Raw genomic sequence first — 110,117 nt, 5'->3', positions numbered from 1 at the left:
CCCTCCGCTGGCCCGCAGCCCCCCCAGAGCGCCCCCCGCTGGCCCGCAGCCCCCCCAGAGCGCCCTCCGCTGGCCCGCAGCCCCCTAGTGCGCCCTCCGGGCCGGCAGGGGCTGCCTGGCTGGTGGACGGGCAGGGTCCTAGGCCACCACTCTGAACAAAGAAGGCAAAAGTGGATCAGTCAGTGACCTGAACCACGTGCTGTTTGCCTCTCTGTTTGGGTTTTACTGACTTACAGGTGGTGGCCAATGGCCTGGCCTTGTGACCCAGGGGATGGAAGATGAAAACCGGTTAAAGAGATGGCCCCATGCACCCCACCCCACACGATGCTAAGGGGTGCGGTCAAGCGGGCGGTGCTGGTGTCACAGGGAGAACGCCCGCCCGGGATCAGAGGGGACTGGCACCAGCAGGTGGTGACCCTGTGCCGCTGCCCGATGAGACCCTCCAGGTCCCTGAGGCGGGCGGATGTGGGACGCCGAGCTGTGCCGGGCTGCCCGTGACCTCTGCACTCTGGAGACCATGCCCACACGAGCCGCTCTGTCCACAGGAAGAGTGGGTGTGCCCACAGCTCCCGGCGGGGGCTCCGCACGCGGGCACGCAGCCCCTGGGTCCTGAGCGGAGTGGGCGCTGGCTCTGGACGCGGCTCCGCTTGCCCGGTGCTGTTGCGGTGCTCAGGGCGCCAGGGGGGGCCAGGGACGGTCATGACCTGAGCCAAGGTCAGATGCTTAACCGTCTGAGCCCCCGCCCCCGCCCCCGCCTCCTAGCGCCTGTTAGTGCCGCACGTTACATAACCTTACATCCTGTCTTGAGTCTCTTAGTGCTTGTGACGGGCTTTGCAGCGTCTGGTCTTCCCAGTCGCACCATCGTACTGTGTGCAAATAGGAACAGGCGTCGCGGATAGTTCCCTCCTGTCCGGTCGCAGCCGTTCGTATCTCAGGGTCTGGGACTCCTCGCTGCCTTCCTCGGCCAGAACGAGGTCTATTCCCACCGAGTGGGGCGCCGAGTTGTGCGTGTGCACAGGGCGCACGTGCGCATGTACCTGTGATTAAGAAATGACCCACTGCTTCCTAATGTGTTAGCTCCTTTTTTTTTTTTAATTTTTTAGTGTTTTATTTTTATTTTTGAGACAGAGAGAGAGAGAGCAAGTGTGAGCTAGGGGAGGGTCAGAGAGAGAGGGAGACACGGAATCTGAAGCAGCTCCAGGCTCTGAGCTGTCAGCACAGAGCCCGATGCGGGGCTCGAACCCACGAACCGCAAGATCATGACCTGAGCCGAAGTCAGACGCTCAACCGACTGAGCCCCCCAGGCGCCCCTGTGTTAGCTCCTTTTTGAACAGGGAGTAGGTGTTATATTTTCTCAGAGGTCTTTTAACTGTCGGTGGAGATAATCGTATGATTTTATTCCTAGATTGATTATCAAGGGGAATTATATCAAAGAATGGCCCAATATTGAACCATTCTTGCATTCTTTGTGTTACACTCGTCATAAACTTTTTCTAGTAGCTTCTAAGTTGCCTTCCATGTTAGTAATCAGTTCATCAAAGCTTCGTAGGAAAATTGTGTTCTTTTCATTGAATGCAGTGTTCCTTAAGTTTAAGTTATGGTTCCAAGCATGTGGGTTTTGCTTTACGATGTTGAAGTTTTCCAAAACAAAAATCCTAAACTCCTCAGAGAATTCTAATAATTTGCTGATATGCGGATATTATTTATTACAGTGTCCACAGGTTTTCTTTTCCTGCACAAACTTACTGGATATATTTACGACACAAATGGGGGCACCTGGGTAGCTCAGTTGGTTGAGCGTCTGACTCTTGATCTCATCTCAAGTCTTGATCTCAGGGTTGTGAGTTCAGGCCCCACATTGGGCTCCTTGCTGGGCATGGAGCCTACTTAAAAAAAACAGAATTACTAGGTGAGCACCAGAAGCTTCTACCCTAGAAGTATTTGTGCAGAAGCCACATTCTGTGGGGACAGATGTGCCAGCCACCTCTGGCCTTGCCACCGCCCCCCAACCCTCTCCTCCTTCCTGGGTCTTCAGCCCCTGCTATCACCCCAGCCCCGGCCCACAAAGGCTCCTGGGAGCTGGATGGCCCCTCATCCTGGCCCCACCCCTGTGTGCTCATGGTCCTCCTTCTGGAAGCTTCCATATAGCTCCATCAGGCTTTCCAGAAGGAACTCAGAGACCGGGGCCTGCTCACCCCTCCCAGAGCAGCCACCCTGAGGAGGGGCGACGGAGCTGGGGCTCAGGCAGAGCAGCCTCACTGCCAGGCTGGGTGGAGGGCAGATTAAAAAGGGGTGAAGGGGCAGCCATGGGAAGGGGGCGGGGGTTCCCCTTTTGCTCCATCGCTAGGAGGCTGGTGCCAGCGTGGTCTCCACATGAGGGAAAAGCTCACTCGGCACCCCCTTGTTCTCTGCCCCTTGCCCTTCTCGGCCAGCAGTTAGGGTGAAGCCTGAGGCTGGGGCCCTGCCACTTCCAGGGCCCCAGCTGAGGAGGCCTTTCCCCTTGTGGGGTGGAAGTTTCCAGACTAGCTCTGGTCTTTGGGAGAGGAACTGGCTGAGGCTTTTCCCAGCCTGGGGGGCAGGGAGACCGGGTTCAGGGGTCTGCACGCCAGTGACTGGCAAGGGTCTGCCCAGCCTCCAGGACCCGGGGGCGTGCTGCCCCGAGGGCCGGGTGCCGGCGGATGGTGGGGTCGGGCACCGTGGGTCCAGCCGCCTGCAGCCTCAGGCTCAGGCCACCTTCCTCCCCGCGCCCGGCAGGCCTCAGGGTGCCTCCCCGGGCTGTGGGTTCCGGGGTTCTGGGGCGCGCCGGAGCAGCCAGACGCCGTCTGCAGAAATGTCTATCCCAGGATCTTCTCAGGACCCGGGTGACTCACCCTGGACCTCTTTCTTGCCTTTCCCCCTCGGTCTCCCCTTTGATCCCAATTCTGTAAAGAGGAGGCAAGAGACAGCTGGTGGGGAGATGGAGGCGACTCAGACCAGCCTCCGTTGCGTACCACGCTCACCCTTGCCTGCCCTTCCGGAAGTCTCCGTCACCCCCGGGGAGACAGGCAGGTCTTAGGAATGGTTTATTGACAAATGGTTTCAGGGGAGGAAGGGGTGCGGGCCTGGTCCCCACTCAGGGAGCTCAGGGAGGCCCCAGGGTCCAGCTAGGGGACCCGGCTCCCCCGACGCCCACCCAGAGGTGCTGGCTCAGCGGGAGGCCGGCGGCTCCTGCCCCGCCCCGCCCCGCCCAGGCTCCCGGCTTCTGCTCCGCCCTGCAGGTGGCCGGGTGTCTCTAGGCCCCAGGGCCAGCTTCCCTCTAGGAGTTCGGTACTTGTTCTTCTGGCCGTACAACAGGTTCCTCCGGAAAAGGCGCGGAAGGCGGCCGTGGTACAGCAGGACAGCCAGGACCATCCCTGCGAGGAAGCAGGCGTCAGACCAGGGCCCGGTGGGCGCCTCGCAGCATGAGGCGACCCGGACGCTCCTCCCAGGACCAGCAGTGTGACAGGGGTCCCGCGGCCCTGGGTCGGGGGCAGCCTGCACCTCTCCGCAGGGAGCCCTCGCCCGGACCCTGGTCCGGCCCTCCCACGGCGCCTCCCCCCCACCCCAGGGAGGCGCACAACCCATCAGGACCAGGCTCCGGGGGCCCCGGCCCGGCATTCCCCGCACAGGTGTCCTGGGCCGCCTCCCCAGGTGACGGGTCGCCCTCGTGCTTGGCTGCGGGTGTGGGGGACCGAGGGGGAGGCGGACGTGGGTGGGGCCTGGGCTGGGAAGCAGGGGGCTGAGGGCAGGGCCCGCCTGGCTCCCAGCTTCTTCCCAGAGCTCGGGGAGCAGAGGATCCTGGATTCTGTCTCGGCCACTAGCACCACTGGGAAGGCAGGAGAGGAGGCACATTCGCTTCAAGTGGGATGTGAATCCTCTAGGGACTCACGAGGAAGCCCCTGGGGCCCGGCGCCTGTGCACACGGCCCTGCCCTTGGGAGGCCGTGGAGGCTGCGGGGGAGGGGGGAGGGCGAGGGAGGAAGTTACAAGGAGGCCTGAGAGTTAGTGCCCTAACTGGAAACCCAGAAGTGGCTCTTCGAGAGAGAAGGGGGAGGGGGGAGGGGGCCCTTGCTGCCTCTGGAGGGGTGCAAGGATGCGGGCCGGGCAGGGACTGCTCCTCTCCCTGGTACTTTCCGTGGACCGACCACATGCACCCGAGACCTCGGTCAAGTGGAAAGTGAAGTCACAAAACGCACCGATGGGCGCTCCCAGGTCTCGACCCACAGCTGGAGCCCCAGGGAGGTCGAGGTGCTCTCCGAGGATGTGCCCACGGTGTAGACAGAAGTGGAGGAGGCTTCCAGAGCTCCACTGGACCCCGCTTACCCACCTGACAAGGTGTGGGGAGTGAGGTGCGGCCAAGGGGCTGAGGCCGGGTGCCTGAGAAGTGGCCTCTACCTAGGACCTCAGACTCCGGGGCCACGTGGCCTGGGCGGGCTCCACCTCTTCCCGATGCAGGTACCGGGGCTCAGGGTCTGTGAGGACGCCCCGCAGGCGTGAGTGCGGCCCCCCTGCCTGCCCAGCGGTCACGTCCACCAGGTATGCTGCGTGTGGCGTCCCCGAGCCACTGTCCAGGCCTGGCCTTGCCTGCTGCCCGCGGGGGCTCCCCGGTGACCCCTCTGCCCTTACCTGTCAGAGGACCCAGCCAGTACACCTGTGCGTACTCCAGCAGGGTGTGACCCGAGCAGTGGAAGGTGACCGAGGTGGCCAGGGCCGGGTTGAAGAAGGCGGACGTGAAGGGCCCGGCTGTGGGGGGAGGCACAGCTGTGGGGGGAGGTCCTTGGGGGCCCCGCCTGGCGGGAGAGGAGCCCCCCACCCCCCGAAATCCCCACCGTGCTTCCCGGCACACAGGCGGGGGGCTCAGCCCAACCTCGCCTCCCTGCACTGAAGGGGCCGGAGGGCCGCGCAGCCAAAGCCAAAGGTCAGGATCAGGGAGCGGCCGGGACAAGGGTCCCTCCGCGAACATCCACCACCCAACCCAGCCGCTCATCTCCGCCCCCCAGCTCCCCACGCGGGCGCGGAGGCTCTGGCGGCCCCGTCTCACCCGTGTGGGCCATGGCGGCGGCCAGCAGGGCCACGGCCGGCACCCTGCAGGCGGGCAGGCTGTCCCGGAGGTGGAGGAGGGCCGGGTGGAGGAGGAACGTGCAGGCGCCTTCCACCAGCGCGCCGTGGGGCACGGGCGTGCGCAGGGCGGAGCTGCAGTGCGGGTCCATGAGGTTCTGGAGGACGTGCAGGTCACAGAGCTCGCAGGCCCAGTACAGCCGGGTCAGGGCACAGGCCGCCCGCACGCCCAGCCCCTGGGCCGCCAGCTTCAGCAGCGTGCGGGGCGCGGACGCCTCGGCCAGGAGCAGCCCCTGCAGGGCCACGGTGGGGGTGGCCGCGGCCCCGGCGCAGGTGGCCCCGTGAGCCAGGAAGAGCAGGGTGAGCAGCGGGTCGGGGCCGCAGCCCCCCGCCCAGGGGCCCAGCTCCGCCAGCACCCGCATCTCCAGGCAGCAGGCCCCCAGCTGGGCCGCGGCCACCGCCTCCCGGGCGAAGCCGGCGTAGGCGCCCGCGGGGAGCAGGGCCTTGCACGCCCTCCTGGCCGCCTGGCAGAGGACAAAGGTGGCGAAGAAGAAGGAGAGGGACACGTTCAGACCGGCCATCGGCCTGGGGGCCCCTCGAGGAACGGGCCGAGCCGGGGACCTGAGCTGACGTGTCGGGGCCGGCCCGTCCCGAGCCCCAAGGACGGGGCCGCCGTGGGAGAGGCCACCTGGGCGGGCGGTCCCTGTGAACGCCACACCTGTGCCCTCGCCTGCGGCCCCACCTGCTGCCGCCCCGGAGCAGCAGCGCAGCGGACGCCCCACGGCCGGGCGTCGTCCCTGGGGCGCGCCGGCCCCCCCCCACCCCGCCGCCGGCCAGCCTCGGTGCCGGACACAGGCCGCAGCTTCAAAGCGTCTGTGACTCACATCCCAGGCCCTTGGCTCCGTGGGCACAGCCTGGCAGCTGGGTCACTGGGTCACCGAGAGAAGCTGGGTTCAGTGGCGCGCCCCTGGAGGAGGGTCACTCCAGGCAGAAGGAAACGGCCTGGCACAGAGCACAGACCACTGGATGGGAAGCCTGCCGGGGGGGGGGGGGTCTGCTCGGCTGGGGAGGGGCCTTGTGCCCTGAGCCCCATCCCTGGGGACTGTCAGGGGAGGGGGACAGAGGCTGGGAGGGGCGTGGCACTGTTGGGAGGAGGTGAGGTGGGGAGGGAGGAGCTTCGGGGGAAGACCCAGGTCAGGGTCTTCTGGACACAACAGGGGGGGCCCAAGGCAGTGGACACAGTGGGGGGGGGGGAGCCCTGCGGGGCAGGCGGGAGATGGGTGCCTCGTCCCCTTACCCTACGTCCCACCCCAGTGCCCGCGGACGGACAGCCAGCCATGGCCGCTGGGCTTTCTGCGTTCATATACCGCCGGGGGTACGGGTAACACCTCAGCCCCTCCCACCCGCGCCCTGTGCCTCCTGGAGGACCCCCAGGCCTGCAGCAGCACTGACCTCTGTCACACGCCTTCCGCATCCGCTGTCCCCCCTGCCCCTCGGGAGAAGGTGGGGCCACCCGTTTCCTTCCAAGCAGTTCAGCTGAGCGGGACTAGCGGAGAAGGGGGCTGAGTCGGACGTCACCAGGAGGGGCCTGGCAGCGCCTGACTCCTTGCAGGACTGTGACAAAAGTCCTGGACATGCCCCAAATGGCCCTGTCACCTGTGGCGTTGCAGGGTTGCCCAGCAGAGCCCGGTGACCTGAGTGACCACCCCGCTCTGGACCGCGGCCTCACTGGGAGCAGGCTGGGCACGTTCACAAGGAGGCCCGGCCGTAGCTCCAGCTCCTCGAGAACCAGCCTCCCTGGGGGGGCCCCCTCACCTCTGGCCCAGCCTCCCTGGGGGCCCCCTCACCTCTGGCCCAGCCTCCCTGGGGGCCCCCTCACCTCTGGCCCAGGCTCACCTCACCAGCCTCCGCCTCCCTGACCTTCCTTGTGTCTGTGTTGCTCTGGGGGCCTCTCCCCGGCAGCCCCCCTTTGTGGCCGCTGGGGAGACGGACACCCAGGAGGGGGCTCTGAAGCATGGGCGACAGGCACTGCCTTTTGTCTGTTGTCCCAGTAGGGGATTCCGAGGTCCAGAACTTTCCCGGAGGTGGGAAACCGTCCATCCAGACCCCAGCCCCGGGGAGGGGTGTGGGGGGCAGGGGCTTGTTCATTCCTCCTTTCAGGCCCCCACCCTGTTAGGAGCGGGGAACCGGTGGAGACCTGGAGTCTGGGAGTGGAGAAGCCGGGGCTCCCTCTGGGATCACACAGACCCCCCTCCCGCCCTCCACCCCCCTGTTCCAACCAGGTGGGGCCCGGCCCAGTCAGAACACAGAGTGGTTTCGGACCCCGAGGGCGCATCACCGCAAACACACGAGCCTGGCTGATGCGCAGTGGCTGTTCACACTGATGATCAGCATGACTTCAACTTTTATTTTTGCATAAGTTTAACTTTTATTTATTTATTCATTTATTTGTTTATATGTTTTTGAGAGGGAGGGAGAGAGCGAGCGAGCTGTCAGCACAGAGCCTGACGCAGGCTCGATCCCACCGACACTGAGATCATGACCTGAGCCGAGATGCTTGGCCGCCTGGGCTACACAGGTGCCCACAATTTTAACGTTCAGCTAAAACCTAACTAGAGCGAGGCACAGCCGCGCACCTGCCCGCCGAGGGGCAGGGGGTGAAGCCGGGGCCGGATGACCGCTGCCCCCGCCAGAGGCGCTCACTCGCTAGCTCCTGCGACGTCGCCACGTCCTCCAGGACGGCGGCACGTGACGGCAGCCGGTGGTCACAGGGCTGCGCCTGGCGGCCTCCCGTGGGGGGCGTCGGAGTCTCCTTCCTTTCACCCGCTGCTGACGCAGGGCAGCTGTCTGGCTCTGGTCCTGAGGGCTCCCACGCAGACTCTGCCCGGAGGCGTGGTGTCAGCCCGGGGCCAAGTCGCGCTTCGTCAGGTTGAGGACCGTATCGTCGTGCAAAGGCTCGCTTAGCAACGGATGTTCGATTTGGTCAAATGCAAACCGTTTTCTGTGTCTGGAGTGAATTTTCTTCTGTTGGTTTACTCTGGCGAATGGCGCTGAGCAGCTTTTGAACCGACTCCGCGTCCCCAAGACCCTCCGCCTGATCACCAGGAAGGATCGTCTTTGTTGGTACCTTCGGTTTGGCAAAATGTTACTGAACACACTTTTCTATGTTGCTGAAAGACACTGGTCTGTAGTTCCGTTTTCTTGTAATACTGCCTAGTTTTGGTATTGGGGTGACGCCGACCCCACAGAACAGCCCGAGGACCGTGAGCTATGCGGGCAGGTGTGGCCAGGTGCCGAGGGAAGGGGCTGGGCGCTCCCATGACAAACACCATCTTGTCCCTCACCCCCCCACCCCAGCGTGGGAAGTGGGTGCTCTCTGGGCACCACGGCACACTGGACCCCAGGGGCATCGAACAGACTTAACACACAATGAAGACACAGGGAACACCCGCAGGTCTGGTGGTGCATAAGGAGCCACATTTATTTATTTATTGGACAGATTGTGAAGTGCACACACAGTACAGGAGCCTAGAGCCTAACACTCGGGTTTAGGACGTCAGGGAGCTAGAGTCGTTACGTCAGAATGGCGGTTACAGCGAGGGGCCAGGGTGTGCCACGTGACCACATATGTACAAGCTACGGGGGGAGGCAGGGGACGGCCAGCTGCGGAGGCACCGCCCTGGAAGAAGCCACGGCCTCTGCTGATCCCGGGGGGCGCGTCCTTCGTCCCAGGGGTAAAAGGAGGGAGCCTTCCGGGGTCCCGCACTGGGGGGGCTGACGGAGGACCAGCACTGCAGCCTGCTCACGCCTGAAACACCAGCGACGTTCCGGAACTCTCCCCGAGCGCTTCGCCACACCCGCCACACAGGTGCAGAGGGGGTACCAGGGTGGATGGGGAGGCGGCCTCACTGCAGCCACTGGGGGTGTGTGTGAGCGTGCGTGCGTGCGTGTGTGTGTGTGTGTGAGCGTGTGTGATCAGTGACTGGAACGTTGGCATCTTAGGACTGCTTACTCAGAACACGGAGGCCTTGGAACTTGGGAACATCTCGATACCCTGGGCACCCACCAGGTCACACTGGAGCCTGGAGCCCAGCACCCCCGCCCTGGGGCCACAGCGGATCAGCAGGGGCTCCCTGCTCCCTGGAGGAGACAGACCCCTCCCCTGGGAGAGGATGGCTGTCCCTCAAGGCACAATGAGTGCCATCAAGTGTTAAAGAAACAAACTCCCAGAGGGATGGCTTTCTGGATCTTTCTTCCCTCCCCACCTAGTGGGAAACAGCCACCGGCAGGCCTGGCCTCCCCGCCACACCCCACAACGGGGACACCCTCGGGCGCTCCGGAGCAGCCGCTCTGTCACAGATGCGAAGACGGCAGCCCAGTGTGCTAAGTGCCAGCCCCCTGGTGTGAGGTGGGGCGGCGTCTGCAGGGCCAAGGGACCAGGTGCCCCCGCGTTTCTCTCCCCACCAGCCCCGGGGCTCCGGCAGTGACGATGGGGACAGTGGTCCAGGCAACTGCCAAGGGCACCGGGGCCAAAGTGAAACAGTCCTGGGGGCACCTCCATGGCCGTGGAGGCTCCTGAATTTAGGGCGCGGCCCCTCCTCTCACCCCACGGAGCGGGTGCTCTGCAGGCTGGCTGGCCTCAGACCCCCGCGCCCGGGCTCGAGCCGCGGCTCCAGGCTGGCTGACCTGAGCGGCTGCGCCCGGGCCCCGCGCCCCCAGTCTCCCCGCGGGAAGGCGGGGCTGCCGAGAACCAAGCATCTGGGAAGAGCGTCCTCCCTCCCTGGTCCCCTCCCCGCCCTCGAGGCCACCACAACAGCCACAATAGGGGCTCCCTCTGGACTGTGCCACACCCCTGCCCTCTGCGTCTTGGCCCGGGAACGTCTGCTTTCTGGACCTTTGGTTTCAGCCCGGCCACGAGCTCTCTTCCGGGGGTCTCCACACACGGGTTTCCTAGGGCCTGTTTCCTGCTGATGGAGCGATGCCCCCAGGATGCCTTCCAAGCACCGGGGACGAGGGGCGCAGCAGGGGCAGTGGCCGCTGACTCGCTGCCCGGACCAGCGACGGGGACTGTGCACTCACAGCCTCCAGGCGCCGGCGTGGGCGGAACCGGACCCGGCTGCCGGACGTTGCTCAGGTGGGGAGCCCATCGCCTGGTCCCACGTCCGAGGCGAAGAACTTTCCCAAAGGAAAGCCTCACCCTGGACCCTTGTCACCTGGTGTGGGAGCCGAGCCCACGCATCCCCAGAGGAAAGAGGCTGCACTCATTTCCGGCCTCGGCACACAGGACCCGCACTGTGGCCACACGCCACGGCAGTGCGACGGGGACCACTGGGCTGATGGGGCTTCAGACCACTGACTGGGGCTCGACAAGGTAATCCGAACCAAACGGAAAGGTGGGGTGTCGCTGGGGGTGCCCTGCAGGGTGTGGCAAAGGCAGTGGAAGGCGCCAGTGAGCGGCGTGGCCCAGTGGGCCACAGACCTGGGCCTGGATGCCCAGATTCTGAGCGGGACCTGATCCTGGTGGGACACGGGCTTGTGGGTCGGTTGCTGTTTTCACTTGAGTTAGAAAGAGGCCACATGTGCCGGGGGCAAGGGGACAGGTCACTGGAGACCCCCAGGCCCCGGGGCTTCTGGGTGCGCTGCCGGACCTGACCCCGAGCCTGGGGCGCTGAGCCTGGGGCGGGCTCTGGCCACGGCCGGGCCTCAGGTGCGCAGTCCGTGGGGAGTATGGAGTGGACGCTGCAGCGAAATGAGGGCCGGGACCTCAGAGGACAGCCTCCTCGATGGCGGGGACCCCATCGCTGCTGCCCCCACCCGGCCCCACGGAATCTTCTCGCTGGCACTCACACACACCCTTGTCTCAGGGCAAAGAGGGGGGCGCAGACCTGCGTCCCAGGAACGACCTGGAGCTGGAGACCCCGCACCCCAAGCCCCTCGCGGCCCAGACCGGGTCCCCTGACGCTCTTACACACACACACACACACACACACACACACACACACACGCACATGCACGCGTGCGCGCCCCGGGTGGCAGGCGTGTCCCACAAGCCTGAGCTCAGGCCCGGGCGGCAGGTGTGCCCTGGCCTTTGCACACACCCCTTCACCGTGGTCGTCCCTATGAGGCTTGGGGCTGGGAGAGGGCCAGGCGTGGGGCGGGGTCCATCCGCACCTACGGGTCTATGTGAGGGTATTAGGAATAAATACTTATAAATAGAACACAGTCTTATAGTTACTTTCTGAGTGGGCTGTTCCGGTATCACTAGCTAATGTATATTAATTATAAGCCTGTCTATGCTTAAAAAAATATCAGAATGGCAGCGATGCCCCGAGACTCGTGCCCCCCGGCCTCTCTGGCACCTGCCGGCCCCTCCCACCTGGGGCCCGCTCCGAAAGAAGACAGAACGCGGCCTGCTGGGGGAAGGATAGGTCTTGTGGCCCAGGTGCCTGGGCCGGAGGTGGCGCTCCGGGGGCCCCACGCAGCGTCCCTGGCAGGGGACGGGCTGGCTGGCGGGCTGGTGGGGGCAGGCTGGGCGCATGTGACATGACGGATGGTGACGGGGACTGGGGGTGGGGCTGGCCTGCTGGCTGTCTCGGGGGGCGAGGGAGTTTCGGCTCAGACCCTCATCTGGGCGGACCGCCGTCTGGACAGCTTGGACCTGCAGGAGGTGGAGACAAGCGGGGGTCGGGGCGCTGGCCTCTCAGCGGCGGACGCCCCTCCCCTCCCTGCTCGCTGGGAGACGCGGTGCCTATCCGTGGGCCTTGGGCGCGCCTGCCCACCCTCCCCAGTCGCCGGGGCAGGAGGGCAGGGCTCCCATCCCCGGGGCCCCGCTGCGCCCAGGCCTGACCTCGAGCTGTGTCTGCAGCCGCGAGAGGGCCTGCGCCCGGCGGCGCGTACCCTTTGAACATTTCAGGGGCTCACACGCTTTACCAGCAGTAAACACCGACGTCCTCGTGGACGTCCCCAGGGCGGCGCCCTCGCGCGTACCGTATGGTCCCGGCCAGGAGGGGGTTGAAGGCGTACAGCCAGTCGTGCATGTCCTTGTCGCTGTTGGCCTGCAGCAGGATGCCGCGGTGCTCGGTGCACACGGCGAACGTGTTGGGCGTCTGCAAAGGCAGAGGGGCGTGAGACGGCCGGTCGGCAGGCGGTGGTCACGCCTGTGGCCCGGGGTGGGGGGGGCCGGGGAGGGGCGCCTCCGACACCTCCCAGGGGTGAGGGAGCGGAGAGAAGACCCGCACGAGCGCAAACGCCCGGTCTGGCCCGCCCGGGGGGGCTCCCTGCGGAAGGCTCTGCAGTAGGGACGTCTCCTCCCTGCCCCGGGCTCCCTGGCGGCTGCTCTGCGTGGCCCCTGGGATGCGTCTACCCCTCACGGGCCGAGGTCCCTTCCCCTGCGGCCCTGGCTCAGCCACTGCGCTGGCCTCTCCTACTAAGCCTGAGCCCTTGGTGGGGCAGGTGTGGGCGGCACGCTGAGTTCGTGCCCAACCCCTGCCACGGGGCACGGGGAATTGGCCAGCGGGCAATGTAGCCTCCGGCGGAAGGAGTCTGGGTTCCTGGCACACACGGCCAGGGCCGCTGCTTGCTTGGAGCGGGGCGGGGCAAAGCTGGGGGCAGGAAGGCTGTGCTCCTGGCCCCCCCCCACCTCCGGCCGGCCCTGTGGGGCTCCGCGCCCCGGACTGAGGGCGTCCCTGGGGAAGGGGTCAGGGCCTGCCCCACCCACGGACCACAGCCCTCGGCCGGCCGTCACTAGGACTAGGTGCCCCGTGGGTGGGCAGAGGGGGGTTCCCGGGGCCCCGCCCGCCCCGCCTCCCGGGCTGACCTTGAGCATGGCCTGCTGGTCCTCGCTGTACTCCACCTGGGCGGTGGACAGGTTGAGCACGAACCGCTCCACGGAGTCCTTGTCACTGTTGTACATGTAGGCGTACGGCCGCCGCACCACCACGAAGCGCTTGGCCCAGCCGGCCGTGTGCGGCTCCAGGAAGTTCAGGTAGCCCTTCTTAGAGACGATGGGGCTGCAGAGGGGCAACTGCTGGCTCGCGCGCTCTGGGCGACCGGGGGGGTCCCCACAGCGGGGCCCACCACCCTCCTCCAGGCCCCTGGCGGTGCCGGCAGGCGCTCAGAGACCAGAACCACCCGCCTGTCTCTGGGGCTCAGTTTCCCTGGCTGTGGGAAGGAGAAACTTCTAAAGCTGCCCGCACTGTCACACTGGGTCCTGTGACAACACCCGTGGACGGCGGCGTTCTTGGGCCACAAGGCAGGCATTTCGCACAGCGGCCAAACTACCAACTTGCAGATGCATTAAACCGTCTTTCCGCAGAGGCGCCCGCTGGGTCCCTGGCCCCAGGCCCTGGCTCTGGCCCACCCTCCTGCCCTCGGCTTCTGCTCACCCTCTGCGCCTGCCCCAGGTCAGGGGTGGCCTGCGTGTCTCCCTGGTACGGGGCTGTCCCCGGGCCTGGCTCAGGGACAGGGCTGGCTGGGGGCAGGGCCCCCCACACACCTGACCCGGATCTCCTGGATGTCAGGAACCAGCAGGCGTGGGGACTCCTTGTCGGCCTCAGCCGCCCGAGCCGGGGACGGAAGCTTCTTGCAATCTACCTCGGGCGCGGGCTCGGGCTCGGGGCTGGCCGGACGGGAGCAGGGCTGCGGCGTCCTGGGAAGCAAAGGAGGCCTCTGCATCCCTGCCGCGCAGGGGCTCCCCCACACCCAGCCCCCACAGGGGCGCCTCTGTGCGAGCCCGCCGCACCCACGGCGGAGCTCGGGAGGGTCCCTCACCGGCCGCCTCTGGCACTTCCCACTCCCGCCCCCTGTGAAAGCGCCGCCTCTTCAGCTCCCCAGCTGAGCTGAGGTTGACACAGGCCCGCAGGGCCCAGAGGGGACTGGAAGCCTTTATATTTTGAGAAGAAAACGTGGATGCCTTGAGGGGTTTAACGCCTACGGCCGGCTGTAAGGGGTGCTGGTGACACCGAGCAGACACCCATCCACACAGCAGCAGGCCCATGGGGCTCGAGGCTACTTTGCTGCCTTTCTCCTACTGACCTTTGTGAGAGCACTTGCCCCCAGAAAGGGTTTTGTGACTTGTGCTGGTTTGACCCATTCCTGGGTTCAGTCCCAAATGCAGCTTAAATTTACACTTCAGCAGAAAGTGGCCTCGGAAAAGTCACACCACCAGGGGGTTGGGGGCCGCGCCCGCCAGGGCAGACCCTGCCGCCTGGCCCTGCCCTGGCTGCCTGTGGCCGTCCCTCGTGCTCCGCCACACGCGCCCCGCGGTAACTGCACCAGGCGCCCGAGTCACGGCCGCGGTTATCAGTCGGTTCTTGACACTAGAAGCTTCTCCCGGAGCCCGGAGCTCACTCACCTCAGATCAGCCGCTCCGTACCGCCCTTCCACCAGAGAGGGGCAGGTGGAGGAGGGGGTGAGCGTGGCCGCCCCCAGAGGGGACATGGATGGGTCCCGAAGCAGGGTGACAGACATCTCGGAGAGCTGTGGAGGACAGTGACCCTTTGGCGGGGGGGCGTGCGGGGCGGGGACACCCCTACAGTGGCCAGTTCCTGTACTGCTGCTCACCTTTTACCTCCACTGGGGGCACCCCCATTCCAGCTGCAGGCCAGACCCTTCCCAACCCCCCTTGACCTGCCCCTACCCCTGACCTGCCCTTCCCCGGGCTCCGTCCTGCTTCAGGAGGGATTCATGACCGGTGGGCTCCAAACAGTGAGCCAGGACCACAGGGGGTCGGGGGGGTAGCCTCTGAGCCCCAACTTGAGGGTGTGCAGCCCATGAGATACGGACAGAGGCCCTTCCAGGCAGAGGGGAGGCTCGTGCAAAGGAGGAAGGCCAGACACGGCAGGCCACAGGTCAAAGGTGAAGACCAGCAATGGGCCGGAGGCCGTGAGGCACACAGCGCATGGCAGGCCCGAAGCAGGGTGAGTGGGGGCAGCACAGGGACCACACTCGCTCTGGGGTCAAGGATCCGTCCCCTGGCAGAGGAAGGGTGAGCACAGGGACAGGGCCTGCCCTGCCCAGGACAGAGGCGGGTGGGTGAGGGCCAGCCAGGAGGCCCCTGCGCTCCACGGACCCCAGGCCCTTGAGTATGACAGTACGGTTCTAAGAAAACCCTTATTTCCATCTCTGGATACAAGTGTGAGTTCTTCTCGGGGACGACAGCCCCGTGGGGGGTCTGGGGGTGGCCCCTCTCTGCCCACCTTGCTCTCACTGGCGCTGATGCACACGTGGCTGTGGGTGTACTCTCGGTTGAACGTGTGTGTGAGGAGGCGTAAACACTGCAACAAGAACAGATGGCGGGTCAGGAGGCCCCCAGCCGCCACCCTGCCTCAGGCACGGCCCCCTGCGGGCCCCCTGACATGGATGGATGACTGGCCGGGGGCCCAGGCACAGAGGGTCAAGGCACCTCCCCTCCATGGTGACAGGTGAGCCAGGGAAAGCTCTTGGCGCAGGCTGGGGACCTAGGGCAGAGATGGGGGGCAGCGTGGCCCACAGTCTCAGAGGCCTTCCCACCAGCCCGTCAAGCAACAGAAAGAGCCAGCTCTGGACAGCGGTGGTAAGCTCCCTGTCAGCATAGGTATTCAAGAAAGCAGGTTACTGCTTGGGGGAGGAAGCTGCAAACGGCTGACAAATTCCAGTGTGGGTAAGGTGAGGGGCAGGCCCGGGGACTCTCGGGACCCCTCGTCCTCCCAGCTCCTGCTCTGATGGGACAGGGCTGAGTCACCCCTGGAGGGGCCGGGGGTCACGGCAGGGCTGGCTGGGCTACCTTGACGGCCAGCTCCCGCTGTCTCTCGTTGGGGGCCTCCAGGGGAGATGGCCGGCCCTCGGCCGAGAGCGGGGAGGAGGGGCTGGACGACCCGTGGGAGCCGGAGTCCTCGCTGGAGGCGGGGGACGGCGCCTCGGGGCCGGGCCGCTGCGTGGTCTCCAGCTTCTCCCGCAGCAGGAGGTAGTGCCTGGTCTTCTCGACCTGCAGGAGAGCCAGGCACGGCTCAGGCCCGGGGTGGGGGGGGGAGCTGAGGGACACTGGAGCCTCCCCTCTGCGTCCCGGGGTGGGGGGGAGCTGAGGGACACTGGAGCCTCCCCCCTGCATCCCGGGGTGGGGGGGAGCTGAGGGACACTGGAGCCGCCCCCCTGCGTCCCGGGGTGGGGGGGAGCTGAGGGACACTGGAGCCGCCCCCCTGCGTCCCGGGGTGGGGGGGAGCTGAGGGACACTGGAGCCGCCCCCCTGCGTCCCGGGGTGGGGGGGAGCTGAGGGACACTGGAGCCGCCCCCCTGCGTCCCGGGGTGGGGGGGAGCTGAGGGACACTGGAGCCGCCCCCCTGCGTCCCGGGGTGGGGGGGAGCTGAGGGACACTGGAGCCGCCCCCCTGCGTCCCGGGGTGGGGGGGAGCTGAGGGACACTGGAGCCGCCCCCCTGCGTCCCGGGGTGGGGGGGAGCTGAGGGACACTGGAGCCGCCCCCCTGCGTCCCGGGGTGGGGGGGAGCTGAGGGACACTGGAGCCGCCCCCCTGCGTCCCGGGGTGGGGGGGAGCTGAGGGACACTGGAGCCGCCCCCCTGCGTCCCGGGGTGGGGGGGAGCTGAGGGACACTGGAGCCGCCCCCCTGCGTCCCGGGGTGGGGGGGAGCTGAGGGACACTGGAGCCGCCCCCCTGCGTCCCGGGGTGGGGGGGAGCTGAGGGACACTGGAGCCGCCCCCCTGCGTCCCAGGGTGGGGGGGAGCTGAGGGACACTGGAGCCTCCCCCTGCACCCTAGGGTGGGGGGGAGCTGAGGGACACTGGAGCCGCCCCCCTGCGCCCCAGGGTGGGGGGGAGCTGAAGGACACTGGAGCCTCCCCCTGCCCACCTCCTGCAGCAGACTCAGCTTCTCCAGCTCCCACTGATGGTCCAGGATGAGGCTGTCGCTCCGCGGTCTCCAGCCCGCCAGGTTCTCCTCGCCACGCACGTAGGCCACAGACGTATCCAGCACGCGCCGCCGCCGCCGCTGCATCCCTGGAGGGGGGTGCCGGGCAGGCCACATCGGTGCCCTGGACCAGGTCTAGGGCCCCCCGGGGATGGGGGGGGACTCATTCACAGAGGGAGGCTGGTCCCCTCCGGGGAGAGCCTCAGCCACAGGAGGTAACCCAGCACAGCAGCGGCTACCGCTCCCCCCTTCTCCCCCCCGACTCCCCCACCCCCCACCCCCATCCTCTGGCCTCTCAGAGCCCCTCCCCAAGGGCAAAGGTGAGCACTTGACTCTCGAAAGTGAGCCCCCACCCACTGCAATTGGCTGAGGTGACCCGAGCGACCCCGGGCTCCCTGGCTCCTAACAAAGTACCATCCCCAGGCGCCTACCTGGGCTGCCGGCGTCGGCCACGTGGCACAGGCTGAGCTCGTACACGCCTGTCACGCGGTTGCTGCGGGGGGCAGAGGAGAGGCGGGTGGGCACCGGGCACGGCACGGGTCTGTCCCGCCGTGAGCCCATGCTGGGGGCCCTGTGCGGGGCTGCGGGGCTGCTGGGGGCCCCAAGCTGCAGCTGCTCGTGGGCCATCCGCGGCCCAGACCCTGCCGGGCCCCCTCTTGCCAGGGACCGATGATTTTGGCGAGTGCAGGCCACCAAGCTTTGCACGGGGGCGGGCCCAGCTCACAGACAGTGCCCGTGCTCGCTAGGTGACCCCGCATGACCAGGCTACAGCTGAAGGCCACTGAGTCCTAAGCCCCAGACTCGGCTTCCCGGCTGTGTCTGAGCGTCCTGCACACTGGGGTCCACGGGACCGTGTGGGGAGCGTCACTAAAGGTGAGCACAGGCGGCCTGCTGGCCTCTGCTACTGGAGCAAAGCCCCCTCCTCACTGCTATGACATTCCTGTTCACCGACCCCAACCCCCCAAGAATGCAGGGACAGGTCAAAGGGCAAGAAGGGACCGCTGGGCCTGACATTCTCCTCCCTCGGGCCTGCTGGCCTCCAGGAGGCAGGAGACCCTCTCTGTCCAGAGCGCCCTGGGGGCACTGCCCTGAGGGCCTGGGGGGAAGTGGGGCCCGAGGACCCCCCATGGAACCCACAGGGCAACCCCCCCAGGCCTTCTCCAGCACTCCCGTGGGCAGGCACGGGCTCTCTCACGCCCCTTAATGTGCCATCTGTGTCCCATGGCCTCCACGGGCCCCCCTCAGGGGCAGGTGGGAGACTCTGCATGCACGGGACCGGTTGGGAGGGGGGCCGGTCTGCCTTCTGGTCCGGGCCCGCCTGCAGCTGGCATGTCACTCGAGCCTCTGCTGGACCCGGCAGCCGCCCCTCCCCCGGGCAGAGTCTGGTCTGTCCTCACTGGGACCAGAGTGCGGGACGGCAGGCCGCCGGGTCACCTCGCGCGGGCAGGCCCACCTCTCCGAGGCCCGCAGGCTCCCGCTGCCAAACAGGTTGCGGATGGATCGCGAAGCGGGCAGCTTGGCGTCCCGAGAGTGGAAGACCATGCAGAAGTCCTTGGTGATGACGGCGGGCTGGGTGCAGTTCTCCATCTGCAGGGGTCGAGGCTGGGGGTTGGGGCTCAGGCGCCAGAGCACCCCATGGCTCCCCGGCCCCAGATCCCCTTCTAACCCTCTCCCAGGGCACACAGGCCACTGACCTTCCGGGGCCTCTGCCAGGCCTCCGACCCAGGTGGGAGGTCCCTGCCTGCCCAGGAGACGGCTGGGGCAGAGCCAGGGTCCCGCCTCCCCGGGCCGCAGAGGGCTGGCATCGGTGCCGGGGACCCTGAGGGTTGCAGGCACAGGCCTTGCCCTGTCAGGCCCCCACCACCTCACCATGGGATGGGGCAACATGCTCCCAGAAATATCTGTGAGGATCAAACCGGATCCTGGCTTCCCACCCACGTTTCGGTCCAGAGGACGTCCCGGGGCCCCGACGCACCGTGTCTCGCACGCCTGCTCACCACAGGCGCCGGCGGCCCTCTGTGTGCCGGGACTCAGGGCGGCAGGGCCCAGCCAGCGGCCCCCCAGCAAACCGCCATCCCGAGAGGCCGTCAGGGGCCTCCTTCCCACGGCCGGAGAGATGGGGCTGGGAGGGGACGTCGAGGCCTTTCTCTCCGCTGCGCCGCTGGCTGCCACCCCGGGGCCCCGAGTCATTGCTGCTGCACCCGGCTGGCAAGGCCCGCGCTCCTGCCCCCCCGCTGTACTTTTAAGGGGAGGCACAGCCCAAGAGCCTGGGGCTGGGGCTGGGTAGGCTTCTGGCTCAGGCTGCCTGGAGCATAGACGCAGCGATCCGGCGACCCCAGGGCAAAGCCATACACTGAACATGGTGGGGGCGGAGGTCGCTGCGAACAGCGCCGTTAGCAGTACGTGGATTGAACAAGGACTCGACAAGGCCTCTGTTCTAAGCTGCTGAGCGCCCCCACGGCCCCTTGGCAAGCAGCTCAGGCTTGGGGGGCAGTGGCGTGGGGGTGCGCTCCAGGCGCAGGCCTCTCACCTCGATGTAAGCGGAGAGAGTCATGTAGATTTTCTCTCGGTACGGGGTGACCCGGTTCAGCAGCAGAGAGTTATGCATGGAGCTGTCCCACGCGGCCTCAAACTGGTAAAAGGTCCTGAAAGGAAGCAGAGACAAGGTCAAATGTGGCAGCAAACAGGCTGGTCTTGTGGGCTGGGGACATGCAGACGGACAGACACAGAGAGATGTGTGGGCCACTGGTCAGGAAGCCTGGGCGGCGGGTCGAGGAGAACAGTAGGCTCCTCCGTACTCGGGGCCGGGCCGGGTCGGGGGGGGGGAGGGCTCCTGTGGACGGATGGACGGGGCAGCCACAGCGCGGACGCTGAGGTGGGGGCGGAGGGGCCGGGGAAGGGAGGGCAGGAGGCAAGCGACAACAAAGGGGAAGAGGGAGGGAGAGGAGGGGAGACTGGGGCGGGCAGAGGGGGGGAGACGGGGAGAGGGCAGAAGGGAGGCCGCCCCCTCCCGCCCCGTCTGAGTAAGGAGGTCCCAACCTGCCCAGGTTTGCCAAAGCCCTGTGTGGCCCACCTCCTCCCTTTGGGGGAGGACGCTTGGAGTGGAAGCGGGGTGGCCTGGGGCAGACGGCCTCTCCTCGCCCCCCGTGGCCGGGCTCCTCTCCGTCTAGCACAGAGCAGGCTCCCTGTCCCCATCTCAGAGCAGGCGGTGGGCCCTGCCCCCGGTCCCCATCTCCAACCCAGAAAGACCGTGAGCAGAGCAGAAGCCCATGGCCCGGAAACCCCCCGAGGGCAGCTGGAGCGCCCCTGGGAGGCAGGACCTTAGCTTCTTCAGTGGCCCCTGCTTCCAGCAGGGTTTTGGATTAAGGAAAGTTCCTGCTTTCAACCACCCGACGGCAGAGCTCCTGAACTCTTGCCTGAGGCTGGGTGAGCGTCTGAGGGTCCTATCTGAGGTGGGGGATTCGCCTCAGTCCCCGTGTGGCCTCTCGGCCCCCAGCCTTGCCCCGTTTCCATCCAAGCGTCCTCAAAGACATGGCCGAGAAACACGTCGACACAGACCGCGGGCAGCGGCTCACGCCCCGGCCCCGCCCAGGCCTCTCCCGAGGAGCGGGCCCGGCCCGGGAGCGTGGAGGGCAGCCCGGAGGAGCGAGGCCACGCCGGGGGCACAGACGGGCTCTCCACGACACGCTCCGGGGGCGCGGGGTGAAGCGGTGGGACGGGGCAGGGCCGCTGTCACACACACGTCACCAAGGACAAAGATCCAGGGGAAGGGCCATGAGGACAGCGGGGTTCCCGGAGAACTGGCAGAGAGCACGGGGGGACACGTCGCAGGAGAAAGGGGGTTGAAAAGCGGAAGAGGGACAGACCAAGCGAGCGCGGAAGAGAAAAGTGAGCTGTACCTAGTGTCATTTCCGAACGAAACGCTAAAGGTGGAAGCAGCCAGGACACACACGTACACACAGAAGAGATGGACAAGTCAGAGCGAGCACTGTCACACGGCTGGGTACAAGCTAACTGACAGTGAGCGGGTGTGTGTGGGCCCAACGGCCACCGTGGAGGCTCGTGGGGCGGCGGGCGGGGCCCTCTCTGACCCCCGTCCCCCGCGCCTGCACTGAGAGCTTTGGGTCCATCTCCAGCAGGACCCGGCGGGTACCCATGGACCTGTGACAAAGACCTAAAGGGACCCCCTCTGTACCAGGGGCCCCCAGATACCCAGGCCCTATGGGCTGAGCCAGCGGTCCACGCAGCCTGGCCCAAAATGCCCTCCGGACTGCTCCGTTCCCAATACTGCCATATGGCCACGTGACCTCGGGCCGTCACCAGACCTCTCTATTTCCTGCTTCCCGGACGGACGCTGGCAGGCACTAGGACAGCCTCACAGAGATGCTGCAGGTGAGGGAGCCAGCTCAGGGTGCTGAGGGCAGTGCCCAGGGGCACCGTTGCTATTTCCAGTCCTCCCCTCCTACACGGCCTGATGACACACGGGGGAAGGCCAGCCGGCCCCAAACCCTCCAGCTCGGCCCACAGCCTCGGCTCAGTGCTGCCCCCTCTGCCCGCCTGCCTCAAAGGTCACTACAGAGTGTAGCTGGCACCCCCCACGGCAGGTGCTCTGGGCGCGTGGCCCCAGCCTGCCCCATCGTTGGCCCCAAGATCCAGCATCAGCAGAGTTCTCCTACATCAACGTGCCCTTCTGGGCGCCCCTCCCGGCGCGGGCTCCGACTCAGGCATCAAGAGCTCGGCCCCCACCTCATCTGCAGCCCCTCAACCCTTGGGTGGGACCCGCCAAAGGAGCCAGGGCCAGCTCGGTCAGGCCAGCTGGGGGCCCCGGCCCAGGACCGCGTGGACGGTGCCAGGACTGGCCAGGCTGCACCGAGAGGTGAGACCACCTCTGCACAGGGCTTACCGAGGCCCCTGGACGGCGCTTGTGGCTGGGAGCCCCTCGGTCAAGTTAGGAGGTGGCTTTTGCCCTGCTGAGACTCCAGCGACCGAGAATCTCTCTGAAAACCCGAACCTGTGGGTCTCATGTAGGCAGTGAGGGGGTGGGGGTCCTCTTGGGCCCAGGTCCTCAGCCTAGGACGGCGCCTTTCACTGTGCCATTCTCCAGGGCTCAACACGGCCGGGGTCAGCCCCCAGCCCGCTGTGGGTGCCAGGCCCCGGAGCCCCCACAACACTCCCGAGCCCCCGAGGCCTGTGCAGAGGGAGGTCCCACCCAGAGGACAGCAGGTGTGCGTGGGGTGGGGAAGGTGGCACCCCCCGCCCCCCATGCGGGACCCAGACAGCCATGTAGGACACCAGGCCTGCTGGACACAACACGGGAACGGGTTGGTACCCCCTTCATCACGAGGCAGAGACTGGGATGCAGAGAGCTAGAGAGGGAGCCATAGGGAGCCTGGAGGCCCTGGGCACCGGACCGGACCCCCACTCATGAGCAGGCTCAGGACTCTTGGGATTGCTCAGGTCACCCCAGGCAAAGAGCCCCATTCCCCACAGCACCTCTCACTCTGCCCCCCTTGACACCCAGCCAGTCCCTCAGATGCGACTTCTGGGGGAACGATGCAGCTCGGACGCGGGGTCCCTGGACCCTAAGCGGCAGCACCAGTGTCTCTGGTGGTGCAGGTTCTCAGGCTGCACTTCAACCCACTGACCCACCGAGGCAGAAGTGCCAGGATGCGGCCACCTCGTGAGCCGAGCACCGGAACTCACTCCAGCACCTCCCTGGGGTCTTGGCCCATCCCACCGTCCCGCGGGCCCTCCAGGTCTGGCCCGTTTTGGGAAATAGGCCAGACCCTGCGTCCCTCCTCCAATGAGGTCTCACCCACGGCTCCAGTCCCTCACCCTTCTCAGGGACGCCCTTGTGAAGAGAGAGCAGCGGGCAGGGCTTCACCCACGGCAGAGCCCTAGGGCTTCCCACAGCGCCCTCCCTCTGGAAGGACCTGGAAGGCTGACTGCGGGGCTCAGAATTGTGGCGCCGCCTCCTGACACATCCCTGGTCCGTGTCCAGGAGCCTCCAGCCTTGTCCCCGCTCAGAGTAGCTTGAGACAGGTGGGGAGGGGTCCCAGGCCAGGAGGTCGCTGAGGCTCTCCGCTAACCACCAGAGTCGGGCAGCAGGGGCCCAGAAGTGGGACCACCCCAATTCAGTGCCGGGACACAGAACTTGACGCCCAAACAAGTGAGGACCCACGTGGGGAAAACCAGAAACTCACTTACAAGTTCTGTTGACAGAGAAAATGTCATATGCTCTAAAATGTTGTCTCCGTGTCGACTCTTGCTCAGAAAGCCTTGGAGGCTGCACCGGCCAGGACAGTGGTGGTGGCTCACTTCCCCTCGGGCTGTGACACGGGGGCCCCGTGTCCGCCCTGCCTAAGCTCACGGGCTCAGGGGGGGGCCGGACGGCCAGGGTGGGGTGATCAGAAGCCGGGGCTCCCGGCACACAGCGCCTGAGTACTCCCGACGTGCCTCTCGTGTGCCGCCTGCACGGGGGCCATTTACGCGTGTAGACAACTGTGTTGTGACTTGTACCCGGCGCTTGTGACGAGTGTCACAGCCATGGTAGGTTAATGTGCAGGCAGGGTGGGCATCCTGATGCAAATGTGGAGAATCTGAAAATTAACCCCCATGCTCAAGGTTTCACCAAGAAACTCATAACGCTCTGGGAAGTACGTTTCTAGAAGAGGTACTACTCTCAAGAGTGGCCCCGGGGAAGACTTCCAGGACGGAGCCCCGTGGACGGCAGCCGGGACCGCCCTCAGGTCCAGTGAGAAGCGGGACCCCAGCAAGACCGCACAGCTAAGAGCAGGGGAGCGGGCTTGAACCCCGGCCGTGGGGATTCTGCTGTGCCCGATTCGACACACGCAAGGCTCAGCGGCCTCACGCGCCGTGCAGTGCGAGAGTCCTTGGACCAGAAGGAAATGGAGAAACCAGAGGATTAAGGGACTGAGGGGACGAGGAAGTGAGGAGGTGAGGGGGTGAGGGGGTGAGGGATGATGAGCTGAAGGGATGAGTGGTAGGGACTATGGGGTAAAGGAGTGAGAGAGTGAAAAGGTTAGGGGTGAGGGGGTGAGGGGGTGAAGGGATAAAAGGATAAGATAGGGGGTGAGGAGATGAGCAAGGAGGGGGTGATGGGGTGACGAGATGAGGGGCTAAGAGGGTGAGGGGTGAGGAAGTGAGGGGATGAGGGCTGAAGAGGTGAGGGGATGAGGGGTGAGGGGTGAGGAGGTGAGGGGACGAGGGGTGAGGGGATGAAGAGGTGAGTGGATGAGATGAGGGGTGAGGAAGTGAGGGGACAAGGACATGAGGGGTGAGGAGGTGAGGGGACGAGGGCTGAGGGGATGAGGGGTGAGGGGGTGGGAGGTGAGGGGACGAGGGGTGAGGGGTGAGGTGAGGGGGTGGGAGGTGAGGGGATGAGGGATGAGGGGTGAGGAGGTGAGGGGGTGGGAGGTGAGGGGACGAGGGATGAGGGGTGAGGAGGTGAGGGGGTGGGAGGTGAGGGGACGAGGGCCGAGGGGACGAGAGGTGGCAGGTGAGGGACACAAGCAGGGGACACACTACAAAGCCGTGTGCAAAGCTGACAGCTTCCTGTCTCAGCGCGTGTGTGCATCACAGCAACTTCAGGCAGGGGCTGAATTACCCCCTTTCTAAGGGGGAAGGAGAACAAGGTTCCGGAAGGCTCTGCCACCTGTCCACACTCCCGTGGCCAGCCGAGGGCACCGCCAGGCCGCCCCGGGCCCTGCCCTACGCCTCCATCTGGGACAAGCCCCTCCCTCCGCCACCTCCCCCCGTCCGCCAGTCCCCAGTCCCGCCATCACGGTGGCTCCCTGCCCCGCGGAGCTGGGCGCTGCCCGAGTCTTGGGGCTCTGACCCCTACTTCCCTCCCAGGGCCCCGAGCCTCCTCTCACAGGCCAAGCCCACAGGCCCTATGAGCTCTCATCTGGAACTGGGGGGGTGGGCCTGACCCCTGCTCAGGTGCAGGGGTGAGGGCCTCATGAAGTGGGGGGCTAGCGAAGAAAGCCCTGCTGGAAAGGAAAACTGGGTCCTGTTCTTTCCTGGTGCCACGCCTCCCCCTGGCCACCGGGTATTGTCTGCTTTACCCAGAACCTTCCAGGAGGCCTGCGTTTGGGGCGGTGGGCTGAGGACCAGCAAGCATCCCTCTATCCTGCTGAGCTGGCTGTGGAAATGCAAACGTGAAGACACAGCCACACCCCCTCGAGCCCTGACGCCACCTGGAGGTCTCCACTCAAGGAAACAGCCCGTCACTCGGGGCCCGCCCGGGGCACGCAGCCGAGCCAGGCGCTCCCAGCCCAGAGCCTTCCGAGAGCAGGGACACGGCGCCAGCCAGCCCAGCTCCCCGCGCGGCCTCCCCCGGCACACGGCACACGGCCCGGGGACACGGGTCCCTGCTCCGGGGCAGCCACCCCACCCTAGCTTCCCCCGGCAGGGTCCCCCGAGGGCCCGCAGCAGCCTTTGGGAGAGACGCACTCATCAAACATATGTATTGCGCCTGAGGGTCACACCAGCAGGACCACGGCCTGCCACCCTCCGGGGGGCCTAGGCTACAAGTGACCGTCACAGCCATGACTCAGACAGTCCTGCCGTGCCCCCCGCGCTACCCTGGGGCTCCTTCCAGAAAAGGAGCCGGCACCAGCCCTACCCCGCTCCAAGCAGCTTAAAGGCTCAGACACTTGCTGGAAGCCTTCCAACCGCTCACATCATCTTCCACAAGAGCTGTCCTGCAGGACCGCCGCCACGGAGCCACAGTCCACGGGACCCAGAAGGACGCGACCTTGACCCTCTGCTCAGAACAGACTTGAGTCTCACGACAGACGGTCCTGATTACGGACTCTGACGCTGTCCGTGCCCAGGGCCTCAGTGACCCTTGCACCCAGTGGGCGCTCAAGTCGGAGAGGGCGTCCCCTGCCCAGGAACACCTGGCTCCTGGGGGTTTGGGTCCCGGGCCGCCCGAGTGAGTCCAGAGACCTCCTGGGCCCTTCACGACTTCCCCGCCCACCTCCTTGCAAACAGGGTGTGGGGTGGCCAGCCTGGCCGGGCAAGGGGCTTCCGCCCCCGGGAGGGGGGTGCCGTGCGGAGGTCCTGTCCGCCCGCACGTCCCAGGCCCAGCGCCGCCCCCCTCCCTCTTTTCTCTTTCACCTTGCAGGGAGTGGGGCTGGTGCGGCCAGCCTGCATGCGGGGGCGGGGGGGGGGCACCTGCTCCTGCTCCGGCAGGGGTGGGTAGCACGGGGCGGGCAAGGCTCAGGGGCGGGGGGGGGGGCAGGAGGCCAGCCAGTGTCTACGGAGGGGCAGGAAACTACCAAAGCAGCCAAAATCAAGAGGGTGGGGAGAAGGGGCTCAGCCAAGAGGGAGGGTGGGGGTGGGGAGAGGAAGCAACAAAGAAAATCAAAAAAGTGTTCCGAGGAAATAAAACGAAAGAAAATGGAGAAACAGGAGGGAAAGCAGAGCGAGTGTAGAAGGAATCCAAAAAGCTGAAATTAAAAGTCGGGGCCGTGGGTCTGGGGAAGGAGAGAGGCTGAAATAAAACCAAGGGGCACAAATGATACCTAGGCATGTCCGAATCAAGAAACTGCCTGCAAAACACAAACAATCACAGGTTAGTGAGGGTGGCGGGGCAGCGAGGGCAAGGGCAGCGGGGCAGCGGCAGCGAGGGCAAGGGCAGCGGGGGAGCAGCTGTCCGCGGCAGCAGGCCCGCTCTGAGCAAAGCGGGAGGAGGCCGAGGTCGTGGCAAAGCGCGTGGACGGCCGGAGCCCCTGGGCCCAAGCCAGGCTCGGGGCCTCTGAGCCTCAGCGTCTCCCGGGGAAGCAGGGCGCGCCCAGGCGGCCCCTCCCAGGCTCCGAGGACATCAGCCAGGGCCGGGGAAGAGGAAGATCCTCGAGGAGGGGCCTGCTGGCTTGGCCAGCCAGGCCTCAGGATGGCACCTGCCTGGGGCCACCAGGGGAAGAGGGTCCCCCAGACTTTGCTGGGGGCAAGGCCGGGGGTCGGAGAGGTCCCGGGGCTGCACCAGCGTGGGCAGGAGCCAAGGCTGAGGCCAGAGCAGCTCTGGGCAAGGTCTACGGTCCCACACTGTGGACGGGCCTTCCTCTACCCTGGACACGGGCCGTGGACGCAGAGCTGCCCTCAGGCCGGCCTCACTGCCACAGCCCCCAGGAAGCAGAACCAAAGCCCCCGTCAGTGATGGGTCCTTGGGCCTCTAGGAGCGGGCGTGGACCTGTGTAGCCACAGCCCTGCTGACCCCAGGTCCTGCCGGGGGCCACAGCCTCCTAAGCTGCCTCGGGACGTAGCCCAGAGCCAGGGGCCCCGCAGCCAGGCTGGCGGGACAACGGGAGGAGCCGGAAACACGATCCTCAGTGCAGGGAGACCGCACTTTGGGGGGGGGGATACCCACCTCACCCACTTGTTTTTGCCCCCCACTCCCTTTCTGCTCCCAAAATCTAGAAGTTGCCTGGACAAAGGAAGGGTCAGAGGCCCGGGGGATGCTGAGGTCACTCGGCATGGCAGACAGACTCCTCCCCAGTGGAGGGTCAATGGCACAGGCCCTCCAGGCCCAACCTCCCCTCTGGGGACCCGGTCTCCACATCCCTGGAGGCAGCCCCCATGGGGCTGGGGGCCAGGCCTCCTCTGATGCATTCTCATGGCATCAGAGGGGCCCCTGAGCCGGCCCACCCCACGGGGCCCCAGCCTGCACATCGTGAGAACCCCCTCGGCACTCTCCACCCCAGCTCCATCCCCCTGGACATGGGTGTAGGGAGTTTCTTGTGGGAGGTTCCTGGGCTGGGCTAGAATGAGTCACAGGTGCCCCTGGGGGTCTCAGGCTCCAGGCCCCCCAACTGTCCGCATTGAGTGGTGCTTCCCTTACAGCCCACTCCCCAGGGTGTTTGTGACGAACCCAGGCTCCGTCTGGACCCAGGAGTCAGGACAGGATGTGACTCCCCCGGGTCCCTTTACCCCTATGGATCCCAAGCTTTCCTTGCAAGTGTGGGGTCCCCTGGCCCCCCCGAGCACACCCAGCCCTCCAAGAAGTCTTTTCCTGCAAACGCTGCCACGGGAACCCAGAAAGACCCCCGGAGCATGAACTCCGAGGGTCAGTTCTCAGCTTCTGCCTCTGGGCCGGGCCTAGCCCCCGAAGCTGCTGGCCGGCACTCTGAACACCCACACCCCTCCCCCAAGCCCCTAGAGAGCAGCATCTCAGACACAGCCAAGCCCCCATCCCGCCCGCAGGGCGGCTCTCGGCAGTTAGAGCTGTCCCCCCACACCCCCATCAGTCCCCCCGCCCGCTCGCCCCACAAGGCCGATTTGTCAGGGGCTGCTGAGGGGCCCTGGGGGCTTGCCCACCCCGTCCGCTGTCCCAGGTGCGGTGGAGCTGCGACTGCCCCGGCTGCTGAGTCTCGGCCACTAACCACAAGCTTGGAAAGGAACAGCCCAGCGACAGGGAGCACGTGCCAGACGGGGCCTGGTGGACGCACCTCCACCCTGGAGGCTGGCCTGCTGACCCAGTGCGCCCCGGAACCGCCTCCAGGACCCCCAGCCTGCGGGACCCCTGCCGGAGGCCCAGGCCCACCCACAGCAGTGTGGTTGGGGAGATTCGGGCCTGCCTGTCTGAGCACCTGTGTTGCACCCCCAAAACTCCTGAGGACAGAAGCCAGCTCACCCACCCTCGACTCCCGCTGCCCCTCCGCCAGGTGACCGAATGGACAGGCTGGACGAATGCGAGAGCAGTGACGGGACAACGTGTAGACAAACACAACGGGGGACGTGGAGGCCATGAGCCTGCCTGTCCTGCACCCGCTCTTGAGGGCTCAGAAAGGGCTGGCACGTCCCGGACCCTACAAAGCCAGGTCGGCTGAGGGCACACCCTGGGTCTTGATCTGGACCCTGTCTCCAGGTTGCTGGGAACAGAACCCCGCCCCGAGGGGACTCACCGGTCATCCTGGGCCGGGTGGATGTAGCCAGAGGAGAGGATGTTGAGAGACAAGATGTTGGGGTCAATCAGGGACTCATCAGTTTCTGGTGTGTTTCGGATCCGACCTATGGGAAAGGCCATGGGCACAGTCACCTCCCAGCACGACGGGAGCGGGTTCCCCCGGGCCCACAAGAGCGCCGGACGGGCAGGCCATGGCGGGGTCTGCTACCGGCCCGGGCGTGGGCGTCCTGCGGACCCTCCACCGCCGTTCCTTCCGCAATCAGAGTTTCTCAGCTGAGATACTCCCAACGTGTGTCTCTTTTGCACCCAACTGATAGGTTCCAGCAGCCGGCCTAGGGTGCACAGGCCCCCGCTGGAAGGGAGACCTTACCAAGATAAGGAGAATTTCCCCTTTAAGAAAAAAAAGAGGGGGAGTGGGAAAGGGAGGAGAAGGGAGGGAGGGAGGGAGGACGGACCCTGTCGTGCCCCTAGTCTCCCCCTGCGGGGCACATCTCCAGCAGGAGCCTCTCAGGTGCCCACGCTGGGTGGGGGTCCTGTCTGCGCCGAGACAGGAATCCGGCTCGCGGCCCGTTAGTAATTTCCCGGCCTGGTGGCGTTAGGTTGAACATTCCACTTCTTGAGGGGACAGAGTCGCACTACGTTCTCTCCGTCAGCCCTCAAGGAAGCACTGGCCTCCCCGCCTCCCCACACAGAGGTGAGGCAGAGCCCGGGACGCGGCCAGGCCCCGCTTCCTGTGTCTGTACACACCGCGGCGGCCTGCCCCGCTTCCTGGAACCTTCCTGTGACTTTTGGGTTCTGGGAGAAGGCAGGCGTGTGCTCCCCGAGAAGTGCTCTCCGGGGGGCGTCCCCGTGGCTGGAGGTGGAGCGCCCCACGGCTCGGCTGCCGGAAGAAAGCGTGCCACAATGCCAGCCTCACCCCTGCTCGGCCCCTGTAGTGTGTGCTTCCACAGAAGGTCTCTGCCCCTTCAGAGCGTGGCCGGAGCGTGGCCCGTGAGCGCCTCCCAGAAGCCCGTCAGCTAGAAACGTCCGCTCGCGGGTCCACTTGGTTCATGAAACCCAGAGAGGCAGAGCCCGAACGCCCCAATGTGGAGCGGCGCCTTGGCGTTCACACCGGCATCTCCCCAAACCCGTTCAGTAGCTCCCCTCGCTGCCTCCACACAGGGAACCCTCCTGCTGGCATCTGGTCCACGTGCCCTCTGGGCGCCTGCTTACTCCTCCTTAAGCCGGTTTGCTGTCCGCACTTGCCCTAAACAGCATCTGAGATGAGGACGTGCTCGTCTGCTCCGGCCGTTCGCCCCATGTGAGATGCCTGATTCGAGGTGCCTGAGCTGAAAGCACCTGCTCCGGGCCCGCAGAACCTCTCCGCCGCGGGGGACACGGCACGGCGGGTCTCATGGTCACGCCCCCATTCCTGTACCCTCAGAACCCCGTCCAAGCCCCAGGGACACCACCCTCCAGCTGCTGCCCTTGTGGCCACAGAAATGCCCACCATGGGGCTTCCAGATGGATCCATGGGCTCCAGGCAGGGCAGGGGCGGACAGGAGACGTCCCTGAATGAACATCAGGAGGACAAAGCCTGCAGGCTGGCAAAGCAACGTGTCTAGCGGACCCGAGAGTGCACGGCATAGAGCCGTGGAAGAAAACCGTCTGAGATCCGAGGTGACCGCCAGGAGGTGAGCTGTGTCCACCCTCAAAATGGGTGGGTTGAGGTCCTAACCCCCAGGGCCTCAGCACGCGACTTTCTTTGGAGATGGGGTCTCGGCAGGTGAAATCAGCTGAGGTGAGGTCGCACTGGAGTGAGGGGGCCTGAATCTAGGTTCTTCTATAGGAAGAGGCCACATGAAGATGACGCACAGAAGCCCGTGGGTCCCCAAGCCGCAGAGCGACAGACAGTCCCCACAGACCTCCAGGAAGGGCTCCCCTGCGGGCTTCAGAGGGAGCCTGACCACCTGCGGACGCCCTCAGACTCACGCCCCCCTCCCCCCAGGCCTGCCCAAGGACCGACTTCTGCTGTGTAAGCGGCCAGCATGGTGCCGCGTTACAGGAGCCCCAGCGCGCTAACCCAGCGACCGCACAGCGACCTGGAGTCATCACCCCGGCCTCCGCTTTCCTTTTCAGGTAAGGGGCTGGGGCACAGAAGGGCTAAGCGACTCGGCCAGAGTCTCACAGCAACAGGGGCTGTGGTTAGAAGTCAGGCGTCTGTCCAGGACGGCGGGGGGCGGGGGGGCTGCGCCCCTCTGCTCTGGCCCAGCCGAAGCCCCAAGGGCAGCCCTCGCCCGTCCCACTCACCCACGACGAGCTCCCGCACTTCCTTCCAGCGGATGTGGCTGCCCGTCTCGTGCAGGAGCGTCACGGCTATCCGTCTCTGGATACCCTGCAAGGCCCAGGAGAGAGGCCACGGTCAGGTGGTCTGGGGGCCACGCGGGGGGGCGGGGGGCACAAGGCAGGCAGGGCGCCCAGGAGAGAGGCCACGGTCAGGTGGCCTGGGGGCCACGTGGGGGGCGGGGGCACAAGGCAGGCAGGGCGCCCAGGAGAGAGGCCACGGTCAGGTGGCCTGGGGGCCACGCGGGGGGCGGGGGCACAAGGCAGGCAGGGCGCCCAGGAGAGAGGCCACGGTCAGGTGGCCTGGGGGCCACGTGGGGGGCGGGGGGCACAAGGCAGGCAGGGCGCCCAGGAGAGAGGCCACGGTCAGGTGGCCTGGGCGCCACGCGGGGGTCGGGGGCACAAGGCAGCCAGGGCACCTGGTGGAGCAGGAAGGTCCCCACGCACGGCATCCCGCCACGGTGGTCCACCACTGCGGGGATGTAACTGGAACAGACACACGTGTGAGGCGAGACCCGGCCACGCGGCCACGTGCCACCCCGGCAGCTAAAGGGCCACGACAGGAAAAGCAGCCCCCCCTTCTGGCGCAGGTAAGGCGGTCTGGTCCCCGGAGCCCGGAGCGCCACCGCGCGCCACCCCGACCCCGGTCCAGCCCCCCCCACCGCGGGCGCGGGGACTCACTCGCCGTTGGCCTCCAGCTCGCAGATCTCGAAGTAGACCAGCACGTCGTACTTGCAATGGCAGGGCCCCGCGCAGGGCCGCGAGAGCGCGCTGAGCTTGGTGGCGGGCACTGGGGGGGGACGTGACTCAGGGGCGCACTCAGGGCAGTGCGGACGGCAGCGCGGGCGCCCCCCTCCCCCAGGGCTGCACGCGGGAGGGCCCCGGCTACCTGGCTTGGACAGCGGCATGACCCTCGGGAAGTGGCGGCGGGAGGGCCTCAGGGGGCTGTGGAGAAAGAGGGGCCGCTGTGAGGTGGCTGAGGCGGGGTCTCTGGGACCCTCAAGCTGGGGAGGCAGCCAAGGGCAGGGGGCTGGCAGAAGGCGCTCAGGCACCGTCTGCTCCCAGGGCCTCCCGCAGCTGGGATGGGGGAGGAGGGCCCCTGGGGACCCCAGACCCTGCGTGGGCGGCCCCACGGGTCTGTGACAACGGGGCGAGAGCTCTGGTTCTCGGTCCGGGGGCTTCTGGGACAGACCCTCCCCTGCACTCCCAAGGACAGACGAGGCTCAGGGGGCCAAACGCCCTGGAGCCAGCACCTCCCGTGGCCCTTCTCTTCCTCCCCCACCCGGACGCCCCGCTCAGTGCCGGGTCCCACAGGACAGCTGAGGGGGGCGCAGGTGGCAAGAGGCTCTCATGACCCCAGAAGCCACGTGCACCCAGGTGGGAGGTGGGGACCACAGCAGGGACACCCTGGCCCACCCTCAGAGCCCCCCGGGAGGTCAGGTGGAATGAGGGAGACGGGAAGATGTTCCCTGGCTCAGTCTGGGGGCTGAGGACCCCAGGAGACGAGGACAGCCAGGCGGCGGGGCGGTGAGCAGGCAGCGGGAGCCGTCTCTCCCATGGGCCGCCCTGGCTGTCCTCCTGCCCGGCGCCCACTTCCCATGCCCCCAGGGGTCAGGCCCAGACAGCACACTCTTTAAGAAACTTGCTGGCGTCCCAAAGGGACGCCTCCGACTTGCTCTGGGTCCTGCTGACCTTGGGCACCCAGCCGCCCTGTCATCGGGGAAAGTGGGTACCTAGACTCACTTGGGCTCTGCAGCCGCCCGACCAGGCCCGTCTGGGGCAAGGTGGGCTTCGCTGGCGGGAGGTGGAGCGGGCCCGTGCCCTGGGGGGCAGCACAGGCTGGATCAGGTCTGGGGAGGGGCCCCCGCCCCCAGGACGGGGGCTGCTGACCTGAGCACGTCCTTGCACAGGGGTGGGAACGGATGCTGCTGGTAATGGCCGAAGACCTCAAACACGATGGGCTGACTCTTGATGTACTCGATGAAGGACTTGGTCACCTCCACTGCAATCTGGCGGGTGAGGAGGGCAGGCAGGACGCCGCGGCCACGCCACAGTCGGGGGTGGGGGGAGGGTTGCAGAGGTAAGTGCTCGGCCTCCGTGGAGAACCAGACCAGAGACCCCGCTGGGCCCGACCTCTGCCCACGACAGAGTGACGCTCCTCACCTGGTCCTTCCAGCCCCGCCTCCCCTCCTGTCACACACCCGAAGGCCAGACCCCCGAGAGTGCCCTTCCAGAGCAGGGCTGGCAAGGGGACAGAGGTCTGTGGCCTGGCCTGACTCTTCCTGGGCCCTCGCCCTGTCACTGCGAGTTATGGGCTGAACTGTGCCCCCTCCCCCAATTCCTATGTTGTAGCTTGAATGCCCAAGACCTATGTCTGGACGTAGGCTCTTCGGAGAAAGAATCCGAAGATAGAATGCGGGCATTAGGGTGGCCCCAATCCAACGTGACTGTCCTTGTGAAAAGGAGAGACAAGGACACAAAGACAGGCACAGAGGGGGGACCGTGTGGGGACACAGGGAGAACAGAGCGTCTTCTCTCTCTGCCACCAGAAACCACGAGCCCCCTGCCGCCTGAGTGTCAGCACGGGCTGGTCTGGGGGCCCTTCTGCGTGTGGGGCCTGTGACTGCTGGGGCCACACAACACACGCAGGCCTCACCGCTCAGGGTCAAATCCACGCTCCTCGGTGGGCCCTCAAGGCCTGGCCAGCGGGCGGCATCCTTATGGCCGAGTGGAGCACGTCTCTGCCCCGCAGCGGGCTGGCCAGCCCCATTCTCCTGCCTCGCGGAGCCACTCCACGGCAAAGTCCTGCTCCTCCCACACCCGGCGGGGACGAGCCCCCCGCAGCTTCCCGGGCCTCTCCAATGCCCTCTGTGCGCCCCGCCTCTCTCTCTTCTTGCCCGACACCTGGCCAGTGCCATGTGGGGCACCCCAGACTCATGTTCCTATCTGCCCCGAGGTTGCCCCACCCCCAGGCAGAAGCCCACCAAGGTCCCCACTGAGCAGCCTACAGCCCCTGCCTGGCACCCAAGGCCACGCCCTCACACGGGCACTGCCAGCTCACGACGGGGGCTCACAACAGGGACAGGTCGGCTCAGCTCTGGGGAGGCCTCGCAAAGCCAGAGCCCCGGGAGGGCAGTGGATGTGGGGGCTCTCAGGACGTACATTCTGGACGTGGTAGAAGCCGAGCGGGGGGCCCCTCCCCGTGTTCTTGAGGGGCTCCGTGGAGAAGGCCTCGTCGTGGCGATGGATGAAACTGCGAAGGAAGAGGAGACGCTAGGCTGGGCACAGGAGACTTTGGTTAGGGACCCGCAGACTGGCAGGGGACAGGGACCCACGGACCACTGGCAGGGGTCACCAGGGGTGCTCAGCGCCCGCCTTCTGTCCCATGGCCGGCAGGGGGCGCCGAGACTCACTTGAACTGGCAGAAGATGTCGGCATATTCGGCGGAGATGCTGGACGCCTGCAGGACGGTCACACGGAAGGTGAAGGTGCTGCCCAAGCGCAGGTGGTCCAGGGCGGTGTCCAGGGGCCCGTCCAGGGCGGCTTTCTCAGGGCTATCCAGGAGGAGGCCTTCCGGAGGCACGGCTGTTGGGGACCGAGGACAGGAGGAATGTGGCGGGACCCCAGAGGCCTGGAGTCCGGGGTCGGGGGGGGAGCCCGCGCGGTGTCCTCTGGTGGAAAGGTCTCACAGCCTCCCAGATCACAGTGGGTGGGGGCCGCGTCCCAGCACCCCAGGCCCCGGGCAGGAGGGGCACCTACCTGAGCAGGTGTTGTTGTTGACCTCGTCGGCAGAGGGCCCTGCCTCGGCACCCTGGCCCTGACCTTCCACGATGCGCAGCTCCTCCTGCGAGGTCCCGGAGCGGGACATCCCCACCACAGAGCAGGACTCGGACTGGAACTGAATGGGTGGGGGGCCAGAGTCAGCACTCAGGGTGCACCGCCCACCCCCTGCACAGCGGCCCCTGGTGTTGGTGCTGGGCTGCTGGGCTAACCCCTGCACGGCACCTTTTCGAAATGCTGGTCGTCAAAGGAGATTTTGGCGGTTCCTGACTGTCGGACGCCAGAGCCGTAATCGGGGGCCTCTTCATCAGCTGAAATGGGGAGGGAACAGGGCAGGCAGTCAGGGCCCAGTGGTGGCAGAGCCAGGCCGAGCTACCGGGGGGAAGACACGGGAGCCAGAACAGACCCCGACCCACACAGGGGGGGTCCCTGGTGCCGACCACCCCAGCTCCAGAACAAGGAGGGCACACCCCAGGCACACTAGTCACCCGCCTCGGCTGCCCCGGCGGGGTCACGCCCTCAGCACAGCACAGCCAGCTCTGACGGGACCACAACTGCATGGTCCAAAACCAACCTGTGAGCCCTGCCCTGAGTCCCGGCCACCCCCGCCCTCCTCCAGACTCGGCTGCTCCAGCAGAGCCATGCTGGGTGGCCCCCCCCATGAAGCCCCCCCGGTTTCCACTCCACCGTCATCCACCCGGACCCCAGGCAGCCCCTGCTCGGCTCCCCACACGCCCCCACTCCCCATCCTTCACGGTGTCCTGTACTTTCCCAACGGACACCCCCAGACCCGGCTTCTGTCAGCAGCCTCAGCCCCAACTCCAGCCACGCTGGCTAGACAACCCCCTGGGGGGCCTCCCAGACCCTCCAGGGGCTCTGGCTCCTCTTCTGGGCCCCCCTGGGGGCGGGGCACAAACCCTGCCATGCTCTCTACCCTGGCGGGGGACCTGGATGGCCCCTCCACTTGGTGCTGAGGGGCCCTGTGAGCTGACACTTGCAGGACGGGTGTGACTTCTGTGACCACTGGAGCTTTTTCAAGCCCCTCCTTCTCCATCGTAGCCACTAGACAGGGAATGTCAGGTGTGGCCCCAGCACACAGTGTCCACCTATAAAGCAGGCCACCCAGTGGGACTGGCTCCTTCAGGGCTCAGGCTGGTCACAAAGGGCCAAGAGCCCAGGGGCCAGAGTCCCACCCAGATGACGGGAACAGGGCCCCCTTGAGGAATGGCTGTGCCACTAGACGTTCCTAGAATCCCCATCCTCTGTCCCTCCCCCGTCCAGGGTCCCCGGGGGATCTGGACACCACGGTGACATAACTGGAAGTGCTGTAAGGAGCATCTGGAAATTACGGGCTGGTGAGAATCTGGCAAAAGAATCCTAGAGGTGCAACCAAAACCAGCTGACGTGGCTTCAAGTGGGGTGGGGTGACCAACCCCTTGGGGGGTGCCTGCGTTCAGGAGCAGCCCAGCCCTGCCTTGTCTGGGAGTAGCTCTGCGCTTCTGCATGTTTTCTGCAGGTGCCCAGGCTGCCGAGGCCGTGGGGGGGAGGGGGTGGGGAGGCCATGGGGGAGGGGCTGGGGGCCCGAGAGCAGAGAAGGGAGGAACAGCCTCTGTCAGAGCCCGAACACCAAGCCCTCTCTGGCCTGCAGCTTTCTGGTGGCTAAGCACGTGGATATCTGTGTTCTGGAATCATCTTTCAACACTCCTCTTGGGCAGGGAGCTTCAAATGGGATGCCATTTACAGGGAAGCAAACCCAGGCTCAAAGGCCTTCTGTGGCTCGCCCATCCCGGGACCCTGGCCAGGGGGAGGGCTCAGCCACAAGGGGCCGTCCGCTCGGCAGGCCCACAGTGGAGGGAGGGTGCACAGGCTCTGGGAGAAAAGCCAGCTGCAGGGGCCACGGGGCCCGGGCTGTGGTCTGCGCGCCTGTGCTGGGCTCAGAGACCGCAGGGGGCTACCGCTCTGCACCCGGCTGGGGTCTGGAGCCGGGCAGTCTCTGGGTCCACCTGGGGCTGAGTGATGGGAGGGAGGAGGCCCCCCCGCCACCCCCAAGCCAGAGTGGGTCCAGACAGCGCTGGGCTGGGCCTGCACAGTCTCCCAGGGCCCTGCCCGACCTGACCCAGCAGAGTCCGGAAGGCAGGGGCTTCTCCTGGAGCGCCCTGCTGGGGGCCGGCGGCCTGCATGCCGCCCGGGGGCCCGAGAAACAGGCGAGGCCGGTGGCACGCTGGCCACTGCATGGTACCCACAGGGCCCTCTGCCCAGGCCGCCCCCCACGCACCTGAAGTGGCCTGGACGGCCACACGGAGGAAGCCCTTCACCTCTCCCTTCTCGCTGACGACGGCCACACGGTGCACCAGGGGCACGGGGTACAGCAGGTTGCTCAGGTACACGAAGGCCCTGCGGGGGCAGAGGCCGGAAGTGAGGCCCTCGGCAGCGTGCGCGGGGAGTGGCGCTGGCGGCGGCACGGCCGGGCTCACGACACAACACCGCAAAGCAGAGCGAGGCGCCAGGCAGCCGGGGCAGCGGGCAGGCGGGACGGGCGGGGAGGGCTGGGGTGGGGGGGGGCTGTGGGCTGCAGAGGACACAGGAGGAGGAGGGCGTGCGCAGGCGGGCAGAGAGGAAGTGCGGAGCGGGGCTGGCACAGGGCAGAGCCCGCGGGGCCATACCCGCTGTCAGAGCTGAGGAGGGAGGTTTCAGCCTGCTTCAAGGAGGAGGAGGAACTGGGGACCCGGCCACGCTGAGCTGTGACCTCACACTGGCACTGACGCCTGGCACCCCTCTGCCTCCCGCCCCTTTCCCAGTGACCCCTGACCTCGGGGCCCCACAGACGGCTCCTGTGGCGGAACACAGCTCTCCATTCCTTCTGGGACCCTTCCGGGAAGGTGGCGGTCGGGAGTGCACAGTGTGAGCCGACGGAGCGCCACCCCCAGCCCACACGGCGCGGCCTGGCAAGCCTGTCAGCCACCCACAGGTGCCCCGAGCCCTTCCCATCCTGTGCTGCCCCGCTGTGCACCCAGCGAGTGGCAGGACAGGCCATCCAGGACCCACGTCACCCAGGGGTCCACGGAATTCCCCGAGGTGGCCAATGCGCAGAGGTGGCCCGGACCGCGCGGACAGAGGGGACCCTGGAAGATGTGTCCGCACAGCCAGCTGTACGAGCTGCAGTGGAGCACAATTCCTCCCCGGTCAGGGGCACCTGTCCCGAGGGGACGCCTGCCACAGGAAAGGCGGCCCACGTGGCTCATCTGGTGAGAGCCCGCAGCTCCACTCACACGCCTGGGCAGGACCTGCCCTGCCCTCCCGGCTCGGCTCGACTGCCATTTGGCCCAGCTCAGAGGGGCAGACTTCGAGCCCCAGGCTTCCAGGGGGGTCTTGGGGTGGTGGGGGGATCCGAGGGGAGGGGGAGAGCTTGGATGAGGAGGGGCAGGAGGTATTTGAGGGAGCAGGTGCAGAGGTGGGGCGAGGGAGTCTCAGGGCCTCAGCCGGGAAGAACACAGTGGGGACAGAAGCGAGAGCAACAGTGGAGGGGGAGGGTGAGGAAAGGTCACAGTCTGCAGGCCTCGTGGGTGTTGGCACCCAGATGCACGGCCCAGGGCCGAGCTGGGGGGAGGAGGGAGAACAGGAGGGGGAGGAAGAGGAAGAGGAGGAAGAAAGGTGTCACCCCATCCCGACCCCTCTGAGCTTGCTCAGAGATCAGACATCGCCCAGGCTGAGCTGCTTGGCCTCGCCCCACACCTGAGCTTCAGGAGGCCTCTGTGACCACAGGCACGGGCAAGGGTCATGCCCCAGGGGCCCGATTCCAGGCCCCAGAGCCCTTCCCGTGTGAGCTCCAGATCTCGTCCCCGCCCCCCGCCACTCCCGCGGGGCCTCTGCCTACAGAAGGCCAGGAAGATGAGTGGCGTCCTAGCGCGCCTCTCAATACGTCGCTCTACCTCCAACGCCTCTGCGGAGGACCAGTCACCCGGCTGCCAACCCCCTCGGCCCCCACAGCCGCCAGACGGGGCCTGGGGCTCTGACCAGACTCCCACACGCCCTCGGTGGCAGCCAAGCTCCTGTCCCACTGTCAGCCTCACCGCCCAGCTACCCCCTCGGCCCGGGTGCTCTCTGCTCCCCACACAAGTGAGGCCTGGTCTCATGTCTGTTCCCGGCCCCCACGTCATGTATCTCTTTGGCGCCATCTGTTCGTCCCAACCTGCAGTGGGGCTGTCTCTGCCAAGTGTCTGCTGCTCCCTGGTCACCCCCCAGGCCAAGACCGGCACCATCTGGGGGGGAAGGGCACACTGCCTTAAGGGGGCCTGGATGTCCCCCTGGGGCTGTCCCAGGGCAAAGGAAGCCCCTGATGGCTTCCTGGAGCCCCTGTCTTCCCCCGTGACACGCCCGCTCTGAGAATGCCCCAGGGCAGGGCTGTCCTGGGGAACTCCATGAAGAACAACTACTGATGGACAGTGCAGGCATGTCTGCCTGGCAAGGACAGGGGTGAAGGCTCTCCCCCCCGCCCCCCGCCCCAACCAAAACGAGACACAGAAGCTGTTGGCAAAAGCCAGCCGTGGCCCTGATCACAAAATGACCCTGGGGCTCACAGAAGCCCCTTGCGGCAGCAGTACTCGGCACCCGGCCGGTCGACGGGGTCTGGCCAAGGCTGGCCGGTGGGTCTCTCCCAGCACTCGCTTCGGGACAGGGACGGTGGTGGCCTGCCCTCCCTGGGCTCCTAGAATCCTGGCCCAGGGCCTTTGCTAGAGATTGGGGGTGGGTGACGGGGGGCGGCCATGAAAGAAGGAAAGCCTTGAGGTCCAGGAGGGGAAGGGAAGCAGAGGGAAGCCGGGACTCAGGCTGCGGGAACGAGCCCAGACCCTGCTCTGCGCCCTGGACCGGGCCCCCGCCTGGCCATCCCACCACGCTGGAGAGCGCTGAGGGGACCAAGCAGGACCGCCCCAAGCCACAGGTCCTCAAGTCAGCCCCCACCCCACCTCCCAGCGCAGGGCCCACTGCGGAAAGCCTGTGCTGGGAGGCACAAAGGCGGCTCCCAGGGCCCCCAGGCACGGGCTGCCCACCTCCATCCGTACTTCACAAGGAACCAACCGGAAGACCCTCAGAAGCGGAGGGGCACGTCCCACCGCTGGCCCTGTGAATGTCCACAGCCGGTGTAGCCTCCGCGAAGGAGAGCTTAAGGTCGTTCCCACCCAGCCCAGGCCACTTCGAAGCCCCGGGCCCAGGGCTGCCTTCCTAGAAGGCTCTGGGGGCCATTCCACAGGGGCTGGCCCTGGGCTCTGGGACCACCCGGAGCGCCGCTCACAGCACCCCAGAGGTGACCCTGCTCCCTTTCTGAGATCACAGGATCTGTGCCCACCCGCTTCCTGACTCTCCTCCCCTGTCCCTGACACAGGCCAGGCCAGAGGGAGACAGGCAGAGCGTGGGGCCTGGCCCAGGTCAGGAGGTGAGGCAGTGGCGGGCAGCCCTGTCCTGGCTCTGTAGGGGCCCCTAGACAAAGCCTATCGTGACTTTCTGCCACGGTGCCAATCTGTGGGTTCAGGGACCTGTAGCGCGGCACCGATTTGGGGTTCCCACAAACTGGTAGGGCGGGGCCTCTCGTGTCTCCAAGCCCAAAGTCACCCCACCAGTGGGTGGAAGCAATCCTGTGAGGCCGGGCCTCTGAGCTTACGAGGGGCCGGAGCTGAGACAGCACTGCGTCCACTCCTCACGCCCCGGCAAGGAGAGCGGAGCTGCCCTGACCCCCGACACCTCTGAGTCCAAGCGCCTGCGTCTTCCTCGCCTGAGAGCTGGGGCGATAGGGGGTCGGTACCCATCTCACAGATCAAAAACTGAGGCACAAAGACAGAAACGGAGGTGCCAGGGGTTGCGAGCTGCAGCTCCAGCTGGGGTTTAGACCCGCAGGCAGGCCCCTCGCCCTACTAAGTACCCGCCACTGTCCGGTGCTCACCGCCCTAGTGCAGCTAACTAGTCAAGTAGATCAATTCTCTCCTGGCCTTTTAGGATTTCCTGTCAGAAAAGAAAAAATATCCAACCGCTTATGGCATCAAAACCTGCCATTTCTGAGTTCAAACCATTAGACGAATCCAGCCCCGATGTGCTCCCCAGCGGCGGGGCTGCCCCAGGGTGGGGGCCTCGAGGCACCCCCTGGTTGGAGGTGGGGGATCACACAATGAAATCAACCCCTAGGGTCCACAGCCACCTCTCCTCCCCTTGTCTGAACTTTAAAACCCAGCGGTGGCTACAGCGCTTGCACACAGCCCCCAGGGCACCCGGTAGACACTCCCAGAAGACAAAAGAGCATGTGGTGAGAGCGAGGTCCTCGCTGCTCCCTGCCACCCCTATTCCCTGAGACCTAATCTTGACACGGTGACAGACACGTTCAGTCAGAAGGGACCCCTGGGGCCCAGCAGCCACCACCGAGAGGCGGCTGTAACCTGGAAGGTCTGCAAACCGGGGCTGGAAGACCCCACAGCCCAGGCGGAGCCCACCCCAGCCGTCAGAACCCAGGACGCGAATGGAGGAACGGGACCCTGGTACAGACGCCGGGCTCCGCTCCCCGGCCCCACACGTGCCGGGCCGGCCTGACATCAGCGTCGGCACCAGCACAGCCTCAGCGCCGCCGGCGGGCCCTGCCAACCACGGTGCGCCCGCTGCACAGAGGGGCTCACGGCCTCGCTGGGCCCCCAGCTGGGAGCTCAGGCACTGGCCACGCCGGCCCAGGTCACACAGTGTGACACACAGCAAGTCAGCGTTTTTCCCCCACAGAGCCTGGAACGCTCCTCTCGGGCAGTCCCTCCTCCCGCCGCCCCCGCCCCCCTTCCCTGGACCCTCCATCCCTGGCGGCCAGCCCCTCGCCCTCCTCTCTGCGGCTCCCTGCCCATCCCGCTATGTAAAGCGGTGCCCCAGGCAGGGAGGATTATTGGGGGCCGGGGGGGAACCAGAGCCCCCAAAGGCCACTTCTGCTGCCTGGGTCAGCCCATCCCACCTCCCTCCTTCACCCGGCACCCCAGACCACCGGAGGGAGAGGCCACTGGGGGCTAACCCTGGCCATTGGTGAGGGGCCCCCACACTGGGGGGGGGCCGTCCACAGGGGTGAGGGCACCTTGAAGCAGGCTGAAACCCGCCCGGAGAGAAGGAGGCGGCAGAGCAGCAGAGCCAGGGCTGAGTGCGGCGGGAGGGAGGAGGCAGGGCTAACCACAAGGTTGGTGAGGTGCAGAGACGCATGCTGGGGCCAAGAAAGCCTTTCCAAAGGGAGACAAGAATGGGTGCCCCAATTCTGCTTAAGCTTTGGAGAGAGAGAGCCAGCAGCTTCCAGAAGGATAAAAGGAAACCAAAGATGGGCTCCTTCCCAGGGCCTGGCCTGCACAGCTGCTGCGCGGGAGAAGCCAATTCTTGCCAAACCAAAAAGATGGGGGCATTTCCAGATGAGGCCCTACACAGACCGCCCGCCGTCGGGGGGCCGGCCTCTCCCTGATGACTTTGGTTTGGTTTGGTTGTTTTGTGACATCTCAGATCCACAGAAGGGGAAATGTTGGAAGGACCCAGCTCTTTCTGGCTGAGACTGCAGAGCCCACACCCCATTTTCCCCAGCGCCCTCGCTCCCCTGCGCCCTGAGCCCACGCCTACCTGACACTGGAGCCGCCCAGGGCTTCCTAGAGGCCTGCGGGGAGCTGGCCCCTGGGGCTACCGCCCACTCTCCCCGGGGCAGGAGGCCCAGACCCGGGCCATCTCAGAGGGAGAGAGCCCACGTGTTTGTCCGGGAGGCCAGCACGTCACACCCAGGCACAGCTCGTCAGAATCACCCCACGACATGCGCCCGTGGGAATCTGCTTCCTCCAGGAGAAGCTGGTGGGCTTTCCGTCCCGGGCTCCCAGCGTGAACCCGCATCTGGGGGCCGGCCTCAGCCTTCAGCTCCCAGGACCACTGCTCCAAGGTCAAGACCTGTGGAAACTCCCACTGGCCTAGCCCACGGAAGCCACCTCCAGCTCGGAAAAGGCTGCTGTTGAGACTATCTTACGCTTTTTCTACGTATAAAATCTAAATGCGGTTGTTCTGTGGGCTGAAGGCCTTCCTACGGCAGCTAGCTTTCTAGAGCTTTCCTTGGTCTCTTTTGCTTCCATTCCATCACAATAAAAAATGTGAATGGCGGCTGTATTTGTCCACTCTGCCTGCAGGGTCTGGGCTTCCCAGGGGCCTGTGCTCCACTCCTGACCTTGGCCTCCCTCTTCCATCCAGAAAAATGTAACGAGCCCGCTGCCAAGGGCATGGCCTCGAGGGCACAGGGCCACGGGTGCCGTCTCTCGCCGTGACAGCCAGGTCAGGAGGATCGAACTGTCCTCACCTTCTAGATGGAGAAAGGCTCAGGGAAAGGCGAGGCCCAGCGGGCCCCTCGCTTCAGAGGCAGACTCTCCCCTGCCCGGGTGCCTGCCCTGCCTTCCCGCCCGCCAGGCCGGCTGCCTCCTTCTCCTCAATGGCACGAGGAGGTGGAGGGAAGCGAAGCCGCCGCCGGTGGTAGGTGCGCAGACGCAGACCCCGCTTTCCCAGGTGTCCCCCAGGGGCCCCGCTCGGGGCCCCTCCCCCGGGTTCTAGGGCCCGTCTGTAGACGTGGCTCCGCCACACAGCGCCGGACGGCTGTGCTCCGGGAGCGCCGCCTCTTCTCACACCGGGGCCCGCTCTCCCTGCCGGGCACACTCCACGATGGCCAGGAGTCCTGTAGCTCCCTCACGCCCTCCGCTCGGGGGCCACGCCCTGGCGGCGGCCAATGGTGCCCGCAGCAGTGCTCCTGCGCAAAAGAGCTGCTTCCTTCCCAGCATGCCGTCCTCGACCTCACCAACCTTCCTACTAAACTGAACAGGGGGGGCCGGTCGTAAAACGGGTCCCGGCCGTCGCACAGCGCGTGCTCCGGAAAGACGTCGTCCTGCGGATCCTCCTCCTCCTCCTCCTCCTCCTCCTCCTCCTCCTCCTCCTCCTCCCCCACGCTCTGCTCCTCGGCAGGCTCGGTGGCGTCGGAGTCGGGGCTCGAGAAGGTGGGGGAGGGGGTGAGAGCAGCCATGCGCTCGCTCATGCATGTGTTGAGAAGAGGGTAGCTGTTGCAGCCAGAGATGACTGAACTGAGGTTAGTGCGACAAGACAGAGAGAAGTTAACACCAGCTACTCCAGGGACGCACAGGGCGGGGGTGGGGGCTTCTGTTCAAAACCAAAACCAAACACACAGACTGTCAGGAGTGCTGCTTTAAGAGACACAAGAACCAAAAGTGCATCCCATCCCCAGGCTTGTAAGAAACCACACGTGTGTTCAGGGGAAGGCTACAGAAGGTTCTGGAAAGTACCCACCGGCGCGATCCTCGCCAAGTGTGGTAAGGTCACGTGAGGACCAGGTGACTCAGCCTGACCAGGCCGCGCATTCACACGTATGGACACGTGCAGCCCGGCGGCCACAGCCCCGCACCAGGACCCTCCCCTCCTCGGTCCCCAAATTACAGGGCCCGCTGGTCTGTGGACAGGAGTGGCTGGGGCAGGGTGCCTCAGACCCAGGAAGGACAAGGTCAGGGGCCTCAAGGCGGGCAAGGGGCTCTCAGTGGCTCCCTCCTCGTGTCAGGGCCAGGGCCCAGCCAGGGGACTTGGCCTTGGGAGGAGGTCCGCTCCCTGCCCCCCCTTCTCTCTCTCTCTCTCTCTCTCTCTCTCTCTCAGCCCAGGGAGGGAAGGAGGCGCCCACCTGCCCACCAGCCGGAACCAGGGGAAGCGGTCGTAGAAGGGGTCTCCACCAGTCACCACGTTGTCACAGTCCTCGATGACGCTGGAGGGCACCTCTGCGGCCCGGTCGTACATCTCCCGCATCAGGGCCAGGCGCTGCCTGCAGGGACACAGACACGACCATGGGCCCGGGCAGAGCGGGCAGCACGCGCACCTCCTGCTGCCGGGGACGGCGGGCTGGGCCAGCTCCGGCCACAGCTCTGCGCCACCCGGGCTCAGCGCGGTTTGCTGACAGGCCCTGAGGGTCCTCGGAGTCTGTCGACCTTGAGCAAGAACACCTCCAGATGAGCTACACGCTCTCCAGGCTGGCACAGTGACAGCGAGGCCTGAGCAGGCAGCACGGGCTGGGAATTGGAGGGGAAACGGAGTGAGAACCCGGGCCAGAGCCGCGGTGGGGACGCCCAGGTGGGAGGGGGAGATCGTGTCACAAAGCCCTGGACGCTCCCGGGAACGGATGGCAAATCGGTGACTGGATACGGAACGGGACGTGTTTCAAAGATTATCGCCCCCGGGAAAACCGACCAGCGTCCTTGTTGGAAGAGAGGGAATGAAGGTGCTTCCCCGTCGGGCTCGGCGGTGATCCGTACAGGTTCGTCCCGGCCACAGCGCGGTGCGGGGGGGGGGGGGGGGGGGGGGGGGGGGCGCGGCCTGAGCGGGCACATCTGTTCGCGTGAATCTTACAAGAGCGCGCATGCTTGTGTGTGTGCCCGCACGTGCGTGTGAGCATGCGAGCGAGCCACACGGGAGAGGAAGGTGTGCAGACATCTGTGAGCGTGCGAGGCTGTGTGGGGCAGGTCGCGGCAGGACCGTGTGAGGGCTTTTACAGCTTTCCTTCTCCGTATTTTGGGTGTCGCGACACTTCTGGAGCCTGGCTGGCTGGGCCAGCTGGTTCCCGGGGACAGTGACAATTTGTGGGTGGGCCCACCTTTCACCAGAAAATGGAAAACCACTGCCACCCACTCGTGTCTGACTCACACTCCAGGCCAGCGTCCCCCTGCCCGAAATCACCCGAGAGCCAGGCTCCAGGCAGCCAGGGGCGGGCTCTGCATGCCGAAACCCAGCAGAGCAATTCAAACCGGCCAGTCCCAGAGCTGGCCCTGCCCCGCCCGGGTCACAAAGACCCCCACGGAGGCCGCGGGCCCGCTCACTCTGCCCGTCTCCCTCCTGATGGCCCGCGCTCCCTCCCGCCCCCCATGGCCCGGTACACGCAGGGCGCCTCGTTTCTAGCACACCGTGAGTAGTGTTAGTTAGACTCTCCTTCGACGGCACCGGCCTGCGTGTCACTCAGTCCCCTTTCTCAGTGAAGAGCCACCCCCTGGAAGGAGCTTGGGGGACCGCGCAGGCGCAGCCGGAGGAGGGACGCCGCTCGCAGGGACAGCCTCGCCCCCAGCCCGGCCCCCTCAGGCCCTCCGACCTTTTCCGTCTTCCCCTGGGGTGCCTACAGCCCCCCGGTGGAGAGGCTGGCTGCTGCCGAGCCCTTCTGAGGACGCGGCCTCTGCCCAGCGTGCTTGCTGGCCCCCGGCCGCCTTCCTGCGGCTGCCAGCCTCACCCGCCGCTCCTCCCGAAAGCGCGGTACACCTGACCACCGCGGCCGTAGGAGAACTGGGCTCTATGCCAACCCTTCCGCCTTGCGATTGGAAAAGCAATTCCAGCAGGAGAGACAGGCGCAGGGACACGGGAGCCCCGGGAGCCCGCGCCCACCCCGCCGCCCCGGCAGCCCGCCCGCCACACCTGAGCTTCTCCAGCGTCCAGTAGTGGGTGGCCCCGTTCTTCTGGTCCTGGACCTCCACAGCCACGATGGTGCGCGGGAAGGGGCGCGTCTCCCGGTCCCTGGCAGCCTCCGGGGGCAGCAAGTCTGGCGGCAGCGGGGAGTACAGCGTGTCCGTGAGGAGGACAAACTGGAACTGGACCTGCGGCAGCGGAAGACGGCCGCCCGTCAGCCCCTTGGCGGGGGGGGAGCCGGGCCCCACGTCCGGGCCGCACGCCCCCACACGGCTGACCAGAACCTTCTGCTCCCGGAGCGGGGCGGGTGTGCGTGCACCTCGGGCCGTCCCCGGGCCTCCCTCGCTCTGCCCACCCCTGTACGGGGCCCCAAGAGCAGGGCAGCGTGAGGGCGGAGGCTGGGCGGGCAGCGGGGCGGCGCCCACCTTCTTCTTGAGCTCCACGCTGATGGCGTTGGCCTCTTTGAGGAAGATGGCGTTGCCCCACAGCAGGTCCCGCAGAGACGTGAACTGGTACCACTTCCACTTCCGGAAGGCCCACAGCGCCAGCTCGCACTCCCTCTCCGTCCACTGGACTGTGGGGACAGGCACGTGCGGTCGTCATGGAAACGCCACTGTTCCCCACTCTGGCCTGGGGGGGGCATCTGTGCTGGGGCCCCCCACTTCCGCACTCACTGTCCCAGGCTCTCGGAGAGAAGGAAACCCACAGAAGGATCCGCCCGGGAGCAGCCAGAGGGGCTGATCAGAACCGGGGCACTCTGAGTCAGGTCAGCCCAGCAGGGGGCAGCATCGGGGGGGGGGGGCACGTGCCCGCAGGACAGGCAGGCGGGCACACTGGGACTGACCTTCCTACCCTGTCCCAGCTCACACACCTTTGCCCGCTGTGCCCGCAGGAGGAAGGGAGCAGGGACACCAGGTGGGGGCGGTCGGGTCTCCCAGGCTCAGGCCCTCTCACCCAGGCCGCTTGCCCCGAGGGAAGACGGTTCCAGGCAAGGGAGGCTGAGGTCACACCAGCACAAAGGTGCTGTCCAGCTGACCAGAGGGGCCAAGCCGGATGCCAACCCCGTGGCTGACTCCACCCCAGATGCTCTGCCCTGCCACCCTCGTGCCCCCCGCCGCGTGAGGTCAGCCCCTGGGGGGGGCACCCAAGATGATGTTAAGAAAGGGGGTCTTGAGGTGAGGAGCCATGACCCAGTCCTGGGGGAGAGCACCAGCTTCGTGCAGGCAGGACAGACACAGGGTGGACATCAGACACCCCTCCGGCACCGTGCTCCCCACCAGCTGGCCGCTCCCATCATACCCCACGAGTGTGAGCACATGCCTGTATGTGTACACACCTGCCTGAGCACACAGCTGCGCAGGCACACCCCTGTACACACACACACCTGTGCATGCACACGCCTTCGCGAGCACACACCTGTTACACGCACGCACCTATGTGAGCATACCCCTGTAATACACATACCTGCGCGTGCACACACCCCCTGCGCGTGCACACCACTCCTGCGCGTGCACACCACCCCTGCGCGTGCACACCACCCCTGCGCGTGCACACCCCTGTGCTCTCCTGCTGCAGCGCAGCCTCCCCCTGACCCTGCCTCTGTGGGCGCCTCCCGGGGACAAGGAGGCCTGGCTCCCTGAGGGATGGGCCGGGGACCCCAGGGCAAAGGTGCTGACCGGCCGACGTCCAAGGGGGGGGCTGGGGGTGCTCCTCAGACCAGAGACCCCAGCCCAGCCCAGCCCAGGCCCGGGCGCCGCCTCGGAGCTGCTCACCTTCGTCCCCCGGCTCCTCCTCCTCCTCGTTCGCCTCCGAGTAGTACCTGGAGTCCATCTGCTTCTGCAGGGCCTCCAGCTTGCTCTCGTAGTCCTGGCGGCGGGGGGGTGCGGAGCCACGTGGAGGCCAGGCCCCCCACCTCCCGCCCGGGCCCCCCACCCCCACCCCGGGCAGGGGTCTGGCAGGCGGGCCGCCCTCACCAGCCTCTGCTGCTCCAGCAGGTAGGTGGCCTCCTCCCGCTCCCGGCGGTACTGGTCCTCCAGCTCCTGGAGCCTGTGAGGGCGGGCGCGGGTGAGCGGGCGCCGCGGGGGCGGGGGCGCGGGGAGGCCACGGGGACCCCCGCCCCGGGCCTCACCTCTGCTCCATCTCCTGCTTCATGTCGATGCCCTGCTTCTCCAGCAGCTCGCGCTGCGCGAAGGCCCAGTCCACAGGCTCGGCGGGCGTCTCTGCGCAGGGCGTGCGCTCGCGCTCCTGCCGCGCCTGCTCGGGGTGGTTGAATCGGAACACGTGGCTCTTCCCCATGATGATGCGGTTTCCTGGGGGACGGAAGCACCGCCGGCAATTAGGGGAGTAGCCTGTGGCCTTGGCGTGGCCTCAAGGGGCGAGGGCCGGAAGATGGGAAAAGCGGAACACGGGCAGGGCCCCCAGGAACCACCCCGGGTCCCCGCTCCGGGCCAGCCAGGCACCAACCCCACAGCCAAGACCTCACTGTCGCCAGAACCCGCCCCCCCATACAGCAGCCAGTGCTGTCTGCACAACCATCCTGGGGCTTTCTCCAACGTGAGGTCCTGTGCACAGCCCACGCTCGCTCGCCCCCAGGCCAGCCCGGCCTCCTGCCCCGGTGCCCCAGCCCTGGCCACTCCTCCAGGCCTGCGGGCTGTGCGTGCACCCCTCCCGCCCCCCGCAGGGTGCTGCAGGGCAGGCTCACACGCCCTGCCCTTCCCCTTGGTCTCCCCACTCAATGGGAGCAGGGCAGGGGCCGGTCTGCACGTGCCCAGGCCCAGGGTCCACTGGTCTGCAGGACCCTCCGGGGCAGACATGGCCACCAGGGCAGCAGCACCCACCATCTGGGACAGTCCTGCCTACAAGGGCTCTTTGGACAGCCTAGTTTCCTTCCAACTTGAGGCCCACAGAGACGGCCCAGCTCCTCCCACACCAGCCCGTCTGCTGGGGAGTCCTCCCTAAGGCCTCCCTCAGCTCCTCCCCCGCCGTCCTGGCAAGCCACACTCAGTCACCCTCACTGTCCTCCCTGCCCTGGGGCCCAGGGCCCAGGGCCCAGGAAGGAGACGCCCAGCCAAGGCATGACCCCCAGGCCCGGTCCCGAGACACCAGGGGAGAAGGGGATGCCCGTCTCCAGGCCCCAGCCATACCTGACCGCAGGATGCTGGGCTCCGTGACTTTCTTGCCATTGACATATGTGTCTGCCCCCTCACAGGGTTCCAACGTCACCACGGCTACACGACGGCGAGGGGGAGGGTAGGGAGAAGGAAGGGAGTGAGGGGCTGTCACCCTGGACGGCAGTGCCCCCTGTCGGCACGCAGGGCTCGGCTCGGTTGGCCACCTGGGTGCAGCCCTCATCAGGCCCTCCCATCCCTGCAAAGCCTGACGGCCGCCAGGCAGCCCATCGCCTGGGCCCCAGAGAGGCCAGCGGAGGGCTGCACCCCACACAGCAGATGAGGGGGGTGACGCCTGAGGGGGAGGCGCCTGTGCCCAAGTCAGAGAACCAGGGCGCCCTCAGGGTCCCCAGGTGGGCACAGATGGGGACCAGTGGCTAGCGTGTCCCCAGGAGCCCCAGAGCCCCCTAGAGCTTGGAGCCCATCCACCAGAGGAGGGCAGGCTTTGGAGACAGAATTCTGGGAGAGCCAATGTCCCCAACCCTGCTCAAGGCCTTCACCCTTAGGTGTCCAGGCCACATGGTGGGTGCAGACCAGATGCCTGCGGGGGGCATGCCTGCTGCTGGGGGCCGTGGGCCCTGCAACGGCGCACAGACACCACAGTGCCTCCCCGAGCCACGTCCAGGACGGGCAATGGGGACGAAGACCAGCAGGTAGGCTGGGGACGGGGACAGATGGCCACCCCACAGCCAACAGCAGGGCATGGGGTAAAAAAGGTTTATTCCTCTTGGCTCCCCATCCTCCTCCCCCGACGAAGACCCCCCAACCACTCATGGCATGGGCAGGGGGCCCCCGAGTCCACAGCCCCACCCTCAGCGCACCGAGGTCATGAAGGGGCTTCCCTGGGCCTGACTAGGGAGCAGCAGCTGAGCCAGTGGCCCTGCTGGGGACTGACAGTCAGCGGCGCCAGGGCAGAGGTGGGGACCCAAGCGTGGAGGTACCTTCGCTGCCGCCCCGGGAGTCGCTCCGGAAGACACAGTGCTCCTCCTTGATGAAGTGCCCGCTCAGGACGATGTCCTGTCGCCTCTCCGCATCCTCCCGGCCCACCCTGGGGAGGGGCAGGGGGCTGTCAGCGCTGGCGGGACCCAGCACACAGGCCGCCACCCACTGGCCTGCCCCACCCCATGGGCAAGCCCCAAACGCAGCCCAGCCCAGGGGGCCACGTGGCCCAGGGTGGCCCTTGGCATTGCCTCCGGCGACCAGCAGTGCCCAGGCTTGGCGGCTCCTGTGCCGGGGAGCCTGCCCCACCCCACGACCCTCACCTGGTGATCCCATCCTTGATGTAGTACAGGAGGCACTCGGACATCAGCGGGTCCTCGTTTAGGTTGACGAGATGCGGTGTCTGGAGAGAAAGGAGGGTCACCTCTCCTGGGGAGGCGCCCAGGCCACCCAGTATGGGCTGACCCCTGACCACAGGCTGACCGCGGGCTCCAGACCACCACCAGCCCTGGGCCTGGCCTCCTGGGGACGCAGCATCCTCCCGGCATGGCTTCCGTGAGGAGCTCAGCACCAGGAAGGAGGCACTTAGGGGGAGTTAGGAAGCGGGGGGTCTGGGGGCAGTGGCGGGTCCCCAGATGTGCAGGGCGCAGGCTGGGTCCCGTAGGGCCATGGCACCAGGCTCTGGGTCCGTTCCTCCACCCCAGAAGCACCCGGGAGCTGAGGGTCCCCATGGATCTGTGAGCCCGGAAGGATTAGGATGCTGGCCAGGGAGGGCTCTGGCCCGGGGGCTGTGGAGGAAGTCCCTGCAGAGCCACCCGCCCGAACCCCTCTCCTGTCCACGGGCCTGCCGAAGGCGACCAGCGCCCGCCCTCAGCAACCTGCCCCTTCCTAGGGCACCCGGGCCCTCGACACACTTCCTGAGCTCAGGACCGCCACCCCTCACCGTGTCCCAGGCCAGGGTCCCGCAACACGGTGGGGGCTGGGACACTTCCTCAGTCACCACCCCCACCCCCGGCACCTTGGAACAAGCTGCCTCCAATACAAGCTACAAACCCCACGTGGCCCCGCTGACACCCTGTGCGGTCATCAGACACGGACAGCTGTCTCCCACGCCCGCTCTCGCGAGCAAGGTGCTCGCCCTGCAGGGCTGGGCAGGGGGCTGGGCTGGCACGGCGCTGCTTCCGAGTCCCGGGAATGCCGCCCTTGTCAGGAGGAGGCGCCCTCGGCGGTCCCCAGGGCTGTCCTCCCACCCCAGCGCGGCCAGGTAATCCCTCTGCCACCAGACAAAGGCCTCCAGGGTGCCACGCGTCCTGGGTGTCCCAAGGGCACCGTCCCCACGGCCCTGGGGTACGTGCCACCCTCCCGGAAGGGGCATGCTCCCTAAGAAAACTCTAGGTCTCTCCAGAAGGCACATGAAGCTGGGCGCCCCCCCCTTCCTGGCCTGCCCCAGGTCATCGCAAGCACCCCCACCCCAGCCTCAGCACCCGCCGTCCCCCCAGCCTGTAGTGCACGAGGGCGGAAGCAGCCAGAGGAGCCCATCCCGTCCCCAGGGAGTGGCCACCTGGCCGATGCAGGTATCACACCAGCGTCCGCCCTTCTCTCCCTACGGGGTCCCCGGCAGCACCGCAGGGGCTCTGCGTGCCACCTGGCTTCGGGCATTGGTGGCACAGAGCCCCCCTCCTGCCCCAGACAGAGCCAGGTGAGGGGCCAGCCACACGCGGCTGCCCCCAGGAGGGCGGGCAGGCACTTCCTCGCTAACAAGATGTCGGGGTAGGGCCCAGAGAGCCCACGTGATCAGAACACACTGACGCCACCTCTGAGCCTTCTCGGCTCGGAACACGGCTCTTAAGGGCTCCAAGGGTCTGGTGCTCTTGGAGGTGGGCGGGGGGCCTGAGTCCTAGAATTATCAGACTCTTTTTCCCGAACGCTGACGCTACGCCCTACCTGAGCTACCGGGGGGGATGGGGCTCTGGAGGCCCCCCTGCTGACAGGGCCAGGCCCGGTGAGCGAGCTGGGCCTGGGTGGGGGAAGAGGGGTCCCGGCTGGGACAGCCAGGCCTGACTTCGGCTGAGCTCCAAGAGGGCGTCTCCCACACAGGGGAGGCGTGGCTGTAGGCGAGCATGGCCCCCGGCATCTGGACCTGTCCCCTCCCCTCCCAGAGAAGCTGACATGCACCAAGGGTTGTGTGTCGCCCGGCTCTGTCCCAGGCAGGGCTGTGCCCCCGAGCTAGAAAGAGCACCTACCTTTTTGGGAGAAAACACACCCAGTGTGCCACCGTCCTCCCTCATGGCCACGCCCATCTCGGCCAGCAGGGCTTCCCTGCGGGGGACAGTGTCCGGGTCAGCTCGAGGCCCGAGGCCACAGGAGCTGCCTGGCCCCCAACCCACCAATCAGCCGCCCGGGAGCCAGTGGGGCTCTGGCCACGGCCCGCGGCGTCCCATCCGGTCAGAGAGTTGAGGCGTCCACTTGGAGGGACCTGTCACCTGATCAGGGATCAGGTCAGCGGGGCCATCGGGTGGGAGTCCCTGGGTGAGGGCGCGGCCACCCCCAGGAGCGGGGGCCCAGGGCTGCGCCGGAGTCCTCGGCCCCCCACCCCTCACCTCTGCATCCGGATGGCTTCCGTCCGCCGCAGCTTCTCCTCCCAGGTCTCGTTGAGCTCGGCTATGATCTTCTCCGTCTCCTGGGCAGCAGGACAGAGCACAATGAGGGGGGCTGGGCCAGGGGCAGAGGCCAGGCTGCCAGGCGAAGGGCCCCGAGACCCCCGTCCCCAGGTCTGTTCAGGCAGTACCAGGCCTGAAAGGTCACGATGAAGAGCTGAGGGGCTAATGTGTCCACGGACACAAGTGTCTCCCGTGGACACAGCCAGACCGTAGGGGAAAAGGCAAAATAAACCTGGAGGGAGAGAAATGCACACACACGAGGACACCGAGAGACACGTGGGTCCTAGGGGACACTTGGGGACCCCGTGAGACATGCAGGACACTGAGAGACACGCAGGGACACTGGGAGACATGGGGGGACCCTGGGAGACATGTGGGGACCCCGGGAGATATGCAGGACACTGAGAGACATGCAGGGACATTGAAAGACATGCAAGGACACTGGGAGACACGGGGGACACTGGGAGACGTGGGGACACTGGGAGACAGGGGGGGACCCTGGGAGACATGTGGGGACACTGGGAGACGTGGGGGGACACTGGGAGACGTGGGGACACTGGGAGACACGCGGGGACACTGGGAGACACGGGGGGACACTGGAAGACGTGGGGGACACTGGAAGACGTGGGGACACTGGGAGACGTGGGGACACTGGGAGACGTGGGGGGACACTGGGAGACACGGGGGACCCTGGGAGACACGGGGGACCCTGGAAGACGTGGGACGGGGGACCCTGGGAGATGCAGGGGGACCCTGGGAGACGCGGGGGACCCTGGGAGACGCGGGGGACCCTGGGAGACGTGGGGGGACACTGGGAGACACGGGGGACACTGGGAGACGTGGGGGGACACTGGAGACACGGGGGACACTGGGAGACACGGGGGACACTGGGAGACACGGGGGACACTGGGAGACGTGTGGGACCCTGGGAGACACGGGGGACCCTGGAGACACGGGGGACCCTGGAGACACGGGGGACACTGGAGACACGGGGGACACTGGAGACACGGGGGACACTGGGAGACACGGGGGACACTGGGAGACGTGGGGGACCCTGGGAGACACGGGGGACCCTGGGAGACACGGGGGACCCTGGGAGACGTGGGGGGACCCTGGGAGACGTAGGGGACACTGGGAGACGTGGGGGGACACTGGGAGACGTGGGGGGACACTGGAGACACGGGGGACACTGGGAGACACGGGGGACACTGGGAGACGTGGGGGACACTGGGAGACGTGGGGGGACCCTGGGAGACGTGGGGGACACTGGGAGACACGGGGGGACACTGGGAGACGTGGGGGGACACGGGAGACGTGGGGGACACTGGGAGACGTGGGGGACACTGGGAGACACGGGGGACCCTGGGAGACGTGTGGGGACACCGAGAGACTAATTCTGAGGCACGGATGACCCTCAGCCACTGCTGGGACAGGGGACGAGCACTTCCAGCATCTGCGCCAGCTCCTGCTTAGCTTCCCAGCTGCACCCCCCGACGGGCATCCCGCCCACCCCATGCCCCACGCCAGCCTTGGTCCAGACTCTGTGCTTCTGTCTCCAAGGTCCTGAGCCCCCAGCCCCACACAGCCCGCCACCCTCAGTCATCCGCTCAAGGAACACCAATAAACTAAAGGGCAGCCCGCCCACTGATGGGCCGCTGCCGAGGTGGGGGTCGGGGGAGGTGAATGCTTGGAGCAGGTTGAGCCCAGAAGCCCCAGCATTCGTGCCTGCCCTGCTCGGCAACGGGGACCCCTCGCTGGGTGCCGGAGGGGGCACGGGGGTGGGTCCAGACGGCCGCCCCGCCTCCCAGCAAGCCCACCCTGAGCCGCTAGCACGGCCGTCTCGGCAGGAGAAGTCTCGGGCCCGCCCCCCCGGGGGTGGTGTCCCCGCCGGACGAGCCCTCACCTTCAGCCTCTCGATGGCCTCCTCACTGCCCGGGGCAAACAAGATGCGCTCGTGCAGGCTGGACACGGAGGCGGCGCGGCTCGACAGCGCCGAGAGCGAGGATGAGGGGCTCATGCCCACCAGGGCGTTGGTCACTGTGGAGAGATTGTCAGGGGCTGGACTCAACTCCGCCCCGCCACGGTTACGGTTATTGTTCTCAAGGTCGGACACGTCTACGGGAGGAAGGGAAGGAGAGGGCGGGCAGACAGACGGGAGGGAGAGAAAAGAAAGACCAAGTTGGGAAGAAGCAAGAGGTGGCTGAAGAGAGGCAGGAAGCAGACACGGCCAGCGGGTGCAGCCTGGGGCCCAGCGCCGGACAAGCACATGCAGGGCTGCCCCCCACCTCCCCACCGGGGACCCGGCCCCAGAGGCCCCCACTCCACCCCGGCAGCAGCTGGGCACCGGCCCGAGTGCCTCTCCCCTCCCCACCCCGCCTGGCCCTGCACCCGCTCCCTGACACCTGGGAGCCACTTCCCTGCACCCCCACCCCGTCTACCACCCTTTGCCATCACTGCCCCATGGCCTTCCTACACCCAGGGCCCTGATGCCCGTCCTCAGCCTCTGTGCCGTGGGCGCCCACCCCCGGTACCCATCGCCTGCCTGGCCCGCCACGCGCCCGAGCTGCGGGGATGGCGCTGCGCTAACCGTCCGGCCCCGCTGAGCATAGGAATCAGCCCCAAGCATGCCCTGGAGGAGAGGTGAACTGGGGACCCCTGCACCCTGAGAGCCTAAGGCCTGGGATTTGAGGCGAGTATGCCCCCCAGCGTGGGAGATGCTCAGACCCCTCCTGGCGGAAGCAGACCCACAGCAGAGCAGCGGCAAACATAGGACAGCACGGGGCGCCAGGGACAACGGGGGCGCCTGTGGCCCCTGGGTCAGGGAGGCGCCACGCCACACATCCATGCCGCAGGGAGCCAGGCCCGAGGCCAGGGCACACGGGCATTCCCCCGGGAAGGGGAGCTCTGGGGGAGGCCGGAGCTGGGAGCCAGGGGACAAGCCCGGGCCTCGGCATGCCCTCTGGCTCTCCTGGCCCTGCGGTGCCGGCTGACGTTCCCAGGCCTCTGGGGCTGCAGGGCGCTCAGACAGGCCGAGTTCGGCCACTTCTGGCCCGACAGGGCCCTGACCGCACCAGGCCTCCCCGTGCCCTCGGTTTCCCATACAGACACGGGACTGAACCCAGAACACAGGCTCACAGGGCAGCGTGGCCTGCATCTACCTAGGGGTGTCTGTGAACGAGGTGGCTGCTGTCCCCAGCCCCTGAAAGAGGGGAGGGCAGCGGAAGGCTGGGTGGGCTCCCCCCGCCGTGCTGCCCTATGCCCCGCACAGCGGGCACAGAAGCGGGGGTGCAGAGAGCAGCGAGGGGGATACACACATTTGGGTCCTCCGGGCACAGTGTTGGCTACGGGGAGGGGAGCGTGGGGGAGGGAGGAGAGACAGAGAAACAGAAGAAAAGGTTTGTCTCCAGAGGGTCTGAGGCACACCCATCGCAGGCCGGGCACCGGGCAGGGTGGCGGGGGTGGGGGGGTCTCCAGCGGACGCACGGGGACCACTGCAACCCCCGCACCCACGGCCTGCCAACGTGGCTTCTGGGGAAAACGTCCGTGGCCTGCCTGGGCCAGCTCCAGACCCAAACCGTGCCGTCCACCCAGGTCGAGGACAGAAACCCCAGGCTCCCACCGGGGGTGGGGGTGGCAGGGGTCGCACGGGGACTCAGCAGGGCCAGGATTCGGGCGGCAAGGCCGTGAAGGCCGCCTGACCAGCCCCGGCTGGGCCGCAGCCAGCGAGTGGGGGGGGTTGTCCCACAGAGGGAGGCCACTCTGGCCCGGCTGCACTGCCCAGGACAGGTGGGCAGGGACACTCACTGTCGGTGATGTCCCCGAGACCCTGGGCATAGAGCAGGTCCCGCAGCCGGGTCACCTCGTCCTTCAGCTCGCGGATCAGCTTGTTGTTGGGGTCCTCGTTGATGACAGCGTTGCAGCGGATCTGTTTGGCCCGGTCGGCGTACCTGGGAGGCCAAGGGGACTGTGGGCTGTGCCTGGGGCCGAGTGGGCCCGGGGGCACCCAGAGCCCTGCCCCGGGCAGCTGTGGCAGGGAGGGCCTCCAGAGTGGGGACCCAGGGGCTGTGACACAGAGCAGGGGCTCTTGCCACTTGAGTCAGTGGGGCCACTGTGCCTATATCAGGACCCATACCCAGCTTTCCTTTCACTGCTGGTGGTGCGGGACCCAGGCAGCTCGTGGGCTCCCCACCCGGGGTGCCCGCCCTGTAGCCAGAGGGACCTTTAGAACACACGGTGCCCCTTGACTAATCAGAGACCTGGTTGGGGACCACGGGGGTCTTGGGTTGCTCGAAGCCCCAAGGGTGGCAAGGATGGAATGGGCCCTTGAAGACCCAGGCGTCCCGACAGCCGCTTGGAGCCTCGAGGAGTCCCGGGTGAGAGGACCCCCCAAAGTGGTGCTCCTGACTCGGGTGCAGAGAGACCCACTCTCCCCGGGAGCCAGGCGGGGGGAGGGTGCCTGCCTCCCTGGAGGACACACCTCAGCGTGCTCAGGGTCTCGTCGTAGTTGATGTCTGCGGGGCTCAGGGCCGCCACCATCGCTGTCCTGGAGTTCCCGCCTGTAGGAAGAAGACCAGGTCGTGGGGGCTCCCCCCTCCCCACCTTAGCACCCCTCCCCTCCTACATTTATGCTGGGGAGGCTAAGGCCCAGAGAGGTAAACTGAGTCACGGGCCAACTGTGTGAACGGAGCAGGGAGTCCGGACTTCATCACTTAGTGGGTGCCTTATTTTCTTCTACAGAGCGCTTTTCCCACGTTTGGGTTTATTTTACAACAGCCAGCCTCCCCTCCCCCTAATGAAGAGAGGAGCATTTCCTCCCAAAGTCAGGATGATAATTTCTTCAGGAAGACAACATTCATTTCAATCCACCTCCAGATGCAATGATTTCTTTCACTTTTATCTTTCTCATTTGGAACATTTTTCTCAATATTTAATGTCAGATTCCCAGCCCAGGGTGGCATGGAGCCCGGCATCAGGTGACAACTGCCCCTACCCTGGGGGTGGCCCTGGCCCTGTGGGAAAGGCCTCCTTCCTGGCCCACATCTCAGGCAAAGGAACACATTCCCAGGACAACACCATCCGCTCTCAGAGGGGGTCACCTACCCCCCGGGAGCACCCAGCTGGCACCCATCGCTAGCCTGACCTGAGGATCAGCCAGGCTGCTTCCGGGGTGCAGGGTCGGCCAGCTCAAGCCCTCACACCAGAGCCATGAAGCTGAGGAAGGCTGTGGATCCCAGCTGCCTACGTTCATCAAATCAGCCCGTGACTCAGTTTACCTTCCTGGGTGTCGGTCTCCCAAGCTGTAAACAGAGCCAGGGAGGGCCCCCGAGGCTAATTTTGGGTGGGAAGGGATCAGTATCGGCAACGTTTCAGTCTCCATCTCCCTCTCTGTCTCTCAGTAGCTCAGAAAAGGGGTGACATATGGCACCTGCCAAAAACCCAGCAAGCAAGCAGGGCCCCCCAGAATCATGGTGTCCTGGGAGGGGTGGGGACTTGGTCTGGGTGTCACAGGCCTGAAGTGGGAGCACCGATACAGGTGTGTGTGTTCTGGGGCTCCAGGGGCCACGCTGCATCCCCACACTTGCTTTCCTCAGCCCGTCGCTGGCCACCAGCCCAGGAGGGAAGGCAAGACGGTGGCCCTGGGTGGGAGGCAGAACCCCGGGGACAGGTGACCCGAGAGTCCTCACCTAGGTTTTCCCGGAGCAGCCAGGTCAGCACGGAATCTCTGTAGGGAATGAAATCTGTCTTCTTTTTTTTCTTGTTCTGCAGGAGAGGAACATTCGATGTGAACCCTGAGCCCACCAGACGGGAAGGGAGATGGAGGCGCAGAGCACAGGGCCCGCAGGGTGGGTCCCCGAAACCTAAGGCTGGTGTGGAAGGCAGGGCTGGGCCAGGTCTCAGGGCCTCGCCCCACCGGAGCCCCAGGGTGCTGCCCCCAGGCGCCTGCGCTCAGAGCTGGGACTAGACTTGCCAGCACAGGTGGCGCATCTGGGCCACGCGGGCCGACGGGGCGGCGTGTCCTCCCTCTACTCTGTCAGAAGGACCAGTGTGGGCCCACCGCCCCCTCCTCGGGCACCACACTCCGTTCTGCTGACTACGAAGAAAAGGCCCCACCACTTTATGTGACAACGCAGGCCTCTGCCCGTGCCCACCGCTCACCCGTCTTCCTCACCAGAACGCACCTTCCCTCCCCTGCAATTCAGGGCACACGCCCCGTCCCTGCTCCCGCACCCCTCCCCTCAGGACAAAGCACCCCCCACACTCTCGGCTACACCTGTGCCTCTTTGTTCCTCCATTACGGCAAATAGGGGCCATTCCGAACACGGGGAACACGGCCTCGAGCGCGCGTAACGGCTGCTGGGAACCGCCCTATGGACGTCGCTTGCGGACTGGCTGAGGGGGTCACGGACCGAAGGTACCCAGTCACTTTCCACTGTGTCCTTGCTCGTGCACACAGTAGCTTAAGAGTATTTGCCGAGCACCTGCGGCGGCCACCAGACCCGGCCCTGCCCCCCAGAGCCCTCCCGGGAGACGCACACCGGCGTCCCCGCGTGGGGTCTGCCGTTTCTCTAGACGCTCCTTCGTCGTCGCGTGCTTCAGGATCATGTCCCAGGGAAGCGCCCCTCGCGCTCGGGGAGCTCAACCTGTGAGGGCCCGGTTAAGCGTCCGACTTTCACTTAGGTCATGATCTCGCGGTTCGTGGGTTCGAGCCCTGCGTCGAGCCTGGAGCTGCTTCGGATTCTGCGTCTCCCTCTCTCTCTGCCCCTCCCCTGCTCACGCTCTCTCTCTTTCTCTCTCAAAAAATAAATAAACATGAAAAAAAAGTCTTGAACTAAGAGAGCTCTTGAGGCATGCGGTCAAGGGGCTTGCAGGCAGGCCATGCCGGCTGGGCCAAGAGTGGGCTCCGAGGGTCCACGTCACAGCAGCTCATCAGCACGGGGGGCCTCTGGTTCTCCTTCGAAACGTGATGCACCAACGCTGAAGTCCTACTTTGTGTTTTGATTATTTAATTCCTGATGCTGAATCCTCCGCCACATTTGTCACGTTCCTCGTTTCCACGGAGGGTGCCCCGTGTCACACAGGCCCTTCAGCAAGGACCCCAAGGATCACCTTCAATTCTGCTGCTCCCTCACCCCTGCTTGCTCTGCCCGCTCCCCCATCGTTCAATCTCCCGCATCTCCCAGAGCCACCCCCGCTCCCCTTCCTCTCTGCCATCCAGGCCTCAGCTGTCTGGCACCCGCGTCTTCGCAACACTGACCTCCAGCCTCCTGACGGCCACCCAGGCCGCCCGTTCCCAATCTATGCTTCACCTGCATGGCGCGTGCCAGATTCAGTCAGACTTTTGGAGCCCTGCTCGAAACCCGTCCGCTCTCCCCATTAAGCCACCCCCCCCCCCCCCCCCCCCCCCCCCCCCCCCCCCCCCCCCCCCCCCCCCCCCCCCCCCCCCCCCCCCCCCCCCCCCGCTCCTGACGCAGGCTCACAGACCCCACATCAGGCCCCCGCCCTCCTCGGGCTTCGTCATCTCCCGACGGCACATCCCCACGCTCCCTGCGCCAGGCCCTGGTCCTCAGAGACCTTCTCACACGGCGGCTGCCAAGGGTGAGGCAGTTCCCACAGGGCCTCACACGCCTCACGGCCCCGCTCCTACTCACGCGGCCCCGCCCCTCACACGCTTCCGCATGACCCACCACGTGCCTCGTGACACGGCTCCTCGCATCCCTCCCCCCGTCACCTCCAGACCCTCAGCCCGACCTCTTGGGGGATCCGCACACAGCTGGGCACGGCCCCTCGCCACCCCTCGCACCTTCACCGCCCTCCGTGCAATTCCCCGGAGAGCTTCCCACAGCTCCCCCCACCCCACCCCTCCGCACCCCTCGTGCAGTCCTGTCGCTGAGTTCCCCACACGGTCCCGAGGCAGCGGCTCACCCTTCCACCCGGAAGTCCCCACGGCCGCCCGCACCACCCCCGCGGGCCCGCTCCACTGTGCAGACTGGGTGTCACGGCTCCATTTCCCACAATTCTTGCGGCTCCCAACAGTTCCTCGGTCCCCTGCCCTGTTCCTCTCACCTCCCCGCCCGCCCTCACACAGGCCCTCACAACTCTTCACGCCCCCCGCCCCCCGCGGCACCGACGTGTCTACACACGCTTCCACACGGCTCCTCCGACAGCTCCTCTCAGGTGCTCACACAGTCCCTCCTGCCACCCGCACCAGGGTTCCACGTGTCCCTCCCACACTGTGCCTCGGTGGCCCTCACACAAGTCTTCCGCGGCTCCTCGTCTTCCTCGCGCAGTCACTCGCTGAGTCCCCGCGGCACTCGGCATCCGCTCACGGCTCTCCTCGCCGCTCTCGGTCCTGAGCCTGCTCCTCACACGCGCTCACGTTTCCTCGTGCTGTTCCAGCAAGTCCACACACCGCTCCTCACACCTGCTCGGTTCCCCTCGGTTCCCTACATCGCTCTTCACACACTTCGACACGGCGTCTCGGAGGTCACACCGTTCCTCGCGGTTCCCGGAGAGTCCGAACAGTGTCACATACGCACACACTGGGCACACAGATCTACACAATTCACAACACACTCCCTCAGAATTTCTTGTGGTTCTCCGAACAAATCCCTGGCATAGTCTGTTCCACGGTTCTGCGTGCATTTCCCCAAAAAGTTCCTCACAGTTCTTCAAACGCACTCCTTTTCCTGCTGACAACGAGGGAAGTGTGTGCAAGGACGGTGCCAGGAACAGCGTGAGGAACTGCACGGAGACTGCGCAGGGGACTCTGAGCTTGTGGACTGTCCCTCGTATGGTTTTCCGCAGTTTTCCGCTCGGCTCCCGTACCTCCCCACGGTATTGCCCACACTGCCTCTCGGTCCCACACCGCCTGTCACAGAGTCCACACACATCTCCTCCCAGCTCGTCACACAGCCCTCCCACAGTTCTGTCGTAGTTTGTCACGCAGTGTCCTGTCCTCACGGCTCCCCGTACCCAGTTCCACCCAGTGCCTCACACTCCCCAACGTGGCTCCCCTCGCCATTCCCCAAAAATTTCTTCAAAGGTTACACAATTCCCACACGGTCTGCCCACACCACTTCACACGCTTCTTACGGCTCCACAAAGCGCCTCACGACTCTTCACTTACACGCTCTCACAATTCCTCACACGGTTCCTCATAATTCTTCATGCAAATCCTCAGAATCCTGCCGTTGCTCGTGTGTTTCCTCAAACGCTTCCCCCCAGAGCTCCCACACGGCCCTCCTGGTCCCCCACTCGATCCCACACCGTCCCCCACCCCTCCCCGGCCCCACAAGCACAACACGGATCTCACACCTCAAGGTCCCCGTGTGGTGTCCCCACACTATCTCACAACTGCTCGGTTTCTCACGGAATTCCATCACGTTCCCCAGAGCCCTCCCCGCAGCCCCCCGGACTTCGCACATCCTCGCCGCCCCCCACAAACACCCACCCCACACAGTCCTCCACACGCTTCCTGCTCGCTTCCCAGCCGGCTCCCCACAGTCGCACATGGCTCCCCGCGACCCCTCCTGCGGTTCACGCACCGCCTCACACTCCCCTCACCGGTTTTCCACGCAGCCACGCAGAACTCAACGTTCCCATACGTAGTTCCCGCGCCGTTTCACACCCTTCCTCTCCCATTTGTTCACACGTCCCACGCTGCTCACCCTGCTCCGCGCAGTCCCAGACTTCCTGCACGGGTCTCCACCCAAGTACCTCGCGCTTGAGTTCCCCCACGCGCTCCCTCCCACGGTCCCTCAGGTGCTCACGCTTCTTCACGGTACCCCCACCCCGTGCAAGTCCCACGCATTCTCCCACACCATTCCAGCTATTCCGCACACGGTCACAGCTCCTCACAGTCCCTCACGCGGTTCCTGCCTTGTTCCCCACACTGTTCCCCACGGTCCCCACATACAACCTGCACGCAGACTACTGCCCCATCGCATGCTCTTCCCCTCACACTCCCGCAGCTCCTCGGGGTCCACGCGGTTCCTAACAATTCTGCACACAGCTCGGTACGCGGTTCCCCACCGGCTCCCACACGGTTCCTCGCACTCCCCAATTTCCCACACGGTTTCAGAGCTCCTTGCGCCTCAGACTGTCGCACACCTGCAGTCACACTCTCCTCACGTTCTGCATCCCTTCCTGCCCAGTTCCTCGCGCCACCCGCACAGCTCCTCACGGGTCCTGAGAGGTGGCTCACACGCTGCCTCTCGCAGACTCCAGTTTCTCACACAGCCGTCTACACAGCCCCTCACAGACCCCTCACACCATCCCCACGCCGTTGCACAGAGTCCCACGGTGTTCCACACGGTCCACGTACACTATTCACACCTCTTCCCACGTATTCACACGCAGTTCCCGCAGATCTCCCTACACAGCATGTCCAACATCCAGCACGATCCCCCCCGCGGCTCCTCACACGGTCTTCACACGATCCCCACCTCACTTCATACACTTCTCTCACTTGTCCTCACCGCGCCTCACGTGGTCTTCCCGTGATTCCTCAGTTTCCACACACTTCCTCCACTTCCTCACACAGATGTTCATCCGTTTAGCACCTCACGCCATCTACGCAGCTCTTCACGGGACACACGTTTACTCAGCTCTTCGTGCAACTTCACACGCGTTTTCTCACAGCGACAGTTCTTCACGCGGTTCCCCCCGTGACTCAATCCTCTCTGGTCTCTGACATAGTCCATCACAGTCCCGTGTGCGCTGTGCCCGTTTCTCACACCTCCTCACGTGGCTCCTTGCACAGCCCTACGTGCAATGTCCCACGGCTGCCACACAGTTCCTTACAGTCCCCCCGGAATTACCACGCTTGCCCCACCGCACCTCACGTGCTTCCTGTTTCCTCTTCCACGTGTGCGTCCCGTAAAGTCCCTCGCACCATCATCCACGTCGTTCCCACAAGTATTCACACCATTTCTCCAGTTAGTTCCTCCCAGACCCTTGCTTCGTTCCTCCCTCGCTTCCTCACGGTTCCTCCCACGTTTCCTGACACAGTCGCCGCCACAGAGTTCGCCACAGGCTTCCCCTCACGTCCTTACACAGCTCCTCATGCTTCCCACACGGCTCCTCACGTTTCCTCCCACACGATTCCTCACAAACCAACAATTTTCCTCTCCGGCACCTCACGCAGGGCTTTCCGGCTACACGGCTGGTTCCTCCCTGCTCCTCAAGCCTCAGCCTTAAAGCTACGTGTCCTGCAGAGCCTCCCCGGCCACGCTGACGAGAGGGGCCTCGCCTGTGTGTCACTCAGCCCATCGTTTTCCTTTATGAAATTACACCAATTCACAGTTATCGTTTTCTTTCTCTGTGCCCGTGTCTACTGTCTCCGTCCCCCGCTGAGCTGTGGCCCAGGAAGGGCTGTGTCGTTCTAGCCCAGGGCCCAGCTCAGAGCTGGCGCAGCGCACTTGTCTGTGAGGTGCACAAACCAAGGGGTGGTTTTCCTAGCGAGGGCCTCACAGGAGAACGGGGGCCGGCGGCTCTCCCGGCCCGCAGCCCCCAGCCCCGCCACGGCTGAGGGTCCCCCCGGAACTGAAGAAAGCAGCTTACCTTGTTGGGCCCAGAGTCCTGGAAAAGAAAAGACAGAGTCTGAGGACCTGGAGGAAGCCTGGGGGCCCCAGGGTGTGTGGGGAGGAGCCGACAGGTGGCCTCCGGAGGACAAAGGGACAGGGAGGCCTGAGCACGCGCCAGGTGTCCATCACTCGTCACCTGGCCACTGCCAGCCACCCGGTTCCCGACAGGCCAAACAACAGCGCGACCCTCGGGCTGCCGTCACCCCCAGCTCTTCCTGCACCCCTCACGATCGCAGAGAAGGGCGGGGCCTCCTAAGATTCGTCCTTCTCTGAACAAAGGCCTGGCTGTCCTGCGTGGCCAATACTGGCGGGGAAACTGAGGTTCCAGGGAGTAACAAGGGTCACCACTCATCTGTAGCCTAGTGACACACGCCCCTCACGTCGCCGGGCTTTCCCTTGAACCTCAGGCTCCTTGCCAGAGACGGGGCCCGGTGCAGGTCTGACCGGCCCCCAGCACCCTCCACAGAAGGCAGCACAGGGAGCCGCCTCCACGGTCCCTGCCACCCGTCCGGTTCCGGAAACGCAGAGCTAGCTCACCATTTCAGCCAGCGCAGAGATGACCTTCCCCAGCGTGGTCAGGGACTTATTGATGTTGGCTCCCTCCTGTGTGCAGAGAAGACAGGCCGTCAGGAGCCTCGGGAGCCTCTTGCCCCAGCGTGATCCCGTGGGGCCCGACCCGTGCGACATTGGCCTAAGGCCGCCAAGCGCTGACCGTTAATCCCGGGGCTCCTTGGAGCACGGGAGGCCCTGGCGAGAAGCGGGTCAGAGGCCCGCCCCGGGGCGGGGGGCGGTGCACTCCCTGGGAGCCCTCATGACCCTCACATGAGCCCCGCTTGCACGCGGCCAGAGCCCTTTCCCATCCACCAGGTAACGGTGGGAACCAAAGGGAGGCTGAAGCGGAAACCCTCCTTCCGGACCCCGAAGACTGCTGTGACCAGGGACTGTCGCCTCGTGGGCTGGGTTCTGGCGGGAAAGCGCGGACACTGGTGGCCCCAGAAGGCCCGCCTCCCGCCAGGGCTCTGTCCCCGTTAGCCACCAGCAGTGCGCTGGGCGCGGCCCTGTGGCTGCCGGCCTCCTCCCACCTCCTCGCCCGCGCCCCGCTCTCCCTGCCCGGGCTCGCCCTGCGTGGGGGCGCCCCGACGCCTCCCAGCCCCGGCAGGGGCCCTCCCGGAGCAGGCCGGGCTGGGGGCGGGGCCTGCGGGGGCGCGGCGCCCACAGGCACGGCAGCCCGGCCCCTACCTTGAGCCGTGTGCCCTTGGCCCCCGTGGAGTCGGCCCGCTCGCTCCCCGCCAGGTCCACAAGGCTGATCTTGCTCACCTGAAACAGCAAGCGGGTCAGACGCGGGAGAGGCCGCAAGGCCACGGGGGCCCCGCCTCCTCCCAGCAGCCCGAAGCGCACACTTGAGGGGCCTTGGCCAAGCCCTTCCCGGGGGCCCGACCGCCTCCACCCTGCAGGTTCCCTCTACTCGTGGCGCGTCTGAGCCTCTGCCTGAGCTTCGAAGCCCACCTCCCCGGAGGCTGCATGCGCCTCACCTAACGGGCCGATGCTGCAGCGACGCAGTTCTCAGTGCGCAGGCGCCCTCCACGTGCTCGCACGGAATCCCCAGGGGCCCCTGGTGCGTCCTGCCACCCACTCCCACAACGGGCTCATCGCCTGTGGTGGGGTCTCAGCCCCTCTCCAGCTCCACCCTCTCTGCCCGCCCAGACCCCGCCGGGCCGTCGGGGGTCTCCGGGAGGATGGCCCCAGGCTGGGGTGACCCTGGCATGATCAGTGACAAGTGTGGCTAACTTCCCCCAGACGTGCGGAGCCTGGGGGCTGCGTGCGAGAGCGCTGCCCGCCTGGAGGTGGCCGAGGCGCCCCCGGGAGGAGGCCCGGACAGTGAGACGACACAGAGAAAACCCGACCCCAAGGGGCAGGGCCACCAGCGGACAGGAAGAGGCTCCGAGCCTGCCCCGGGCCCTTCTGGGGGCATGGAGACCACGTGTCTGGGTCAAGGCCCCAGGGATGGCGCTCCTACCCGGGCCCCTGAGAATGTGGAGCGCGTGGGAAAGGCATCCGGGGCCGGGGCAGCGGGCGGGCGGGGGCTCTGACGCACAGCCTCGCCTTTGTGCCTGTGGATGCCAGGGCCCCCGCTCTCCCGCCAGGCGGCCAGGGCCCACGGTCACCTCTGTGACAGGCGCTCACTCAACCCACAGGCCCCAGCTTCCAAGGGCCACCGGTCACCTCAGCGGCGCAGCCATGGGGACACCCTCCCTCAGTCCCCACGGTGTCCACCAAGCCATCTGGCAGGAGGCAGACAGAGGCGGACCCCGGGGCCCCGGCCTCTCCGCTGCCAGGCCCTTCTACACCCGGATGCTGCCAAACGCCGCGACGGGGTGGCCCTGCGGGCCCGGCCAACTTCTCCAAGGCCCACGCTAAGCAGGGGTGGTGAGGGCCCAGTGCCAGGCGAGGACGCCGCCCGGCCTCCTCCTCCTGCTTGACGGGACTACTGTGCCCCCACCCAAATGGCCCGCCCTGGCCAAGGCCACGCTCACTTTCTCTGTGGTGATGTTGGTCTCCGCATCGTGGCGCTTCTGGGTGAAGATGATGTTGAAGACGGCATGGGACCGGCTGCTGGTCTCATTCATGTTCGTGGCCGCCACGGTCCTGGGGGAGCAGAAGCCACGTGTGGTTACCCATCACCCTGTGGTCGGGCCTGAGAGTTGCTCCCGGTGCCAGCCGGCTGCAGCGGGTCGCAGGGCATCGGGGCATCTGGGGCTGCCCTGCCCAGCCTGGTGGTGACCGTGCCTCCTGTCACACCCGCTGGGCCACCAGCTCCAGCCTGGCACTCAGGTGCTGTGACAGGGGCCAGCAGAGCCCGGGCAGCACTGAGGAAACTGGGAGGCGGCCCTGTTGGGGCACGATGTGGAAAGGCCCCGCCCAGGAGGGAAAGCAGGCGCCCACCTCTGTCCCTTTAGTCCGGTCTGGGCAGGGCTGGCAGCAGGCCCCTGGGGGGGCAGAGCCCAAGGCAGCCTGAGGGGGGCTGCGGGGCCGGTCCCAGGGCCGCCAACCTGCAGGGACCTCAGATGTCTCCCGGGCGGGGCTCGCTGTGTGACAGCCCACGGCGCGGACAGGCCCCGTCAGAACAGCGCCCCTACGGGGCTCTGACGCACATGAGGACGTTCACCCCGGGGGAGTCCCGGGGCAGCGGAAGGGGGGACCGGTTCCGTGAGCAGCTGGGCAGACGTCCCCGGGCAGGGCAGCCAGTGGCCGTGGCCCGCAGTGCCAACGGCTGACCCTGCCCCGATGGCCCCGCCCCGTGTCCCCTCCAGAGGGCTGCTCGTTCTCCGAGAGGGCAGGGCCGGGCCTCACAGCCTCCTGACCACTGAGCCCGACGGGGCAGCTGCCCACAGGGAAGGACCCCGGGAGCCCCATCGATGATGGTGTCCCTCCAGATCACCCCCTCTAGGAGGAGCAGCCCCTGTGGAGGTGACATCGCTCCACGGTACGGGGGTGGGGGGGGTGATCTGGATGCCCCCTCAGGCTGGCATGTGCCCTGGATGGCCTCAGGCCCACAGGCTCCACCCCTCCAGGGGTGCTGGACAGACCCCACGGGGAGACTGACAGGCGCCCCGAGGAGCAGGCCTTCCTCCGAGGGACTGGCAGCGGTGGGGTGGTGAGGTAGAGAAGGGGGAGGGACGAGCCACCCGGCACTCACCTGGCCTTGTTCCCGGAGTCCATGAGGTCCTGGATGTCATTGTAGGAGGTGACGGCCAGCTTGGAGAGGTCCTCCACGTACGGCCCCAGCAGCGGGTGCTCTCGCACACGCAGGTTGCCCTTGTTCTTGGGGTTCAGGAGGTCACGGACGCGTTCGCAATAAATCTCCATGTAGCTGACCTGCGGGCAGAGACACACCATCGGGGGCGCCACCAGGGACCCCCAAGGTGCAGGCGCAGGGCCGTTAACAGGGACTCAGGATAGGGGGCCACCTGCCGGTAGGGGAGGCCTGAAAGGAACCCCGGCCCGTGTGAGCCGTGAGTCAGGGGTGTGAGCCCATTGGCTGGTCTTCCCCCACCCACGGTCGTTCTGGGGCTCGTCTGCCGTGGACACACTGGGGCTTCCGTGGCCACGGCACAGCCGGGTTCAGCAGCGCAGAGACATCTGTCCCTGCCCCTGGCCCAGAGCAGCTTAGTGAGCACTCGCTGAGCCGAGGCCGCCCCTCGCCCCTCTGTGCCCGGCGCCACACGCGCGAGGGAGGGACGAGCTAAGGGCACAGGCCGGTGGTGGGGACTCGCTTTAACCCAGGAGAGCCCTGGGGCCCCGGCTGTGCTGGAAGAACGGACGCCCGGGGAACCCTACCTCCACGGAGTAGGACATGTTGTCGTTGGTCGTGTCGTTGATGCGGGAGAACAGGTCTTCACAGAGCTACGGGCCGAGGACACCCCGTCAGATTACGGGGGCAGTGGGGCTGTTCCCGGGGCCTGCCCCCGGGGTGCTGCGGGCAGGCCCAGGCCAGAGACTGCTCTCCGGGCCCCTCTTGCTCCCTAACAGCCCATCTCAAAGGCACTGAGAAGGCCCACAGCCAACGAGCAGCTGTCCAGCTTAAGTCACGGAGTCCCCACGGACGACCTCTGATCCTTTCCTACACTCTTCACGCCGCCCTTGTCTCCACAGGTGGGTTCGGGTCCCCCATGCTACAGGCTACCCGGCTCTCTCTCCCGCCCTGACCAGCTCAAGCGCTGGCCAGCTCAGATCCAGAGGGTCCCCGCTGTGCCTGAGCATCCGCGTCTCAGCCTTCAGTTAACCAAAGGCCACCCCTTGTCCCAGGCCCCTCTCCCTGTCCTCCACCGGCCTCCACGGCCCCCAGGGGAAAGGTCAGCACGCCAACGGCACTCTCAACTGCCCTGTCTTACGGACGTGACCCGGGGGGCACTGCCAGGGCTCTGCCCCTCCCCGGGCCCCCCATCGCAGGGTCAGGGGCTCCAGCCTCTTCACAGCAGGCCCACCCCGTGCCCTCCCCCCTTCTCAGTTAACTTTCTCCTCTGGCTCCCCTCTGAGGGCCTCCCCACCTGGGCTCCTGCAGCCCCCCCCCCAGCCGGGGCGCGTGCCTGGGCTCCTGCACCCCCCCCCAGCCGGGGCGCGTGCCTGGGCTCCTGCAGCCCCCCACCCAGCCGGGGCGCGTGCCTGGGCTCCTGCACCCCCCCCCCCCAGCCGGGGCGCGTGCCTGCGGGATGATGCCCTGCTGCTCCTTCTCCTGCTTGCCCATCATGGTGTAGGACTTGCCGGCCCCGGTCTGCCCGTAGGCGAAGATGCACACGTTGTAGCCCTCGAAGGCGTGCTGCAGCATCTCCTCGCCGATGTCCCGGTACACCTGCTTCTGGGACGCGTAGTTGATGTCCTCCGGCTGCGGGACAAGGGGGGCGTGGCTGTAGGGGCGGGGCGCGCCGAGCACCCGCCCGGCAGCGGGAGGCCTCCCACTGGGGAGGGACACGGCCCCGCACGGCCGCAGACGCCCTGGGAGGGGGCCGGATCCTGCCTGGCAGGAGGGGACGGGTGCGCTGGCGGGGCAGAAGGGCCCTGCAGCGGAGGGAACTGCATGTGTGAAGGCTCAGAGGCAGGAGCATGTGACAGAAGACTCAAAATCAAGGCTGGGATGGCGGCCTTGGGAATGAGGAGAGGCAGGGCTGGAGGAGTGGGGCCTGGAGGCCCCGGGGACCCACAGGTCGGGTGACAGCATCCAGACGCTCTCCCAACAGAGGGTTACTTTGGGCAGGTCCGGGGGTTGCCCTCACCATGCCTGTCACTGCTCAGGGTGACCCTGACAGCACAAGGGGACTTGGGAAGATGGGCCCCTCCCCCCGGGCAGCTGCTGCTGGCCCCTTCCCCGAGCCTCGCACCTGTCCCGCCCTCCCCTGCCCGCCCAGCAGCCCTGACAGGTCATGAGCTCAGAGAGGTCAAGGGACTGGTTAAGGCCCACACGGCAAGCGTCCACCCCACTGCAGCCCACGCCCTGGCCCCCAGCCCCGGGCTTACCGAGGTGTGTGACCAGTAGGAATAGTCGAAGCTGAAGCTTTTGGGTGTCTCCTTGGGCTGTTTGGGGTTGATGATGGCTGCAGGGAGGGCAGGCATGGCAGTTAATGCTGTGCCGGGGGAAAGGCGACTACGTGGTCCATGCCCACCAGAGAGGCACCCAGGCAGGCGGTGGGTCCCCAGAGAAGCCATGTCTGCCCCTCCCTCTGTTTGGTGGACCCTGCCGCCCACAAATTCCCCCTGAGGGCACCCAGAGTAGTTCCCTCCTGTGACACTGTGTCAGACGGGGAGCCCACAGCCTACCCTCGCCCCACCCCCCTGGGTCTTTCCCCATCTGCCCTGCACACACATGGCCGGGGCATCCCGCAGGGTCGCGCCCTGCTTCCTCAGGGCCGTCGTTCCCATGTGGCTCCTGCGTGTGCTGTGTGCCGCCCTGACTGTCCCCGTGGGGGCGCCCCATCGCAGGGCTCCACCGCCCGCTCTTCCGGGCCTGTACTCAGGGGCCCCAGGGTGCTGTCCTGTGCACGCCGCCCCCCCCCCCCCAGCAGGCCGCACCCTGGGCTGGCCAGAGGCAGCACTAGGAACGGAGCCACGAAGCGTGCTGGTGCCGGCACACCTCAGCCAGGGCCTGCTAGGCGTGTCGGGGGCCCCGGCCCCAGGCTGCAAGTCCCCTGCCCCTCGCTGTCCCCCAGGCCCTGGAGCCAGCAGGTGACACGTGGTCGGTGGTCAGGCCGGAGGGAGCGAGGCCCCACTCCCATCAAGGCCCCCCACCTGCCGCCTGCTAGAACACCACCTGAGCCTGCAAGGTCTGTGTGGCGCGCCAGAGGACCCTGAGTCCTGTGTCCTTGCGGGCAGGCCCCAGGCCAACTTGCTGTGGCTCCCTGCCCTGCTCCTGGCCCTGGCACCCCAGGAGCCCCCCTTCCAAGGCTGACCTGGCTTTGGGAGCCAGACCCCAGGCGTGAGGAGTTCTGGGAGACGACCGGCAGCTTGAGGAAGCCGGCAGGAAGGGACAGGTGACCAACCACCCCAGCGCTGTCCTCGGGGCCTTGAGGGGGTCATGCCCATGTCGCCTCCAGGAGCAAGGCTACGGAGAGCAAGCTGCCCTGCTTCCCACTCCTGCTGGGACCTGGGGACACGGCCCCCAGAACCCCAGGCGCAGATAATGCCGGCGCCGTGGAAACCACAATCACAGCCCCCCCCCCCCCCCTCACCGAGTGAAGTGCGAGGCTCATGAAGCGAGGGGCCCAGTCCCCTTCGCTCCTCACCGCCCTGCCCTGCGGGCCTGGCCCTCCTCACTGCTCCCATCCCAGGTCCTCGGACAGGCCCGCCCCCTGCCCCCCCGGCTCCCAGGCTCGGGCCCCCTGGCCCACTCTCCCAGCCCAGGCCGGCTCCCCCACCCCCTATCATCCCGGCCCACTCCCCTCTGTCCTGCATGACACTTGCCCAGTCCCGGTGCCGACCTGGCTCTGACCACGTCCTGGTTCTGGGGTGTTCGCCGTATGCCTCTCACGGACTGTGAGCTCCCCTGGGGGCCTCCCGGGGACAGAGCACAGGAGCACTCAAGGAAGACTGGGCGGGCAGGGGACAGCCAGCAGCCAGGGACCAAGGGCAGGGAGCGGGCCGCGAGGAGAATCTGCCCTGAGGACCACCCCGCAGAGGTGCTCTGGCCCGCAGGACATGCTTGTCGTCTGCCCCGTGTCCCCGTGTGGGTCCCGTGGTGCCATGAGAAATGCCCTGTCACTACAGATGCCACCTGAGCTCCACACAGTCAGATCAGAGGCCAGGGTCCACCGGGGCGGCCTGGCACCCAGCCCCCCGCCGGCCCCCAACACCCAGCCTGGCATACTGCCCCTTGCCTCCAGACTGGCACTCAGCCCCCCGCCCCCAGCCTGGCACATAGCCCCCTACACCCAGCCTGGCACCCAGCCCCCAGCACCCAGCCTGGAACACTGCCCCCCGCCCCCAGCCTGGCACCCAGCCCCCCGGACCCAGCCTGGCACACTGCCCCTTGCCCCCAGCCTAGCACACCGCCTCCCGCACCCAGGCTCCCACATGCCCAGACAGTCCAATTGGAAGCCAGGGTCCACCACGGCCTGGCTGGCACCCAGCATCCCCACACCCAGACTGGCATACCACCCCTCACACCCAGCCTGGCACCCAGCCCCCCCACACCCAGACTGGCACACCACCCCCCACACCAAGCCTGGCACCCATTTCCCCGTACCCAGGCTGGCACACAGCACTCCCCACACCCAGCCCCCCGCACGTCCAGACAGTCAGATTGGAAGCCAGGCACACTGCCCCCCACACCCAGCCCCCCATATGCCCAAACACAGCCAATGTCACCAAAGAAAAAGCTTCCTTTGCCAGGGTCTTGAGTTTCTCCCTATACGGGATTGAGGAGGGAGGAGGGGTCCTCAGGGGCTCACAGCGGGGGCCGTGCTCCCGCCAGGCCCAGGGACTGGGGCCCCTCCACGAGCACACAGCACCGGGAGACCTGCCCGGGGTACACGAGGTGCAGGGGCCTGCAAGGGACAAAGGCATGAGCAGTGGGGGCCCGGCTTGGACAGGGAAGGGACGCGGGGGAGGCAGCAGCGGAACGGAAGCCGTTCTCTCTGTCTGAGTGTCCCCGCGACCTGGGGCCCCACGACCCGGTGTGTGCTGTGCGGGCTCCTTCCAGCCCAACGCTGACAACTTTTGTGAGCCTGTTGTTAAATTGCCGGTAGCTTGAAACTGGCCAAGAGGAGAATATTTATACTGTGTAAATCGGCCAACAGATGAGTGTGTGAGAGAGTGTGTAAGCGTGTGGGGGGTGTAAGCTAGTGTGTGTGTGTGTGTGTAAGTGTATATAAGCACGTGTGTGAAAGAGAGAGCATGAGAGCATGTGCACACAGTGAGCTGGTTTTCCCGCAGGGCCACTGCCCAAAATGCGCAGGATGCAGGAGGCGGCCCCCCCTTCGAGACACCTCAGGACCTCGGTGGGGTTTCAAGAAAGTGAGGTCCACACCCGGCCACTGGTGTTCCTCACGCACAGGACAGTTCACCCCCTCACCTCCTCCCGACCGACAAGGAGGCTCCTTGGCCATCTGATCTGGGCTCACAGCCGCCCTGCACCCCAGCCAGCCCCAGCCCCCCTGTGCCCTGCCTGCCCCCTATGTCCCGGCCAGCCCCCCTGTGCCCCGGCCAGCCCCCCTGTGCCCCAGCCTGCCCCCCCTGTGCCCCGGCCTGCCCCCCTGTGCCCCGGCCTGCCCCCCGCGCCTCGGCCAGGCCCCCGCGTCCCGGCCAGCGCCCCTGTGCCCCGGCCTGCCCCCTGTGTCCCGGCCAGCCCCCTGTGCCCCGCCTGCCCCGTGTCCCGGCCAGCCCCCCTGTGCCCCAGCCAGCTCCCTGAGCCCCGTCACTGTGCCCTTCTTGATTCTGTGAGGCATGACCCTTGTCCACGTGTGCAAGGCCCACCTCCCCAATGGAATGTCACCCCTGAGGGTGGTAAGAGCCTCTGCCCTGTTCCCCTGGGGCTCCGTGGGGAGAGTTCTTATTCCATGTAAATCAGCCAGCAGGTAGGTGAGTGTGTGAGCACGTGTGTGTGGCAGAGAGAGAGAGAACACATGCCTCATAAGCTCGTGCCCAGCACAAGCTTGCTGACAACGTGAAGGGGACCCCTGTATACTCTCCTCTCCCCACACAGCCACAGGTGACAAAAGCCCTCACAGAGCCTTGGTTTCCCCGTCCGTGCCTCATCCCAGTGGGGAAGCAAACGAGGTCACTGCTGTGACCCTGCAAGCGGAACGCCATGGTGACCCTATCGGGTAGTAGGTGTCGGGGAGAAGCATCTGCCCCAAGGCTCCCCCCGGGGCCAGTACTCTCACGGACAGGCCTGCAGCAGGGCCACTGCCTCCTCAGCCACAGCCGAGTTCCCTTCTGTGGCCTTCCATTCCCAGTCTCACTCTATTTGGGGCCTAGAACATTCTAGAACAGTCATGGCAAACAGGAGCTGACTTAGGTGAGTTAGGCGTTCACAATACCTGGGTCTGTACACAAGACTGATGGCAGACAAGGGCCTTTGGGAGAAAGACCACTATGAGCAGAGGAGAAGGGTCTAGAATGTTCCGGTGGCGTCCAGAATGCTGTGCATGCCTGAAGCCCGCCAGGATCAGCTTGCCGGCATCCAGGAGGAGGGCTGGGGGCGGGGAGGCCGAGCGGGGAGGCCCTGGGTACTTTACGCCGCCGTGACCTTGGTCCAGCCCCCTCTGCTCCACAAGCAGTGTCCCGGGTGAACAGTGTCCTCCCCACGCTCACATCCGCCTGGAACCCCAGAAAGCGACCCTGCTTGGAAACAGGGTCTTGGCAGATATAAATAGGATGAGATCATGCAGATTAGGGTGGGCCTAGTGATGAGTGTCCTTACAAGGAGAGAAAGCACGGACAGACAGACAGACACATGGGGAACAGGCCACATGAGGACAGAGGCAAGGCCAGGCCCCAGCAGCCCCACGGGAGGAGACAGGGGAATGATGCTCTCAGAGCCTCAGAGAGAGCCAGCCTTGTGGGCAGCCTGATCCCACACTTTCTGGGTTTCTGGGAAAATAATTTCCATCCCAGCTTATTTTTCCCGGGAAAACAAGTTTCCCCACCAGTGCAGAGGGTCTGGGGGTTCGGGCTGGTCTGCACTGGACGCAAGAGGCACTGAGATCCAGGCCCAGCCTTGTCTCCAGGGCCCTAGCGGTGCAGAGACAGGCCAATCCTGAGGATTCCTCTGCATAGAGAAGAGAGCAAACCCTCCCAGAAGTTTCTGTGTTCTTACGTAGAGCGGGGATGTGGGGGTACTCACAGGACCCCTGCGCTCCCGATTAACCTCCACCAGACCTACACGTGGGGAGGAAGCGTATGTTGCGTACAATTTGGCTGGCTCACAAAATTGCTAGATTTGGAATGTTCCAGTGAACAATATTGTCATCCAGGTGAGGAGTACAGGTTGACAAATGAAGTTCACTTCTAACTGCTTCTAATCTGTGCGTCACAATGGAGGTTCAAGGGGCAAATTTAGGGAACTGGCATCTCCCGTGCGCACCTAGTTTTGAGTTTCAAGAAATATGTCACCATCTGGGTGGGGTGGGACGGGGCGTGGGGGGACAGAGTGCCTCTTACCCTGACGCTCCAGGCTGGGCACCAGGAGCCGCTGGGCAGGCACGTGGCCAGAGCAGGCACCCAGCGCACTTACGGAGCCCACCTGGTATGTCGCTGGGGAAAGCGGCTCCCTGCTCCATACCTCCTCTGGCCTCGAGGCCTCAAGCCCCCGGGCCGACCCTCGGCTCATTGTCTAGGTCAGGGAGTCCCAGCGACCGGGCCCCCGCTGCCTGTGGTGGCCCCCCCAGCATCGGCGCCCTCTGCAGCTTGCTCCCCCGTCCACATTCTGTCCCGGGACCATCTCCCCGGAAAACCCTGGTCACCCGGACCCTCCCGTCAGGGTGTTTCCAGGGACCGAGCGGAGGCAACACCACTCGTGAGAGCCGCGACGAAACCCGGGGACCCCCACAACCTGCCCCCACGGATGCAGGGCCACAGGGCACCACCTCTCAACCACCTCCCCCACAGAGCCCAAAGGTGCGCAGAACATTCCCAGAGACGCCCAAGCCCAAACGCCCTCCGCAGGCCCTGAGTGCCCCTCCCCTTGGCCGGCCCCTCCCTCCAAACCTGGTGGCTGACAGGTGGGGCAGCGTTACGTGGGGACGCAGGGCACCCGAGGCCGGGCGAGGTGCTGAGTGAGCCACCGGGCCGAGCACACGGGTGACGGCCGCAGTCACTGCTTGAGGGCCCCTGGGGGCAAACTGCCCGGCTGAGCCCCGAAGTCTTGTTCCAAGTCAGCAGGTGTAGGGCAGGCTATCAATCGACGGGAGATAAAACCCAAACACAGGTGTGCTTTCCACGGGACCCTAAACAAGCCCCACGACCCCGCGTGTGGGAAGCAAGGGTGGGCGGTGGAGGGGGGGCTCCCAGGGGGCTGGCGACGCTCTGCTCAGGCTGAGGCCTCCGAGTTACGCACTCTGCTCTGCCCACGCGTCTGCAGGCACGCGGCAACTCAACGCCAGAGTTCCAACAAAAGAGCAAAGGACAGGCTCTGAGTGAATGCTCCCCAGATTCAGAATGCTCCCCCCAACTCGGGGGAAGTGCTCCCTGGACTCGGAGTGAGTGCTCCCCCAGATCCCAGCATCTGAGGGGGACACATCTGAGCGGGACGCTGGCACCCTATCCCCTGCTCTCCGCCCTGCAGACGCAGACCTCCTCCTCCTCAGGCGGCTCTGAGATGACTTACACTCGCAGACAAGGCCGAAGGCCAGACAGAGCCAATGGCGGGCAGCTGAAACAAGATGAGCACCAGTAACCCTGCCTGCTGGTTGGCAAGTGTGCCCCCAGAGTCATGTCCACCCTGAGCCTCAGAACATGACCTTATTTAGAAACAGGGTCGTTGAAGATATAATTAGTTGTTACGATGAGGTCGCACTGGCTTACGGTGGGTCCTAAATCCAGGATCAGTGGCGTTTTGTTTCGGTTTGGCTTTTAGTCAAAATATAGTGTAATATCGGCTTCAGGAGTAGAAATTCAGTGATTCGACCCGCATGTACGACACACCAGTTCTCATCCCAGCAAGTGTCCCCCGATGCCCATCCCCGCCCACCTCCCAAGGGACCTGTGTCCTCATATGAAGGTCACCTGCAGACGCCAGCTACAGGCCCGGATGGCCACACCAGCAGAACCGCAAGAGGCAGCCAGGAGCCTTCACGAGAAGCTCAGAGGCAGCACGGCCGTCAGTGCCTTGATCTCGGACACGGGCCTTCAGAACTGGGAGACGATACGTTCCTGTCGCTTCAGCCTCCCCGACCCCCGGGAACCAACGCACCGGCTGGACAAGGAGGGAGCTGGGGGCCAGAGCGGCTGCCGTGTCTCGGGCGAGACCCAGGACACGTGGCCCCGAGCGCCCAGCAGCCGGCGACAGTGCCGTCACAACCGGTACTCACTGGTGGTGCTTCCGGACATCTGGATGATGCACTTGGAGTCCCGGCTCATCTCCCTGGAATTGAAGGGGCGGACGCGCACCGCCACCTTCACCGAAGCGCCGGCCATCTCTCCGGCCTTTGTGGGTCACCCTCGGCGGCGTCAGGAGCCCTGGCGAGCGGGGAGACACCTTGGGAGGAAGAGAGACACGAATTAGAAACAACATCCAAAAGGCAGAACGGTATTTCTGGTTGGGGACTGAGCCATTTCCCTTCTGAAATCACACGAAATGACACCCACGTGGCTGCCAGGCCGCGGGGACACAGAGCTGGGTGGGGGGGTGGCTACGGATGCGAAATACCGTGAACTTTAGAGGGAAAGCAGGCAGAGTGAGTGGAGCATGGCTCAGCAAGCCTGGGAAATCTGGAGCCCAACAAGAAATAAGCCAGTTCCCTCCGAGGGACCTGGGAGGACTCTAGGTACCTCCGAAGGCTGGCGTCTGGGTGTTTGTGCCACGTCAGCATTACACCTGTTATGGGTTATGTCTGGTCGGAATTCCCGCGTTGACCTCCTAAACCCCCGGACCTCAGCACGTGACCTTATCCGGAGGTGGAGCCCTGGCAGATGTTAACTGGTTAAGATGAGGTCACACCGAGTCAGATGCGCCCCCGACCCGATACAGTGTCCTTGTAAAAGGAGAACTGGACACAGAAACACGAGGAGAGCGCTGTGTGGAGACAAAGGCGGATCTTGGGGTGCTGCATCTACAAGCTGAGGGCCGGCAGAGGAGACAGCAAGCACCAGAGGCTGGAAAGCCCAGAACAGTCTCCCTGAGGGCCTCAGAAGGAACCAGCCCTGTTCACACCTGGCCTCGGATTTCTGGCCTCCGGACCGGGAGACAGCGCATCTCTGTTCTCTGAGCCACTGGTCTGCGGAACTTTGTCACGGCAGCTTGGACAGGCCAGTGGAGACCCCTGGGCCCCCACCCTGCCCCTGCGGACATCCAGGCCCCTGCCCTCCACCGCCACCGGGCGGGAGGCCAGAGGCGCGGCGCACCCGCTGAAGGGGGCAGAAGGAAGTCTCCGAAATACCGGGCAGGGGGAGCCCCATGCAGGGTCCTTGGCTCGGGAACCCAGCCAGGACCACAGCCTCCAGCAAGAAACAGGCAGAAACAACCGGAAAACGAACACGACAGCAAAAAGTGCAGGGAACAGAAGGGAAGTATTTTCTTAATTCCTCGTAATTAATATTCTCAGAAAGAAAAGCTACTCCGCCCACGGGTAAGTGGAGAATGCTATTTTTAAAAGGACCATTTAATGAATAAGAGAGTTCTTAGAACGAAAACAGAAGCTTTAAAAGTTGGAATTAAGTAATTTTCCATGAAAGGGGAGAGACAAAATTTGAGGATCAACGAAAAGCAGCCTTTGAAGAGAGAATTCCAGAAAACCTCCCAGGACTGCCGGTCCTATCTCTGAGTCTGTCCACCCTGCCGGCCGTAAAAAGTCACACACCAGGCAAATATGACATTTCCCAAGCTCAGGGTCAAAGGGAAGATTCCATAAGCTTCCAGAGACACGACAGATCACAGAGCAGGAGAACCAGACTGGTGTCCGCATCTCTCCGGCCACGTGATGGTGAGAGACACTTCCAAACTGCTGAGGAACGGTGTCCTGCCACCTAGAATTCTACACTCAGTCACCTGCCAGTTGAGTGTGAGGAGAACAAAGACCCAGGTAGACTCTGGAAGATACCAGAATGTGTGCTTCGGCAAGTGAGGGAGGAAACTGGGGGTGTGAGGAAGATGCAGGTCCAGGCCCAGAGGATGGTGCAGGGGGTCCCAGGAGGACCCTGGGGCTGCCTCGAGGGGACATCCCCGATGGGAGGGGGACATCAGGGACGCCAGCGGGAGGGAGGCTGGGTCCAGGGTGGCTGTCAGAGCGTCACAGGGTTTGACGGGACAGCAGGGACGGCGCGTGTGGAGCAGCAGGGAAGGGTCCCACTGCGGCAAACACGAAGTTCTAACTCAGGAACCGCACAGGAGGGTGGCCGGACAGGGCCAGAGGGGCCGGGTGGGTGGGGGTCTCTGCCGCAGCTAAGCTACAGAGCAGCTGAGCCTCAGATTCGCTAAACCCATGGGCGCCCGGGGGCTCAGTCAGTTAAACGTCCGACTTCAGCTCAGGTCATGATCTCACCGTTTTGGGGTTCGAGCCCTGCGTCGGACTCTGTGCTGACAATGCAGAGCCTGCTTGGGATTCTCTCTCTCTCCCTCTCTCTCTGTTCCTCCCACACTCATGCTCTATCTCTCAAAATAAATAAACATTAAAAACAAAAAAAACCAGATTAACTAAATCCAGTAACCAAAGAAGTGGCCGTGTGAGCAGACCTGAGGAGACAGGAGAGCACATACCGGAAGCCACCGCGGGCGGCCGAGTGGGAGCCGTCCTCTGCCCTCTGCTCTCTGCCCTCTGCCCCTCGTGAGGAGCCTCAGCCCCGCTGCCTCGGGCACTACTTGTGCTACTTGGTGGCTGAGCAGAGTGGTGGCCCTGAGCCCGGCTGCTGGGGACGCACACGTCCCCACACGGCCAGCGGGCCCAGGGAAGCTCCCAGGGGGTCCCGGGAACAGAACTACTTCTGAGCATCTGTTTCCACAGAAAAATGCTGCCAGCAGGGTCTCCGAGGTGCCGCCCCTTCAGCGCGCCTGAACCCCCCCCCCCACCGCTCTCCGGGCCCCGGGCAGGGCGCCAGGACGAGGCGGCACCCAGCGACTGAGGCCCAGAACGAAGAGGGTCGGGCGGCCCGGGCAGCAGGATCCCCAGAGCCCCGGCGCCCTCGACTCGCACTCCTGAGCCCTGGCCCGGCCCGGCGGGCCCGCTGCCCTCCATCCCCACGGGAGCGAGTGCCGGGGAGGGGGTCCCCGCAGCGGGGGCATGGCAGCCCCAAGATGGGGATCCTCTTGGCATGAAAGTGCAACCCTCACATAGTCTGGGCCTCTAAGTCATCAACAAGGGTTGTCACGGTGTGTTTTCACACAGAACAGGTTCTGGAACATTCTACCACATCCTGTACCCTGGGCAGCCGAAGCCAGCAAGAGTGTGGCCCCCAAACGGGCAGGGAGGAAGACGCTCCGCTTGGCAAATCGAAGGGAAGGGCAGGCAGCCCTGGCAACGAGACGTGTCTGCATGTCAGCTCACGTCCACCCGCGTGTGACTCATGCCCAGGGCGCCTACAGTGTCCCCAAGGCTGCACCGAAGTCCTGTGGTGAGGAGTAAACCTGTCCTAGACAGTTAGGTGCAAACCAGGGGCCGGAGGACCTGCCCCAGGTCCCGCCTTTATCTCAGCTGCATGGCTTAGCCCCTGGGCCTCGGTTTACCCATCTGCGCAATGACACGTGGAGGTGGATGGCCCCAAAGCGAGTCTATCTCTCAGGTCCCGGGACCCTGAGGAAGCTGGCAAAAAACTCCCTGAGAAATTACGCTGCTGCTCTGGCCACTCGGAAGGGTCAAGGGCACTGACGGGGCTGCCGGCCTGAGGCTGCAGCGGTCACCCAAGGGGGCCGGGGGCCCGAGGGACAGGGCTCCTGGGACCACAGAGAGGACGGAGCTCAGGGCAGGGCTATCATGTACAGGGGCGGCTGCGAAGCCCCGTCCCTGGAGGCGTCCGAGTGGGGCTCCCCAGAGGCCTTCAGGCTCTCCCGCACTGAGGCTCCGGGAGCTCCGCCCTCCTGAGAAGGGCACCGCCCACCTCCCCCTCCTCCCCTCTTCCCCTTCCTCATCCTCCTCACCTTCCTCACCCTCCTCACTGCCCTCAGAAGGATCCACCCCGAAGACCCCTTTCCAGCAGTGACCCAACCCCCATCCATGAGGACCTCTGGGGACCCAGGGCCAAGAGCAGAAGGGGCCTGCGGAGTATTCTGGGGCCTCTCGGTGCAGATGGAAGGGAGCCCCAAGGGGCGGGGATCGGTGCGGATTTCAGGCTATACACTCCCAGGCCCTGCCCTGCGCCAGGTCCTCAGCCCCTCAGAACTCCCCAGAACGTGGAGCGGAACCACCCCCTCAGGCAGACCTCCATGGAGGGTCAAGGAGCACAGGACGTGCACAGAAGCCCAGGCAGAGGGGGAGCAGCGTGGGGGTCTGGGGTCACGGCCCCTTCCGGCCGCAGCCCACACCCTAAGGGCTTCTCAGTAATTCCTCCTTCTTCCGTCCACAAGTGGCCACCCAGGAGGGGACTGGAGGGGCGGACGGGCCTCCCTGAGAATTTGTTTCCTTATGCTGGAAAATCTCTGTGTCCTTCAACTGGGGGAAAGTCTTAGGACCTTCCAGCTGTGGGGGTGGAGAGTAAGGGCAGGGTCGTGAATCCCTGGTGAGAATGTAAATTGGAACTGCATCGCTAGCATTTAGCAGCATGCCTGGCGCCCTAAAAAAAGAGGCTGGAGGTCTGGGGGCTCATTCAGTTAAGCGTCCGATTCTTGGTTTGGTTCAGGCCATGATCTCAAAGTTTGTGGGTTTGAGCCCCATCGGGCTCTGCACTGACAGTGCAGAGCCTGCTTAGGATTCTGTCTCTCTCTCTGTCTCCCAAAATAAATAAATAAACATTAAAAAAGAGACTATATCTGTCACATAATGTTTGGCACTGAAATAGGAAATAATTAGGAATAAAGAAAATATTTATGATAGCAGATGTTCAATTCAATACTGCAAAATTTTCAGTTCTCCCCAAATTGAGCTATATTATCTCAGTGCAATTCCAATAAGCAAAATACTCCAACGAGATTTTCAGTGGAATTTTGCAAATGTTCAAAAGAGAGTTGTGAAGAATAAGGACAAAGGGCACAGTCCAGTAATGACACATGAACAGAGATCAAGAGAAAAGACTAAGCTTGACCAGAGACGGACAGATAGACACACACACACACACACACACACACACACACACACACACACACCTAACAGATGATAAAGCAGCATTTCAGGTATGGGGAGACTGGTGTTGAAGTGATTGGCTCTTCCATCTGAAAAACTAGAGCTAATGGGGCACCTGGGAGGGTCAGTCGGTTGAGCATCCGACTTTGCCTCAGGTCATGATCTTATGGTTCATGAGTTCGAGCCTGTGTTGGGCTCTGTGCTGACAGCTCAGAGCCTGGAGCTGCTTCAGATTCTGCATCTCCCTCTCTCTCTGCCCCTCCCCTGCTCGTGCACTGTCTCTCTCTCTCAAAAATAAACAAACATTTAAAAGTTTTTTTTTTAAAAAATAGAGCAATAACTTTGCTTTTGAAAGTATTGCAAAAACAAGGACTATGCTTACGGCTCTGGGTAGAGATTGTGCATCAGCACGAAGCCCAGGAGCAGAGCAGGAGGCAGGAGGGCTGGCAGCACCACAGTGCCCCTCCCACTCCCCCCACCATGCCCGCTGGAGGAGGTGGGTAAAATCTTACAATCTGCTTGAAGGAATCAAAGAGCTACTATAGCCATGCAGACAAGGAGGCCAAGACTCCGGAGGTGGAGGACCGCCAGGGCGGGAGACAGCATTCCAGATGCCACAGCACTTTCTCCCGAAGCGCATTTGCATTCTGAGCATGGGGCAGGAGGCTGGGAATCTGGAGTCTTCCCAGGCAGAGAGCCGTTGCTGAGGGATGGAGAAACCTGCTGAGCTTTTGGTCAAAAGAAGCAAACCTGAGAGACCAAAATCCCAGGAGAAAGAAGTAGTAGGGAACTTCACTCAGCCAGTTCAACTCTTAGGACACGTGCCGAACTCTGAGGGTATGAGGGACAGTTTAACATCTCAAGCAGAGAGCCTCTAAAAACCCAACAGGAGTCTTCTGTGACCTCAGTGCTAAGAAGACAGGGATAAGCATTCAAGATCCACTTGCAGGAAGGGCCTCACACCAGGGCCTGGTTTGAAAGCCCTGGAAAGCACACCATGTAGAGGCCAGAACCACAACTGCAAGGCTTCCCTGACTCAGCTCAGTCTCCGCCTGAATCAGGGATGACCGTCTACTTTACCTTCCCAGAAGGAAAAGAGCAAACCATGCAGAGACTCTACAGTGTTTCCATAGGCAAAGTCTTTACATCCAAAGTCACAGGACATGAAAAAAGATGGGACGATAGGATTCAAAACAAATTGGGAGAAAAATAATTAAAAAAAAAAAAAGAAAAAAAAAAAAAGATGATCCAGATCTACACATGATCCAGATCTAGGAGTCATCAAACAAGGACTTTAAAACAACCACAACCTATATATTCAAAATAAAGAGAAAAGGATGGAGAAATTAAATGAAAAAAATGAAGAATTTTGCAAGAAGACTTGAAACTATAACAAAGAATTTCTAATGGGAATTCTAGAACTGAAAACACAATAACTGACATTAAGAGGTCAAGAGATTAGACACAGCTGAAGGCAGTGTTCACGAACTGGAGGATAGGTCAGTAGAAATTACAGAACAGAGGAAAAAAGGAATAGAAAATACAGAAAGTAGAGTCAGAGTAATATAGGACACAGTGAAGTTGCCTAACGTGCATGTAATGGGAATCTAAAAGAAGAAATAGAATAATAAAGATAATGACCATTAATTGTCTAACATTGCTGAAGCTGGAGTGCCTGGGTGGCTCAGTTGGTTAAATACCTGACTACTGATTTTGGCTCAGGTCATGATCTCATGGTTCATGAATTTGAGCCCTGATGACACAGAGCCTGCTTGGGATTCTCTTTCTCCATCTCTCTCTGCCTCTCCCCCTCTCAAAAAACAAGCTTTAAAAATATTTTTAAAAATAAAAATAAATTGCTGAAGCAAGGGGTGCCTGGGTGGCTCAGTTGGTTGAGTGTCTAACTCTTGATTTTGGCTCAGGTCATGATCTCACAGTTTGTGAGATCAAGCCCTAAATCAGTTTCTGTGATGACAGCATGGAGCTTGCTTGGGATTCTCTCTCTCTCTCTCTCTCTCTCTCTCTCTCTCTCTCTGCCCCTCCCCTACTCATACACACTCACTCTTTCCGAAAATGAATAAACTTTTAAAATACATACATACAAACAATTGCTGAAACACATCAACCCATAGATTCAAGCAGCCCTACAAACACAAAGTAGGATAAACACAAAGAAATCTACATGAAGGTACATCATAGTAACACTGCTGAGTACCAAAGATGAAAAATCCTACAAGCAGCCAAGAAAAAAAAAAAAGAGACACATAACCTTTAAAGGAACAGAACTAAGCCTGAAAATTGACGTCTCCATGCGGTGACGGAAGCCACAAGACAGGGCTCAGGGGTCAGCATTATCAGGTAAGTGGAAAAACAGCAATGTATATTAGACTTTCAAGGATACATGTTTCAACTGCTAAGGTCATCGTCAAAACAGCAGAAAAAGAAACAATTCAGTAGCAAGAAAAAACAGAAAAAAATGTAAATCTTTTTATCAATCCTGTAGAAGGCAACTAAGGTGAAAAATAGAACAACAACAAAAAAAGATGGTCAAATGGAAAATGAAGCCTTAAGACTGCAGATAAAAGCCCAATTAGTAGAGACTAAATTTGTGTGAAGTAAACACTCCCAATAAAACGTAATTGTCAAAACGGATTTTTAAAAATTCTATTCTCTTATCAAGAGACACCTTTAAATAAAAAGACACAGAGAGGTTGAAAATTAAACAATGAAACATTTTGGTTTGCTTGTTCCATCAGCTGCTGAGAAGGAAAAATGTATTGTACACATTCTTTTAAAGTGCGTGTAACACATGTACTAAAATTAGCCGTATGCAAGTCATCAATCAAACTCTAACAAATTTCAATTTAAAATTAAAATCAAGGGGCGCCTAGGTGGCTCAGTTAAGTGTCCTAATAACCGTAACTAGGTGGATGGTCAAGCATCTGACTTTGGCTCAGGTCATGATCTCACAGTTCGTGGATTTGAGCCCCGCATCAAGCTCTGTGCTGACAGCTTGGAGCCTGGAGCTGCTTTGGATTCTGTGTGTCTCTCTCTGTCCCTCCCCTGCTTGCACCCCGTCTCTCTGTCTCTCTCTCTCAAATATAAATAAACATTAAGAAATTTAAAAAATAAATAAGTTAAAATCATAAGGTGTATAAAAGAGAACAAAACAACCTACAAAATCCCCCAACTGTTTGGACATGAAGCAATACAATTTAAATAACCCTCGGAACAAATAAAAACATCTCATCAGATATTAGACAATACTTTGAACTGAATAGTACTGCAGATACAGCATATGAGAACCGTGGGATCCAGCGGGAGCCCAAGGCGGGGGTGTGGGTGGGGGGAGCCTCACGTGGTCCCCAGGCAGATTCGGACCCAACGTCCCTCAGGTAGCTGCAGGCTCACTGGGCGGAACGTCAGGACTCGCAAGTCTTCCTGGAGAAAGACCCAGGTTTGCGAACCAGCAGCGGAGGCCGCGCTAGGGCAGGGGGCTGGAGATACGTGAAAAACTCAGGGAGGGGCTGGATGTGTGCAATGTCCCGGTCAATGAACCAGTCGCTGGTGAGCACTGACCCAGCCACGGAGACGGAGGAGGTCAACAAGGCTGAAGGGTCAGAAAGACGGAAAGATACGGAGAAGGAGCGGCGAAGGAGAAGCCTTGGGAATCGAACTACTTCGTAAGCAGACTTGGGACGGGCCCCCTTGACCCTCGCCCTCACTGCCATGGCAGCTGAGTGCCCAGGTCCTGAGCTTATGGGGACACCGCAGGTCGCTTCCCACTTTCCCCTTGGCCTCCGGCATTCAGCTTTCCCGAGTCAGCTGTCAGTCACCACAAGCGTTCTGCTTGTCATTTTCCAAAAAGTGGCTGCTGTGCCTTCTCTGCTCTTTCATCCTTCTGAAAGAGCTTAGGTCTTTCTTTAGTTTACCTTTACCCTCATTTCAGTGGCATTTCAGGAGGAGAAGAAGATACATGGCTGAGTCTCACAAACGTAACACTGAGAAAAGATGACTCAAACACAAAAGCGTGCACACTTTATGACTCTACTCATGCAACGTCTAAAACAGGCAAACACCGTTTTGTGGAATGAGCACATTATTTCATGCTACGGAGCGACGGAGCAGCAAGGAACACGACACAGCAGCTAAGAGAGAGCTGACGGGATGGGGACGGGGGGGGAGGGAGCCTGCTGATTTGCTGAGTAAGTCTTGCAGCTCTAGCTGGCTCTTCTAGCCTGTGGTCGTACTTCAAGACTTTTCTAAATTACCAAATGGTTCAGGTAAATAAGTAAATAAATAAGCAGACCTCATTTTGGGTGACAAACACCAGCATGTGTTTAGAGAGATACATGATGGATGGATGGATGGATGGATGGATGGATGGACGGACAGATAGACAGGGGTGCCTGGGTGGCTCAGTCGGTTAAGCCTCCAACTTCAGCTCAGGTCATGATCTCACAGTTCATGAGTTTGAGCTCCATGTTGGGCTCTGTGCTCAGAGCCCGGATCCTGCTTCAGATTCTGTCTCCCTCTCTCTCTGCCCCTCCTCCTCTCCTGCTATGTCTCTCTCTGTCTCTCAAAATAATAAACATTAAAAATGTTTAAAAAGATAGATAAATCGGGGCGCCTGGGTGGCTTAGTCGGTTAAGCGTCCGACTTTCGCTTAGGTCATGATCTCGCGGTTCTTGGGTTCCAGCCCCGCGTCGGGCTCTGTGCTGACTGCCAGCTCAGAGCCTGGAGCCTGTTTCAGAGTCTGTGTCTCCCTCTTTCTCTGACCCTCCCCTGCTCACGCTGTCTCTCTCTCTCTCCTAGAAATAAATTTAAAAAAAAAGATAGATAAATCAAATACATATTTCTCAACCAACAGGAAAAACAGCTGAATGAGTGACCTCTGCTTCCGGCAACAAGCTGGACTCCCTCTCGTTAGAAATCACCTAGAAACTTAGGATAAATAAGGAATGTCAGAATAAAACAAGAGCACGTGTGAGGAAGGGGAGACAAGACAGAAGGAAGGGGCAAGGCCCCGGCCTGCCCGCGGGAAGGTTGCAGACACACGCCGAAGCCAGAACACAGAGGGCCGGATTTCGCCTGCTCGCTGGAGGCTGGAAGGCACGGCCTCAAACACACACAAAGTTGGAACTTGAACCAAATCACCACAAAGAGTTGGATCCTGTGAAGTTACAGCCCCAGTGACATGGAAGGCTGGTGAAAAGCCATCTGTCATCAGAGGGCCCCAGAGGGATTACTCTAATGACTCTCTGCTCCAGTGTTTGTGAGAATCCGAGGTCACAGACCTGTCCTCGTGCAGCTTTGTGTCTCAAATTTGCAACACCTGCATCACCAGTGAACCCAAGTCTGAGAAGTCAGCTCAGAATGGGTCTCAGCTGTTCGCAACTACAGCTCATCACAGCCATGGGGACAAGTCCTCCCGGGGCGCCTGGGGCCGCAGCTGGCTAGGTGTCTTCCGCTCAGGCCATGATCTCACGGTTCATGGGCTCGAGCCCCACCTCGGGCTCTGTGCTGACAACACAAGTCTGGTTTGGATCCTCTGTCTCTCTCTGCCCCTCCCCTGCACACGCACTCTCTCTCAAAAATAAATAAGCATTAAGAAAATATTAATGATAAATAAAAGAAACAGTTCCCTCTTCCTGGGCCCCCAGTATAACTACGGATGAAGATCAGTCAAATGGAAGTTCACAGTTAAATGTTACCCAAACACCAGAGAAGCAATTCACCATGAGTGAAAGTTTGGGGCGGGGGGGGGGGGGGGGGGGAAAAGGAAAAAGAACCAGAATTAGATCTTAATCCTGGGCTATCAGAGATTTCAGATACTGGAATTGTCAGATACAGATCATAAAATATGTGTGCCTGAAATGTTTAGAGAAATAAACAGGAATGGGAAATGATGGTGTAAAACATGGGGCAAAAAAACCCATGCATAACTTTTAGAAATGAAAATGTAACCATTCAAATTTCAAAACTTAGTAGACACGCTAATCAGTAAATTAAATGAGGCTGCGTGGAGAATTAATGAACTGGAAAACACATCAGAAAAAAATGACTCGGAATGGCCCCAGAGAGACAACACGATGAAAACATAAAACCAAGGTTAAGAGTCAGGCAACATGAAAGACTTCATTAACTTATCGTGACAGGAATTTTCACGCATCGCTCACTAACTGACAGATCGTGCAGACATAATCGACAAAGACGTAGAAAATCTGAACATAATCATCATGAACAGATGAACACATGTGTTCTCTTGCTCTTGAAAATTAGAGAAATGGTTTCTTTTCTAACACATATTTCACCATGTACTAAAATGTCAAAGACCCTGTACCAAATGAATCATGTAATTTGAACACAATTAAAAATCAATAAGAGATCATTAAAGACCTGTGTTTAGAAAACCTGATAAGAGGGGCACTGAGGTTGGTCAGTCTGTTCAGCATCCAACTCTTGATTTTGTCTCAGGTCAAGAGATCACACCCCGCATCAGGCTTTGCGCTGGGCGTGGAGCCTGCTTGAGATTCTCTCTCCCTCTCCCTCTGCCCCTCCCCTGTTTACAGGTGCACATCTGCATGCTCGCGCTCCCTCCAGAAAAATCAAATCAAATCAAAATGACTTAAAAAAAGAAATTGAAAAATAAGCTTCGAAATCACTCATGCACAAAAGAAGTCGCTTATGGCACTTCCCCAGTCAGCGATGGTGAAAGCTGCATTTAAACTCCCCCTGTAAACAACCACTCAAAACCTGAACAAAATGTATGAAAATAACTGTTTTCAGACACTGTCCAGCAGGCAGTGCGGGGCTGTGATCACTGAGAGAAGGGAAACAAACAAGAGGAAACCTACAGTCGCTCCAAATCTGCCCAGAGGCAATTTCCAGATTGTAGGCTTTGGGAGATAGGATGCAAACAGCTCAGCAGCTCTGATGAGTTGAGGGGACAGAGGCCAGAGTTCAGGTGGTTTGAAGCGGCTGGAAGTTGTGGATCAGAGTTCTGGAAAGGAAAGAGCTGCTAGGTGGTGGAGGTCCCCTCGAGTGTTTGTGGAGGACTAGTCCGTCCCCATGTAGTCCGGGCAACAAAGACACACGGGTTCCCAAAGCTCACATAAAAGAAGGTATCTGAGCATCGACCAGCCAGAAGAGAGCCCTCTCGACCCCTCCATCCCAGGGACCCCCAGGAAATCACACTTCAGTAGGAGGCTTACCTATCCCTGGAGCGACATCGGTGCTACAGTAACTCTAAGAAAGCTTAAAATCAGGGCTTAAGGATCAAATTATGTCAAGTAATTTGCTGCCTGCCAAACCAAAGGCCAACATGCTTTCTAAGAAGAAAGCATCACTCAGACACTCCACAATCTAGATTCAAATAAAAAAAATGGCTACACACGCCAAGAAACAGGGAAAGAGGACCTGTAACCAGGAGAAAAGTCACTCGGTGGGAACCTGAGTCTTACTACAATTATTAAAGAAGTTGATTCAGTGGTTTAAAAATCTACCTGCCAAAAAACCCAGCAGACTCAGACACTTTTTACAAGTGAACCCCAACACACATTAAAAAACCTAGGTAATTCCAATCTTACACAGACTCTTTAAGAGAACAGAAAAATGAGAGGGAGACAGAGAGATTATACCCCCAACTCATTCATTGAGGCTAATACGACCTTAGCAACAAATCAGACAGAAGAAATTTGAGAAATGAAGGTCATAGACTGGTCTCACTGATGAACATAGATACAAAAGTCCAAAATATTAGCGAGAAGGCCCAGCAGCAAATAAAATGGATAATGTGGTAGGTTTATTCCAAGAATATCGGTATGATATACACATGGTTTAACATAAGTACATCTATTAATATAATTACCCACATAGATTAAGGGAGAAAAATCCAAATGAGAAAGCATTCAATAATTTTCAAAATCTGTTTATGATAAAACCCCTTGGTGATATGAGGATAAAACAAATCTTTAATGTCATGAGAGGTATCTATTAAAAACCTACCCAAACATCACACTTAATGCTAAAATATTAAGAACATTTCCTTTAAGTTCAAAATCAAGTTTGGGACGCTATCACCGCTTCTACTTCACGTGGAAGTGGTGGCTAGAAAAGAAATGACAAAATACAGATTAAAAAAGGAGAAGCCCAGATTGCCATCACTTAGACACCACTCGCTTACCCACTCAGGCATCAAGAGGATCCACAGACAGATTATTTGAATTAGTGGGAAGGTGCAGCAAAATTGCTAGAAACCGACCATGCTGGAGCATACTAGATGCAAAGAGTTAAAAATGTGTGTGTGAGGGTGTGTGTGTGTGTGTGTATGTGTGTATGTGTATTTCTTTTTTGACAGAGAGAGAGAGAATCCCAAGCAGGCTCCACACACAGCACAGAGCCCGATGTGGGGCTTGATCTCATGACCATGAAATCATGACCTGAGCCAAAGTCAAGAGTTGGGTGCTTAACCGACTGAGCCACCCCAGTGTCCCTAAAATATATTTTTAAGGTACCTTTGAAGAATAACCCAATTCCCTGTCTCCCCCTCTCTCTGCCCCTCCCCTGTTCTCTTTCTCTCAAAATAAATATTTAAAAATTAAAAATGACCCAAAGTATATACTACCTGTATAGTAATAAATATCACAAAAGATGCACAAAACTTTTAGGAGGAAATTTTTAACCTCAAAAGTATTATAGAAAATCTAAATAACTGAAGAACTAGAACTTGTTCAAGGGAAAAATTTCAATATCTTTAAAAAAACGTTTATTTTCACTCAAGTGAATCAAAAATTCAATGTAATTTTAAGTGGAACCTCAAACATAATTTTTTTTGGAAACTTGACAAATTCCTTCTAAAAATTTCTATGGAAAAGTGAGATGCCATGAATACCAATAACCCGTCTAAAGAAACCCATGAGGGTAGAAGAAAACAGGCCCTCCTCTCTGAAGAATGGATAGAAAGCTATAGTGATAAAGACGGCGTGGCCGTGAGCGGATGAGTCACCACCAGTGTGACAGAAGAGACCCAGACACACGTGCACAGACACAGCCCTTTGGAGAGCGGACAGAGCGGGCTGTGCAGGTCAGCGGGGAACGGAAGGATCTGGAAGCTGCAGGGCTGACGAAGCTGGCTATGGACTGAATGTCCGGGTCCCCATATTTCTAACCCAAACCCTACTCGATGGGAAGGTCTGGGGGAGGCAGTAGGGGGTGGTTAGCGCCCTCATCAAAGTCCCAAGAGAGCTGGCTTCCTCTCCACAATGGAGCTGGCCGTCTGCAACCCAGAGTGGGCTCTCGCCAGAACTTGGCCCTCCGGCACCCTGACCTTGGACTTCCAGCCTCAGAAGTGCGAGAACTCGCTGCGGCCGACGGGCGGCCCGGCCTGGCGTTGGTACAGCGGCCCAGGCGGACGAAGACACCTGGCTAGCCACATGGAGAGGCACAAAATTAGATTCATTTTTCATCCCAAACCAAATTCCACACAGACTTAAGACCTAAATGTGAACAACAGTTTGGGAAGAAAATGAAGAAGGGTGCTGTCTCCACGTCCTCCCTTGAGGCTCCAACCGTCAGAAGGCTCCAGAAGGAAAAGTCCAGACGTCATGACACCGCTGTGGGTGCAGAGGCGCTCAGGCACGCGGAGACGCTGCAGCACATCTGACTCCCAAGGACTCGTGTGCAGAGCGTATAAAGAGCACACAAACATCAAACAAACGAAGAAAAATGTCAAAAAACTAGCGACAATATATGAACGGTAACTGACAGGAAGAGACACTCACCCACAACAGGAGCCGAGTGGGTGTGGCCCGAAACCATACCCATCAGATCCCAAATTAAAACGTGTGGTCACGTGACCTGTTGTAAGGACAGACACAGCCGGGTCCGCCTGGGAAAGCTCACTGGCGTGACAGCTTTGGGAACAACATGGAGACACACACCCGGTGCCGTCCCCAGACCCTGGGACCAGCCGCGGTGCGACCCGACACGTGCCCGGACACTGCGGTGTCTGCGGCAGCAAAGAGCAAGTGGGGCGGAGGGGGGAGGCAGGAGGTGGAGAGCCCGACTGTCCGCCGGCCGGAGACGGGACAAACGCACTGTGGCCCGGTCACACCGCGGCTGTCCGCACGGGACCGAATGAAGCAGAGCCACCGTCCCTGGGAATCTTACAAGCAGCAAACGTCACTCAGACAGCCCAGGGAGACGCATGTGGGGGTCCAGCCCTTGCAGGGCTTTACGCCCGCAGGGGAGCCTGGGGGTCAATGATGCAGTTCCGAGCGTGCTGGGTGCCAGCCCGGCAGACGGGGAGCCTCCGGGTCGGGTCAGGAGTCCGCCCAGCAGGTGCCCCCGAGGCTTCGACGTGGCCCTCAGGTCTGCGAGGCGGCGTGGAGACACAGTCCCTCTTCTTCCCTCCGGGACGGGTAGGGGAACGGGGGCCCTCAGGGCCAGGGAACATGCTGGAAAAGCTTTCTCTCTAAAGTTGAGGGCAAGCCCCTGGCTCTTTGTGTAAATGTTCTGGATTCTTTTTCCTGCGTCCTGTCACATAATAACATTGTTTAAAGATTTAACTTCTTTCAGGGCACCTGGGGGGCTCAGTCGGTTAAGCATCCCACTTCTGCTCAGGTCATGATCTCACGGTTCCTGGGTTCGAGCCCCGCGTCGGGCTCTGTGCTGACAGCTCAGAGCCTGGAGCCTGCTTCAGATTCTGTGTCTCCCTCTCTCTCTGACCCTCCCCTGCTCACGCTGTCTCTCTCTCTCTCAGAAATAAAGAAAATATTTTTTAAAAAAAGATTTAACTTCTTTTGAGAGGCCTTACCATGAAGGGGAGCAGGAAATCAGGCTGATGTGTCAGGGGGTGGGGCCAGCCCTTGACACCTATGGCAGGGGCGGGGCTGCAGATGGGGGGTGTGAAGGTGCGGGGCTGGGGGTCACTGCATCAGACACACCACGTGCTAGAGAGCAGGAAGAAGGCCAAGCTCCCCTCCACCGCGCCGAGGCATCTGAGAGGGCACCGGAAGGCGGAGAGCGTGCAACGGTCCCTTTGGGGACAGAGGATCACGGGGACAGAGGATCACGTGGCTGCAGGTGCTGCAGAGGGCTGGGGGAGGGTGTGTGCAGGGGTGAGGAGTAGGGTGTGCAGGGGTGAGGAGCAGGCAGCCCGGGCTCAGAGCCGGGAGAAGCACGGGGTGCAGGGAGCACCCCGAAGCCCAAGGAGAGACGAGGAGCCGTCCCAAGGGTCTGCCTGCGGCCTGAAGAGCGCTCCCACCGGTGTCCGAGGGGGACAGGACCCGGGCTGCGTCCGTGAGAAGTGGGGCAGAGAAAACGGTCAGCAGGAGGGACGAGAAGGGCCAGGCGATGGCGGTCATGCACGTGGATGAGGAAGTGACGATGGTAAGGACCACGGGAGAGGGAGACCCGGAGCCATGAGCCAGGCCCTGGGTTAGGAGGGGAGTTGAGACCCTTTCACTGGGTGAAAACCCACCGAGGACCATGGACAGGTCACTGTGGACCCGGGGATGGGACCAGCCCCTCAGGGAGCTCACGGCTGTTTCTTAGGAGAACTTGGAGTTCTCCTTTCTGCCTAGACACGGAGTAGGGGTGTGGGCAGCGCAAGCAAGCAGAAACCAAACCTCTTGGGGCACCTGGGGGGCTCAGTCAGGTAAGCATCCAACTTCGGCTCAGGTCACGATCTCACATTTTACGGGTTCAAGCCCCACGTCGGGCTCTGTGCGGACAGCTCAGAACCTGGAGCTGCTTGGGATTCTGTGTCTCCCTCTCTCTCTGCCCCTCCCCTGCTCTCTCTCTCTCAAATATAAATAAACATCAAAAAAAAAAAAAAAGCAGCAGCCAAACCTCCACATAGAAATGGACGATCAATGGGGCGCCTGGGTGGCTTAGTCGGTTGAGCGTCCGACTTTCGCTTAGGTCATGATCTCGCGGTTCGTGGGTTCGAGCCCTGCGTCGGGCTCTGTGCTGACTGCCAGCTCAGAGCCTGGAGCCTGTTTCAGTCTGTGTCTCCCTCTCTCTCTGACCCTCCCCTGCTCACGCTGTCTCTCTCTTTCCTAGAAATAAATAAAAATATTTAAAAAAAAAAAAAAAAAAAGAAATGGACGATCAAGGCTGCCCGAGGCCCGACCCACCCATGCACAAAGCCGCACGGAGCACCAAGGCCTCCCTGGCGGCTCTCCCCTCCAGCATCAGTCTGCCCCCCAGCCCAGCGGCACAACCCGGAAATTGCACCAACACGGCACTCTTCCTGAAACCCTGATCTTTCCCGAAGAGTCCAAGAAAAGACAAAACTAGCTTTTCTTAGTATCACAACAGAGGCACGTTAGAGTCCACGCCAGGCCGGGCCCCCAGACCCCTCAGAAGGCTGCACGAGTGCCAGGAACTGCCAGGGGCCACTCTGGAGACCCCATGAAATAAAGGACAGGACATGCCACTGAGTCACCCAAGGGTGAAGGGCAGGGGCGAGGCATTGCTCATGACCTCAGGCCCTAATAACCTTTCTGGGGGGCTGGGGCAGAAGTGGCCCAGGAGGGGCTGGCGTGCAGCAGGGGTGGGACGAGAGGCTGGAGAAGGGTCCTCAGTGTCGGTCTGTCTGTAGAAACATCAGTGGCAGCTCCGCCCGTCCCCCCGCCACCCACCCTCACGGAGGGCAGTGGCCGCCCACGCTCCCGGGCACACGGCTGACGTGTCTTCTCACGGACGTGCAAGGAGAGGCCTGCTGAGAGCGAATGTGTCAGTGTGGATGCCGGCACCCTGCATCTGGTATGAGGGAGACGGGACGGCTCGGACCCGGCTCCTTGCCTTCAGGACGAAAGCAAACCTGCCAGTGGAGCCTCCACAGCCCACGGCGAGCGCAAATGGGAACCCCACTCAGACCTACAGAAGCAGCGTCCGCGCTCTACTACCCAGGGGGCCTCCCCAACACTGACGGGCCCACAAGGACTTCCACGTACACGAGAGGAATACGAAGCTCCAAAGGTAAAGACCAGAATAAACCGGCAGAAAACAAGACATAAACCACAGAACAGAAGCAAAAACAAGCAAACGAAAAAAAGAACAAAACCTCAATGAAGACACTCAGAACGTTTCAAGAAAATAATGCATTACCAAAACAAGAACACGATGCTGTGAAACAAGAGCAGTTAGTGACAAGGAAGGAGGGGCTCTCAGAGATGGAAAAGCAGGTGCTGAGATACGCCGTGTCAAAAGGGCTTGCAAAGGAAGTCCGAAGCTGCCCAGGAAATAGGCCCGAACAAGGAGACACAGCACACGAGAGAAAAGAGAACCAGACGAGAAGACAACGCGTAAAGTCAAGGAAGAAAACGGGAAAAGAAAAGGGATGGACCTTTGCTGGAAAGGAACCGATGCCTCAGGCCACGAAGCCCCTGTCGAGCGCTCAGAGCGGAACGTTTAGGGAAAACAAGTGTCACCAGACAAACCATGTACCCAGCGTGGGGACGGAGCAGAGACGCAGACGCGTGGCCAAGGACTTGTCACCATTTTCAGGAAGTCACACAGGACAGGAGGCCAAAATCGGAGCAGCTCTGGGGCCAGAGAAACAGAGCCGCTGGCCCAGGGGACGTGGTGAGCAACGGCGGGCAGGAGGGAGGCGGCAGGGAGGGGCTTGCATGGGGGGGGGGTGCCAGGAAAGAGGGGACCTGGCAGGGGAGAGAGTGTGGCTGAGGGCCGGGGAAATAAGACGCGAGCGAGGAACGTCCTGCCCAAGCGTGGGGCTGGTGCAGAGGCGGGGGGCCCCTGCTTCCTCCCCCGCCCCGGGCCTCGCTACCATCACTGCGTATTCGACGCCCTCCCGGGCACCAGGGCCTGCGGCCGTGAGGTGGCCAGTGAGGACCAGAGGACACAAAGCAGCTGACGACCCCCGTGCGCAGCCCCACAGCGGCCCCTCCGAGCCTGGTCCTCGCTGACCCACAGGCCGGGGGCACCGGCGGCCCGGCCCTGCCCCTCACCATCCTGGCTGAGCTGACGACAGCTGGGGTGGACACCGGTGCCCACCTGAGCACTGCTGGCCGGGCAGGGCCTGAGGCGGTGCAGGCCGCCCCGCGAGGGCACTTGGGCACCGTCAGCCTCACTCTGGGGGTCCGCGGGTGCAGTCGGCCCACCCCCACCCCAGCTCTGGAGCTTCACTCCTGGGGGCGAATCTTGCCTCAGGAACCACGGGGCCCTAGATGGGGGACGTGAAGCCACAGAGAACCCGCACCCGGTCAGGGCGGCGGCTGCTTTCTCTGGGCCCACAGGGAATGACCCGCTTGGGCTAACGCAGCCGGCTCAGCACTTACTGGACACCTACTGTTTGTGAGGCCCCGTGTTGGCTGGGGTGGGTGGGGGTATGAGGGGCAGGCAGTGGTGGTGGGTGGGATGGTGGGGCAGAGGACTGGGCTGGGGGTGGAGGGTGGGGGTGGGTGGGAGTGAGGCAGTGGGGAGGGGGGTGAGGGTAGAAGAGTAGGGTGGGGGCAGGCGGGGGGAAGGGGGCGATGAGGAGAGCAGGAAGCACCAAGAGCAGTCAGGGTGTAGGGAGCTGGCGGGGCCCTCGGGGCCCCTGTGACGAGCCTCAGTCTCCAGGTCTGGGGAAGGGGAGGCACCGCCGCTGAGGCCGGGTCTGGGGAGCACCCCGTGAGCAGATGCCCACGCGCAAGTCTCTCCCCTGACGGCCGCCTGCAGTGGGGGTGAAGTGACACCTCTGGGGGCTTACAGCCGGCTTCAAGGTGGCGGCATGTGAGGGGCTCCACGGGCCTCCTGTGGAGGCTGGGTGGAACGTTCCAGAGAAGGGAGAGGATTAGGCAGGAACAAAGACAAGCGAGAGCTGTGTGTGCGTGTGAGAGGGAGTGTTTTGGGGTGAGTGTGCAAGAGTGAGATTGTAAGTGTGTAAAGCTGCGTGTGTAAGAGACAGGGAGAGGGTAGGCAGCATGTGTCTGTGCACGAACGTGAGTGTGCGTGTGTGAATACGTATACGAGTGTGTGTGACACTGGAAGCACGAGCGTGGGTAAGTGTGTAAGGGACTGTGTGTGTGCACAGCCAGTGCGCAGCAGGCTGAGGCTAAGAACAGGAGGCGGGGGCAGGGGGCCCGCGGCCCCCCCAGACCCCAGGGGCCCTGGAGCGCAGCAGGGGAGCAGCGCAGGGCCCACCCTGCCCCGCCCCTTGGCTTCTGAGGGGGAGGGGGGAGCGGGGAGGGGGAGGGGAGGGTGGCTCTGGCGGCCAGACTGCAGGACCAGGATTAGGAGATTAAATCCAGGGGGAGGAGGCTCTAGGGAGGCGACAGCCCCTCCTCTCAGACGCCCAGCCACCCAGGCGGCAAGTAAATCCCGATCAGTGCCAGGGACGACCGGTGCCAGGGACGGCACCTGAGGCCTCACCATGCCAGCAAGGGGCTCCAAGGGGCGCCCACGACAAAGCCAGGACGGAAGCTGGTTGGGGGCAGGCGGGTGTGGACCGGGGAGGCACACAGGAGGGGCTGGAGAGAAACCCAGAGGGGACAGGAGGCTCAGCCTCAGCTGACCGCTGACTTGACCGTGCCCTCCACCCTTCCAGGGCCCCCAGGGCAGGGAGCCCTCACTGAGTCCCCCAGGCATGGGGGGGGTGGCGTGGGAGTGCCCGAATCCAGAACCTCGGTCCTGTCCGGGAGTTAAACTGCAAACCTGCCAGGTCAGGTGGGTCCCATGCCCACAGCCCGACCCTTACCCCCGCCGGCCACCCCCGCCCTGCCTGTGGGGGGGGGCCCATCAGCTGACGGGACAGAACAGCGTAGGAGCAGACCCGCCTGCCCGGCTCTGCCCCGGAGCACTCCAGCCAAGCCGAGGGGTTTGGGGTGGGGTGGGGTCCAGCCCCAACCAAGCTCTGACATGCTCCTGGGTCTGGGTGGGGAAGGGGGACAGTGGAGGTGGGCGGCGATCCACTCCTTCGGGCCTAACAACCCTAAGTGGGGGAGTGCTCTAGGGAGCACTCGGGAGTGGGCAGGAGGGCAGCCATGCGCTCACCCTGGGGGTCACTAGCTGCTGGCCGGCCAGTCTACACCCCAGGAGTGGCTACTCAGTCCCCTCCCTGCTCTCAGAAGTACGGGGTCTCAGCATGAAGGGGTGTGTCCTGATCCTTAAAGGCCAGGGCGTGGTCCCCAAAGCTGGTAACCCCCCCACGACCCCCAGTTCGGTGGTCCCAGGACCCCATCTTGCTCTCCTTCCAAAGGACAAGGCCAGCCCCGGCTCAGCAGTGGTGACTGAAGGGGACCCAGGCCCCTCTGTCGGGTGGGATTTGCTCAGGCTCCATGTGGCTGTGGCTGGCCACGGGCAGGGCCCCAGGAGGGGCGGTCTGGGGGCGCTCAGCGTGGGAGGGGGCAAGGGGCACACAGCAATCAGCAGGCCCTCCTCACAGCCCCCCACACTGGGACTCTTGGGTTTGGGGAGCCCGGACTCCAAGCCCAATCCCAGTGGCTCGGTCGTGTGGACCACACCCCACAGATGGGGCAGGAGGCAGTCGAGTTGCTCACCTGGTCCCTATCTCGAACCCAGGACCCTCTGCAGACTTAGCATCGAGGTAGAGGCGGACTGTCTCCCCCGCCCCCTTGGTCTCTCAGCCAGTGGCCTCCCTGCAGCCATCACCCCTTCTTGGATCTTGACCCCCCCCCCCAACCAAGAGCAGCCGTGGCAGCTGGCCCTGGCCCTCCCAGCACCGTCAGCCTGCACTGCAGACACTGCGCCCCACGCCGCGCCTCACCTGCTCCGCACCTGACCACCCTCACCCACAGCCCCGGCCAAGGCGGCGGCCACCACACCTGCAAAATGGCCGCCGCAGGTGCAGCCCCAACCCCCCACTCGGACCCCGGAGCTTCGCTTCAGACCTGCAGCTGCCTTCTCAGGGAGGGGCCAGGCCCCTGGCCAAGGTCGCCCTGGCAGAGGGACCAGGGCAGGGAGAGCGGGTCGGGCGTGCGCTCTGTGCCTTGCAGAACTCCCCAGGGTGAGGACGGGCCAGCCCTGCGCGGCGGGGACCTCCCCGCACCCCCTCCTCACCGCAGTCCTAACAGGCCTTTAATCACAGCATTGCGGGCACGCCTTGCGGGGGGGGGGGGCACCGGTCTCTCGGGAAAAGTCCCCATTCCTGGGAACGAGGGCGCGCATCGGGTCCGCGCTGGGGCGTCGTGCCCGCGCCCACAGGCCCCATGACTTGGCATTCCCTCCCTCCCCTCCCCCTCCCCGGCCCTGCGGCCCGCGGTCCCCCCGCACCCCGCCCACCCGGCGCCCAGGGGACTGCGGACCCCCCCCTGCGCTGGGACACCCCCTCCTCCGGCACAGGGGGAAGCACCGGCTGCGCCCCTGGTTTGCGGTGGGAGGAGGGAAGGGGAGCCGCAGCCTAAACGGGGAGTCCGGGGGTCCTCGCCTCCGCGCTGGTCCGCGTCCTACGAGTCGGCGGCCCCGCAGCCCCCTCCCTGCCCGCCGCCGGGCCACACCTGTTACTGGGGCGCGGGCTGCGTAGACACCGGCCTCATCTGCCGATGGCCCCTCCCCAATCTTTCTAGAAGGGAGCCGGGGTCTCTCCCGAAGAGGACGCGGCGGGGGGAGGATGAAGGGCACCCCCCCCCCGAGGTGCGCACGAAGCGGGCCTCCAGCCGCAGCCCCCGCCCGCCCCGCCCTCCGCGTGTGGGGCGCCAGCATCCGCCCTCCCCCACCCCGGGCACCGGCAGCTGCCCCGCGCCCCGGCCCGGCGGCCCCTCTCCAGGGAAGGACTCGCGCCGGAGCCGGGGAGGGGGTGTCTCGGGAGGCCGGCGGCGGCGCGCGCGCTCCCTCGGCGACCCCCGCCCCGCCCGGCGACGGTCCCGCCACGGCAGGCGCCGCGACTGACGGGCGGACGCCCCTGAATTTGCCCCATTGTTCTCCTCGGGGCCGGGGAGGGCCGGGGGGAAGACGGGGGCCGCGCGCGCGGGGCCGGCGCCTCCGGCGGCGACGAGGGCGCAGCTGCGGCAGGTGCGGGGAGCGGCGCGCGGGGCGGGGGCGCGGGGCCGCCTTACCTCGGCGGCGTCACCGGCGGCGGCCCCGCATGGGCGCGGGCTGCGGCGCGGGTCCCCGGGCGCGGAGCTGCTGCGACCGCCGCTCGCGGGCTGCCGGGCGCTGTGACGGCGGCGCCGCGTGACGGGCTGCGCGCCCCCGGCCCGGCCCGCCCCGCGCCCCTCCCGCCGCGCTGGTTGGCTGCGCGCGGCGCCCGAGCCCCAGCCGCCCGCTGGTTCGTCGCGCGGGGAGAGGGACGGGCGTCGCGGCCGCCCCGGGGCGGGGGCCGGGGCCGGGCCGTGACGTCACCGCCGACGCCGCGGTCGGCTGGGTGGGAGAGGAGGGGAGCAGACCCCAGCTCGGACGCGGCGCCGCTGCACCCGCGCAGCCCCCGCGCGCCCTCGGGGGGCCGAGTGAACGCGAGGCCGCGCCCCGAAGGGCCCCCTGCCCACCCGCGCTTGCCACCCACCCGCTCCGGGCCTGACCCCTTTCTAGTGAGCCCCCCACCTGTCCCCGTCCCGCGCACGAGCTGCCGGTCGCAGCGGGACAAAGACACGGGGGGGGGGGGGCGGGGAGCGGACACGGCCTCTGGGTGTAACAGGTGAATTTTAATCGCGTCTGCAGGCTCGCCCCGAGCCCTAGAGGGACCGGGGCACCGCAGACAGCGCCTCCGGCAGGGGTGACGCAACCGGCCCGCCAGCCGCCTGCGCCTCGCCTCCCATCATGCCTCGGGCGGAGACCCCCAGCCTCCGCTCGCCCCACTTCTCCGGGTCATCGGCCCCCACCGTCCTCACACCGTGTGTCCGCAGCTTAACTCCCTGCGCCAGGGCGCGCCCGGCCTGCGCCAGCCTCCCCAGCCCCTTCCCGGGCATCTCGGTTGCCACCAACCTCCATCAGCCACCCCAGGGGCAGGCAACTTTGACAAAGCCTCCGGCCAGCTCACCCACCGGAACTGCGGTGGGTGCAGTGACGTCACGCCATCGTGAAAGTGGGGCGCCTGGGTCCCTGTCCAGCCCAGCTCCTGACTCAGCCTCCTCCAGGGCCCAGCAGGTGCCAGGCGCGCTGCCCTAAGGGTTTTAGTTAACCGTGCAACCCTCACACAACGCAGCGAGGGGTGGAGGGCTTCACCCTCGTGGCACGTGTCTCGGGGTGACACGGACAGGGACACATGCATTCTGCAGAGACCACCCGACCACCCATCCCCCAACACCCCCCCCACTTCTCTTTTTCTATTTCATGGAACCACCCAGGTAAAAGGGAAATTGCTGTTTTTCCAAACGTCTGGTAGAATAAATAAGTAAATAAAACTAGGCAGGGGAGGGGGCTTTATCATTTCTATTTTCATCGTATTTATTGATCTGGTCAAGTTCTCAATTTCTTGAGCCAAATTTTACATGTTTCTAGGAATTAATCAATTTCACTGGGCTTTTAAAATGTCTAGCATATACTCATTCTTATATCAATTGCTTCTATAGTTCTCCTTTTTAATTCTGTGCCTTATTTGCCTTTTTCTGTTAATATTCTTAAATATTATCAAAGGACCAACTTTTTGTTTTGTTCATCTTCTCATATTTCCCTTTATTTCACTCATTTCTGCCCTTATCTATGATTTCCTTCCTTCCTGGTTCTTTGGCTCTATATGTTGCTTCCATCTAGAGCTAAGTGCTGAGGCTCATTTATTTTTAAACCATCTAATTTTCTGATAGATATATTTAAAACTGCAAACTTCTTTCTACAGCACAGCTTTACTGGGTCTCACAAATTTGGACATAGGATGTTTCATTATCACTCAGATCTGAATATTTCCTTTTTTAAAATGTTTATTTATTTTGAGGGAGAGACAGAGTGCAAGCAGGGGAGGGGCAGAGAGAGAGGGAGACACAGAATCTGAAGCAGCTCCAGGCTCCGAGCCGTCAGCACAGAGCCCGACGCGGGGCTCGAACCCACGAACCGTGAGATCATGACCTGAGCTGAAGTCAGATGCTTAACCAACTGAGCCACCCAGGCGCCCCAGATCTAAATATGTCTAATGTCCCTGATGATCTCCTTTCAAACTCATGGGTTATAAACTCATGGCTTATTTAATAATGTTGTTTACTTTCCAATAGCGTTTCTTGCTTGCTTCAGTATTTCTTTTATCATAACCTTTTGTTACCAATTTCTAATTTAATTGCACGACTGCCTGAGAACAAAGTCTGTGTTCAGTCAGGATCCTGGCAGGAAGCAGATGGCACACTCCAGTTGGGTAACATGAGGCGTACTCGATAAAGGGACTGTTTACAAAGGTGTAAGTAGGAGAAGGGAAATCTCAGGACCGGGCGACCCTGCGGTGACACCGTGGCCTGACTGCAGGGGGTGGGAGGGAGCAGAGGCCTCGCCCCAGCTCATCAGGAGGGGCCAACGCACCCAGCCCTGGCCTCACTCTCCTCCTCCCTGGACCCGGGAGCTAGCGCTCCTGTGGGCTGAGCCCAAGGGCCGCAGGAAGGCGGGGCCACCCACTGACGGGGTCCATTGAGCATGGTCGCTTAGCACTTGGGGCAAAGGGGACCTAGAACACAAGGCAAACACAGCAGCCCAGTCTGCATGGGATTTCACCCCAGAAATGTACTGAGGCTTCTTCAGCTCCCAACACATGGCCTTTTTCTGTCAATATTCTACACGTGTTAGAAGGTTGTATTCTCTGATGGCTATAGAGTTCTGTATGTATTTATTAGTTCAAGATTATTAATTATGTTGTTCAGGATTTGGAGATTTCTGCTAGTTTTTGTCGGCTTGAGCTATTAAAGTATTAATTTTAAAATTACAATCTCCAGTTACAATTGTTGAAATACCTGATTCTCCCCGCAGTTCCAGCGGATGTGGCATGATGTGGACTGAGACTTATTCTTAGGTGTTTAAGAATGATCCTGATGCAGGTGCATTATCGTTCTGTGGCCCATTTCATCAGCATGCATGTGGTGTCCTGTGGACTGAAAAAATTTTTCATTTTGTCTTAAATTTGAATGTCACCCATTCAGATGTTTAATCCAGTTTCATTTGGTTCATAGGTGCCTGGTATGTCTTTTGCCAAGTTTTTATTCTAAACTATTTGTATCTTTCTCTTATTCAAAGTTTATTTCTTTATTTTGAGAGGGGGAGGGGGAGGGTCAGAGAGAGAGGTAGACTGAGAATCTCAAGCAGGCTCCTTGCCATCGAACCCATGAGCTGTGAGATCATGACCTGAGCTGAAATCAAGAGTTGGATGCTCAACCAACTGAGCCATCCAAGGCACCCCCTGTGACTTTCTTTTTAAAATGTTTTCATGTTTTATTTGTGTTTAGAGCGAGAGAGACAGAGCTCAAGGGGCGTAGGAGTGGAGAGAGAGAGGGACACACAGAATCCAATGCAGGCTCCAGGCTCGGAGCTGTCAGCACAGAGCCAGACTCAGGGCTTGAACTCACGGGCCACGAGATCATGACCTGAGCCCAAGTCAGACGCTTAACCGAATGAGCCACCCAGGTGCCCCTGTATCCTTCTTTTTAATTGTATCTTTTTAAGCTACGCATTGTTAGAATTTTAAAATCTAATCAATTTATACAAATTGATTAATTTTATAAAATCAAATCAATTTTTTGGTTTTTACCTTTTAATTGGAATTTAATCCACTTACATTTATAGTAATTACTGTTATAGTGACATTTAGTTTGCTGTCTTATTCAAAAATTTATTTATTGCATTTATTTTTTTCTATTTCTCATTGAGTATAGTGAATTTTCTTCTGCTGCGTTATCCTTGTTCTTTTATTCTTACGGCAAGTGCCCTGAATTTAACACCGTGCTGATTTACCCTGCGTGCCCTCTGTAGTTATGTGCTCTCGCTGACATTCAAGTTCCTCAGCTTGGTCACACATTCTTTACTCCCAGGCCCTGACATCGTTGTCTAGGATTGTGGTTCTGAGTTATCACGGATATACTCTTTTTCGTTTCTTTGGTCCTTGCTTTTGTTTAAAATAATTAATACTCATTGCCAGGAATGTGGTCATCGTTATTTTCCATACCTCTATGAAGCCTCTCCAGCATTTATGTTGTTTATGAAATACACAGTATTTTTAATGTGGGTTTTGGGGTGAAAGACATATTGAAGCCTCAGATTCCTGAGAAGACTTTTATTACACTTTCAGTTTGGCTGGATACAAAATTCGAGGTGCAAAGTTTGTTTCCTTCAATTTTTTTTAATGTTTATTTATTCTTGAGAGAGAGAGACAGAGCTCAAGTGGGGAGGGGCAGAGAGAGAGGGAGACCCAAGCCGACACGTCAGCACAGAGCCTGACACAGGACTCGAACCCATAAGCCACAAGATCACGACCTGAGGGGAAGTCAGACACTTCACAGACGGAGTCACCCACGTGCCCCCACGCCCACCCCGTGAGCCCTTTCAATCTAAGGTTGTTCATTTTTCTTTAATTCCAGAAAATTAATCTCCATGTTTTTCAAATATTTTTACTCCTCTTGGTTTTAATATTCTTCTGACCCTGGGACCCCTAGCATCTGCATGCTGGCCCTTCTCCCCTTGACGACTGCTTCTCTGTACTTCCAGACTCTCCTTTCCCCCGATGGAATGCATGCCCCTCCTCCCAGCAACAAGATGGGCAACAGGCAGACCGTACACGCGATTTAGCCCCGCAACGTCACACGCCCCTGTGCTATTCCGACCCACACTCTGATTCCCTTCGTTGCCATTCCTGGGGGCTTCACTCTCCATCAGCTGTGTGACCCCAGGCAAGGTCAGTCACCCGTGTCTGTCACCACTTCTCGGATGGGGATAAGAGCCGTCCCAGCCTCACGGGCGGAGCTGGGGATTCACGCGTGAAATGCCGAGAGCAGGGCGGGCACACGGCGAGCCTTTGCAGGCGACAGCCGTGACGGAGGAGACACAAAAGGACTCCCAGGACAGCAAGTGACGCGCACAGTGCCCTCCGGGCCACCCAGAAGCGTCAGCCGCTACAGTCACAAACGAGAGAAAAAAGGAGAAAATATTGGAAAGGAAGAAACTGAACTATAATTCTTTTCAGATAATGTGATTGTCTACCTGGGAAGCTTTAGGGACGAGTGAAAAGCCACGGGAAACAGTAGGTTGAAGGCGGGTAGGAAACATCATCGCCGAGAGGGCGGCGGTTTCCGAAAAGCAAGCAGGGTCAGGAGCGTAGATGCCGGTTAGAGCCCGGAATCGAGGAGTCCGATCACAACAGCGCCGAGAGATGTAAACCATCCAGAAACAACAAGAAACGTGCAAATTTCTCATGGGTAAAGAAACTGTATGGAAAAATCAAAAAGCCACTGAAAAGAGGTAAATTAATGGCAAAGCACAGCCTTGGAAGAAAGAGGCAATATTGTAAAAGGCCCAGTTTTCCCTAGATTAAAGGGACACATTTGATTCAGTCTTAAGTAAAATAGCAACAAAAATCCACATGTAAAAAATGAACATTCAAGACTAGTCAGGAAATTTGTTTTATTTTTTGCTTTTTTTAAATGTTTTACTTATTTTTGAGAGAGAGTGAGAGAGAGAGACAGCGTGAGCAGGGGAGGGGCAGAGAAAGAGGGAGACACAGAATCCGAAGCAGCTCCAGGCTCTGAGCTGGCAGCACAGAGCCCGACGCGGGGCTCGAACCCATGAGCTCATAACCTGAGCCGAAGTCCAACGCTCAACCGATTGAGCCACCCAGGTGCCCCAGGAAATTTGTTTTAAAGGAGAGGATTGAGGAGCATCCGCCCTATTAGACGTTAAAACAGAAAGTTCTAAAATTCTAAATTCTGAAAGAATCAGATCAAAAGTTTATGATGTCCTTTAGAATAATTTGGGGAAAGTAGGTGACTTGGTAACTGGCATAGGGCCACGGTGGGGGATACGTAGCCTTGAATGCCACCCGACACACAGCAAGAAAAATTTCGGATGTAACATTTGTTGTAAAACAATGAAACTTTAGGAAATTAGAATGAAGTATGATTGGACACATTGAATATCTTAGTGTGGACAGATCAGGACCCATAGCTTGAATGCTCCAGAGAAGCCAGGGACCTGGTGAAAACTAAACATCTACACGGCCCGAACATCATACACAAAACTGAAAGACCAGCCCCATACTGAAAAAATACTTCAGGATGTATGACGATGAAGGGAATTTTCTAAAACCGCAAAAAGCCCATGTGAACTAATAGCACAAAATAGAAATACCCAGCAGAGAAACGGCCAGATGCTCTGAAGGGACACTTCACAGAAAGACAGTGGGTCAATAGCAGAGGTCGCCACGGTTAAGGGGACACCGATCAAAACAGTGAGATGTGCTTGGCCTACCGGATTGCCCAAAATTTAAACGTCTGGTGACGTCCTGTGAGCGAGGCTGCGGGGAAAGGAGCCCCTCTACAACGTGGCCGTGGTGGCGGCCAGGACGGGTATCATTATTTTTTTCTTCAGTTTGTCAAATTGTTTCCACATTTAAAGTACTCCTATCCTTCTTTTTATTTTTGTTTAATATTTTAAATTTTTTAATGTTTATTTCTTTTTGAGAGAGAGAGACAGGGCATGAGCAGGGGAGGAGCAGAGAGAGAGGGAGACACAGAATCAGAAACAGGCTCCAGGCTCCGAGCTGCCCGCACAGAGCCCGACGCGGGGCTCGAACTCATGAACCGTGAGATCATGACCTGAGCCGAAGCCGGACACTCAACTGACTGAGCCAGCCGGGCTCCTATCCCTGATTCAGTAGGCCTGTGGCTAGATATTTGCCTGTGGTATCTACACACAAAAGTTTGCCCCCAAAACTGGAGATAATCCGGGTGTTTCCCTAAGGGGATGGTTCAATGAATCGGGGTATATACAGGAGAGATTTTCCTGAAGCTACTGAAGGCAATGGGTCTCAAAAGTTATGTGCTGATGTGCAAAGAACACCAGGATCTTTGTTAAAGGATGTTTGTTAAATTATTTCAAAGGGGCACGGAAGAGTGCGCATAGCCTCTCCTTCCCGTCCTTGGGTTCCTGAGGGGAAGCACGAGAACCTGGAGACAGTGTCTGCGAAGGCTGGGGATGCTGCCGGGGACGGGGGTGGGGGGGTGGAGAGGAGAGGAGGGGGGAGAGGGGCGGGGGAGGCCTTCTCTTTTGAACATATTTATATAGTCTTTCTGTATACACTGTGAACTTCTGATCTTACTCGGGTATATCGGTATATTTTTTATTTGATGGCTCGAGGAGTAGAGATGAAGACCCCCTTTCATTTTTCCTTTCTTTTCGCACCATTCTGAATTGACAATATTAATAAATTCTACGTTAGAAATAAAGTTTTTAAAATCGTATCAGACCTGTAGACTTCTGTACAACTGAACGGTCTGGGAAGACCACCCAGTCGCTCCAAACATTAGGCTAAATCATGAGATCGCTAATGGTCAACTGTTTTTGCCCTACAAAAACACGGTCATTTCAAATGGCTTAACTTAATGAAAACGAATTGTAGAAAAGAATATCACAGAATTCAACACACACAAACCAAGCTTGCAAACAGAAAAGATAAACCACCCGAGTGCCACAGAACGAGAGGAGACTCACACCTGTGGTGGTGCTGCCCAGCTGAGCCCCTCAGGGTGAGCGGCGACTGTAACGTCTGCACAGCAACTTGGGGTTCGCAGAGGGGACCTGGGAACAAAGCGGGGACAGGGTGCTGGCTCGTGGGGAGAGCTGTGGGTACAGCATGGCAGCGCCAGGTCCCACCGGGGTCACCCTTGTCTCAGCAAAGTTGGGAAGAAAAGCAAACCACGGGGCCCTGCCTGGCGGGTGAGCAGCGGCGCAGAAGCCCGGGCGGGGCAGGGGGGCGGGAGAAACGAGACGCCAGGTAGAAGCCTGTCACCTGTGCTTGAGAACGGTTCCCGAAGTTGCGGAAGGAGGACTGGGCAGACACTGAAACAACATTTGAAGAAATACTGGCTTCGCGTTGTCCAGAACTGCAGACAGACAGACAGACAAGCTCAGTGAGAAATAACATGACCCCGAATGGGAATAAAACCTAACGTGCAGATCGCAGGACAGACATCATCATCACCATCATCATTATCATCCAAAATAGAAGTTAGAACGACAGGACGGATTACCTGAAAACAAGTAACAGTTGGACCGTTGGGGGGGGGGGAGATGCTGGGACAGCTGTCGGCTGCGCAAATTACAGTGACCCTGGCTACGGAGGGGTGGGTGCCCGGGGCGGGGACAGGGCACGTCTAAGGGGACAGGTGCTGGAAGATGCGGCAAGGCCTGGGGACCCCCGCCCCCGCGGTCCGCGGCGTCTGCCCCGTGGAAGGGCGGGGCCCACGACCCCCAGACCGCGCCCTCGACCCCGCAGGGACCACCCCGCGGCCTTCAGCGCCCGGGGACCAGCCCGCCCCGGGAGGCCGCGCCCATTGCGGGCGGCCCCTAGGCGGCGCCGCCTGGTTGCCTTGGCAACCCCGCCGCCCGGACCCGGCTCTGCGCGCCCCCGGGGGACGCGGCTGCCGCGGCAACGGCGCGGCGTGCGGGTGCGCGTCCCCGCGGGCAGCGGCGCGCGTGCGCGGGCGTCTGGCCTTCGTGGCGCTCTCCTGGCGCGGGGGTCACGAGCCCAGCCCGAAGGTGGGCCCAGCCACAGCCCTGGGGTTCCGGGTCATTTTACAGATGGGGAAACTGAGGCCGACATGGGAAGCCCAGGGAAGGACTTGCTCTGAGGCAACGCGTGCCATGTAGGCAGGATCCCACTGGCCTCGCGGGGACCCTTTCTTCCCAGCTTTGCTCGGCGGCTCTGGCAGGTCCAGGCCCCAAGGGTTGCTTATTCCCTCTAGGCGCCTGACCAGCTGCACCTCCGCCCACACCCTTTAGCTTCTGCAGCCTTTCTCTAAAACTGAGAATGCCTATCCTCCAAAGCCCTGTTAGGATGCCTCCTCCAGGCAGCCTTCCTTCCTTTGCCACTGGATGGAATGTTCCCATTCTCTGAGTTCTCATTTGTTCCATCCCCTGAGAGTCTCAGGTCCTTGTGTTTAAAAGTGGGGACAGTGCCCGTGTTTGGGTTTGGGGGAAAGTAAAGCAAACAAGACAACAAGCAGTGTGTAAGCTGAGACCCGGCTGTCTGGGCACAAGCTGGCAGGCCAGCACACGGACAGAGCATTCCAGAACCTCAGCAAAGCCGTAGGCGGGGTTCCTGCACTACACGGGGCTGCAGAGATGGGGGGTGAGTGAACAGGAGCCCCTGGCCTGGGCGTGGGAGAAGAGGGCCCAGCGGAACCCCGGGCACCGGCCCAGCGGATGCAGTGGGGCCACGGCCTGGGAGCGGACTACAGACTCGAGTCCTAGGGCCGGGACTGTGACCAGGCTGGGTGGGGGGACACAGAGGGGCAGCCTGAGGCT

At 62.6% G+C, this 110,117-nt stretch overlaps 2 protein-coding genes and 1 long non-coding RNA gene across 18 annotated transcripts; 1 reads left to right on the top strand and 2 right to left on the bottom strand.

Annotated features, from left to right (window-relative positions):
* Positions 1-3,186: 3,186 nt before the first annotated feature.
* Positions 3,187-5,656, bottom strand: AQP12B (aquaporin 12B). Its single transcript, XM_039228523.1, has 3 exons — positions 5,059-5,656; positions 4,644-4,760; positions 3,187-3,392 (listed from the first exon to the last, which is right to left on the bottom strand). The coding sequence occupies exons 1-3, from the start codon at positions 5,654-5,656 to the stop codon at positions 3,187-3,189; spliced, it is 921 nt and encodes a 306-aa protein (XP_039084454.1).
* A 2,874-nt stretch (positions 5,657-8,530) lies between these two features.
* Positions 8,531-78,001, bottom strand: KIF1A (kinesin family member 1A). Of its 16 annotated transcripts, XM_039228553.1 has the most exons (50): positions 77,835-78,001; positions 70,828-70,904; positions 70,019-70,198; positions 69,154-69,219; positions 68,513-68,691; positions 67,350-67,461; positions 66,055-66,132; positions 65,353-65,418; positions 64,793-64,810; positions 58,915-58,990; positions 57,708-57,786; positions 57,035-57,177; positions 56,545-56,571; positions 55,134-55,345; positions 53,171-53,250; positions 52,814-52,889; positions 50,894-50,973; positions 50,573-50,679; positions 49,608-49,691; positions 48,593-48,773; positions 48,438-48,510; positions 48,237-48,330; positions 46,890-47,038; positions 46,474-46,652; positions 44,705-44,842; positions 43,824-44,099; positions 37,277-37,395; positions 35,227-35,312; positions 34,981-35,119; positions 34,635-34,806; positions 34,384-34,474; positions 33,112-33,230; positions 32,111-32,166; positions 31,903-32,011; positions 31,641-31,707; positions 31,189-31,273; positions 28,898-29,003; positions 26,522-26,548; positions 20,870-20,893; positions 19,501-19,615; positions 18,424-18,557; positions 17,402-17,463; positions 16,914-17,059; positions 15,838-16,038; positions 15,272-15,349; positions 14,428-14,552; positions 13,570-13,722; positions 12,892-13,084; positions 12,063-12,181; positions 8,531-11,733 (listed from the first exon to the last, which is right to left on the bottom strand). In XM_039228553.1, the coding sequence occupies exons 1-50, from the start codon at positions 77,938-77,940 to the stop codon at positions 11,691-11,693; spliced, it is 5,505 nt and encodes a 1,834-aa protein (XP_039084484.1). In that variant the 5' UTR covers positions 77,941-78,001; the 3' UTR covers positions 8,531-11,690. The 16 variants fall into 16 exon arrangements, with proteins under 16 accessions (XP_039084484.1, XP_039084486.1, XP_039084485.1 ...); XM_039228555.1 differs by lacking the exon at positions 56,545-56,571 and having other exon boundaries at positions 55,134-55,267; XM_039228554.1 differs by lacking the exons at positions 20,870-20,893; positions 26,522-26,548.
* LOC120229516 lies at positions 50,050-59,938 on the top strand. Its single transcript, XR_005527760.1, has 4 exons — positions 50,050-50,284; positions 58,997-59,073; positions 59,536-59,642; positions 59,909-59,938. It is a non-coding gene; the product is annotated as an uncharacterized LOC120229516 (long non-coding RNA).
* Positions 78,002-110,117: the final 32,116 nt, after the last annotated feature.

The sequence above is a fragment of the Hyaena hyaena genome, unplaced genomic scaffold (genome assembly GCF_003009895.1).
Source record: "Hyaena hyaena isolate Hyena2069 unplaced genomic scaffold, ASM300989v1 scaffold_31, whole genome shotgun sequence".
NCBI classification, from domain to species: domain Eukaryota; kingdom Metazoa; phylum Chordata; class Mammalia; order Carnivora; family Hyaenidae; genus Hyaena; species Hyaena hyaena.
This window is presented reverse-complemented; position numbering and strand designations above follow the sequence as displayed.

Coding starts and splice junctions, on each gene's coding strand:
- AQP12B (XM_039228523.1), bottom strand. CDS start 5,656: ATGGCCGGTCTGAACGTGTCCCTCTCCTTCTTCTTCGCCACCTTTGTC. Junction 4,761..5,058: donor CGCCGCCATGGCCCACACGG/GTGAGACGGGGC, acceptor CTCCCCCCACAG/CCGGGCCCTTCACGTCCGCC. Junction 3,393..4,643: donor CTGGCTGGGTCCTCTGACAG/GTAAGGGCAGAG, acceptor GCTTCCTCGCAG/GGATGGTCCTGGCTGTCCTG.
- KIF1A (XM_039228553.1), bottom strand. CDS start 77,940: ATGGCCGGCGCTTCGGTGAAGGTGGCGGTGCGCGTCCGCCCCTTCAAT. Junction 55,346..56,544: donor TGTGCCCGGAGGACCCAAAT/GTGTGTATCCCC, acceptor TTCCTCCCGTAG/ACGTGTCCGACCTTGAGAAC. Junction 14,553..15,271: donor TCAGCGCCAGTGAGAGCAAG/GTGGGCAGAGAG, acceptor TGTCCTCCACAG/CTCTCCGAGATGTCTGTCAC.